This window comes from Vidua chalybeata, chromosome 2 (assembly GCF_026979565.1).
Source record: "Vidua chalybeata isolate OUT-0048 chromosome 2, bVidCha1 merged haplotype, whole genome shotgun sequence".
NCBI classification, from domain to species: Eukaryota; Metazoa; Chordata; class Aves; order Passeriformes; family Viduidae; genus Vidua; species Vidua chalybeata.
In genome coordinates this window covers 69,751,938-69,885,879 of record NC_071531.1, presented here as the reverse complement: position 1 = coordinate 69,885,879, position 133,942 = coordinate 69,751,938, and the positions used below count along the sequence as shown (strand labels likewise).

At 44.5% G+C, this 133,942-nt stretch overlaps 3 protein-coding genes across 7 annotated transcripts; 1 reads left to right on the top strand and 2 right to left on the bottom strand.

The window, feature by feature from the left end:
• Positions 1–33,296: 33,296 nt before the first annotated feature.
• On the top strand, positions 33,297–93,227 carry ARHGAP31 (Rho GTPase activating protein 31). The gene is made up of 12 exons (XM_053935607.1): positions 33,297–33,396; positions 68,856–68,958; positions 69,447–69,591; positions 74,140–74,222; positions 74,839–74,946; positions 76,609–76,754; positions 78,059–78,257; positions 80,033–80,157; positions 82,563–82,622; positions 83,455–84,075; positions 84,408–84,718; positions 85,621–93,227. The coding sequence occupies exons 1-12, from the start codon at positions 33,297–33,299 to the stop codon at positions 88,078–88,080; spliced, it is 4,461 nt and encodes a 1,486-aa protein (XP_053791582.1). The 3' UTR covers positions 88,081–93,227.
• A 5,635-nt stretch (positions 93,228–98,862) lies between these two features.
• On the bottom strand, positions 98,863–110,646 carry UPK1B (uroplakin 1B). 5 transcript variants are annotated; one of them, XM_053934892.1, is made up of 9 exons: positions 107,226–107,353; positions 106,350–106,431; positions 105,286–105,373; positions 104,558–104,758; positions 102,965–103,039; positions 102,139–102,249; positions 101,669–101,848; positions 100,798–100,881; positions 98,863–100,203 (listed from the first exon to the last, which is right to left on the bottom strand). In XM_053934892.1, exons 3-9 carry the CDS (start codon positions 105,352–105,354, stop codon positions 100,153–100,155), a joined length of 771 nt encoding a protein of 256 aa, XP_053790867.1. In that variant the 5' UTR covers positions 105,355–105,373; positions 106,350–106,431; positions 107,226–107,353; the 3' UTR covers positions 98,863–100,152. The 5 variants fall into 5 exon arrangements, with proteins under 5 accessions (XP_053790867.1, XP_053790865.1, XP_053790866.1 ...); XM_053934890.1 differs by lacking the exons at positions 106,350–106,431; positions 107,226–107,353 and adding an exon at positions 110,583–110,646; XM_053934891.1 differs by lacking the exons at positions 106,350–106,431; positions 107,226–107,353 and adding an exon at positions 110,409–110,473.
• A 12,205-nt stretch (positions 110,647–122,851) lies between these two features.
• TEX55 (testis expressed 55) lies at positions 122,852–125,522 on the bottom strand. Its single transcript, XM_053936710.1, has 4 exons — positions 125,405–125,522; positions 124,024–124,470; positions 123,685–123,747; positions 122,852–123,029 (listed from the first exon to the last, which is right to left on the bottom strand). The coding sequence occupies exons 2-4, from the start codon at positions 124,186–124,188 to the stop codon at positions 122,976–122,978; spliced, it is 282 nt and encodes a 93-aa protein (XP_053792685.1). The 5' UTR covers positions 124,189–124,470; positions 125,405–125,522; the 3' UTR covers positions 122,852–122,975.
• Positions 125,523–133,942: the final 8,420 nt, after the last annotated feature.

Below are 133,942 nucleotides of genomic sequence, written 5' to 3'. Positions count from 1 at the left end.
CTTTTTTCTTCTGCACTGAAAGCTATTACTAGCTCTCTTTGTCAAATGGTGGTATAAGATGATCATTGCTTGTCTGGCTTTGCCACCAGATCCTCTTCAGACCTGACGTGTCACAAGACACTTGTGGTAGGAATAGCTTGTGCTCTTTCTTCTTAGTTTTTCATTGAACCACGTCAAAATGCATTTTGTCTGTAAGTATCCACTTGCTATTGAATACAGTTCAGGGTCCATGATGATTTTTTTCTTATACTTACTACTCTGCCAAGCTTTACCTCTCTATAAACTTTACTGGCTGTGATTTTTTATTTACTTCCAGATCATTAGGCATCAGGCCCATTTCTGATTGTGGAGCTGTGCGAGACACCATCCCCATTTGAAGAGTTGTTCTTCCCAACAACTCTTTTTAAAGGCCTTACAGCTGTTTATTCTTAACCCCTTTATGATGTGCTTTATGGATGTTGTAAAATCATCACAGGTCTGCTTTTTTAATCAGAATATCATGCACTACTAAATGAAGAGAAATCTGTGTGGTTAATTTCTTCAGCTAAACTTGCAAGTCCAAGAAAATCACAAGTTTGACATGTTGATTTTCATTAATTATATTTGTGCTCATTACTTTGTCAGCAGCAGACATCTGGCCGTTTGACCTACCGTTGGAAAAAGCTGCTTGCTTTTTTCTTGCTACATTAACACAGCATTAGAGTTCTCTCGATCTTCTGAGATTTTGCCTTCATGCCAAGATTTGTTTATTGTAGATTACTGACTCTAATCAATAGGTGGCACAGTGAACTCCTTTGGACTCTTGGGTAAAAGTCATTTAGATCTGGAGACATTAAAATATCTAACCTTAGTGGGTGATGTTTAATAGCTTAAGACACTAATGGACTGGAAAGAACTTCTTCATCCTCTTAAAATATTGCTGTTTTTTTTTTTTTTTTTTTTAATACAGATCAGAATTATTTAAGTCAGTCTCCTTTTTTTCCAAAGTATGAAAAAATATTATCTCCACTATTCGTGAACCTTGATAGAATGTATTTCATCCCTTAGACACTTAAACTTCTCATTGTCCTTAACCTTACCACATACTTGTTTTCAACTTATGTTTAGTTTCCCTTACCAATTTTCTATATTCATGACTTCTAATTTGTATTGACTGTCATCGCTTTTCTGATACAATATAACTCATTTATCATACATGTCTTCCTAGTTTCTGATTGCTGTTCTGACTTTTTAGTCAGAAGGATGATGAGCTCTCAAGGCAAAACATCCCTTTTGTTGATTGAAAAGATGTACTTTTTTCCTAGCAAACTTTTCTGTAAGACCTGCCAATTTTCATTCAACTTTCATGCCTAATTTTTCCCCATCAATTTCACTTGTATTTTTCTTCTGCTGTTGAGAAATTAGCTCTTTGTAACTGCCCTCTGTTTGTCCACATTTAATGTAATCATCTCACAGTCATTATCATCTGTAATTTTAGAAACCTTTAAACTCTGTCAGCCCCAGCATATATCCTTATAATCAAAGCTCATTAAAACAAAAACAGTGCTTTCATATTTTTTCCCCTTCTGCATTAGGCATGAAGAAGAGACAGGTGCTTAAAGAATAACTCACCTTATTTTCTGCTTTGATTTAGCACTCTGGAACATCCCTGTACCTGCATGCCTCCTGAGTTTTATTAGGTAACATATGCATTCAACATCCTTTGGTTCTGGATTATCAATAACTCTAAATCAAGTAATGACATCTTTAATGCAGACTGCCACCTCCACTTCTTTTTTCTGCTCACTTATTCCTAAACCGATTAAACGCATGGATTTTAACATTCCAGACGTGTGAATTATCCCACCAGATTTCAGCAAAGCCAATTATATCAATGAGAATTTCTAATTCTTCTGCTTGTTACAGAGTCTCTTTGCACTGCAACATGAGCAGCTGAAACATTTCTTTCCCTGTATGCTGCCATCTCAGTGCAGTTTGTCTGTGATGAGCTGAGTTCAATGTCACTTTTTCACTCCTGCACTCGCGGCTTGCCTCACAGGGTGTGAAGTGTGTGATGTGGTGTCAGGATTGTATCAGCATTCATGTTTTATAACAGTGCAGGCTAACTTTTAAGATGGCTTGCTCTTTTGCCTATAAGAACCATAAAAATTACCGCATTGGAACTTGGCACCTGTCAAGCCTGTCTGTCTTCAGTAAGCTCACGATAACATATTTAATGCCAAGACATACTAAATGAAGGAAGGAAAAGATGTCTTTGTTTGTCATATTTACAGCAGCAGAGTTTTGTGGGAGTTCTTGTGCTTTGGTCCAAAGATGATGAGATAGAGTCCAGGTCACAGCTGGATCTGTGAAGCTGAGGAAGTCCCTTAGATAGTAGCCATAAGGTAAGACAGAATATTTCTCTATCTGCTTTTCACCTAAATCTTTTTCTTGTCTCATTGTTTTCTCTCTAGCTAATTATCACAGAATTTGTTGAGGTGGGGCCAGTGGTGCTGGCCATGTAACATGCTCAGTTGTTTGGCAATAGACTGGGAATCAGTGGCATCCCTCCATCTTCTCAAGGGTTTTCAGAGGGCAGTGTTTTAAGTGGTGCATGCAGGAGCTTCTGAGGCAGATGAGCAACTGTCCATCACAACAGGATTTCTTATCTGCAGCCTCCCTCGGGCCTGGGTTACAGGGACTGTTTGCTGAGAAGGGGACAGACAGATGGGAGAAAGTCTTTGCAGCAGAGGACATCAAACACCAGTAATAAATGTGAGACTGGAGATCTGGAAGTCACACATATGTAGGTAGAGTGATAATACAGATTAAAATTTCATTATAAGCCCTTGAAAAAATTCTTGTTTTGTATAAATGGTGAATCCCACAGGTGTTGTGATCTCACTCATCAGTTGCAAATCCTTGGGGTCACCAGGAAAGAGAAACTGACCCAACTGACAAATGGTTTTCCAATCCATAGCAGGCTTGTTGGGTTCTCTAGGAGCAGGACAAAGGGAGAGAGCCAACATTGGTTCTTCCTGAAGCAAGATAAGCATCTACTTAACCAGCATCCTCTTCTGTAAGGGAAAGACTCTTGGGTTACACTCCAGCAATGGCTAATAGGGAACCAACCCAAGCAAGGAAAAACAACTCTCCCTAGCAAAACACATACCTTTATCAGAAGTTTGCTAGTGGTCCATACTTATCATTAGACTCTCAGCCACAATGTTTTATCACTTAGTGCAACACCAGACAGAGATGCTATATGCTCTTGTTTAGCATCAACAAACAAACAGTAAACACCCATGAGGGCAATGAGAGGTTTATCTGGGAAATGAAGTATGTAAAATGGCAATTATTCTGAAGACTGCTTCCGGCGTGTGTTCACAACACAGCTTCTGTGCAAAAACACCTGGGATATTGTTGTCGAGCTTTCTGCAAACCATACCTTCCATTGCCATTGGACATGAGTCAGGATGGGTATCTTATTCCTTTTCCCCAGCTAGAAAACATTTTCTTTGCCTGCCTTCATCTCTTCCCCTGCCACATTCAATACATTGTGAGCGTCAAGTCACCAAGTGCCAGCACTTGTGTCACTCCAGGCTAAGGAAAAGCCCAGGTACCTGCTGCAATGCACATCATTCAGGAGATGCTTGGTCACCTCTCTGCTGAGTCAAGTGTTTAGAAGAGAATACACCACAGGAAGGGGAAAATCAACTGTTCCCTCAGCCTTTCATCTGTGTCTGAATGATAAAATGGGAGAGGAGCTCAACTCCATCTGAACGGTATTAATCGTGGCTGGATTGTCACCGGTGCTACAGGCAAAAAGGTTTAGCAGTAGTGTGGGTGAAGAGAAGCATATTTGTCACAACAGCTTAGGGCTCCTCTGTGCTGGCAGGGGGGTCTGGATTGAAACCCTGGGATGATGAGGGGTGTCAGGTGTTTGTTACCTTTCCTGGAACCCTAATATCCCAGTGAAGACTACAGACAAAAAAAAAAAAAAAAAACCACAACACTGCATTGCAACATGCCTTGATGGTGCCTAAAGAGCGCTCTTGGAGGGAGCCAGCTTAAGACATGGGCACCACAATTCCTAGTGCCTAAGCTCTGAGCAAAGCACGATTTACACCCCAAGCCTTCCTGTGCAAATGTGCTCCATGCCTTCAGGTCTGAAGTGTCAGGATTTATTCTACCAGATTCTGAGATAATGTGACAAATTTACATCTTCAACTAGATCTCACAAATTTCACCACTTCCCCCAGCATGTAGCTCTACTTTGTTCCATCACTAGCAGCTCTATTTCTTTTAGCAGGAATAAGAAATTCATGGTAAATAAAAGAAATGTGTGTAAACTGTCCTATGGGTTATTTATTCAGCCTGCAGTGGGAAGAACCAGGAGTATGACCAGAAGTTTAGCTTGCAATGGATGGAAAATCCTACAGGCTTTTATAATGGACACACTACTATGCTGCTGCTACAATGTGCAGTGATTTGGGAACATTGGAATGCAAGAGTTTTCTAAGGTGATACAGTCCAGTCCCCGCTAACAAAAGCAACTGTACCACAAGGCTTCTTATAAACTGATCAAGAGTAGCCCCATATGGCATGACCCCTCTCTCCCTTGGACCCCACATAAGACCAAGGGCTGTGAAAGACTTTGAAGCATATAAACAAAGAGAAGATACTTGCCATAGTGGCAGAGAAAGTTCAGCTGCTAAACATTGATACATTCAAGGAAATCATCTCACTGAACCCTAAACGTTACAGAACCCAAATTAGCTGTCCCTAACAATCAGGTTATTGAAAACTTGTGCTTCATTCCAATGTTAATCCAAATCAAACAGATGGAGGAAAAGGAAGAACAGTACAGCACTCCTATATGTGTTGGTAGAAATATTTATTGAAACTTATGTTTGTAAATGTAGAATTTTCATTCTGTGGTGGCTTATGCTGACTGAGAGTGGTTACAGCTGTTCCACAGGGTGGTGAGGCTGAATGCTGAGTGGGTGCTTTGTGTCTTTCAGTCTGTCTATAAAGCTCTCAGTTTTAAAAGATGCTGTATTAAACACCAGTTATTATAATAGTATACACATGCAAAAATGCTCCAGGCCCAGAATTTTCGCAGTGTTTGTGTTATTGGGAAGAGTCTCAAGAAATTCTAACCCTTTGCTGTTATATATTTCCCTAATCTTACTCATCTTATGTTTATCTTCTTTAAACTAAGAGATCACATCCTTCTCAATCTTTCTTTAACAGATAATCATTCATGTCACCCATCTTTGAGCTACTTCCACTTCTACTGCTACCACTTGAAGGCTGGCGACTAGGAATGAACACAATATTCCACATGAAAGCACACTATTGATTTATTGAATGGCTTTATATTTTCAGTAATCTCTTTCACACACACTTTCTTGCTACTGATGCTAGAGGAGTAAATGGATAAAAAAATGTCTCTAAAATGCACTAAAATGGAAAATCTCAAGTATAATCTCTTCCTCCCCCTGAAAAGTAACACATCTGACACCCTCTGTGTTGCAGAAAGTGCATATCCATCTTGGATTTTCAGAGAGGTGAACTTTTGACTTTCAGTGTGACTTACAAGAAAGTTGGTATTTATTGTGTTACTGCCCATTTGCAAAATACCTGAGAACTGGGATTCAGTTAGCTGAAAATGTGAATAGCTTTTGTTGGGCTGGGATATGTCAAAGAAGGGAATGATAAAGGACTTTTCTTTGCCAGTAACCATTTCTGTAAGTGGATTTTAGCAGTAGGCATCTGTAACTGTTTTAACAAAGTAGTTGTCTTTTAATATAAAATATATGGGTCAATAATAGCAGTTATAAATATGATAGCATAAAAATATATAGCTAAACTGAATTCCTGAAATCCAGAATATGTACAGATGCTCTCAGACTAGGTAATAAATACCTCTTTTTCTTTATGGCTTTTGTTCTGAAATTTCCCATATGAATATGCCATACCCTGGAATGCAACACATTAGCAAAGTTTTTCATACCTAAAAAAAATAATTTTAAGAGGAGACCCTCTTTTACACCATATCCTGTGGAAAATAAATATCAAGAACCGTTAGGAAGTCAACAGTCACTGACTCCTTCTGGCCACCTCTGGCCTGCTCTTCTCAGCCATCTCATGGATCCCTAATAGGTGCAGTTGGACTTTAAGAGTAGAAAGAGCATTTTCCTTGTGTCCCTAAAGCAGCAGTGTGGACACACTCACAGGCAGCTGTGGACTGAATGCTGGCAGCCTTCCTGCTGACTCCCAGGTTTTTCTGCTCCTGTAAGGACTTAAGGATGAAGACTGTAGGCATACAGGCACTTTGACTCCATCTATCTTGGCATATGCCAGTGTAGATAAAAGAGTGTATGACTACGTGCTGAGGCTGTCTGCTAGAGCCAATTGACAAGAAATAAATGAAAAGCATAACAGTTGCTGTTATCACCAAGTGTCTCCTAGACACCCTCACTGACCAGGAGCCCTGTCTCACAGAATGTGTAATGAAACAGCCAGTAAGATGACTTTGCACCCACCTTGCTGTCTGTTGTCCTCTCCAGAGTCCAGTACTGGAGATTCTCGATGCACAGCCACACTGCATGGTCCACTAAGTGGTTCAGGAGTTAGCCCTAATAAAAAGAGGCAGCTGTGTGAGAAATGACAAGTAATTTACTCTATTTTTGGCATTGAAAGTCAGCTGAAGTTATCATTATTGGTGTAGAACTAATCCAGTCCTGGAGAGCAACCTCAGTTTCTGTTATAGCCATGACTACAGAAATGAACATGAGAAAATTGCAGAACTTTGTTATTTAGTCATGGCACCACTTTTGTTAGCAGGTCTCCTGTACATCAAGATCTTTCCTGCATGCTTATAACAAGCCCTGAGCCATTAGTATGGACTTGCAACTACCAAGTATGAATCTTTAACTCTGAGTGTATCTTGGGGATTAAGAACAGTTGTGCCTCTGAATTTTAGCCAACACGTGTTTGACATCAGCCTACCTGTCAGCAGGCAGCACAGGTGCTTAACAGACGGGGATGTGAAAAAGAACGTCCCAGGAAGTTAGGGCTCCGTGCAAATACCTGTGGATTAAGAGTTTGCTAGACATGACACATTTCAAAGCAACGGAGAGTCTGTTATTTGATCTTGCTCATGTTTATCACCAAAGAATCTGAATATTTAACAGTGAATGCACCCAAATCTTAGAGTAAGGCAGCAGGGCTAGAGACAGCTCCTCTCCAAATAGCTCTTTTAGCATCACACTTTACTGCTATGACCAGACATACTGCTGTGGTGGGAACACGAGGAGATAAACAGATGCATAAAATAGATTAAATGGTTCAGGATGATAAAGTTCAGGTCACTAACCATTAGTTTGAAGGGTCAAATGCAGTCCCCATCCTTGTATGTTTCCAAGACCAGAATAGACAAAGCCCTGAGCAACTCAATCTGATCTCATAACTGACCCTGCTTAGAGTGGGGGATCAGACCACATGATATCCTGAAGTCCTCCCTTTCAATCTGAATTAAATTGCTCTGTGATCCTGTTGCCAGGGTCCCAAATCAGTGCTCTGATGCCAGAGCTTCTTCAATCTGTCATGCTTTCTTAGCCAACTCCAATCCTGCTATTAGTTTAACTCCTTGCAATGAACACTTTAAAAACCTTCTGCATTCAAAGCAGAAGGAAGCCAAAGGTCTTGAAGAAGAATATCAACAGGGAATCTGTGGCTGTGAAATTCACAGCCAGAGCTCTGACTAAAATTGATGAACAGCAACTGTAAACTACCATCAACTTTCCCCAAACACATTTACATTTCATTTGGAATAGCAAAATATGGTGCCTGTTTTCCACTCATGATATCTCCTTACAAATATATAGCTTTCAATCTTTTTCAAAGTTTCACCCACCCCCAACTTTTCTTCATTTAGATATGATCACTAAATCATAATTTCTGTTTCATTTCATGTGGACCATCTCTCATCAGTCATATTAAGCAATTTTATCCTATTTAATTTCTAATACAAAAATGTTTGTTTGTTTTAATACCCCTTCCTTAGCCTAAGCAAACAAAAAATTAGAGAAGAATCAAGTGCTTCTTTTATTCTGAAGAATTAAAATCTCTAAGGGAACAAGCATTTCTCATGAGCATTTGTTCATTTGAAAACTCAGTATTTGTTCAGAAAAAAAAAAAAAGAAAAGAAAAGCAAGCCTTTGATGAATGTATTAGCAGTTCATTCTAACCAGGATAATACATGAAATGCTCTCAAAGCAGAAAGAGCCCAATAGCCTCTTAAAACAGATAACTGCCTGTGATAGCTTTTTATGGACTGATGAACTTGGCACAGCATGCTCCTACCTTGCTTCCTCAAGACACTTTCCCACCTCCAGCTTAAGGCTACTGTGCTATAGAAATCCCTACTCCATGGCAGGAATCTCTCTGTGAATGTCTGCAGTGCATATAGGGGCTATATATAGTCTGAAATCAGGTTAATTGTCTATAATAGTGCCCTTCACTCTCTCTGTCAAGTTTATTGTTGCTGAAAGATGTCACCCTGACAACTGCTCAGGCTAAAATCCCCCATCTTCCACAGGAGAGTGGAATATACTCCAAATGTAAGATGGACTCCAGCAAATCTTCATCCCTTCTCACGAGTTTGGGTATAAGGGGGACAACTGTGGTGACAGCTTTAACCTTGACCATTCCTCAAGAGCAGCAGGAGAGGATTGTCCACAAGAGGCAGCCATTGGTAGTCACAGATAGCCACTTATGGTTATTTTTGAGTGGAGGAGATTTGAGGTAGTCATATTATTTCAAAGTCAGAAGCTTCACACATTTTTATGTGTATGCATGTTGATGTTTATGCATCTTTGCTGCTCTGTGAGTAATAACGCTGTGAATAAACAACAACTCCTTGGAGTATGATGTTCATGGCATAAAGCAACCAGGAGGAATTATTATCACAGAGGTGATGAGCACAGCCCAGGTGGTGATCTCATTGACCAGGCACAGTCCCACAGCACCAGGCAAGGTGCTGATTGAGGCAGAGTCCACTGACAGCCCCAGGCAAGGCAAGGTGATGAGCAAAGTCCAGGTTTCCAACAGGGAGCAAGACCAGACTTTCTACAAGGTGGACCCAGTATATCTCCAGAAAAAGAATTAATTAAACCAGGACAGCACTGAGCACAGGTACACAGGCAACACAACCCAGGAGATTTATTGAAGGTCAGGTCTGGGCTAATGGGCAGAGGTAAGACAGCCAGGGCAGTTCAGGTCTGTTAGAGCCCTCAAGGCATGGCAGATAAAAAGTTGTAAATAAAGGGGAGCACAGAAAACAGAAAACATGAACACTGAACCACAGGGAGCTGGCTCATAGCATCTTGTGAACAATTGCTTTAGGGCTGTGTGTGAACTGATTATTCCAAGGGATTGGGGTTTTTAAATTTTTTTTTTTAAATTTTTTTTTGGTTTTTTTTTTTTTTTTTTTAAAAAAAAAAGAAGTATTTTCTTTTTTGCATTGAGATACAGACAGTAATACACAGACACAAAGGATACACATCACTCAGCAAAACAGATTCAACACAGTACGGCAAGGGATATTAGGGAGAAATCCAGGGTGGGGAAAGGAATATCTTAGCCTATGCAAAACAACAGAATTTGCACAACAACCCAGTAGGTGAAAACAACCACCACTGCCAATTGTTGTGTGTGTGTGTCAAGGTCTAAATGGATCACAGTCAGGAAGTAGTTTCTTTCCAAAATATACATGAAAACATGAGGCGTGTCATCAGCTATTTTACTATATCTTAGAACACATCTGTGAGATCATTTTTTAAGAGAGTGTACTATGATGAACAGAGCTCCTCCAGCATGAAAACTTCTGCTATTCCTCTGGCTCTTTTGGATATGCCAAGCTGCATGCCCCCAGGAGATGGGCTGTGGGAGCCTGAAGCACAAGCTGTGAAGATGAGGCAGCAATGAAAATTATAATAATCAGAAGGATCTTTATTTCTGTCTGGACACATGGTTAGGACTTGTTAACTTCTTTGGGCCAGTCCCTAGAAAAATGTGGCATACCATTGTCTCTGAGCTCTCCCTGCACACGCTTCATGTGTTATTTGCACATGAGGAGGAGACTTAGACAGCAGATGCTGCAAAAGGGAATCAGTGAATATTTATTCAGATTCTGCACAGCTGCTCATCTCCACTCCTCCCCCACTGTCTTGTTTCTTATTCATGAGGATGGGTCTGAGTGGGGTTCTGTCTGACATGTACGTTTGGGACACAGCTGTGGCAGGGGGGTTTCTGCATTAGGAAGCAGAAATCTTGTAATTAAAAGCATTCTGACATCTAGTTCAAGGGCTGTAAAGCACAGCACATCAGCGAGGGAGCCACTTACATGGCCTGAATGGGAGAAGGGAGCAAACTGCAGACACCCCCCACTGAATGAAGTCTATTTGCATGAACCACTCATGAAATAATTACCAAGAGCAACAAAAAGCGAAGTCTGTTTGCTAATGATTCATGAGCTGGATAAAGGCTTGAATTAGTTGGATAATTTATTTGTAAAAATAATCTAGCCAGCTGTAATTAGAAGGCTGGATAGAGTGATCTAGAAAGAGATGGAAATAATTCCCAACAGCACATGACCTTCCAGAGGGTATTACTGTTTTTGAACAGAAGCATTCCTAGGAGCCTGGGAGCTTGCCTGGGTGCAGCGTGGATCTGGTGGAGGCCTAAGAACCAGGCTGCTCTTTTTTAAATTTTAAGTGTAAGGATCCTTTCCTTTCTTGGCTTTGGCCTATTTGAGCAGTTGGTACTATTCCCAGTGGCTTTTGGGTGTAGATCAAAGCATTGCTGAAATCACTTTCAAGTCAAGCAGAGAGCATTTGGAATTAGATCAGCAACTAGCTTCATTTTAAAAGAGTTAGAGATTTTCTGTTGAGGAAAAAAGTTGGCTTTTCTTTTTAAACATAGTAGGGCATTAACTTTACTACAAGTTTCTCCATATAGTTCAGGTCTTCTCCCCAACGCCAGCTCTTACAGAGGCTGAGATAGGGATGCCCCTTGTGTGAAGGACCATCCTCTGGGGACAGCATCTCTAACCCACTATGAATATCCACAGGCCAGTGTGTGATTGATCTCAGCACTGCTCGTTTCGCCTGCCAAAGCCTCAAATGGTTCCTTGTCCGTCAGCTGGCCTGACCGTGACACGGGTGGCAGAGGCTGACAATTGTGCCTTGTCCTCGTTCTTGCTGCAGGGCTGTTCCCTTCTCTGCTGGGAGGGGAACAGGGAGGTCAAAGAACTTGGCTGGGCAGCAGGAGGAGAGGAAAGGGGCCACAGGCAGGTAGGAAGCTCTTGGTGGGGTCATGCTACTGTGAGGAGTAACCCATCTATTGCTTTGTGCAGGGCATTGTCCCATCATCCTCACAGAGGAACGAGCCAGCTTTTGCTATGGACCTTCCTCTCAGCACTCACCTCCAGCCACATATGCATGCTAACAGCATCAAAATGGTGAGGCAGCCCCATAGGAAGTTATCTGACTCCTCTGGGCCAGTGAGGAGTTCCTCTCTGACCTCAGTCTCCCTGTTTCAACCTAGCAAGCTGTGTGACTGGACCCTCCTCTGTTCAAAAGGAAAATCCTCTGGACAGAAAACAGGCACTGGCTGAGCCAAACATCAGCAGTTGCATCAAACTCACCTCTGTAGTCTAATCATCCCTGTCTGTTATTGTTGACCTGCTCTGAGGCCTTTGGAGCAACACTTAAAGGGGCCTTTCCTTTAAATTTCCTTGCAATGAAATGTCAAAGGGACATTACATGAGGAAGCAACAAAAGAAAATATGCTAACCATGCCCTTGGTTTTCTAACAAAAGGCTCTTCAAAGTGCCCTCCCTCTAAACTACAAGAGTATTATAGTATCTGTTGTCACCTTACGCAGAAGAGGTGACAAAACTCTCTTTCCTACTCATGGGGTGCTGCAGTTCAAGCCAAGCCCTTCCCGACCTTCCCATTGCTGGAGCGAGCTCCATCCTCCTGCCAGGGAGGGCCAAGGCTCAGCTGGTGCCAACCAAAATAGGCTGAAAGTTTCATATAGGGGTTAAAAAGACCTCACATGGGGAGAAGTCTATTTTTAATTAGCTTTGTAAACTGGCGTAATAATTTTAATGATTTGGAGATTGGTTCTCTAAGGTATATCTGGGAGCTACAGTGGATTTTTTCTCTCTCCCAGGGGAAAATCAGCAACATTCAAAGAGAAGCAAGTCCCTTAGAAACTGAAAAGCAACTGTTTGTTGCTATCTATGTAACAGTCCTGTGCAGAGGGGTTTGAGAAAAGGGTGGGTGGGAAGGGTTTCCACCAGATCAAAATAAGGCTGTGAATCATCAATGTCACACTGTTGGGAAAATGTGTAAGACCATACTAAGATGTATGGCTAGACTCCTGGGAAAAGCCTGGGTAGTAATCCTTCAGCACTGGTGATTGGTATGATCTCATTCAGACAGCTGGCATCACACTTCAAAATGTTTGTGCATCAGCTGGGCAGAGTCTGGGAGGAGGGTGGCAACAAAGGTCAGTGGTTGAGAAAACAAGATGTGTGAGAAAAGACAGAGCGAACTGCCTAAGCTAGAGAAAATGACATTGCTTCAGGAGGAGGATGTGATGCAGTCTTCAACACATAAAGGCCACTGCAAAAAGTATGGGATTTTTTTTCTTCAGATTTTTGCTGGGGAAAGGAAATGTAATGAACTGCAGCAAGAGGAATTTAAGGCTACAGATGCACTGAAGTAGATTGTCTTGGATGGGTGAGTTTCCATCATGGCAACATTAGATAAATATCTGCTAGGAATGGTCCAGATACAGGTAATTCTCTTTAGGGCAGAAGACTAGTAAAATGAATATTTGAGGTCCCTTTTAATCCATATTTTTTTACTAGTCTACATCCAATATGATAAAGCCTCCCACTAGTCACACACAGGGGGATAGAATTCTGGAACTGGAATGCAGGGGTAAGGAATGGACATTTGTTCCAAAGGTTGCTGAGCCTTGAAAAGAGAATCAGAGAGTTTCCAAGTCAGAATACAGCACCAAAAAGGATTAATTTCATGCATTATAATGCCAAGCAGGATGCTGTCCACACATCATTAGGAATCAAGGCTTTTAAGATCTGCTCTACACTGGCACAGAAAGCAAAATTTGCCCCAGTGGTCTGTGTAAAAGCCATAAAGATGAAATTCTCTCTCATGCCCGGCTTGCAATGCACTGGCTACTGAAGAAGATTTGTTTGTCACCCTCCAGCCCAGGTGATGGTCACCTTCCAGAGGTGCTGCCAGAACTGCAGAAAGGTGCACAGGATACTTTGGAATGGAAGTTTCTCCCCACAGAGCCATATGGCCACAAGCAGATAACGCTGTGAGCAGCATTCATTAACAATTTCCAAATCTGCAGCAGCTGGAGCGTGGGATCATTTAAAACATGACTGATTTACTTCCTGCAACCTTGAAAAGGAGGGATCGGTGGGAACCCAAATGCACAACACATTTCTCTGAACTTATCAAACGAAGCCACATGCATCTCATTAGCATCACACACACACACTCACAGAAGTTACCTCTTGGGGAGGGTACTGGAGAGGCTCACAGGACAGCTGCTCCATGGAGCATTGGCAGGAGACCAGGTATCCCAGTTGCTGGAGTGGCTCCAGAAATTGAGCAGAATGGAGAAAGTGGGAAGAATATTTATAATAATCCTGATGAAAACAAAGTGTTGGGCTACTATTTTATTCGAGCTGCAGCAAGAACAACAATAAAAGCTCTGAGGTAAGGACCATTCTTCAGGCAAAACTGCTTTTTGGAGGCTTATAATGAGCTTCACTTCCCTAAAAATAGTGTTCAAGTTAACACAGTGTACCCTTATTTGTGGGACAGTGAGCCATCTTTGTGCCCACCAGATGTTACTTCATTAATTATTAACAACAACATGGCATTTCTACAGCACTTCTTAGTGTTAAGCGAGTTTTATAAATAGATAGATAAAAAATTAATCAATCAATTTTGTTAAACAATTAACTAGCATCCACCATTTTAGTCTGAGAGGATGCCAAGATTTTCCTTTTTTTCAAAGTGTGCAAGAGGAGAAAGACTGAGCTTGCCAGAAAAAAGAGAGAAATGCTTCCAGCCTAAAAAATGCGAAATAATTTCTGAATGTTAAGCAATGGGGTTAAATGTTTAGAGCTTCCAAAAATTTTGGGCACTGGGATGGAATTCATCTCCCTCCCCTGATTAAATGCAGATGTTTGCATCTAGGCTGATCATTGTGGACCTCCTTTATAGTCAGCAAAATGAAATGAACTGTGCCCTTCAAGTGCCTGTTAGTTGTGGCTGATTATAAAAAGAGATATTGTCGATGTCAAGGTCTGACGTAGGCATTGCACAGCTGGGGGAGATGAATCCTCCCCTGACATCTCCTTTGAAAATCTGTCAAGGAAAATATTTTGAGCTCCAGCCCTGGAGCTGCTGCAGTTTAGATCTTTCAAGAGGATGCAGGATGGTGCCTCAGGGGAAGGATGGCCAGGCACGTGGTGGGCACAGGTCCCAGCTAGCACAAGAATGGCTCTTGCTCTGCAAAGGCATTGTGTAAGGAGTGCACCTGCCAGAGGGCAGGGAAAGCAAAATCTGCTCCTCCAGTGCCTCTGCGTGGGCTCTGCCTCTGAGCTGCACTGCTGCAAAGAGTAAGTGTCTGAGAGCTGGGTTGTGAAGGAAACTGTTGCCCAGGAACACACAGGCAGCTCTATCCTGGCTGTTTGCTTTGTGTTGAAGGTGGTGATGCTGGGGCTCCTGCTGGCTGCTGTAAGCACAGTGGGTCGTGGTCACTGGCTGCTGTGTACCTTACCTCCCTGACTCTGTGCCTTGCATGGCCTCTGTGGGCTCAGAGGGACTGAGGCAGTAACAGGAAGAGTCATTCCTGATAAATAGGAACAGTACCCAGAAACATATTGCAGAAATCATTGCTCAGTTGTGTTCTGCAAAAGGGCATTAGAGCTGTGGATGCACTGAGATATGTGACTTCTTTCAGCCATTTCTCCACAGCAAATGAATTGGTGTTTGTTTAAATGTGCAGGAACGGGAGCAGAGAGAGCAAGGTGCTGAGGAACAAGAGAACAGAAAGCTGATATAGTGCAAGGAATACAGTATGCCCTTAAGGCTGAGAGATTTTTGATGTAAAATACCAGGACCAGGATCCCCTCTCTGCATAGCAGAAACCAGCACTCACCTGAGTTTTCACAATTTCACCTTCCAGCTGACAGGACTGCAGAACTGTTAGAGGAGATATAATGGGAGGAGAAAGGGGAAAGAAGAACTCCCATACACAGGAACAAAAATCCTATTTCTTCCTCCTCCTTTGAAGACCAAGACCAGAATGGTTCTTACCTTGGGGACAGCAGCATATATCCCCACCAGTATATTATAAATTTCCCTAAAGACTTTGCCTGTAATTTTTTTTTTAACATAATGTACAGTCACAGCAAAATGCACCAAATATTTAAGGGAACAATGCCATACAAAGCAAGAGCAGCACTGGTTATCATTACTATTATCAAGATGATACTAATAAGATAAGAAGATTCAGTTGATATGTGTTGGGAGACCAAAGACATGGCCATTATCTTTTCAACTTTCTCCTATATAGGCTTTTCTCTGTTCATCTGAGTTGCCACTTTCCAAAATATTCATGTGTTATTAAAAAAAAAAATATTAATGGAAACTTAAGAGTACTTGTAATGTGTTACCATAGATTTATACACTTTCTAAAGAATGCTTACAAATTTTAGAGTTTGTACTCCTGGGCAGTAGTCCTCAATGGGGATTTCACTGGCTGCTCCCAGGCTTGGAAATGGACATGCAGCTACACAGGCTGATGGCAAAGACGGGATATGTAGGAGAAGGCTACAAGCTCTTTTATGAAGTAATGACCATATTTCTTCTGTTTTTCACTCTTTCCCTTCAACAGAACTCTATATACTTTCACATTGATAGCACTATCTTGATTATGAATGATCTTTTGCTGTTCTTGTTTGATAGTCTTCCTTTAAACCTCTGTCACATTACACAATTGTAAGCTTATCGACCACAAAATTTTGTTTCACCATCGGCACCAACTAGAAAACACCAGAGATGCCACTGGCCAAGCTCCTGTTACTGCTGGATTTTCTCCTCTTTTTGTGGTTGTACCTGGTTTCTAGAATAAACACTACCCTGTTTGTCTTGTGCCACAAATGTTTGTGGCACCCTCCTAGCAGAGATAATTCCTGCCCTAAGGACCTCCTGACTGCAGTTAGGAGAAGAGAAAAGAAAATGCTTCAGAACTCTTATCTATTTAGATATATATTTAGACATATTTAAATATATACTATATATATATATATATATATACATATTCGAATTATATTTTTGTTTGTTTGTTTGTTTGTTTTTGTTTGTTTCTTGTTTTTGTTTTTGTTTCAGCAGCTATACCCAGCAGGTCAGATTAATCCCTGGTAAATTGTTACTAATCTCTGTATACATATTAACCTAATGTTTCCAGCCAGACAGAGAAACTGCCTGGCCACTGTCAGCGCAGGTTGCTTTCAGCGGGAAGAAGCAGATTTTGCAAGCTCAAAGGAGCTGCTCCTTGCAGTCCAAGCTGAGAAACTGGCCAAACTTTTGGCAGCATGCAATTTCCCCATGAAATTTTGAGTATAGGTTGGGCTAAAATCATGTTTCTGGAGTAATTATGATACGTTCCCATTCTGATTGTAGGAAATGTGGAAAAGTAAAATATAAAGCACATTTCAATTTTTTGTAACCCTCCAGGAGTGTTACTTAGGGCTGCTGCTCAAATCACCTGAATAATTTTTCTCTTCCCCGTGTTTTCTTTTAATAAAGATGCTTCTATCAGTGCATCATTATTCAGTTCCTAGCAGCAGAACAGCTAAGAAGATTCTTCTGGTTGCAATCATTAATGGCACCAATCAAACCTGAAGCTGAAATACCCCAAATTTATTTAAACTCAGCTTCCTGCCAGGCTTCAGAATTAACTATTTGCACATCTTCTGTTGTTTTACTTGTGTTATGACCTTCCTGCTATTGCATAATGGACTAAGGGAGCATAAACAAAGAGATCAAAACACAAATCTTAAAATATGTTTCTTTTCTGGATGAAATGTGGACTGGGTCTACTCTCAGCTGTTTTTCTGCCTTAGTCAAAAGTGAGTGCAGGATAAGAAGACGCAGCACACAAGCATGTACCTCACCTTTCTTGATGCAGGACTGTGACCCTTCCACTCGTTCTGTGAGCTCTGGGATTATACCACACGTTACCACTAGATGTCAAACTGTGTCCCAAATCCCACAAATGCCTCCAGCGTCAAGTGATGGAGGGCCCTACGTGCTGCTCCTGCTGCAGCAACCGTGTCAGAGCAGATTTTAATTTTATTTCAGAGGAAAATGGTAGAAAATGATGAATTAAGGGGCTTTAGTTACTGCAGACACAGGGATTTCTGAACGGGTACTTTGCCCAGAGAGGCAGGATCAGGTGTTACTAACAGCTACTAACTACAATTTTGTTCAAAAATTAAATCTACCTGCTTGCACCGTTTATGAAAGAAAAAACTAATATAGATTCATAGAGAAAAGTTAATTTACTAGCAAGTTGAGGCTAAATTATTCCTTTGCTCCCTCTTGACAAGTTTTAGTTGCTTTAAAACCCAAATCAGTGAGAGAAACTGAGGAGTCCTTAGTTTAGGACTGCAGTTCTAGTGGCATTCGTACACGAGGCACAAAAATCATGATCAGCGTTTGGATCAAGGGTTCCCCTGCATGCAACAAAACCCACAAGAGCAGCTTATTCCTTCAAGTAGCTTAATCTGGAAGTGATGGAGGTGCTGCCTTGCAGATGAGCTGCACACAGAAGCCCCTAATGAAGGGTATTAACTACACGTCCTGTGTTTCCTTCCTCAGGAGCAGCCTGTGGCACTGTTACTCTGGACAGGTTTGAACTCCTGCCTACCTTGAGTTCGATTTGTCAGATGCGTGCTTCTTTTTGTTACCTTCAGGTTTAAATGACAGCTCTTTTACCACCCAGGTAGGGTTGTTTCTCAACAGGAGGTGAAGAAATTCCCATCTAACTGAATACTTTCTCCATGAAAGGATGAGATCTTGCCTTTACCATGTGTTGGAAAATACAGTTTGTTAGGTGTAGGTTTCTGAAAGGACATGGCTTGGGCTCTTTAGCTTCACCAGCATCCTTCCTGTTTCTACCAAAAATAAACACAGTGAAGCTTTTCTTCTTTAGCACTTTTAAACTTTCTTGGCTTTGTCACAAGTTGTGTCACAGGATGTCCCACATCACCACAACATACCACATCACCACAGCCTGACATGGGCTGAGATCAGCCCATGTGTGTGGGGAAGTGTCTGGGCCTCTCCTGCCTTTGGTTCCTTGTCATCATCTCCTACTGGATCAAAAGTGATCAAGTACACCAGGTGCAGAGCCTCCCTCCACAGCCTAGTCAGGAGGATTTCATCCTCTGGCTTTGACCCTCTCATTTAGCAGTGGCCCTTCTGGAAGGCGTAAGGCACCCAAGGTGCCCCCCTGAGTACAGCCTCAGCTCTTTCCCTGTCCATTTTCCACATACACTTGCATGCAAAGTTTAGTCATGGCTCATGTCCCTAACTGGTTCCTCCTCAATTCCCTCCTCCTGTGGTCCTCTTTTGTGGCTGACAAGCAGCCCTGAGGCACAGCTGTGTAAGGACAGAGGGTCTGGTCCAACCTGGCATGGTGGCTGGCTGCCTCCCACACAGGGAACGGAGGCTCTGGCTGTGGGACAGCCAAAGAGCTGTGTGGGAAGGAAAGGCTGCCTGGGCCTGAAGTCCTCATCTGAAGACATTGTGTCAAGGCCCACAGCAGGTCCTGTTTAGCAGGTCCTCTTTGGCAGTCCTGCTTTATTACATGGAGCAGCAAGTCTGACAGGAAGGTCTCCTCTCAGACAAAACAGGCTGCAGAACAAGCATGGTTAAGAAAGCTGCTGGGTCTGGTTACTCATCCCCAAAGCTGTCTCTCCAGCCAGAAAATTTCATCTTGACACATGAGGGGGCCTCCTCAGCAAGCGTGCTCTATCCAAACCAGTAGAGAAAGGGCCTTATGCCAACAAAACCAGGCCAAAACTATGCAATCAGACCTCCAGCATGTTTAAAAATATCCCTGGGTCCCTGTACATCCCACTTCTCCTGGTTCCCTTTCTGTTTCTCAATGTGAGGAAGGAATCTCTAGCTAGCTGAGGTTTGGGATGTGGTTGAGATGTTTCAGTGGTAATAGGGTGGAGCTCTCTTGTTTTCCTCTTTTTCCACAAAGTACTCTGGCTCTCGGACAGTGACTATCCAAAGAAACCATGTTGCTTTTCCTCTCCACCCGCTGCCTCTCCTTCCTTCATTTGGAAGGTAAACGAAGGTGCTCAGGGATGACAGGAGCAAGCAGCAAGCCAGAGCTTTGCACCAAAGATCTCATCAGAGCGAGGTGTGGCCAGCACACCACAGCAGAGGCCAGCCAAGACAAGCACTTCCCTTCAAAGAGCCCTCCTTCCTGCTATACCAACACTGGGACACCCTTTCATGGGATTTCCTTACTGTGGCAACCCACACTCACATAGTATTTAAAAGAAGGATCATTTTGAGGCTATCCCTGTGTCACTACCTGCTCCACTTGCCATAAGAGTTGCTTCCAGCAACCACGCAACAGATGATCGGGGCAGGGATGGGGACATGGAGATCACAAGGGTGCCCCAGGAAAGCAATGAAATGAAGTGGCTTTTGGCAGCTTGACAACGTAATTTCTCTGTCATCATTGCTCTCTCTGAATTTTAGATCTGAGGCTACATCCTGTTCTGAATAGAATGAAAAAGTTATTCCCCTTCAATGGCACGCATTGTTACTCTTAAATTTTTCTTCCTTCAGCATCCTCCTTAAATGAAAGACACAAGTGTAAAAGTTAACAGCACCTGAAAGAAATAATGATGATCTTTTTTACAATCAAACATTAGCATAAGACTGTGCTCTTGATTTTTCTCAGGCCATGTGGTCTCACTTGTCACAGCTGGCCCAAATAAATGCCTGAAACCACAACTAGTCAAAGTTCACAGTCAATACATGGGCAAGAGGAAGAAACTGCAGAAAATTTGCCAGATAGCCTGAGATAATAAAGAACCTGAGGAAATTTCAATCTGCTCTGGGATACTTCAAAAGTAGAAAGAGAAGTGAGATTTGCTGAATAAACAATTTATGGCAAAATTATTCACTGAGATTAGAAGCCAAATAAAAGGAGGGAGAAGATTCCAGAATGTTTTATGGTAATAGAAGGTATGACGATATTGGCACAGGAGGAATGTACTTCCTAGGCGAGATGACAAAGAGGATCTGTCTCCTTATTGGCATTTTTCAGAAGCAGAACAAGAGGTAAGACTTGAGAAGAAAAATAGAAGCCATTTTTATCCACAACCTGGGGCCCCAGAGCTGAGCTGTCACATCTTATTTTTATATCTACTCCCCGTGTATGAGTGTTTTACCAAGATGTTTTCTCTCATTTCATACTTTCAGCAATTGCTATTGTTCTGCAGTCTCCAAACGGGCTCTGGGAACCCAAGGACGGCACGAAAAGCTGAAGTATGGGAAACATTGTACCCGGAAAGGGCAGAGCAGGAGGACTCATAGGGGTGACAGAGACTCCAAGGTCTTCTGGAAATGTGCTGCCTAACTATCCCTGACACAAAATCTGGGCTTAGTGCTGTGGCATTTCACAGTGAGTTCAGAAAGTGTTTATAACCTTCAGGTATCAAGTGACTGTGGTTTCACATGCCTGTAATAAGCAGGAGCTTGTGTTAGCCTAGAGTGAACAGAAAAATCGGTGTTTTGTAATGTTTTTTTTCTTTTGTTTGGAGGCTGCTAAGCACATACTGAGTGTTGGGGGTCTCCACTGCTATCTGCTTCTTCTCTGGCCATAAAGAATGAGAAAGCCAGCAAACACGTGAGAAATCATGTTACTTGTTGCAAAGGTTAACCTGAAAAGAGATGATCTAGCTCAAACTAATTTATGGGTAGCCTAGATAGTTCAAAAGGGAGACAACTGTGAGTTGGCACAAATTGGGGTATCTTAGAAAAGCATTTGTAGTTTCCACATGACTGATGTATGATTATGTCTGTTTGAGATGGTGTGCTTTAAAAATATCAGATAAAAAAAAGGATGATTGGTGTAATCTATTTTAATTATACTTCATATTTGTAGTTATTTCTAAAACTCCATAAAAATTACCAGAAAACAAAACCAAACTGAACTAAAAAGGTTGCTTCCTGTTAGCTGGTAATTAAAACATCCTGATTTGAAACTAAATATAGCTCTTCCTCTAAATTTGGTAATTTTTTGCTAGTCTGGGCTCTCTGCACATGTAAATAGAACAATCTAATCACTCACTTTTATTCAAATCCACAATTTGCATTTACTTATGTTAGAAAATAGCGAATGGCTTTGCTTATTTATGTGATAATTTTTTTTTACTTTGATTTGTGTCAAGCTATTTTTAGATAAAAAATTTGAATTCAATTAAGATGCAGAAAGACAGCATTTAAATTTTACTTTTTATTTGATAATGGAGCTACCCAATAGTTGTGTAGGACATAGAAGCTGATAAAACTGATTTAGCAAGGAAAGGAAATAGTATCTGTAGGTGTGAATTTAATTGTTTCTTTTTGGTTCATATGTCTTACAAGGTTTTATAGCTAATAGATTTCAGCCTTTCCAGCCTCACTTACAGTGAGACGAAAGAAGAAAATCTAGTCTTCCTTGCTGTTTCAATTTGCTATGAACTTTGTAGTTTTGATAAGACTAGTAGTTCTTGAATAAAAATAATAATAAATAATGAATAAACTTAAGAAATCCTCCCAGAACTTCCAGGAAAAGTCTGAAAATTGTAGGGAAAGGAGCTCTTGTACTTCAGCAGATTTTTCTAGTTTTTTCACTGGTGACTTACCTCACATTGCTGGTGTGAGTTTAGACCTTTAATACACAAAATTTACCTTTGATTTCTTAAACAGCTTCATTTTCTAAAAGGAAGGTCCATTTAATTTAAAAACTAAAAACACAATTTAAAAACCCCAAACCAGCTATGATTGCACCCCTAGCAGTCCTCCCATTGCTCCTACTCATTTCACATCTAAACAGAAGTCTCTGCAAAAGGCTCCTCTCAGAACAGGACCCATTCTGCAATCACCAAACTCAGGTTTTTGTTGCATGTTCTTCAGACAATTAGCACCACCTCAGCAGCCATTTCATTGCCATCTCTGAGCTTCTCAGGATGTCTTTAATCCACCTTCTCCTGATTCTCCCTGCTGGCAACCTTTTCCATTTCATGGTCTACTGGAACTCAGGACTTCCTCCACCTGACTCTGTTGCCACAACAGGTCAAAAAAGGACCCCAAGCACGAAATCTCCCTGGTAATTCAAACAATGGCCCAGTGGCTTTCTTATAGGTAAGGGATTGCAGCGCTATCTTGGAGAGTCGGGAAAGGATGTGGCTGCAGACCAATCCCTGTCACATCTCCTAAGCAACCACTGAAATAGATGAACAGTCTTTTCAAAATGGCATAATGATAAAGTGATTTGGCAAAATGCGAATATAATTTCCTGTTGACTGTTAGGGCTCCATAAATGATCTTTAGTCACTGAGCACAGTGGATCTGTGTTCTGCAGTAAACAGCAAGTATGAAATAACCTCCTTCTCTATTGCAACACAAGCCAAGATCACAGATTTCTTGTCCAGATTTTGTCCAGATCTTGTTCCTTGTGTGCACTAAATCAGGAGCTGATACAGAGACAAGCCTTTTTTCTCAGCTTGATATCCAAAATTTTCCATGTTTTTTGGGTTTGTGTCTTTAAAATTTCTCTATGTACTAATGATTGCTGTAGCTTTTTTGGTAGTGGTTTATCCTGAAATCTGGGAGTCTTACAAGAAACCCCCTGACACCAGGAGTTGGGACTTCATGACAGTTGCTGTGTGACAATAATAAATAATATTTATTTACAATCCAGAAAACCCAACACATACTGGGTTTCCTAATCTCCTATGACAAAAGCAATTCCCAATTGACTCAGTTTTATTGAGTCCTTTGAGCTACTCAAATTATCTTCTGTGATATGTTGAAGTGCAACACTGTAGGGTCTTGCATGCTGTATCCTATAGACCCTGTCTCCTAGGGGTCAGTCTGAAATGCAGCCTCTCCTTGGTGCATTAATTTCTCCCTTTTACTGATTTACCTGTAAAACATGAATTGTAGCACTTTGGTAGTTCCCTGTACCCTCCATTCATATACAGTTTCTCCATGAGACTGCTCTCCTACAAAGGCCATGAATCAGTGATGTGTGCCCATGGTCTCAAAATATTATCTACTTATTTTTGCCCCAGCTGCATTTTTCCTGACAGCATGCATTCTCCTAAGCTATTCTTAAAAGTTGGTTCCATTTTCAAGTTGGAAATACTTGGTATTGTTACAAAAAGATGCTATATAACTCAAACCACTGCATTTGTCCCCACACCTCTTAAATTTGCCAGAGAACTGTGTATATGGGGTGATCAGTGGAGTGAGACTATGACACTGGCACTGAGGTCACTTCTGCCCTCCTCCTCACAAGAGATTTATACCCTTCTTCTCAGGCAGAACTAGCAGATGTCTGTGTGGTTTAGGCAGATACTCTTCTAGCTAGTCTTTCTCTTTCTGTAAATTTTGCTGTCATTCTGGTACTCAACACCTTTCTTACACAGCTGGAAATGTTGGCACCTTTTTTTTTTTTTTTTTTTTCAAGAAAACCTCTCTAGTGCTTATGGGTTTAAAGGAAGACCCAAACCTGATCCAGCTGAAGCCAAACCTGATCCAGCTGAAGGATGTTCCTGGAATCTCCCTCAGGGATACACATGTCCTTTTCTGGCTAGAGATAGTTTGGCTCAGAGGGCCAAAAGAAGCAGCAAATTTGGAACTTAAGGTGGTGGAACAAATCCATTTTGGATGCAAATCTGTGATTTCCAGGCTCCCATCATTTAGGCTGCTGTGGATTAGGCAGACCTCTCAGTCTTAAAAAAGACTTTCATTCTCTCTTCTCCCTATATGGCTTTTTTATTTGTTTGTTTCTCCCCTCTTTATTTTTTACTTTGGCTCCATTTGTTTAAAACAAGCAGAAGTAACCTTATTCTTGCTCTGCACACCAGTAGGGCTGGGGCTGCTTTTTCTCTCCCCTTACAGTGCTGCTGTAGCAGAGAATGGTGGCCAAACACCACAAAAGCACGGAAAAGAACAATGGGGTGAGGGAGAAGGGCATCTGACCACACCTGTAACCCTATATGTACATGAACAGCTCCTACTACAATCAGGGCAAAGATAGCAAAAGCTTTCCAGGAACAACCTGCTGCTAAAATGTGCTCTGGCAGGAATACAGGATTAGGGGTGAGGGAGAACACAGAGCAGATCTTACATTGCTCCTTGCCATTCTGATTTGCTGTCTCTTGGCATTCCCCCCGTGTCTTCTGACACCTCCTCAAAGACAGGGGCAGGGCCACACCACAGAGCTCTTAGCAAGGGGAAAAAGCCCATGGTGGAGGTTGGAGTGAAGAGGCACAATTGCTTCCCATTTCTCAGTACAGTATGTTACAAGGGGCCCATTGCAAAGCTTGGCCGCCTGACAGTTTCGTTTGCAAGAGCGCTGGCCCCTTTCCAAGCAATTCTTTCAGGTCTCATTGTTTGGAAGGAAACAAACAAGGGGAAAAGCACTGGGTGGGCACACCAGAAGAGGGTCTAAATATAGCAGGGCAGCATTAGGGAGCCAGGCTTCCTAGCCAAAGCTTATTTCTAAAGATGACAAACCCACTCTGCTAGTCTACAGAAAAGACACCAGTTCTGCTGTAGGCACCCCAGTTACACAGGAGAGGGCTCTCTAGATATCCCAGTCCTCTTGGCCACCTACAACAATGCTACACTAGCCATAAAAGTTGAAAGCAGCCTGTTAAGCTGAGTAAGTAATTGCAAAGCACAAAGAGAATATAACCAGTTTTAGCCTGAAGTCTTCTGAGTAGTTTCTGCTATAATTTATACCCAGTCTAACTTCAGCACGAGTCAGGAAATAATCTGAACTACAGATTTAGGCAACGAGGTGTCAGAATGAAGGCAAGCCAAGAGCCCTTTCGACCTGTGATGGAAAGAAGAGAACTTTGTGCCACCTTTGCTTGGAAGTGTTGAGACTCAGTAGGATTCAAACTAAATAATTTTGCTGACAGCACTGCAGAGCTGGTGACATTTCTGAAAGCAAAGGAAAAGAGAAAACATGTGTGCTAAAGAAGTTTAAAAACATCCTCCTTAACTTGGCATATCACCACAGAAAACACATCCTTCTAGAACAGCCAGGGCACAGGTAAGGAAATGTTGAAGCAGAAATGTGGCTTTTCCTGAGGTAGTTATGGGGGGATTTAATTTTACACATCCTGAGAGAGGCGACACTCAAATCTGTGGGGAGAAGGAATCTCCCCACAGAGCTGATTTTCCTGCTTAGTACCTTCAGCATTTGAGAGCACAGTAGAGAGGCAAGTTGTTTTTCCACTTAACCTAGGGACATGCCTGACCATGAAGAGAGATGTGATGTGAGGCAGGAAGAAAAAACATGAAGGAAGAGGGAATATGATCAGCCTTGCAGAGGAGACAATAGGAGATCATTTGTGCAGACCCACCAGAGCATTTCCTACAGGGATGTAGCTCAGCAAGCAGAAATAAGAAACAACAAATGTGCCAGAGCCTGCCACATGCAGGAACACCTGGCCTTGCCTGATGCAGCTGCCAGCACTCTCTACCCCTCACAGCTGCCAGCCCTCATTAGAGGTGTCTGCAAAGAGGACATGTGGCTTTTGTAAACTTGTATTTCCTCTCTTGCCCCTTCTTGCCACCAAATCATGCTTTGCCCTGTTATAGACAGAGAGAAGGTGTGAAGCAGCAGACTGTCCTAGCTGAAGACCACCATCATAGCTGGTGATTCTTCATAGGAACTCATCCTTGTGCTGGATGTTCAGGCACAACAGAAGGAATCTTAGTTGAAAGCTAAAACAAGATATAAGTTTCTCATACAAAAGATGATTCATGCAAGTGATCAAGAGAAGACCTCAGAATAAAAGAACTCAGGTTTTAAGTGACTTTTAAAAATAGCATGTAACAGGCTAGCTTTTATCCCTAAAATAGTAAGTGTCCCCTGAGCTATTCGTTGAGATTTTTATTTCCAAAAACAACAACATTATTATGAAACAGCCCATATCTTCTACAGAAAGTGACCAAAATGGATGACTGCTGGAGCAAACCCCTAAATCTACTTTTTTTCCCCCTTGCAGCTTAGTTCTTATAATAGAGATTAATTGTCAGCCCTTAGCCTTGAATCACCATTAAAATAATGCAAGGGTGCTGTTTTTATGCAGTCAGGTTAACCCACAACTTTCTTCTCCTCTGGCAACATGATTAGCAGAATGGATGATAAGAGAGGAACATCTGAAAGTGGAAATACAGGCAGTGAAGTGGGTGCTGGTTTCAGTGTTCTCTGCATGGTGGTGAGCTGGGCTAATCAGAAATTGTGCACGTGGGATTTTTTACAGAGGGCTACCAATACTGTTGTTTGGCAGAACTGAGGACAGGAGAGACAAAATAGTTTCTTTTTTTTTTTTTTTTTTTTTCTTTCTTTCTTCTTTTTTTTTTTTTTTTCCTATTATAGGCCTCTGGCTCAACAGATTTTTCATTACTCTTAGAACGGTGTTTATAGGCTAAAGGGCTGGAGAAACTGCAACAAAATCAGTGTGTTGCAAATGTGGAGGAAGAGATTGATACTTGAAACTCTCCTTTTATCTCTTGGTAGTAAAGCTGCCACATAGCGACAAAGCAAGGGGTGTCTGAAGGGATAGAGAGATAGATCTCCTCAGGATTCTCTTCCCTAGTTGAGTTTTCTCAGCTACTAGAGACTCTGTCTGTGCTTGAAAATTCTGATTATCACTTGTATTCACAGACTGGTAAGACATGAGAAGAAATGACCTTATGGTTAAGACATTTCCCATGTTTAGAGGTGTAGCTGATTGGGCTTTTTGCTGTGCTGTGGAGTCACAATGTAGTTGTAAGCAAATTTTTAAATTTCTGTGGGCCTCTTTGGTTAGCTGATTGGGTGGAAAAAAGCAGGCAAAAATATTTCCTGGTTTGGTGGGAATCTTTATTGTTGATATTTGCAGTGAGGCAATGTGTTAAAGGAATCACCTCTGTGACACACTACCTTGCTTGTACTCAGTGTAAAGTTGCCAGCTGTGTCTTCGAAGTTATTCAAAAATTTGCTGGTAGGATGCTCTCAAAAAGGCCTGTGTGACTTTGGAATGTCTCCATCGTGGAAGTATTCTGGTCTTCCTGCCTCACCAAATGGGTCATCCTGCTGGTAAGATGCTAGGAGGAGGTTCAGACCATGCCTCTGAGATGAAGGAAGGTTTTGCTAGCTGTGTGGCTTGTCTGATAGATTTCTTTTCACTGAATGTTTGTTTTACAATACTGTCATATATTACTGAGCTATCAATAGAGTTTTACACAAGGAGACATAAAGCCTTTCTGTAATGGTGATCATGTCGTTTAAATAATGAACAGTTGAAGTCCCCAGTCAAGAATTAGACATCCTCTGTGCTAGATGCTGGACAGACACAGAAATAGACAAATGTCATAGTCCAAACAAGTTTGTGCTCTGAGTTAGAGAATAGAGATATGTTCCTCATCCTCTTTTCTGTATCCAAAACATCTCTGAAAGGACTGTGAACAGTTAGAGAAGGCAATCTGCCTGAAAACATAGTTGCGTGTTTTGTAGTTGTGCTCGGTATGGTCAGTACTGAATTATCATGTTATATTGGGGTACTTAGAATCACGTAGGTTGGAAAAGACCATTGAGTCCAACTGTTAACCCAGCACTGCCAAGTCCACCACCAAACCTTGTGCCCCTGGCTACACTGTCATGTCATGGGCAGGCAGCCAGCAGCAAGGAGACTCGGTAGCATGTGTGAGGTGCCTCTTTCATTTGTTCCTGAGGTGCTGGGATCTGCAAAGTAGCTGACAAAACAGTTGTATGGGGCAGAGAGACACACAGAACAAGGTATGTCAGGGTGTAGGCAAAAAGGGAGGTGGGAGCTGATGAGACAGGGCTTGTGTGGCTGGGAATGGGTGAAATTAGGAACCAAGAGTGGTAGGTGCCCTGTGACAAGGATCAACCCCAAAATCTGTGGTCCAAAATGTACTCTGAAAAACAAAAGACTCCACGCCAGCCTTTGGCTTCACAATACACTCGAGCTTTGGCCACAGAGATGGGAGTAGACAGGAAACTGCTCTGGAGAGGGGCAGGAGAGGAAAGAGAGTATGCTGAGGGGTGGGGAGGGAGGGTGAACTGGCGTGTCAGAGTCTAACAATGAACCGTCTGTGTCAGGAAAACAGACGTACTCGGCAGGGCTATTTTTAGGGGTTCAGATCTCCCCCTCTCTGAGTCTGCCTCCCCCCCTCTTCTGTGCTGAGTGGCGCCTGGCAGATTGGTGGAGATTTAAAGGCCACAGATAGGAAAGAGCTCAAACACAATGAAGGAAATGCAGCAGGGAGGGGAGAGATGGGTGCTCAGAAATAGCCTCTGTGACGCCTCAGCCACGGCCCCCAGCTCTTAGTGGAAGGGGAAGAAATACTTAGACCTAATGGCCAAAGCTCGTTCCCCAGGCTCTCAGAGTGGTCCTGGTGTCACTGATACCCTGTCTGTGAGAACGGAGAGAACTGTAAAGAACTGTAAAGTCATTATCTGTGCTGTGTTCATTCACACACGAGGCTGGCTCACCACATCCGTTCTCAAGCTGAAGGGTGGGTGAGGCATGGCAGTGAAGTAAGGTGGGAAGGTGCCCCACCTTCCTGCATGAACCTGTGGCCCTTGCTGACAGTGAGGCCTTTGTAACTGACTTAAAATCCTGACCTATATTTACAGGTTCAAAGGGAAGAAATTAAAGTCAATGTCAGGGGTCATGGCTTCCAGACTTGGGCTGTGGCACTGTGGGGCCACTGGCCATCACACTCTGCACATGTTGGCAGAGATAAGGAAGGAATCTCTATGGAGAGATAGCTGCTATGAGAACCCTGATTTGGCTTCGTGTTGCTCCTGTTCTGCATTCACTTTTTTCTTTTTCCTATTTTTTTTTGAGGGAGAGAATTTCCCCCTTCTTTTCCATCTGTTTAACCTTGAATTCCATTTTGCTTTCCATTCTTCTTGCCTGAGATCTTTTCCTCTCCAGGTTTGCCTGATCTTGTCTGTGAAAGCTTTCACAGGAGGGACACTGGCTCACTCCTTAGCCCTGCTCACTCAAGCTAGTTCAGAGCCCTGCCTCCTGGGTTGCGCAAATCCAGATTTCGTATTTTTTCCTCTCTGGAGAACATCGCCCCTTTCCCTCAGAAAAATCCCTTGGCTCAGCACTGATTTCAGGCTCTGATATGAAGTGCTTTATTTGTAAAGCCTCCCTTGTTTGGCTCCCGCTCACCTTGCCTGACCTTCTCCTCCTTCTTCTCCTCCTCCTCCTTTTTCCTCTTCTCCTCTTGGCCACAGGCTCCCTGGGCACTCCTGTAGTGACCTCCCCTCTGTCCTCTTGCTGAACCTTATCCTGGCACGGGAAGAGCCACCCCTGTAGCCCAGCCTGCCTGGCAAGAGCTCTCCTGGAGCTTCTCATGGTTTCTTTCTCTCGCTGCAGCACACATCTCTTTCACCCAGCTTGCCATGCCATTTCCTTTCTCTTCCCTCCACGGGAACGAGGAGCTGGGCAGCAAACCTGTAGCATCTGAAAGAGCTTCTGTGAATAACGTGGGAATATTCCGTTTTGTTTCTAACTTCTCTTCCCTCTACTTGTGCTTCAGATACTGTTTTTTCTTGTCATGGGGGTGGCAGTCTCTCTGCTTTCCCCACTATGGTACCATGGTGGTGATGGCTGCTGGTGCAGCCTGGCGCTGAACACTCAGGGTCCAGGGTCCTGGCTGGGATCAGGGCAGTAGACCACAGACCCCATATAACCAAAATGAGATGGCAGCACCTAATTTCTGCAGTGTTCATCAGCCAGCAGGACCCACCACCATGGCTTCCAAAGATGGCACCAAGAAATAGTGCTTCCAGCTGAAAATGCCTGCTGGCCTGTAATAAACACCACGGGCTGAGGGTGACGTGCTGATCCACCAGTGCTGCTGAGTGCCCATGCTCTGGGACTTGGAGCAGGGCTGTGCAAGGGAGGGGAGGGGGCCCATGCTGCACAGGGTTCTCGCCCGCCCCTGGGGCCAGAACTCCCTCGCTGGTGACATGAGGAAGCTTTACTCATGTAGGGGGTGATTTTATTTTTTGAATTTATTTATTTATTTATTTATTTAAAAATGAAGGCATCATCTTCTGAAGACATTCTGTTTGGATAGACTTTCAAGAGAGGAGTAGAGAAACCATATCTAAGATGATGGAGGGCAATGGAGATGGGGCAGGAGCGTGGTGTAGAGGGTCACCAGACGAAAGTACAGGTGGACACAGACCCTGGTAGTGATCTCCATCTGATGTAGAGCAGTGGAGGAGACTTGTTTAGCTCAGGAGGGGAGGAAGGGAGGGGTCTGCAGAGGGGAGTTCAGGGCTTCAAAGAAGATGGTGTGGTTACTCGCCATGGTGAACTTGCTCTCTCACTGTTGGTCCTGTGTGGGCACTCAGCCATGTGGGAAAGGGCTGGCCAGTGCAGCAGGACATGCCTCCTCCCTGAGGAGGCTTCATCTTCCAGCCACCCAGACAGTGGGAGGATGGGCTGGCAAGGCATCCAGGTCTGAGCGTCCGGTTGTCTGTGCAAGCTGTGTGAAGTGCAGCCCTTGGCAGGCAGGCAGGATGTGCTGTGGCACGCGATGGCTTTGGTGGCATGCCAGTGCGGGGAGGGATCCCATGCTCTGACTCAACATCAAGGTGCTGTGAGAAGCTCAGAATAAATTCAAGGATGTTCTAAGTGTTTCATGAGAACTGAGAGTTCCTGAGAACAACCACTGGTCTGGTGGTGAGACCTGAGTTTTCCTCCTTAGCCTGCAAGTGGGAGCAGAAGGCAGCGAGGTGACAGGCCAGACATCTCTATGACACATTCTGGAAATCACTCTCCCCTCAATCCATTAGGCATCAAGCTATAAAATGGGGATAATTATGATAATTGCAATGATAAACTGCACAATTGGAGCTATAATTGTGCAAGGTCCCTCGCTAGGTCCATTGGTGTTTTTTCGTATGTGTGAAGTGGTAACATCCAACACTTCTAAAGGAAAAAAAAAAGTCACCATACCATCAGAACCTGAACGGATTTTGGCAGTGGTCAGATCTCAGACGGAGGCTTGATTTCTCTGCAAAATTACTCTCAAGTGAGTGAGGTGGTGAGTTTGCAGAGGGGTTCCTCTGCCCCATGAGAATGCAGAACCGAGGCTTGTGAAGGGAGGTGGGTTAAGGGTGTCCTTTGGCCTGTGTCCTGGCCAGTTTTCCTCCAAAACAAAACTACTTTCCTTGTCTTGGCCTGATTTTTAGTGAAAAGCTGTAATATCCTGTTTTTCATTTGTTTGCTAATTTTTTAACCCAGACCCATACAGCTACATTTGGCACAGAGTAAGAGGGGTCAGTGAAGCCTTAGGAGAGTTAATTTTGCCTCCCTGGGTATGCTGGTGGTCATACCCAGTCCCATAAAGAAATCTGAATTTCTGGGATAAAAAAATGTGAAGTAAGTGCAAGGAACTGCTCTAATGAGCTGGTGTATGCGTGTACTGAAAACTGCACCAGAAAAGCATTTGTGAGGTGAAGGGACTGATGATACAGACAAGGTTCAGGACCTGAAGGCAGACCTGTCCCATTTCCCTTTTTGCTGTACTGAGTCATTTCAGCTCCTTATCTAAATCCCTTTGTTGGTCAGGGGGAGCCTTTTTTGGGAGCTGACTCGAAAGTATGTGAACTCAGATGCCCGAACAGCATCTGTTTCTGCTTGCTGGGGAGGAGGGAGCTGAAGGTTTCGCTCCTTCCCCCTCTCTTTAATGCCCCAACGCTCTGTCCCCTCCTGGCACTTCAGCAGCTCCAGTCCGCACCTCTGTAGAGGAAGGCAGACCCTGCAGTGACAGAGTCATGTTGGAGGGCAGGAAGGCACCTCGCAGCGAAGGACTCGGCGAGCAGAGGAAGAGATTCACTGGAGAGGCTCCCGGTCTCTCCGCTCGTCGCCGGACCCTGCTCGGCCCTTGCCGAGCTGCGGGCTGTTAGAGCAGGAAGCGCCTGGCCGCGCCAGGGGCTGCGTGGCCCCGCAGTGATTTCCTCCTGGGCAATCCGCTATCTGCCGACCGCCAGGGCAAATCTTCCCTCTTCCTTCCCCCATCCCCATCCCTGTTCCCCCAACTCCTCTCCCCGCCTTCCCTCAGCCTCTCGCTCGCACACACACACGCACTTTACTGCCAAAAACCGTCCTCCGCCCCCTCCTCAGCTAACTTCCTTTCAGCATTTTTTTTTTTTTTTTTTTGAGCTGGATTATCCTAGGATTTGTAAAACGGGGGAAAGGAGAGAGCGACTGAGCGGGAGTCAGGACAGGAAGCTGGTTTCTCATTCCTCCAACTGTCCAAAGTAGGAGGAGGGGAAGGGGGGGGAGCCAAAGAGGAGCCTTGTGCAGGCTCTTCCCCAGTCCCTTTTCATTAGTCCGTTTGAACTTCCAGTCTCCTCCGAAAGCCAAGAGGAGGACGACCAGACTGGGACGCCTTCTGCTGGAAGTGGCGACAGCGCGACTGACGAAACCCAGAAGGTGGCTGTGGAGGGTCCCGGGATCGCGCTGAGGGAAACACGTCCTCCCACCATCTCCTGCCCCCAGCTTGCCAGCTCTGATGCGGGCACCCACCCAACCACCCACTTGCCTCTGATGAGAACCCTTCTGGGCTCAGGCTATGATCGCTGCTGCTGCGGGCTGTGGAGCCTCCTCTCGCCCTGACCTTCTTCTGCCACAGGAGCAGCCCAACATCTGGCGGGGATTAATGTTTACTTCTCTGGCTGGACGCTGTACGGGACCCCCGATGTTGCTCCCTGGGAGCGGGACACGGGCGGTGGTCTGAGGAGAAGAGCAAGAATTTTGTCGCCCAGCGTGAGGCTGGGGGGAGGGGGGCAAGGCAGGAGGGGGGTGAACCTCTTTTGGGACTAACCTCATGAAGAACAAGGGAGCCAAACAGAAACTCAAGAGGAAGGGAGCCGCAAGCGCGTTCGGCTGCGACCTGACGGAGTATCTCGAGAGCTCTGGGCAGGATGGTAAATGCTTCTTTATTCTCGCTTTGGTTGCAGAAAAGCCAAGCGCGTGTCCCCCTATTCTTACTGGCAGGACTGCAAACCAGACCTTTCCAAAAGCTAAGGGTTAGACAACCTGGAGCTGGTTTATCCCCGGGAAGTGGAGTCACTGCCCTGTTACTCACAATGAATGAACGATCCGAAGATGCTTTGCTGATGCATCTGCATGACCTTTGCATGAGTAGTGCTGTGTGTGTGGAAAGGACTGGGCTGGGGTTCTCGGGTTGCCTAAGTGCGTACAAAGACAGCCCAACATCAGTCGTGATGCCCTCTCCCATCTGCCTGGCAGTGGAGGGGGTAAGAGGCTTTTAGGGAGTCAGGTTTGGAAATCTGATCTGTGCTCAGTGTTGCCTCCTCCAGGATTTCAAAATCCACCTTAAGTCCATGAGACTAGAATTTGGGAGGACTCTAGAGAGGAACTGGACTCCAGTACAGTTCCCATGTTGTCCTTGGACTACTGGATGGAGACAGGACAGAGACTGGGTTATGGGGTGGAGTACGGTGTGTGGTGTAGGAGGCATCTGAGCTAAAATGTTGAGCTAACCACCCTGAGCTAACCACCCTGCCTGTTGGCTTTCACTCCTTCTCCCCTTTACCTTCATGCTCCAGGTACTGAATGAGAACACAGTAGCTCAGACAAGAGGTAACTCCAATAAAATAAGGGGGTCCTGAGTTTGAAATGGTCAGTCCTTGATGAGGGAAGGAGCAGAACATTTTTTCTTAAAGTAGGTTGGATGACAAGAGAAGTGATTGTGAGTTTGGCCAGCAGAAGGACCTGCAGTTTAGCAAGAGGAAAAAATAAATACACGCCTGTTACCATCTGTGATGTTAGCATTACGATCCCGATTTAGCATTATGTTCCAATTTGAATTGACCATTTTTACCAATGTCAGGTTATTTCAAGGAAAAAAAAAAAGACTTCTAGCAGAAATGTCAGCTTTGTACAGGGAGAGCTGTACAATCAGGTCTTTCATTTGCTGATGAGCCTGGCTGATGAAGTGCAGTGTGGAACCGCACTGGCAGAGGGATGAGCTACATAACAGGAGTACTTTCCATTGCACAGTGAAGAGGGCAGTAAATTTATCACTTAGATGAAATGTTATATATGGGCATTTATTTAGGTATGGGGGAAAACCAGCCATTCAATTTCATTGTGTGTTGTCTGCGACAGGTACTGGATCTTTTAACTTGTATAGCTTTTAATGGCAACTGAATTAAGTGTCAAAAAATAACAGACTTAATGAACTGATGTACTTTTGCCAGTGTGAGGTGCAGACAGATAAAATCCATCCAGTGCTACCATGGACCTCTGTGGTGGAGGAACTGTTTACAGCTGTTTACAGGAGCACTGGAAAACAGCACAGGCAAGGCAGGCACAGGCAGTATATTCACTTGAAGCAGCAAGGGGAATTGTAAAGGCAAAACCATAGTTACTGCAGTTGAAATTAGGCCAGATGAGCAAAATCTATTACCTAAAATCACATAGTTTTTTTTTTTTTTTTTTTTTTTTTTTTTTTTTTTTAATATAGTCTTTTGAAAACAAGAAGAAAGGACATTTTCTCAAATCTTATTTATGGCATGGTTCACAGTTCCAATGTACTTATCTCTCCATGCTGAGGAGCAGTGGGGAGAATAGGAAGTTCCTTTCCTTTATGCAATACTGCTGCTTGTTCAGTAGCACATCTCACTGCCCAGTGCTGTGGGATCCAGAAATGAAAGAGTTGTTGTAGGTTTATTGGTAAGGGTGTAAGTTGGATTGGAAGTTACAATTCATCAGGACAAGGGGAAAAGAAATTAAAGTATTAGAGATAATTAATTTTGTTGGTAGGAGGACTCTCAGGATAAATAAGAATGACCAAGAATGCTGAAGTGATGTACTGGGGAAAAAAGGAAGGTTGAGATGTCACCAGGACATCCTGAATTTGCAACCAAATTAGAAGAGCATTCAGAGTATGAGAGATGGTTGATCTGGGGAGAGTTGAATTGTCCTGCTAAGAATTATTTCCAGTGACAAGTCATTGCTCCTGTAAGCAGCAGGTTTTATAGGGACATAAGGCTGTAGCTTTCTGTCTGCTTTGTTTTCTTCTCAGTGCTGTGTGTTTAACTGGTGGGATGTAGGCACAGGTTGTTCCCTACTAAGTAGCAACAAAGTTCTAAGAGTGTTCCTGGTATCTGAGAGTGGTGAGGAGCAGGAGAGCACTTTGGCTGCTGTCCAGCAAACATTTTGTTGTGGGCCTTTCTGAAAGTAGGTTTTAAAATGCACCCAGAAGGGTTAACTGGAAAAGAAGATGCTGTGGGCCCGGCAGGACGTGAGTCATATTGGTTGTACTTTCCGTGCTCAGGTTTGCTTTATGCTGTCCTGCAGTGCCGTTGTGTGTGACTGGAGCTGCACAGGCAAGGAGAGGCCAAGACTTGCTTTGCTGGTGCTGGCCAAGGGAGCAGAGGGGATGGCCAAGGCTAGTGAAGATGATTCAATTTGGAATTTTCCCCTCTGGGTTAGTACATGACCTTTACAATTAGGGGGTGCTGCACTACTTGTGCGATGCTTTGTGGAGGAGAGGCACAACTTAAGTCCCTACATGCTTGTGGTTGTTGACAAGCAGCTTGAGCTTTCTGTAAGGACCTTAGTCCCTGTGTTGTTGCCAAATTCCAGTGGAGAGAATTATATTCTGCTAAAGGTATCAGCATTTCCTCTCTTCCCATTTAACTCTTTAATAACTTGCTATGGTTCTCTTCAGAGACAGCCAAAGATCCCACTGTCTCCTTTACCAGACCCATGTACCTAAGCCTCTGTTAGAAAGAACTTTATGATAATAAAATAAAAGCTGCAGCAGAACTACAAAGTGTTTAAAAACGATCAAATAGGAAGACTTCAGCAGGTACAGAGAAGCAGCTCAGGAGCAAAAAACGTGATACAAAGCCTTTAGCCCTAAGCTGATTCTTCAGATCTGACACAGGTCAGTGGTGATGGGCAGATGTGGATGTCTGGTGGCTGGTTACATACTCAGATGTGTTGAATTTACTGTGTTTCAAGTCAGTTCCTGTCAGTACCACATTTGACCCTACTTGGCCTTTTCCTGCTGGCAGTCTCTGCACAGACACTGGTCACACTTCTTATGGGGCAGACTGCTATCAGTGCACACAAGCATTTAAAAATCATGACTCAGGCCACAGAAACCACTACATAAAATCTATGCTGGGTTCTTTGTCTGCTTTCTGTTTTCCAAAACTTCAGTGTGCATCTGGGTTATGTTTTCAAGTCTTTCTTTGGTAAGAGGGCTAGAAACTTGGGGGAAAATAAACTTCTCTTCCTCCTCACCATAATTATCAAACAATGGCTTAAATAGCAACGTGTATGAGGACAAACTAACATCAGATATAAAGGAATGGTGGCTGGCAATACCAATGAGGAAAAGTTGTCTAATTTTATGTAGTCCCTCCTGTGTCACTTCTAGCACTGAATCCTCACTTGAAGGCAAGTGATCTTTGAAATATAAAAGCTTCACTAGAAAGCAGTGTCCATGCACAGACTTTGGACATGGATAGGTGTCCATGCAGAAGGAAGTGAGTACTAATGCCCTCTACTAAAACTTTTTACTGTGCCAAACTTTATTGAAATGGATCAGTGTAATGGGACTAACAGATAATAGTCTTGAAGGATTAACATTAGAGTCATGTTTTGGCCTCTTGATAACCAGCTTGGTTTCCAGAGGAGAAAAATGCATTGTGCCTCTGCTGAAGTAGTGGGAGTTGCACATCAGGCTCTCAGTTACTGTAATAACAACATTATAATTTTCTGGTGACGAGTGGGCCAGCAGAGGAGACAAGACACAAGTTTGTGCACCATCTTTAGCTGGGGCAGGACACTCTGAACTGCTTAAGAAAACAGTCACAAAGAACAGTCTTGCTTCTAGTCTTCTTGGTTATATCACAGAAGTATTGTAAGAGGAGGCTGTTGTAAGAGTCAAAGCTGTTAAAATGAGAGGAACTAAATCAAAAGGAATTTTAATATTCCCAGTTCTTTTAACTGTGGGCGATTCAAGCTGGGATTTCAGGTATACAGCCAGGTACAACTTCCACTCTTTAAAATGGAAATGCACACAGCATCTACAAGAATTGGTTTTTGATGGTAAAAGATAATCCAGTCTTTTGCATAGGAACCACTACCAATCCAGATCTACCTTTGCTTCATATGCTTAGAACCAGGTAGGACTTGGAAAATGGCTGAATGTTTCCTGTGTTTTTTTGGTATGCTGGTGTCTAGATGTTGGGCTAGGAGGTGCTACCAGGTGTGCATAAAGCCAAATCTCAGACTTGGTGCCTTGTTCTTATGGTGCAGGTCAGCTCTGTGTGTCTGAGACTCCCCTATTTGCTGGAGAGTTAATTCTGCTGTTGCTGTACCCCTCTGTGGTTTCTTCCACATCTGTTTCCTGACTGATGTTGTCTGGTTGGGATGCAATGAGCTCAGCTTTTCCCCTCAACCCCCTCCCACACTTCCCACAGCTCCCTCACCCTGAGCCTGTAGCACCCAAACCCCTTTCTATCTATTAATCTAATGCAGCTTATTGGCTTTGCTTTAGAAAAAGGGCTACTTCGTTTGAGAAGTTTTGAAGCCACCAACTCCCTTGTTCTCCCCACTTGAGGGGAGAGAGAGCAAAGCCAGCCAGCAGCTCTCCCTGAGGCTGGGAAGGGAAGAGGAGCTGTTGTCTTCAAATGTAGACAGGGAGACGTGAGGAAACCCTTACAAGTCCCTTGATTGTAGTATAGGAAAGGAGACAACAACATGGCTAACCCATATGACATTCTTCTGTGCTTTGTGGCTGTGCAGTGGCTGCTTCTGCCTGGTCACAGCTGCATTTGAATGAAAGAATAAGGAAAGTTTTCATTTTGCATTAGTGGTCTCAACAAGGTGGTGGCTCTGGCCAGCCCTGGCTCCATAAGCAGGATCTGAGAGTTGCAGTAGGCAAAGACTTTGCTGTAGCATAGGCAAGTAGTTCAGAGGGAGAGCAGCCACAATAATTCAGCAGTGGCGTGCTGGGTGCAAAGGAAAGGTGGGCTTGGATACTGCTTGCTTGTTTTGGTACAGCCCCTTAAGCACACTGTCCTCTGCAAAGTGATTTTGTCATCATGCATTTCACTGTGAAGCTGCCTTGTCCTTGTGACTGGATAAGGAGACCTGTCTCTCAGGAAAAAAAATTCTTGCTTCAAGAACAGACTCCCTTTTGAATCAATCATTAAACCTGCTACACAGATGTGAAGCAGCTTTTCTGGGCCCTGTGGCTTTCTTTCCTCACTCTTGCATGACTTTTGGGACAGGAGCATGCTGGGATGAGCATGAGGGTGCATGCAAGCCCATAGCACAAGTAAGTGTGTGGCATACAAGGCTGTATTTGTGTTCACTTAGGACATTTTTTTAAACTGCCTTTCCTGTAGTGATGTTTCAAAGTGAAGGCATGTCCATACTTTTGGGTAGGTGCTTTTGGTTAGTGATGCATGCAAGAAGCCCTGGGAAAACTGCTGAAGAATCATTAAAGGCAAAGTGGAGGAAAAAGACAAAGCTTATTTATTTTTTTTAAAGTCCCCTCAGAAAAATGAAAATGCCACACACCCATTTAATCTGCTGCAGAAGAATGAAGAGCTGCATTCATCCTGCTCTCAAAATTAGAAACTGTGGCACTGGGGATTTCTGTCTCAAGAACTGATCAAGCTGAAAAGAAACCTTTTTATGGAGCCAAATTGCCTTCAGTTTAGATCTCTTTCTTGACCTACCTTACTCTGTGGCTATGCAAACACTTCATTCATGGAAGGAAGCAGCAGGGGTTGGGAGGAGAGCAGGACAAGAACGGGCTCTTGGGCTGGCTCAGAAATGCTTTCGTCCTCGTTTTTTGTGTATGGTGTGCTGCTGGGGTCTGATCCACGTTTTCACACTGCTGATATGCTGGGAAACCACATGGCCTGCACTCTGTGGGGTCTATTCCTGGCTCTAGTCATGCAGCCTGTGTGGATATTTAAGGCTGCATCCCCTCAACCTTGTGACAGGAGCAAAAGGGATGGTTGAACTCTGAAGTTTTGGGGGAAAAGAAGTGGGATTGTGTTATTGTACAGTGAAGGAGAGCTGTGGCAGCAGGGTCTGAGAGCTGAGTACCTGTATTGGCAGGTAGAGGAGCTAGGCTGGGCTTTGAGGACAAGACAGCTCCTTGGCCTTTCAGTGTCTGCCAAAGCATGTCCAGTGGACAAGAAACTTTGCTGCCAAAATGGATACTGTGGAGGAAATTAGTAATATTGTAAATTCTTGCATTTTCTCCACCCTCTGTCACAAGTGGAGCATCACATTTTGAGTCCCAGATACCAGCCTCTATGGCAACAAGTGAGAGCAAAAAGACACTGGGAACAACGGGAACAGAAGCCATCTGTTTGCTTCTGTTACTTTGCTGTTTCTTCTTGTTTTGGATTATATTTGTGTTACTTCCTCAATCTGTTTCTGGTTCCTGGGACCTGGATTTTTGTGTCACTGTGGCACAGTGTTACTGTTGTTTAACATTCATGTTGCAAGCTCAGCTCCTTGTTCTGTATTGACTTTCCATTGCTAGCACTGTGTGATTAGCAGAGAACTCTTGCATGTTGCCTCCTGCTTTACATTTCCCTTACTGAGCACTGCAGGAGGCAGATGTGTGGTTTGCATGCACTGAGCCCCACTTTGATCCTGCCTTCTCCCCCACCCCCTGCAAACAGCATGAATCACATCTTGCCTGCAGGTTTTAGATTAGGACACATATTTTGATTTAGCAAATGTTTTCTCTTTGTTGGTAGCAGCTGATTTCATCTGAACTTGGAAACCGAGGAGTAGGGACTCCACTGCTTGTGGTGTCACAGCTCTCAAAGGTTCAGGAAAACAGCTGTAGTAGATGAAACACTGGCAGTGCATGGGGTGGATGTACAACACAGGCTGATCTAGACGTGATGAGCAAGTCTGGGAGGTCCCCACTGGTCAGGGGTGCTTGGGTCCCAAGCTTTGGTGTAGGCCTGGTTCTAATTTGGAGAGCTCAGAAAGCACGCATCTGTAACTTGGGCTTTGCATATATGACACAGTTCTACAGCAGCAATGTTTGCTGGCAGTCAGGGTTGTGCCAAAAATATATGTTCCAGTGTTTCTCCTTTAACAGTAATAAAGGAAATGAAAACAGCCTGTCAGTAATGGTATAACCAGCCCTGCTCTGAAGGGCCAGGGGTGGGGTGGCTGTCAGATTGACTGCCCACATCATGGCTTGGACTGGATCTCTGTCTGGAGGGTGATTAAAGGATGGAGAGCTACCAGCATCTGCCTCCAGTCCAGCACCACCAACAGGGTGCCAGATACACTTAGAGCTCTGACATGGAAACCTACAGATATCTTATTGAAATGCAAAGGCTGCTAAATGGCTGCACTGCTGGTTATTTCAAGGGCAACTAGTGTTCCTAGCCATCTACTAGTGGCTCCTTTCCATACATTCCCAAAGCCTCAAGCTTCAGCTGTCCTTTGCTCGCATGCCAGAGCCTTCAGCTTCTCTGCTGATAACTTCAGTTAATGTGTTTTGCATTGTCAACAACAATAAAAAACCCAAAACCAAACCAAACCAACAAAGAAAAACCCACAACCCCCCCTGAAAAACCAAAACAAAAAAAAGAATTTGCAGTATGTTTACAATGCATGCAGAAAACAGTGTAACATAAATTGAATTTATTGTTAAATGAAATTACATTGTGCAATTGTGCTGACTGTATTATTATAACTTTCATACTTAATTCAATAATGTAGACTCTGTTTTCTACCTTTATCTGAAACCACAAGTAGACTTTCCGATCTTCTGCAGATTGCAGATATGAAAGTACTTAACCATGGACTTAAGACCTACCTTTTTGTCAGATGTTGGGGCCTTTGCATACAATGAAGTTATAGACACCAATACTAACCTTCACCCTCGCTCAAGTGCCAGATTACTGCCAGCCTGTGTGTGAGAGCGAGGAGTTCAGTCCCTAATGCTACAAGTTTTCTGGCACACAAGTGCACAGGGAAGTGCCAGTCCTCTTCTGTTTCACCCCCCTGCCTTGAACACAAGCCTGCAGCTGGATTAGATTCCCCATTTTCACCCAGGTGGGGGCCCTTTTGATTTTAACAGTGCACCAAAAGGGGAAGAGCAAAATTCATGCTTTTTGCAGTTGCCTTCAGTTCCTCCACCTCAGTTGCCATGTTCTCACTTGGAAGCAGCCACCTGGGCTAGGCTCAAACCAGCCTTCTTCTACCTGGTGTCACCAGCTGATGACCTGTGTGACAGACTCAGTTCCAGGCAGTGCCAGGTTGGCTGGATGGCTGCCTCATCTTAGGTGAGTTAATGTCCATGTAGGAAGAGTTACCTTAACACCAGTAGAAAATGTTACAGAATCACAGAATTACTGAGCAGGGACTTCTTGAGATTAACTAGACCAAACCTTCTGCTCAAGCAGGGTCAGCTTGAGCCAGTTGCCCAGGACTGTGTCCAGTTGAATTTTGAATATCTCTACAGAATTTTGAATATAACCTCTGTGAGCAAACTGATCCAGCCTCAGACTACCATCAAAGTAAAAAAGTATTGTGTTCAGATGGAGTCTCCTGGTTTTTAATTTATGTGTCTTTTATTGTCAATAGGCACAACTGAGAATAGACTTGCTCCCCTTTCTTCATTCCCTTCCAGCAGGTCTTCATTCGCACTGATAGAGCCTTCCTGCCTGAACAATCCCAGCCTCTCCTCATAGGAGAGATGCTTGGGTCCCTTATCCATCTCCATGGCCCTGAGCTGAGCTTGCTCTAGTAAGTCCTTCTTGTACTGTGGAGGACAGACCTGGACACAGGACTCCAGCTGTGGGCTCAGCAGTGCTGAGCAGAGGGGAAGGATCACCTCCCTCAAGCTGCTGGCAACTCACCTCCTAACTCTTCTGATGTTCTTAGTAATCTATACAGTTACTAGCAGAAATTTTCCTTGGTATTCCAGTTTTTGCTGGCAATTCAATCAATAATGTGCAATCAGGATGTTGTAAAGGATCCTTTTTGCCTTGCTTAATGCTCTTTCTGGCCTGGTTAATACCCAAAAGGAACTGTCTTTTCATAAAGAGCCCCAGTTCTTTAATGGTTTCTGAAGTTTTGCTGCTGGTCAGCCCAAATAAATTAATTTATATAATACACTGCTATGCTGCATCTTCTGAAAGCTGTGCAGAGCCTTGGCTTAATAGAAAGTCTACAAAAATGCTTTGAAGCAGCACACCTTTATCAGGTGGTGTTTGTAAGACCTCCCCTAAAGCCACGGTGTACAGAACCAGGGCATTGTGGTCAAGCTCCTTTCTGCCAAAGCATGTCCAGCAGACTGGAGAGTGAGAAACTTTGCTGTCAAAATGGATACTGTGGGGAAAATTATTAATAATGCAAATCTTGCTTTTTCTTCACCCACTCTCACAAGTGGAGCACCACATTTTGAGTCCCAGATACCAGCCTCTATGGCAACAAGGGAGAGCAGAAAGGCACGGGAAACAAGGGGAGCAGAAGCCATGTTACATCTCCAGCACAGGGATCAAGCAAGGGGAGGGGAAACTCACATCCCTTTGCAGGATTCTCAGCTGTGTCTTCTGCTCTTAGAAATATGCCCTAAGCAGCTGACTTGGGTTCATAGCAATTTGTCTCCAACTCCTCACTGCCCTCTTCTACACTCAGGGCTCAGCTAACTAAATGCCTTTGGAAATGCTATTATCTCTTGTGCTCTCTGGGGCCAGGAGCAGCATGGAGATTTATCATCTGGAACAGGAGGCTTTGTTTAGTTCTATAAAGCACAGAAGAGTTAAAGAAAGAACAAAAAATAAATGCCAAACCAAATGCAAAACTCACTTTAAATCTCATGCCCTTTATTTGCTCTCACCAGTCTGGGAACGTGCATGTATTTTGTCATGTCATTAGATACTGTCACATGAGGAAATGTTTAGAGGAGCTATACCTCCATCTCTAGAATAGGGATTGAACATGCAAATGGCCAGGAGACATTCCTGATGTAACTATGTTGTGTAATTTATTTCCTGAAGAGCATCAGACAGGAGACCAGGTCAGCTTCTCCAATACAAACTTCATTTAAAGGATGCCACTGCTGGTTTTCACTAAACACAGCAGCATTGATACCACCTTTTTACCTGAAAGATGCTGAACATGCTCACAAATTTTCTATACACTTGGGATGCAAGGCTGAGAATCCAGGCTGGATCTGTGCTTGAACTCACCATCTATATTCACTGGCTCATCAAAAAATGCTGATTTAGCAGAGAGAACGCTGGGAAGAAGGGGGTGTGTGTGTGTATGTATGTGTGTTTATCTGCAGCTGAATATTTCAGTTGGGATATTTTTGATGCATTACCGTCTCAGCAGTGAATGTGACTGTCAGTCCTGTTGCAGACAGGCAGCTTGGCACAACAGAGCCATCCGGCATGTGGAAAACCCTTTGCTGCACATGCAACTGGTGCTGGTTTTTCTATTCCTCTCCTGTTGTGCTGCTGCTGCTGCTGGTGGCAATCTCACCTCAGGAGGTTCAGAGGTGTGATCAGGCAGGGTGAGCTTCCTTCTTGAGCCCTTGCATCTGTGCTGCAATTTGTGTGAAATAAATAAGCTGTCAGTGGGGCTGAATGGTTTACTTTCTTTGTGCAAAATCAGAGAGAGAAACAGCTTCACCATTTTGCTCTTTCTGTTTTTATCTTCTCAGTGTGCTTCAACTGGTAGTGCATTTCCTTATCCTTGTTCTGGTCAGGTAATTTCAGATACATGAGAGACTAAATGAGAACAAACTCTCTTGTGAGATTTATTGCATCTTCTGCTTCTAATCAAGCCAGAAAAATAGAGCAACAGACTTCCTTCTGTAATCCTGTTCTCTCCATTCCAGTCCCGACTGGAAACCAGAAGTACAACAAGGAGGAATGCAGAAAACAAAACAAAACAAAACAAAACAAAAAAAACAAAAAAACCCAAAAAAACCACCAAAAAAAACCAAACAAAAAAAACCCAAAACCAAACAAACAAACAAACAAACAGAAAAAAAACCCCAAAACAGTTAAAACAAATGTCCTGGAATCTCTAAGAAGAGCATGGGGTTTGGCCTGAGGTGATGGCTCAGGGGTGCAGAGGAAGCATGGAGGATTCTCCCTTCTCTCAAGTGTTTTCAGTTCCCTCTACTTAGCTTTTTTTTTTTTTTTTTTACCTCCACCTGTGTTACTCTCCCCATCTCCCTCCATTTTGATAACTTTATTGCCAGGATGGCAGTATGCACATGTTGCCAAAGTCAATATATCAACCTCTGTGCCCAAGTCAGGCTTAGGAGCAGTAAATGAGAAGAGCTGCTCTTGATCATTGAGTCCATCATTCTTCCCTCCTGGCTCGATAGTGACTTACATACTGCTGTCTAAGGTTCGCTGTGTAAAGCCACAAACGGGGATGAAGCCAGGGAATTCAGTTCTATATCCCAGTAACTTCAGTTTGGGGTCACTCTCCAGACTTGCCAGAACCTAGATAAGGAATGGAATCCCCTGCAGCCCCGTCTGTAGATCGGGTGGGTGCAGGTGACCCAGGGCCTGCTGTCCTCCTCAGGGTGGCAGGCAGAACGTGGTGGTAGAGGCAGCTCTCCACCACAGCTCACAAACCTGCTTGAGGCGGGGAGGAGCTGATGTGACAAAAACAAAGGAGGGCTAGGAGTCCTAATTAGTCCTCATTTCTATCCTGCTAAAATACCCATCTGTCACTCTGCTGCAATAATGAGATTTGAGAAGATTAACTGGGTACTACTGAGGGCCTTCAGCATGGTAGCTCAGTAAGTGTGCCACTGCTCAGCTTTAAGTCACACTTGCAGCAATTACACCCCAAGCATGTTTTTATGTCTGGTTAGCGCTTGCATGGGACTAGCCCAAAAAAAATCTGCTACAGGAATGGGGTGGGTGATTCAGAAGACGGCAAGCGTAGTAACAACTCTGTCAAGTTGCTGTCTTGGCATCATTTGGGGAAATGTTGCCATTTGGGCACATGGTAAAACAAGGATCCCAATATTTAAAAAAATCCCTGGTTTATCTTTTTCTTTCCTAGAGCATAGGGTCTCTTTTACAAATGCACATGCTGTGCTGTGTCTTTTCCTTTGCAGAAGCAATTTCTGCTGGAGCTAGGATTTGTTTTTTTATCCAGTGTCCTAAACTGTCACGTAGTACTGCTCTGCCTGGCTCAACAGCTGCCACCTCCCAGCCTAGAGGTGGGTGGAGTGAGTCTTGTTTTTGCAGTTTGTGAAATATTTCAGGATGTAAGGCACTCATTAAATTATTGATGTTAGCTCTTGGGCATTAAACAGATGTGAACTGCAGCTCTGGATCCTAAGGGCTTTAGAGGCTTATCCCTGCCCTAATGATGGTTCCCTGTTTGGGATTTTTCATGCATCTCTTACTACAGATTTGAACTCACTGCAGTATGGTGGAAGGATTTAGCAGATGGACAAAGGGTGACTGCAAGGCTTCTCTTTGCAACATTATGTACCTGTGAAGCAAATCTAATTTAGCTCTGGTAGAAAAAGGGGAAAGACACGTGCATGTTTTCTTTAGGAGAATGGGAAAAATTAGAAAAATGTGTTCCTGCCTCTTGACAGAACATGTTTGCAGGGTATGAAAAGATTTTGAATAGTTGTGATTCAAGGAACAGTGCAGGTGCACCTGACATCAATTCTTGTGCTTAAGGAAAGATATTGCATCTTGTAGCATGCCTTATTCCTATCCCTTTCCCCAGTCCTGCCTCCTTGAAAAGTGGCTGGCAGCAGTAGTGCTGCTGACTTTACCTCGTGGTGATGGCAGGGTGGAGGTTGGGACTTTCAATGCAGCCCTGTCTCTGCAGAAACTTCAGCTCTTTGGCTGGGCTGTGGTGGTGAAAAACAGCATCTTGGCTGATGTGGGACAAAGAAGGGAAGGTAACAAACGTGGCACCATGAGCTGTTGAGATCTCTGGGCAACTTTGATGCCTGCTTGCTGGTTCCCAGGGAACCAACTGCAAACAAAACTCCATGTATGGCAGGAAAATCCGCTCCCAGGTTTGACAGGGGGTCCCGTGTTTGTATGGGAAGTGTTGAGGAGGCTTCTCCCTTCACTTCTGCTTTCCCACCCATTCTCCCCTCTCTGCTTGTGGGGGCACAAAACCCTCCTGTTTGTTGTGGGGCAGAAGAAGGGCGAGGGCCATCCCTGACCCTCTCCTCCCCTCGGCAGTTTATATGGTAATTAGCTCGTCCCTACCAGACAAGCCCACAGCCCAACAGAGCGATAATTCAGATGCTGAACAATGTCCAGTTATTCCAGCCCTGGGAGCAAGAGGCCACTCCCTGACACGTGGGCTCCATGTCCCTGGCCAGATGGCTCCTCAAACTCCCTTGGCTGGCCCAGTAACGCTGCTTGGGGAATTTGACACGTGTCAGCAGTTTTGGCTGAGTGCTTTTGTGAGCTACCAGCAGTGCAGTTCCCTGAAGTATTGGGAAGAGCTCCGTGTGCGCCCTGGGGAGTGCCACCCACTCCATGTCCTGTGCTGGAGCAGGGCTGGTGGCTACAAGGGAGCATGGGTGTTCACGTGTGGAGGGAGATTTTGCAGCCTCATCTTGGCTACCTGTGTCCCTCATCTGCTTTGGTGACCTGCTGGAGATGTGAGCAGCTTAAAAGCACACCTTTTGCTTTTCTCTGCATTCCAGCATTTGTGCACCAGTGAAGGCTGAATTGCTCAGATTGGAGTTTGAACTGCATGAAGGAGGTGGCAGGAGTCACATCCATGGCATGCCACAGGCCGTGGCAAGCTCTGCTCCTGCCACTGCCTGGCTCAATGAGAGACCTTAAGGCACTCCTTGTTTTTCCACATCCTACCTCCCTCAGTGATTAAATGATGCTGGTATCACCTTATTTTTGGTGCAAAGTTCCCATTATTGTTGTTATTAAATGGGAAGAGTCGTAGTTGTTTTCATCACCCAGTACTGAAAAGTGGGCTCCTGCAGCTCTGGGGAATGACACATTGGGTGAGAGTGAGGGCAGGAAAAGATTGGGCTCACCCAGCTTGCCTGTCTCAGCAGGTTCCATACCAAGAGCCTCTGAGGGAGGTGTGAGGAGCACCAGGGTGGCATTACATGCCCACAGTGCTTTGTCCTGACTTGGCGAGGCTTCTGCCCCGATATGTGGCAATTTAGCTTTGAAGAGAACATGACAGCCATTTACCATCTAACCCCTGGGGTTAGGAAATGGAAAAAACAATGCAGCATGGATCTGAAATAGCAGAAGAGATTACCCTAGACTGGAACTTGGCCAGGCTGCTTCTGCTAATCTTGCAAAAAAAAAAAAAAAAAAAAAAAAAAAAAGGAAACCAAGCAGAAAAATAAAAAAGTGCTATAAAGAATTTCTGCAAGACTTCATTTTATAGTCTCTGATTTAGAAGGGAGAATATGCAATAACACAGCTTTGCCTTTGCACACCATGGGACGGGTTCATTACTGACTCATGGATAGGACTGCCTCTTACAAGTTGCCTGCAGCAACTTTGATTGATTCTGGTTTTGGGACCAGGCCCAACCTTAATTTATGGATAGAAGTAATAATAATGCATCCAAAGAAACAGCTGGGAGGAAAGAAGTGTGGCAGAGAAATGGAAAAGGACACTAGAGGAAATGGATAGGAAAAGGGAATAAGGGCAAAAGTAGTATGGAGAAAAGCATGTGAGGAAATTCCAATATGCTTGAAAGGGAGGAGGCAGAGGTTGGAAAAGCTAGTCTGAGGACAAAACTGACTGTACTGGAACAAATGGAGACTGCTACTGAATGGTGGAAGAGAGAGGGCTATAAGTGGGAACAAAATTCAACATCATGGCAGCTTTGTTAGTAGGGGTGGAACAGAGGGAGAGACACTGTTCTGGGTACAGACAGCTGAAGGATAGACAGGAACATGCTCAAAGTGTCGACCACTCTTTTATCCAAAACTCCTCTTCTAGATATTTACCCAAAAGTGAGCCAGGGCAGTTGGTAAAAGAATAATTTCTGACTCGTTTCAGCCCTTGGAACAAGTTTGGTTTTATGAAGTGCAAAGGAGATGCCATTGAGTTACTACATTGCAAGTGACGCTTTTTTTTTCATCAGCCAACTACATTTTTTCATTCCCCTTTTGGCGCCTAACCGATGTTAAAATGAGCGTCAGTCTCTGACTAGTTCCAAAGTCTATGGATGTGAACAAGAGCAGCTTTTCCTTGCTTGGATAAGCTCTCAATACTTAATGTTTAAATGTGCTCATCTTCATCACCTGCTGAAGGATGTGGTGCTTCAGCTTCCTTTGCTTTGGAAGTCTGTGCTATGAATCAAAACTTCTCTGATTTTACAGTCTCCAGCAAGGTCCTGCTTTTAGATCATTCAGTTCATCCCCCTTTGAGACACACCTGTACAAGAATATGAACTTCGCCTGGAGTTTTCTTCCCTCTGAAACACATCAGCCATGTACTAAAGTCAGGATAAAGGTCATGGCCTGAAGTGTGTGGCTCAGCTGTGTTGGCTGTGGAGAACTGCAAAGGCAAAGAGATGATGGACTTGTACAGCAGTACTGTAGCTATCAAAATGTAAGGAAGTTTGATTAAGTATGATCTCAACGCCCTTTTCCTGCAACACCCCTTCTTGTGTTTGCAAAGTGTTTGTTAGTGTCTCAAAGCCCTTAGTACAGCAAGATCCAGGAGTCAGAAAGACAAAAGAAACACAGTCCAGAAACCCAGTTCCTGGACATATGCCTTTGAGAAATGTAGCGCATTAAAGGATTTTTTCTTTGGTTGCTTCCTCTTTCCTTGCTTCCTCCAGTCTTTGTTATTCCCAGCAACGACTTTATTTACTTATTTGCCTCTTCCCAAACCACTGGACAGACGGGGGCTTCATCAGGGAGCAGTTTAGCTGGAGTGGGCAAAACAATGGGGCTTTAATCAGGGTGCCTCCAGCAGCCACTGCTGGCCAGAGGGTTCTCTGAATTCCCAACGTGGAACAGTTGCCTCTTTCATTAAGTGCCTGTGGGATGAGCACAGGATTACTACACCCAAAGCATTTTCATGCAGCCACAGCTCTCTGAAAGGAAACACTGCTGAGGACGCCGCCTGCAACGCCCCAAGCTACTGGGGTGACCAGCATGAGAGAGTCTTTCTTCCAGGCCTGGGCTGTGTTTGCCTTCCACATGCAATCTGTGAATAGCTCAAGCCTGGAAAGTGTTTAGGAAAGCATCTAACTTTTTTCTTAAAGGAGAAAAAAAAAAAAATAAAGGAGGGAAAAAGAGAACGTCAGGGATAAAGAAATAGTTTCCAGTGACTTGATGCAGTGTGGCCAAACTATTTGTAATAATTTCCTTTAAATTCCTTTTATATAGAAAGAATTAAATATTAAATCATGAATCAGGAAGCAGTCATCCCACCAGCCAGTGACATGTACAGAGAGATCAGAGCAAAGTGAGAAAGACACAGAACAGCAGGAGACTTGCAAAAATCTTTTTTAGCTCTCTCTTTTTCTTCCTCTTTTTGTTTAGTGTACACATTCATGTAGAACTAACATTTCTGACCCAAAAGAAGCTGCAGGAATCTCCTGCTGTTCCTTGTCTCTCCGATGGCAGCCCTAAATCTTCCTGTCCTGATGTGTCTCATCTGTCTGTGTTTCCTGATGGATTTTGTAGTCCCCAGATGTTTGGTTACCTGATTCATCTCAAAGAAGACTGTGAAGCATTAGGTATTTTAAAATACCCAGCTTTGTAATTGCTTTGTTTAACTTTGCAACATTCTGAACTCATATAAGGCAATAATAAAAATCACTGCTGTTTTCCTTCAAAGATTTTTGCCATTGCTGCTTCTAAATTTGTGCGCACACAATGGCTTTGCCTCTGCACTAGCAAGGTTTTAACATTCCTGTTTCCTGAATTTGCATTTTTCCAATGTTTTTTTTTCAAACCCTCTGTAAATGTTCCTATCAGGAGTGCCCAGGCTTTTGTGTAAAGGAGGACGGACGTTACCCAAGGGCTAGCAAACTGAAGTTAAGAAATTTCCCCAACAAAATCTGAAGTCAGAAGAAACAGATCTTGTGCCTGTTGTCTACAAAGGTCTACAGGCCCAAAAAGCTGACTTGAGTTGCATTTGAGTTTTGCATATCTCAGGAGCCTGCTGGATTACACTCTGGAGCTCTCTGGAGCCTTTGCTGTGTCTCGGCCAAAATTAGAGATGAAGATGCCTCTCTGAAGCCCTGTTCATTTCTTGAACTTATTCTTCTCAGATTGCTCTCATCAGGGCTGAATTTGAAGTACAGACGCCTGACTTCAATTTCGCTGAAATACAGGGTGTTCATCTCAGGATTTTTATCTGAGTCTGTCTCTAGCTTGGCTCCAAGGGAAAAGAGAATAAATACTACAGGCCAGGAGACTGCAGATGCAAAAAATTATAGGCTTTAAAATGTCACTAGCTGAGCACATAATAGATATTCTTTGCATTTTATGATTAGCTGTTGTGTTCTGTTGGCCAGTGCTGCCTTCCTGATGCAATTTATAAAGGAGTCTCAGGTCAGAGTGAGGCAAGCCAGATTCAAAACTGGATTTCCTGAGAACACCACTATCTTTTGCAACTTTTCCTTAGTTTTCTTTGAGCAGGACAAGCTCGCCTGTGTACACCTGACTGTGACTCCCATCCGCTTTGCCATCTCCCCTTCCATTCCTAGTCCAACAGGACATCATCCACCCAAATATCTGCTTGCATACTGTAAAACCGACTGGTTTATGAAACAGATTATGCAGCTGAATCATGCCATCATGCCCAGCATTTCAGATCAAGGGAAGTGCATTTTGTGTAGGATTCATACAACTGTCTCATGTCGCTGCCCAGAGCCATCATAGAAACTGGGATGACCTGAATGCTGTGTGTGAAACCAGTCTCTACATGCGGCCATCTGTTCCTAGGGGACAAGGGCATTGGTCTTTAGACCTTGGCAGTTGTAGCTGCACTTCAAGGATTTGTAGCTTCCTTGCAGCTCCTTTCATCCGCTGCTCAGGTGGGCCAGAGGCGTAGCTGGCCTCACTGAATGTCCCCTGCCTGGCATCCTCTGGTGTATGAAGCTGTGGAGTAGAAGGGGATGTGCAGAGATGGAACATCCAACAGTGTGGCAAAGTTGGATGGAGCAGGGCTGTACAAGCCAAGGGATCCAGTTAGGAGCATACCCCTTGTCTGTATGTTGTGCCACAAGCCTTCCCTAGCATGGGGCTCTCGTCACTTGCCGTGTCCTTTCAAGCACTCCATACAGAGTCTCCTGCAGTGGGACACAAGCAGTTTAAGGGGTTTTCATGCTGTCAGGAAAAGAGTGTCTTCATTTTGTTACTGTGGCTCTGAAAGGTTTCTCCAGCACCTTGTTGCCTTCTGACTCCTTTGCCTCCATTTCAGCATGCTGCCTTTTACCACTGAGCTCCTCCAGAGGCACAGCCTGCATGGCATGGGGCCAGCCTCTGACCTCAGTAATACTAGTATAAATCTGGGATACTGCAGCCAACTGGTATGGAAGTACTCAGCTCTGAATATACAGAAAGTATTCCCAGTCATAAAAGGGCTTATGATTTAGGTTAGTGAAACAGCAGTTCAAAGGCAATTTCTATGTGATTGGGGATACTTGCAAATCTCTCTTGTGACAAAGCGTTTCTGCAACATCCACACTTTTCCTGTTACTACTAGAGTGAGCCATTAATTAATTCCAAGGAAGTCCAAGGAATGCATCAGAACTCAACGGATGCCAAGAATGAAAAAAAACCCAAATTTTAGGTGGACTTGTCCACAGAAGGTAGACTGTTGTACTTTGCTGCAGTTGACATTGAAGACAGTGGTGCTGTCAGCTCCAAGAGAAGTATGTTGTGTTGGCCTAGAATACTTCACAGATTTCTGAGAAACTCTTGGTGAGGATGGATATGGATCAGAGGAGTGCTCAAGTTGAATGCTTCAGTGACAGTGTCTGAATAGGAGGTTTTGGAGACCTGGAGACAAGGCATTGTCTGTTTTGAGGGCACTTGACAAAGAATGACCTTTCTTGAATGAAACCAAGCTGCAGACAAATATGATCTTTTGTGAGACTTGCAGCAAAATTCCTCTTTGGCCAGGGTCACTTTTTGCTGTAGTTGAAGAAAATTAATGGATAATAAAGAGTGGGGAAAAGCATTGTGATAGAAAAAGATCAACTGAACCTGAGAGATGCAGAGCAGAGAGCAGGAAGAGCCTCAGCTCATTCCTTAAATGGATCACATCCTTACCGTAATGCTTCCCAGGAAAGTGCAGTAGAGCAGCATTGCTCAGGCTTCTCAGGCTGAAGCCAAACATGTTATTTTAGAGAGGCCATGACCAAAATATTGCAGCATATTGGTGGGCAAAGCAGAAAGAGAGAGCAGGACAAAAGGCCTGGAAGCCCTGAAGATCTTCCTTGTACAAACACTTCAGGTGGGCTGAGGAGCAATGCTAGGGCAGCCTTTACTGGGGAGTGCAGGCTAAAAGTGTTTCCTGTGATGGGGCAGAAAGAAATAGCCTGTGGTTGGTAGTTGCCTCAGCTGATTTTCCTCATTCCTTCCAAGAACGTTGCCCAGGGATGCTGTGACAGCAGGCAGAAACAGGGCTCAGCCTAGACTGTCCTGCAATCTTACAGGGAGCAACATGGGTCAGGAAGGTCCCAGATCATCTCAGAGCTGTCCTGGGAGCATCTGAGGAGGTCTCTGGGGCAGGATATGCCTGGCCACCCTATCTCTATCCTGACACACATACCCTTGGATTTGAGAGAAGTCAGCAGAGCTAGAAGAGTCATGAAATCTGAGTTCTGACAGCCCTGTGGGCAGTTGGTTCAGGAGGCAGCAATAATGCATAAATTTGGACTCTTCCTCCAGACAAAGCAGGGAATGTGTCTGAAGGGGTGGATATCCATCCCAATATCCAAGGAGAGCCCTGAGCCCCCAGCATGGTTTTCCTGTGTGCTTGGTAGAATCAGCAGCTGCTGGTTAGGAACAGTCTGCATGTCCTTGTGCCAGCCAGGGCAACTGGAGGTGGATTTGTTTTCTGTTGATTTCATGGCGATGTTGCTGCTTCAGGCCACTGCCTTGGTGTGAGGAACAACAACATCGTAGAGGAGGCACCCAGTGAACTGCTGAGTACTCCACGGCTAGCCAATCTGCATGCCCAGCGTGGGAAGTGGTCAGACCACCCTGACGGCATCCACAAAGCCATCGTGTTTGCTGACATTTCAAGGGAACAGAGAAGGAAACAAAAGCTGGGAACAAAAGCTAGGAACAAAAGTCTTTGATGCAATTTAGAGCTGCAGTTGGAAGATATGGGCCTGAATTGTAAATGCCAGATCCAAGTGCCTTTTTGCTGGGGAGGGATTTTAAACATCCATCCAGGTCCCAAAGGTGGGGCTTGAGTCTGAATTCCAGGGAAAGAAAATTATGCTGAAAACTGAGTGCGCTGTGAAATCAGAACGAAAGGTAAAAAAAGGAAAACATTGGGTAGCTGAGGAGATGGAGGAAGTCAGTAGACAAGGAATGCAAGAAGCATGGTATAACTGATATGTAAACAGAGCATCTTTTGCAAGGAATTCAGGCCTCTCCTCACCCACCCCCTCACCCCCAACCTCCCTTCCCTGAAATGATCAGAAATATTGCAGTTTCTCCCTAGATGACCCCTTGATACAGTCTTGCTATTATTGTGGTATTGAGTTATGAGACAACCATTCAAAAGGAAAAAGAAAAGAATTATGGAAGTGACACCAAGCCACAAAGCACAGGACCAATTCCAAACATTCCCAGGAACAGGGCTACTGAAGTCTGGTCTTTTGGTATCAACTGACTTCTAGGACAAACAACCCAAAAGGTTTCTCTGACCATCTGATCAGTGATCTCTGATTCAAATCTCCTGTAAAACATACAGGTTTTAGCCTGTATGTTCAGGTTTAGGGTAGAACTTTGGTTAGAGAGATTCCTTCTGGTTTGTTGGAAACTTGGGGGAAATTGATCCTCTTCCAGAAAAACACATTTGTGTGAGATTTTCAACTCATCTTTCTGGGTCAATGATTCTGACAAACCAGTTGCAATTTCTGCATGCTTTACCAACTTCTGAATTTTTGAAGGTAAGTTTCTGTTTGCCAGGAGTTGAGATACAAGAAAACTGGTGGTTAACCTTAGGTCTTCCACTATCTCTGCGCATGACTCAGGCTGCCAAATAATTTCTGTTTCTCTTGTTTGCACCTATGGGATGAGAATGATCCTTATTCTCTGTTAATTCATGACTCCTTGCCCAGGGCTTAGATTTTTGCTGACATAAGCAAAGCACATTTTGTGAGACCATGCTGAGGTTTTATCCTCACAATGGGGGACGTGACATACAAGCAAGATTTCTGATGAGGGGTTTTTGTGTCCTGAGGGTTGAAAAGCAAACTATAGGACACTCACCTCCTTTTTCCTCATTCATTGACAAGAAACACATGCAATATTCTGGGCTTCAGCTTGCAAGGAACAGTGCTGCTGTCCTCAGAAGTGTACAGAGAAGAGCAAACACTAAGCAGGCATTGATGATATCACTCAATGTCCATTAGAACTGGTTCCTGTTTTACACTTTGCTGTACTCCATCTTCCCCTACCACAAGACTCCCTTTCATCCAGAATTGGAATAAAAAAGGAGAAACTACCCCTCAATAAAAATTTTCCAAAAGGTTTAATTACCTTAAATATACTGATAAAGGAGTAAATATATTTCACCTTCTAGAAACAGTGTATTTGAGTGTTTGGTTGAAAAATTGAACAGAATCCATGCATTCTGGTGAAACATTTTGATTTTGTGAAATGCACACTTTCCTACTGGAAAAATCTTTCAGCTGGATGATTTTCAAGTGGCCTTTGTTCCCACATGCTTTAGTACCCAATTTAAACTCCAGCTGCTGGTTGTGGTTGTCCCTTGCTGTAGTGAGTGCCGGCACTTATGCTTTCCTTTAACACAACAAATTCTTCCAGGGAATCTTTCTGTGGCTTAAAAGGCATCACCTGATAAAGACATGGGAAGACCGCCGAGATGGTTTTGTCTTTGTCTCAGTGGCTGGTGCAGAGCCATTCCGTTCAGAGTAATCTCCTGACGGATTTTGAGCATCCAGGAAAGTTGCCTCCCACCCTCTCCCTGAGAAGGCAATTCTACATGATACTATGTGTCAGTCTTACGAGGTTTGACCTATTCTTTAATATCCTCTCCTTCAAACTCTTGAGTTTCATTCACACACAGCTCCAAGCCCTTGATCACCCAGAAGCAGCCGTTTCCCTCGATGTTGTGCCTCCCCTGCGCAGACCACTACTGCGTGCCTTCATTTCTCTCCTGGTCATTCGGACCAGCTGTGCCTATTTACCACCAGTGCTTTGTTCTTCCTCGCTAGTTATTCCCTGTAGGTCATTAGAGTTCCTGCTCCTTTTCTCTTCCTCCTCCCCATATGCCGTATGGTATCCTGTTTTCCTTGTAATTGTAGCCACACTGCAGAGCCGAAAGACTCAAGGATTTTTCCATTAATAATCCCCACACCCTTTTCCTGGTCAGTACACTGCTTAAGAGGGATTGAGGTAATTCATTCACGAATAGCAGGCGGTACGTAGAGAGGGGGAGAGAGCGACAGGAAGATGTGGGCTCGGTGGAGTCTGTTTGTCCTGCACGACCCTTGAGCCAAAGGCAGTTTTGCTCGCAGAGCAGCTCGTGGTCCCCTATCCCACTGTCGTGTGTGAGCATTGACACAGCTCCAGCCATGGGGGGCACACCCTCTGTGCCTGGGAAGGCTTGCTCCAGTGTCAGCACTGCAAATTTCAGCAGTCCTGGCCAACTCCTGCTGGGAGAATGTAGGTGGGTTTTTTTTCCTTTGCATCTTACACCCCTCACCAGCCATTAAGATTTTGCAACTGCACCTTGAGTAAGAATTTCTTCTGGTGAGGAAAACTAAGCCCCAGACCACTCTCTTGCAGCTCTGCTGGCTCTGCCAGACTTGGGGCCACATCTGCTGTTGACTACAGTTGCATACAGCTGGAATAATTTTGTCCATTTGCCTCTGTGGCAATTTATGGACAGGAATTGGAAGTATAGTCCTTTGCTTAGTTACTGCAGTGTCACAGGAAGGCGACTAGGCCACAGATAGGAAAAAAAGGAGAAAATCACATTATAACAATATATTTTATTGACATATACCTGTGACTCACCCCAGAGGACCACTAGGAGCACTAGATCTAGACAGTCTGCTATGGAACATGTCCTGTTCTGGTTACTGCTGTGCACCCCTTAGTAAACACCCTCCCCACCCCACCTGTTTGGCTATAGTGGTATGGATGTGATATAGAAAATGCTGGAGGGCTCTATTTCCCCAGTCAAAGGAAATCCTTTCTTGCTGGGGTGTATGTCCTAAGGGGACCCAGCTCCTTGCTCTGTGAGGGAGGCCATGGGACCACTGTGGCTGAAATCCTGTGAAGGGCAGGCAGCACTGTTACCCTCTGGCTGTGCTCCTCACCCTCTGCTCTGGTGTGTGTCCCTGTAGCCACAGGCTTCATGACTGTTTCTTACACTGTGCAGCAAACTGCAGACTTCCTGGTAGGAGATGGGACAAGCCCATTGGCTTCTCTAGTGGGACAAATGCAAACCTTGAATACCATGCGCTGGGGGAGGCCCGAAATGATGTCTGGTTAGGTTTCCTCTTCTCTGCTGTGGCAGTGGTACACACAACGGCAGTCTGTGGAGCTGAAGTGATTCAGCTTGGTGTGAGCTGTGTTCTGCACATTCGTCACCCATTTTCTCCACTGTCGATGAAACAGTGCTGGCAGTGGGAGTGATTCCTCCATTTGAGAGAATAAAAAGGAAGGCAATAGTCTAGTGTAAAGGTCTTGGCATTTCCCACAGCTTATGACAGTGCTGCTGGAATGCAGGGGCTGTGGCTGTAGCTATTCTATTGTGAGCTTACATTCCTTAGCAGTGGGAAATCGGCAGCTGTAATTGGTCTCTGATGTTCTCTGCTAGTAAGTGATTTTCTGCTACTTGCAAATATCAGCATCCCTAAGACATAACTGTATTGTTTTGACCTCTTATCTCTTCTCCCTCCTCCTCATTGAGAGGGACCCCAGATGTTCTCCAAGACTACTTGGAAAAAAACCATCCACCCCTGCTCCTCCCTATTACATCCCTTTCTCCAGTACTATTTTTTTTTTTCTTTCCCGGCCACTGGGTAGGAAAATGGTTCCTGCTAGTCCTCATGGAAAAGGACACAGATGCCGTCAGGAAGCCCATTTGCTTTAGGAGGAAGAGGAGCCTGACATCAACAGGAAGAGCTGTGCAGCAGAGCTGCTCCTGCCTCTGAGAGAGGGGGGCCTTGAAAACAATGTCAGCTCGCAGTTTAGGACTGGCCAGCAGGAAACGCATGCACCCTGGTGTTTGCTGTGCAGAGGAAATGATAAGCACTACCTGGCTTGACTTGGAGATAGCATGGGGGGGAAAAAAAAGGAGGGGGAGGGGGAGCGGGAAAGTTGTTTTTCTTCGTACTGCTTCAGAGCCTGTCCTTTGCAAAACGGAAAACAAAATAAAGTGTAAAATATGGAATGTATCAGGAATCCGTTGGGGGGCTTGGAAACCGAGGAACACAATTGCCAAGTGATTAGATTTACTACTTTAGTAACTGCTTGATATTGTTTTTTTTCCCATTGTTAGCACTGAGAATGACCCTTAGTTTGATAACCCTGGCATGCATATTTATTGAGAGGTGAAGGGAGGGAGAGGCTTGTATCCCCTGTGGAACTGGGAGGATTTTTTGTGCAGGGAAGACATGGGGACAGTACTACCACTGGGAGCAGAAGGGCCTTGTGAGTACAAAGAAAAGTGTTGTATAGGTGGATATCTTTCCTGACTTGTCCTTACTAGGTAAGGGAATAGAAGCCTTCTATAGAAGTAAGGAGATACCATCATGCTGAATATTTTATTCAGCTGTGTTTCTTTTCCTCTTTTACTAGTGTCTTTAAAAGCAATATTGTGCCTCCTTTCATCACTGACCATCTGACAGAATTAGTTTCTATTTCTGATGCCCTTACACCTCTGGCAGGCCATTGCAGAGGTACAGTCCCTGCAGCTTAGCCTTGGAGAAACCAGTCCTTGTCCCCTGGGTGCATTTCTGTAGTTGTGTGCTGACGTCCTAACGTGGAGGTGGACAGACACAAACAGCATGGCAGGAAACATTCTAAACAATCCTAGCCCAGTGGCAGGCTCTAGAAGGCTGGGAGGCTTTGTGACACCATCTGCAAATGTTGTTCTGCCTCCTTTGCTGTCCTTGCTGATTCTCTCAGGCTCTGGAGAACAAGCAAACTGCCCTCTTGCAACATATGTGAGCACTGATGTGCCACAAGGCTGACAGATGGAGCAGTGCTGTGCTCCCTGCTGTTTCTGCAAGAAGCCCTGAAGGAGCAGCACCACATCCAGATGTTTGAGCCAGGCTGCTCGCAGCTTCTTGTTGAGCTCTTTACCCTCCCTGGTGTATGGGGAGGAAAACAAGATCCTTGTGATCACGGCTGTAAGAATTCACCTTAGAGTACTGCAGCCTCTGAAGATGAAAAGGTGTAGCCAGTATGACCCATATCCCGTGGGCTGCCCTTCTTAACTAAACTACTGAGTGATACCAATCCACTGAGACTGGTTCTGGACTTGCTGATACAGATGTCCATGCATGCTTGAGGAGCAGTCCCCCAGACCAACAGCACTTCCCAGCAAAACCTTCAGCAGCAACAAGCAGAGCAATGCTACAACAAACAAGAGGACCAACATGTTATGATGTATCCCCCAGACCTCTGACATTGGCCTAGCATGACTCTCACATCTTTTGACTTTGTTAGGCTTTATTGACACCTAAATAAAACCCAGCTATTTCTCTAAGAAGAATTTCCTGGTAATGCACATGAAACTTCACACACACACACCCCCACACATGTACATACATAAACAAATACAGTGGTATGTATAAAAACACATCCATTTGTGTATATGTAGGCATACACATTTATATGCTGATATATGCATTTATTTATGTGTAGAGTTATGTGTATGATCAGATACTACTTCTGGCAGAATTTTCCCCATGTACTTCGGACAAAGAAACTGAGCCCACAGACTGTTGTGATCATATATCCTGGGCACTACATAGGATGGGCAGAACAGTACCTTGTTTCAGCAGAAAAACATCAGCAATCTGAGTCACCCACAGCTTAATCCTCTTCAAAGAAAGACTGATCTGTTTTCAGCCTCCTCTGAGCAGGGCTGGGGGGAGCATTTCTAGTGACCTTCCACTGCCAGAAGTCTTAATTCTCCACTCTGTGCTGAAACTCACACCATCATTTTGTGCTCCTGTAAAGCTGGTAAAAATGCTTCTATCATTTGAATACCTTATTTACAAGTATTTGCATGTCACAGTAAAAGATAAGAGGGTGTAGAACAAATTGATTTTATTTTCTTTTGTGGAAGATACTGATGAGTCCAATGGAATTTTTTGTATGAGTGTGTTTCTTTGGGTCAGGCCCAGGCAACCTGGCAATGAACACACTCAGTCTAAATATATGCTCAGCAACTGAGCAAAGATGGAATGGATTTGGTGCTGCTTGGCTACAAATTATAATGCTTGAATATTGCTAGTGCCTTTGCATGTTTGTTTTAAATCAGATTGACATCATAAAGCCTTATTTACTTTCTTGCAAAAGTCTGTTTTCATTTGCCTTTCACTTCTCATTTGTAGCCGTTATGGGTTTGCATTTAGGCTCCTCATCTGTCTGCCTGTGATATGTAATGATCCTCAGCGATTTTTCCTGCTCTTTGCCCTAAGTTCTTGACTGTGTGTGAAACAGCCCATTTGGAATAACCTCTGGAAATTGCTGTACCACTCTTGACTAGGAGAGCCCTAGAGGCAAGATCAGGGAGAGGCCTGAGAGAAAGAACATTGCTGCATAACCTAGTGTCAGTCTACATCAGTCTATCAGTGTGACAGAGGGCAAAAGAAAAAAGAAGGGAGAAGATATTAAATGCTGTGAGATTCAACCATGCCATTTTTCTTCCACATGAGAGCTTGGTCCAGGACCAGCTTCTCTGTACTTTGTACCTTGCTACTGAATTATAACCTGGGCTCTCAGTGGGCTGATGGGCCCCTCTTCTCCTTTTAACACACCTGAGCTCATTGGCACTGCCATCCTGAGTTAGCTGGCACAGCTGGATGTGTGCTTTAAAGCTTGGGAGTGGCTGTCAAATATGCTTGTCAATGTGTGGCAGGCATGGAAGGAGAACCATGAGTGCTGGTGGACGTCCATCCTGTCCTTGCACATTTGAAGGAAAATTGCACATTCCAGAAATGTCCTAGAAAAGAACAGCAGAGAGAACTGCAGAGCAGCCCACTTTGCTGTAACAAGGGTGTTCATGAGATAACAACCCAGTTCCTTGCTTCATCCTGTCTCTTCCACAGCCTTCCAATAGCATTTATTTGGGAATTATTTGCTTTGTCACCACCATGCCATCACTACAAAAGTGAAGTAAGGATCTGTCGAGCAGTGAGAGATCATTACAGAGCAGGACAGAAATTGCAGGCAGATTCCATGTCCTCTAGAGATTGCTACAGATTTCAGTGCATGGAGATGGTGTTTGTGAAGGGCAAAGTACAAAGGACTTCAAAACTGTTTAGCTAGTTGCTGGTATTTTTTCAGGTGCACATCAAGACCTAAGCACTCAGAATTTCCTTCTAACAGCCCCAAAAGTCTGTCTTATAAAGAAAACCTGGAATCCCTATTGCCTGGCACACTAGAGTCCAAGTTGAAAAGGAGTAAGGGACAAGCTAACCCTGTAGGGAGCAGGTAGGGAGCATTGATCCCCTTGAATTGTTGCCCTCCTGATTCTGGGATCCTAAGAATCCCATGTAGGAATGCCAAAGTGTCAAGGAAGATTTTGGTTTCTACACCCTTACAACAGTCAAGAAGCATGTGTTAAAACTTACAAGTTGCCTCCAGAGAAATTTTGGGACTGTAAGAAAATGAGCAGGTCTGCATCAGGTGGCAGGCCCAGGTAAAAGATGGAGACTGTGCTTGTTTTTTAACTTTCTTCTGAATCTCTTGTAAATGAAAACGTGTAGAGCAAAATCTGGTGAGAGAAGGAAGAAACTTATGGAGTCCATATAATTTTGTTGCTTTGTTGCCAGCAGTTAAGTGAGTTAGCATGGCTTACTTGGATTTCTATGCTTAAGAGGAGAGCAGAAGAAGAAAGGAAAACATGATACAGAAAACATTCCATGAGCTTGTTTATTGATCTGGATGAAAGACAGCAGGCTCTCAAGAGACTTCAGATGAAGCCTACATTACTGGCTTTCCATTCCATCACCCAACACTTACCTGGGCTCTTCCCTGGCAAGTTGCTTCTCCCAGCTCCCTTGAGATGCAGTATTGGCATTGCCCTTCCCCTGCACTCCATCAGCTGGTGCAACCTTTGGATTTGTTAGTGTTTTTCATACATGTCACCAGAATCAAGGCCAATGGCAGAATTCCTGTCTTACAGCTTGCTTATCATCACAGTATCTAGGCATTTACCAAGACAGAGGTCAATTCACTACATGCAGCTTCAAAACTATTCTGATGTTTTCTATACTTATACCTGAGTCCATTTGCATAAATTTGCAAAATAAATTCAGCATAAATTGTCCAGTTACTTCTATCTCCAGAATTATTTATCCCAATTGCTTGTGATGTGATAAACAAAATGCTGTACAATATCCACCCTAATCTGCTGTGGATCAGGGTTGTTAGGATTTGAATGGTTAGCTGAGGACATGCACAGCTCATTGACCTGCCATGCAGAACCTGAGCCACTGTTTTCCGAGGTGGTTGTACCACAGGGTCATAAAAGTTAGGAGTGGAGATATCCTGTTCTGTTATCTGGTCTTTTTTTTTTTTTTTTCAGGAAATTCTCAGCAGGATGTTTTCCTAACAAAACTATTCTAGTATTTAGTACAACCTCTTTCAAAAGTGCCTGCGTGACAGAACTTGCCAGCTATGTCAAGGTAAAGTCACATTTCAGAGGGGCACAGTGACCGCCAGGGCTGAGAGTCAGCATTCAGTGTCTGCTTTGGCAGTTCTTTCTCTTAGGCTTTCTTTGATGTGTTCTGTCTATGAGCTGGCTGGGTCTGCCAAGGGCTTTTTCATTCCTGCTTCAAACATCACAGTTGTCAGATCTGCTCTGGAAAATCAGGTGTTCCTACATGTCTTATTTAGATATATTAGATGTAAGCTGGGTATAATATCAATGGGGATAAAAAAAAATTCTTGATGGTGGTGCCATTGGCTTCACTCAAACTCACAGCTGAGCCTGCAGGTTGTGTTGAAATGCACGTGCCTGAAATCAGAAGGCCACATCCCAAACAGCACTCAGTGTTTCCACTTCCCACGCAGGCCATGGAGGGTGATGGCTCGCAGCATCTGACAGATTTGAGATCTATTTTTCCTACACTTTTGCCCACCAAATCACAACCGTGCACAGGACAGTGCTTTCATCACAGGGAATGGCACTGTTGTGATAACCTTTGTGACATTGTAGGGGCATTTCCCACAGAAGCAGAGGGGAAAAAACACATGAAGTGTGTGACTTACACAGTGAATAAATTGTGCTGCCCATGTGGACAGGATCACCTTGGTGCCAACCATTCATCCTTTTAAACTGTGTTTATGGCAGCTAAGGGAGAAAAGCCAAGGTGAATTGTAACAAGTTGGTTTGTTTTTAAGCCTGTTTGGTGCTGTTTACCTGTCTCATGCTGTTCAAATACAGGGGGGTGTGTGTGTATTGGAGGGGTTGTGGCAGCTTAGCCACAGCTAACAGCCAAATTCAACACTGGAATTTGAGAGTGAAACAGGTTTTGGCTTTTTTTTTTTTTTTTTTTTTTAATTATTATTCTTTAAAATTAATTTAATGCTAGTGAAAAGTATGCACAAACATCCTGGAAACTGAAGCTCTTTATCCTTGTAGCATTTATATCCTGCCAGGGCAAACCATCCCCTTTCCCAGCTCTGGCAACTTCATCTCTGAGCAGGAGAGACCCTCTGCGGGGATTTTGGATGCTGTGGTCCCTTCCATCCCTGGCTGCTGCTGGCAAGGAGACAGTGGAAGGCAAAGGAAATGCCACGTGGTGGGAAGGCAGGATTTGTCCTTAGCTGCCACTGGTTAGGGCTGTGCACTGGGAGAAAATCTGTTGTGCTGCACCAGGGCTCGGGTGAGCTGCAGGGAGAACAGTTTGATCTGCTCTTGAGTCTGTTTCTCACCCAACCTTATGCCTAGTGAAAATCAGGCTATGTCAGCAAAAAAGAAAAAAAAAATATAGTGAATCAGCTTTAAAACTCGTGATTTACAGTAGAAAGTCAGGAAATGTAGAAAAATATCGTATCAGAGATACTGATGATCAAGTATGTTGCCATTTGTACAATGTTGTTCCTTTCCTGTGATTAGGAGGCCAAGTGAATATATTAGTTTGTTCTGTTTCATTATTTTTTGTACAAAATAACTTGCACTTAGACTAAAACACTTTTTAAAAGGAAGTGTTTCCTATTTTAGTAATTTAAATTGAAACAGGAGACTTTTGACCTTTATTGTCGTGGTATTGACATAGCATGATAGGAAGCGTGCTCTACTATTGAGGGTAATTGAAGACAATTAAAAAAAAATTATGTATGACAAAACCAAAATGATGAAATAAAAATGTCTACAACTTTTTTTTTTTATGGTGCAGAATTCATAGTGGGGAGAAATGAAAAAAAAAAAAAAATCCAAACTACTTCCTGCAAGTCAAAAATCAAAAAGTTGTTGTTCCAGGTGAAATGAAAGGTCTGCATTTATCCTCCCAATAGCTGAACTAAAATTTAAATAAAATTAGAGAGGACACAAAATCTCCACCATGTGGCAGAAACCAACTACCAAGGAGGTCCTGAGCATGTCTGTCACCAGTGCTTATCTTTACAAGGAGTAGTCTGAGAAAATGACAGAAGGATAAAGTAGAAAATTAAGTGTGCTGCTATTCAGTCTAGTTCAGTGCAGTGTACCCTGAGCACATGGCCCAGTCTAGGTTAGCTAACTTACTGTCTAACTGGGCACTATTCACACTGACTGGGTAGGGTGTCTGACTCAGCAACCTCCTCCCTGGGGTCCCTCTGTACCCCATGGAGACTCAGAGTTTCTTCTGAAAGGTGACACTGAAAGTCACAGGATATTGCTTGCATCTCCTGCTGGACCAGCATCTTCCTTGCTCTTTGCTGGCTTTGGTGGGAGGCCAGGAGGCCATCCTTCCACTGGTCACTGGAGGAGATCACTCCCTCTTTTCTTAGTGACCTCTACTGCTTGGGCTGCTTGGGGATCCAAAATGCCCAGTCCAGTGCCAGATGAAGACTTTGTCAGGCTGGCAAAGGATGGACACCTTGCTTGCTGGTGGGGAGGTTTGGTGGGTGGCAGCACCATGGCTGGGAAGGGACAGGAGGAGGGAGAGCCAGCAGTGCTGGGAGGTGGGAATTTCAGTGCCCACTGCTGCCACTGCAAGCTGGGGGCATCAGAAGGAGGATGACGCAGTGCCTGACCCAGCGAGAGCAGCAGACACCTGTAGAGGAGGTGGCATGGTCTGTTGTCTTGGAAAAGGCCCTGGTGAAGGTGCATGTCTGTGTGCACTGAACTTGGAGGTGATACCCTCCAAGTAGAGTGGATGAGTTACTGCGACTGCCCTTCTGGTTTATTTTTGTCTAGGGGAAGAGAAGTATTGTCTTTTGTGTGCAGTATGTTTATAACTCAATTTCCCTTCTGACTGATGCCTTGCTCCATGCGCTCTCGTCCTCCTCCATCTGGTTTCTATTGTAGTTTTAAATGAGGACAGTTTGGCTGTCTGGCAGAACAAGCAGGGTCTGTGTGACACCAGCCACCCCTTCCAGCTTCTAAGCCTTCTCAGCTTCCAGCACAGTGTTAATTTTAGGAGTGTCAAGACTGGAGTCCCTGTCCCCCATCTCCTTTCTATGCCTGCAAGTACAGCCCCTGCTGCAAATCCCCATCCACATCTGAGCTTCCTTTGGGAGACACCCAGCCCTGTGTTTTACATGCCCTGTGACTCCGATAGAGACCTGTTGTAAAGCACATGCTAGAGTCTGTACCTTCCTGCATTCAGGGTTGATCTCAGCCTCAGTTCATCAGGAGCCACATCTGAAATATTCCTACCAGCTCAGAAACTCCTGGAAGTAGAAGAGAGCTGCTCACTGCTGCTCTAACCTCTCCACCCCCAAAAGCCCAAAAGGCTAAGCTTTGTAGGAGATCAGAGCAGCTCAGGAATGCCAGAGCTACAGGTCCTGCTCAAAGAAAACATTTATTGTGCTCCAGTTCCATATAAGTGCTGCATTTAGAGGTTTGATTTGCAGGAAGTCAATGTAGTCCCTTCACCTCCAGGGATCTGAGGTCAAAGTCTGTAATTTTCAGTTGCGAGTGAAAAGTGTCCTATATGGGATTTTTTTTTTGACATCACAAAACTGCCACAAATTTTAGCATAACTGACTGTTTCTCTTCCTAGACCAAAGACCTGGTATAGCAGGAAATCTTGTACATGATGAGTGAAGGACACTGGCAGAGATATGTGAGAAGCCCAGGGCTGGAAAAGCAAGGAAAAATGCAGGGCTGCAGTAAGAGATACTGGCAGAGCTCAGTGTATATTGCCTATTTGCAATCTATAGGTTGTCTCTGCTGTAGAGTTTTCACTCACTTTAAATTTTATACATTTGCTGCAGATTGTTCCCCTCAGGCCCCTGTTTTTTGCTTACCAGTCCTCAACAGATGGATCTAGCCTTCTCTTCTTCTTCTGTATAGGGGGTTTGCTTACCTGCCTGAGGCCTCTTGTCCTAATTTACTCCAAGGAAACTTAGAACTCAGCCAAAAAAATTGTGTGATTTAATAGGTCTTACTTTCAAGAGGTCAAATTAGTCACAACAAACATCAGTATCTCTGTTTTTAGGTGGTTTTCTTATTCCTAATACTGAGGTTTTAAAAAGTATTTAATAAAGGATGCCTTGTGCACAGACCCCATTTTTGGCAGCCAGGCACCATCATATGAAGTTTGTCTCCATGAAAGACTGTTAACCTTTAGATAAACCTTGTCATGTAGCTATCATTATCAAATATGTTTTCTGTTCAATTAATTCTTCTTTTTTTAGGTTGCATGGAGTTCAGTGGTTTCTATTCTCTCTCCCAGATAGATCTGAAGTGGACATGGATCTACCTAATTTTCATTTTTGCTGGTTACATGCCATTTATTCCAAGACCCCTACCAAGAAGGAAATTTTAATATGCCATGTATGCATAGCTTCTAACATAAAGATGTTAAAGCCTGATTTTCCAGAAATGGAAATGAGGCCTGAAGTAATTTGTCTTTCCCTTCTTTTAGCATTCTCATCATCATATGATCTGAGTTCCCTACGGCAGTTTCAGATAATCAGGACTTACTCAGAGACAGGAAGGTCCTCTTTTTTTCATGTGTCATTTGGATTTTTCTTGGAAGGATATTAAGGAAATTTAGTACTCTTTTTTTTTTTTTTTTTTTTTTTTTTTCTCTCTATCTCCTTCCACACCATTCAGCCCACATGACTGTCGTGGACAAAGCTTTCATTCTGTAAACTTCATCTATTCTCTTCGCAGTTCCGTGGTTTCATGAACACTGTTGTAGGCTTAGGGCCTCTGCCATGAGCTCCGCCCAACAACTTGAGGGTCTTGAAAATCAGCACAAGGGCTTTGAGTGTGACACAGCATGACCAATGTACCAATGTTATGACTGCATGCTCAAAAAAGCAATAAAGTCAATCTTTCCCTGCTGTTTTGGAGAAGCTCCTTTGGCTGAGAAGAATTAATCTGTTTGGACCATTCAGGCTTCCAAGTAATCACTGAGACTTTGTGCATGCCTACATTTGGGTTGGCCAAAAGACAAGAGAAGGGACACACAAAAGGACTTCTTCTTTACTTCCCTCAGCAAGTCAGGAGGCAGAAGGGCAGCACTTCCCTGACTGTCTAGCTCAGTAGTAGTGTGTCACTGAGGTGGGTGCAAGCTTGGAGCCCTTCTCACCAGAGCCTGTGCCCTGCAGTGCTTGGCAGGGACAGGTCCACCCATGAGCTGGCTCTGGCCTCAGTGGCTCCCATGAGAAATAATAAAATAATGAAAATTAATAATGTACTAATTGTTCTTGTTTGGGCTGTCGGAGGGCTGTCTTTGGATGCCATCTGATGAAGCACATGTTAATATGTCATTGTAGTCCTGAACTTTGAGCAGAACTCAGGGAAGGTCCAGCCAGAGGCATTGTCTCCAGGGTGTCACAAAGATGCAGTAATTGCTATGCCTGGCTTTCCAGTCAAATCTATGGCTTAGCTGGTTTTCCTCCATACAGCTTTTGAAATGTGCAGTGCAGCAGAGTCAGCATTACAGCAGGGAACTTTTGACTTGTGCATTTACTGACTTTTGTGCCTATGGCTGTGTGAAGCATTGCATTAAATACACAGTAGTTTCTAGCACCTAATAAGGAAGGGTTTTCTTACTGTTATTGTTATAGCTTGGGTTGTTATAGTACTAGGGACAGGGAGGCTTGATCTGACCGAGAGAATGGGGAGTTCTTATACCTATATAATGGGGGAAAAAATAAACATATACTTTGGAACCAGGTCTGGATGTAAATGTTGTGCCTCAGGCTCCTCTCAGCTTTAAGACTGGTTAAGTCTTTGTCTAGTTATGCTGATGGAGTTCTTTTGAAGTCGATGTCAGGTTTTGTCAGAGTGCAGATCTAGTCAATATTTGAACTTTATACCCCCTCAGTGGGATTTATGAGTACTAAACTGTGGGTATGTAGGCTTATATGGAAGTGTGAATTCTTCTCTGATTTTTATCCAAGCCAATGAGACCTTTTGGCACAATCCATCGAGGCTGGAGCTCTATACTATGGAGGATAGAGGTTCCCAGGACCTCATGCTTTACCACATGCTTTCAATTAGAAGAGCTTATTTTATTTTATTTTGGAAGAAAAAGAAAGAGAGGGAAACCCTACCTTCCTTTCTGCTATGTTACTGTGACTTCAGGGTCAGTCATTGTCACATGTCAATGAGCATTGCATGGCACAACCACAGCATATCCTCACAGCCACTTTGCAGGGGTTATTTTTGATTTGCCCTGTATTTCTCTCATTGCTGTACCCTTCCTATATCCACAGAGAGCCTCTGCTGTTTTTTCATTGAACTGTCTCCTCTGTGGTGACTTGTGGGAGCTGTTAGTGTGTATTCACTGGACATCTTGCTTTGCTTTCCTCTCGTAGTCCCTTACGTGCTGAAGAGCTGTGCAGAGTTCATTGAGACTCATGGCATTGTGGATGGGATCTACCGGCTCTCAGGAGTGACATCCAACATACAGAAGTTGAGGTAAGGACAATGTTTGGGAGTGTCAGAGGGATTCAGGGACATTGCTCAGTACCTTTTTGGTGTTAATCCCTCAGGTACAGACTGTGGCCAACAGAGCTCCACACTGATGCAGAAGATAAACTATCTTTGAAGTTGGTAACAGGGAAAGACAGCGTTTTAGGGATTAGTCAAAAAAAACCCCTATATCTCCCTCTGCATCTCTTAGTCCGAAAGGCATGGAGGGTCTTAGTGAAAATACCAAGTTGCTCTCTCACTTTGTGACAAAGCAATCTCTTTATATCAGTTTCAGGTCCACTCCCTGTGTTAGGGATAATGGAGACTAATTGAAACCTCAGGGCCTGAATTTGGGGCACAGTCTGGGCCAGCCTGCAGAGACATCTCTGCTTTCTCAGTTGTGTTTTTCTAGCTATAAACGAGTACTTAGGGTGGAGTACTGGCCTGCTACAGCTCTTATTCACCCATATTGTTATGCTTCCATGTTGTTTCAGACAAGAGTTTGTTTCTGACCAATGCCCAGATTTGACAAGGGAAGTTTACCTCCAGGACATCCACTGTGTGGGATCACTCTGCAAGCTGTACTTCAGGGAACTGCCCAACCCTCTCCTCACTTATGAGCTCTACAAGAAATTCACGGTGAGACCCTTGGCTGTTCTTGTTCCTCTCCAGCAGTGTGGATGTGCTGCAGATTCCTCCATGACAACTGTTTGGAATTCACTCCAGTGTCTTGGCTTCTGGTGCATCTATCCATATAAACACTTCTCAGTGCTCTTCCCTTCTCATCTCATGTTGGCTCTCTTTCCCTATCCTTGTTTCTTTTCACCATTTCATGTTTATTTCTCTCAGTTTGTCTGCTGTTTCCTCCCCTTCATCTTGCTATTTTTTTCACTGCATTGCTTCCCCGCTACCTCTTTTTCTCTCCACTATGCACCTCTTCCCAGTACTACTAATTCTTTTCCTCATTACTGTCCAACACTGAGTCCTCTGGGTCACCTGGGCTTGTGATCATAATCACAGGGGTGCGGTTTCCTCATCCCTGTCCCTCCAACTGTCCCTGACACCTGCACAAACTGATTGCCCAGCCCATGTGTAAAGCATCAACTTTTCTGCATCTGTCACATTTTTCATACCGTTTGTAGGGCTGCAAGTGAGGATACTGGTTATGCCAGATACGGCATATCAGGTCCATCATGATCACATTATAAAAACAAATGGCAGAGGAAAGTGGCAACTGGCCAAGCAGAAATCTCTAACTTTGTTTAAAGAGATTACAATTCTAAGAGTAGTTATTTGATTCTGGAAAACAGTCATAGATTATACGTGGATACAGTTGGAGCTTAGGAGCAGACTGTGGGGGAGCAGAAATATAAGACCACAAAGCCTGAATTTTTAAGAGACTTGGCTAATTTTGATGACAGATAATATTTTATTAAAAGGTGGCACAGCAAGCTATGCTTGTTATTAAAGCTGCCAGATTCTTAGCACTCTAAATCTACTTTCAGTTTTTTATGACACTAGCAAATTTACATCCCATCATTGAGGCTGAAATCTTGCATGCTGAAGGTATGCACTTTCAGCTAAAAGAATTTACCAACTTCTTAAGATTACTGGTGTGGGGGATGGGAAAGATTGTTTTCTCAGTGTTAAAAACATCCGTCCTTTGTTAAGAATTTCTGTCATCCTACTCTTTTCCATTTGCTGGGAGGAGGAGGCGACAGCCATTGCCAAAAACTTTAGATGTTGCAGAGAAGAAGTTCTGCAAAATCAAGTATTTCTGTCCGAGTTGCCTCTATCCCGAGTCAAGCACTTCCAAGTAACACTACTGTGGCACAGGAGGCACTGGGAGAGATCCACGTGGTCCTCACAAGCTCTCCAAAGTCTCCCTGTTGCCTGTTTTGGGAAGAGCTGTCAGTGCAAGGGGTGTTTGCTGTGGGGCAAAGCCAGATGAGACCAGCCAAGCAGGAACTTGCTGTAAGAAGTCAGGTAGCTGTTAGGGACACGACTTTGCTGGGGATTTAGGGGTGGGAGTGGCTCACTGTGCTGCCTGACAGATGTGCAGTAATGTTAGGTGTTTTGCTGTTCCAAATTTTAAGTAAGATTGGTCTTTGTTTCAAGGTGATGTATAGTCAAATCTTCAAGGAAAATCCTGAGCAGATTTGAAAAATTGACCTGTGTCCTCAGGATATAAGGATTCTGAGGATATAGGGTAGGATTGCTGGAGACAGTCAGGATGAATAGGATCTTGAAAATACAGGGTATCATTCAACCATTCATTGTAACTGATGAGTCTCATTCTTGTTGGAGCTATTTGGCCAGTGTCTTCCTGGCTATCACTACTGATTTATGGAAGAAAAAATGCTCTAAAGGAAACATTAAGATTTAGATGGAAACTTCTTTTAGGAAAGAATGTTTGCTGAAAAGTGAAGTTTTGGGATGATGACTTGCAGATTTGCAGTAGATACATTTGGTAAATAGCTTTATTTAAAAACAAAGGGAAAACATTTCTGTAACTGAGTGTTTCTTTTACAAGTATTTTCTAAAGGAAATGTTTCAACGTTACATCAACACATCTAACTTACATAAAATGTCTTTCAGAAAAGGGTTAAATAGTTCCAAATTTTAATTATCATTTCTGTAACTAATGTTTGAGTGCAATGCTTTTGGTCAACCTTGAACAGTTGTTTTCTAAAATCTTATGCCAGCTTCCCAAAATGTTATCACTTTGGGTTGACCTAAAAGGGTTTTTTTTTAAAATCTCCAGCTTTTCAGTTTTTCCACTTAGCCACAAAATCCATTATTCATGTAAGCCTGCTCAGTAGGGATTTATAATTGGTAACCCAGCTGACAGGAAGCACAGTCAGATACTAGGAGGAAAGAAAGAAAAAAGTCCAATTCCCCAAGGAACAGAAAACCCACTAGGAGCATGTGTGTGTGTGGTGTGTCTGAACAGGGAACAGTAGCAGCTGTACCTCAGCAGACAAGTGCTGGTAGGAATAAAGAACACATGGTAATCCCAGCCTGACTGAGCCAGAGCTGGCTCTGAGCTGGGATAAGCTGCACTTTGAGTCACCACAGTGATTCAGAGACTTCTGTCTAAGGAAAGTCAAATTCTTAATGACTAGGGAAGGGTTGGCCTTTCGGTCATCACTATGTGAAGTTCACAGGTGTAACATCCTGGTCATGACCTCACTGGCTATAAAATTTTGCCAAATGATTGCCATCTTGTATCCTAGTGATGGATGGTTGTTTCTCAGGACAGATAAATTGACTCTGCTTGGCTTGTTCTAGCCTGGGCATAGAGGGACCAGCTCCAGGAGGCCAACTTAGCTTCTCTCTCTGGACTTTATTTCACTTATTAACCAGGGCTCATGAATTGTGCCCTCCCAGAATCACTAGTGCAGTTAAAAAAAAAATCCTACATGGCATAAATTCATACCATGATGAACAGATATGCAAGAAATTGAATTATTGTTTCTTCCTTGAATTCTGTATTCTGCTGCTGTAATCCGCAGTTTTGGAGGGCTCCCCAGGTCTCAAAAGCACAGCTTGTGTGGGTCAGACATGTGGCTTGGAGGATTGAACGGGTCATGACCTCAGGGAAGCTAATATTCACTTGATGTCTAATCAGTAGGTCTTTGAGACATGGAAGGTTGAATATGGGAATGAAAATGTGCACCAGGGGAGAAAATATTGTGTACAATCTAGCTGAAATACTAATGCTTTAGGTGCACCAGTTAAAGTTTTTATTTCTCTCAGTCTCCATCTTTGGACAAGGCTATTCAACTGGAAAACATTGTATTAAGGTTACAAGAGTTCTTAGGCTTCAGATTTCTTTTTTTTTTGTTTGTTTGGTTTTTTTTTGTTGTTTTTTTTGTTTGTTTTTAAAAAGGCATCATAGCCACATGTAAAATCACTAGAAGGAGTTAACCTGCCTTTAATTTGGGCAAACCAAATACATGTGCATCTCATATATACCTGACTAGTGAGCTCACTTGTTTTGATCTGCCATCACTTCTCTGGCCTGGAAACTGGCAGAGTTTGGTTAGCTGATGGTTGCAGATGAGAAGTGATCTGCAGGGAAAGGGGCAGTGACAAAACCAGTGGTGGTAGCATCATCACAGGGGGTGCTGTAGTGGCTGCTGCGGGAAAATGCTTCTCTTGCAGTGGCTGATAATTTCAGGTTCATGATGTTTAAGTAATGGGTGGCTTGGGAAGGGTTGTTTCCTTCCTTTCCTTCCCTGGCAGTGCTGACATCTGTCTGGAGGCAAAGCTTGTGCTGGGGGTGTGGGTCGCAGCATCTTCCTTTGAACTCGCTCCAAACTCCAGTGGCAGTCGGGTGGGTAGGAGGATGTTCCCAGACAGTCATGCACTGTTTGAACTGGCTGGTGGCCTGTCCTCCCCCAGCACAAATATTGAAAGGGAATAGCTGAACAGATGAATGCCAATGCAGTGAACTCCTAGGAATGCTGACAAAAGCTTCTCATGGCTCTCTGAGCTCTTGGTCTGTAGAGATTTGCTCAAGACTGAGATGTATAACCTTGATTCTGTCTAACCCTGAGTATAAGAATTTATTAATCTGCTGGGCAGGGATTCTGCTAACGCTTCTTCCATCATGAAGGATGCAAACCCACAAAAATAATCCCCTCATCTATGTTGTTAAGACAGTCAAAATATTGTTTATTTTGAAAAATACGGAACATGTGTTCTCATAACACAGCTTGAAAAACATGTTTTAACAGGTTATTTTTGGGGGTGTAATTGCTTTTTCCATTATTTTCACTTCTCTCTTTCTCCTCTCTTTTTATTTCATCAATCATTACCCAAGTTTAAAAAAGTGAAAAGAACCAAAAAAATACCCCACAAAAAGCAAAGCAAAACAAACCAACACACAAACCCCCCGCCCTGCAATTTGTAATTGAAGGTCTAAGTCCTTGATTTCTCCTCTCCCATAAATACTGACCACCATGTCTGAATGTCTGGGCATGGTGTGCTGAGACATGGAATAACAGTGCAGGAAATCTCTGTTGTGCTGGGGACACAAAGAAACTTCTTCTTCCAATAGCTCTGTAGGGTAACAAGAGAGCATTCCCTCTGAGACAGGGTGTCTCGTGTGACCCTTCTTATCCCTCTTCCTTTTCCCCTGAGTCCATTGCCAGGGTGTACTGTTTCCTTGTGTCCCTGCAGGAAGCAGTGTCACGCTTCCCTGAGGACGAGCAGCTGGCACGAATTCAAAATGTCATCCAGGAGCTCCCACCATCACATTACAGGTAAGACTGTGTCCACAGAGGTGCTGAGGATCAGCGTGGTGACCTCACCTTCATCAGGGAATATTGCCTGAAATAGCTCTAGGGTTCATTTCCAGAAATCAATCTCCAAAAGCTGACTCACCATTTCCAAATCTGGCAACAATTTATCTGGCATTTACATATCACTGAACAAACCTTTGTCAGAAACAGAACAAGGTCTCCCTGCTGCAGTGTTACCATCCTCCTTCCCCAAGTATGACCACTGTGGCACCCTTGGGCAGTGTCCTGGGTGTGGTAAGGAGATGATAATTTGCTGGAGGTGCTTGAGCAAAAGCAAAGAGCTCAGCCTTTACAGCATCCCATTCCCTCTTCCACCCATCTCCCAACTTCTTTGCTCCCATTATGCTAAGGATAGTTTGGTTCATGCCGCACCCTTGGCCACCCCAGAGCTCAGCTGTTCAGGTATTCACTTCCATCCCATGCAAATGCTGGTGCTGTGACTCCTCTGCCCCATGGGCTCTGTTGTGACATTGCAGACACCTGGGGAGGGGACAGGGCTGGCTCTGAGCCTCGTTGTCCCAGAAGGCAGGCACTGGTAATGTGACACATTTTCTTTCTTTGTCTGAAACCACTGCAGAACGTTGGAATACCTGATCAAGCACCTGACTCACCTGGCCTCCTTCAGCAACATGACCAACATGCACACCAGAAACCTGGCCTTGGTGTGGGCTCCAAATCTCCTCAGGTACAGTCGAGATTCCTCTAATCCAGAGCACCATGCTGAGCTCCAAGGGGAGTGGCAGCATCTGAGCCTAATGACCTGAGGGAAATGAAAAGACAGGGAAAAGCTGAGCAACTAAAGGGAAGAGCACAGCAGAGCAAACAGCTTCTCTTCCAGGTTGAATAATCTAAGGTTTTACTGCCAGCATCCAAGGAAGCTTGTGGGTTTGTGTGTTTCTTATTAAAAAAAAAAAATTGTTATTTGCAAGTTGAACACAGATTTAGAAATGAGGACTTAACTCATCACTTGGGAATGTTAATAACATTTTTGATGGTGCCAATGCTTCTGCAGCAGGGCAGTGAGAGACAGCAAGGATCAGAAGGGAGAAAAACAGGGCAGTAATACTAGAGACCTCTTCCCAGATCTGCTTGTGCAAAATTGAGATGAGCTTGCTGGGCTTGAAATGGCAGCTAGTGTCAGATCTCAAGACCACCAGCTAGTTTTTCATGTTTGTTATGCCTGGCACTCTGCTGTGAAGAAGCCTGGATTAGATGCAGGCAGGGGTTTGGCTGCTATGTTGTAGAGCTAAGCAGAACAAGGAAAAATAGCATCTGGGAAAAAAAAAATTAAATATTTTGTATCTTGTCAAAACTCCCTTTTTGTCCATCCAATACCCCTGCATTTAGAGGAATGAGCTGTGCAGGGAGAGTCCAGGACTGCAGCTGGGCAGGAGGGGGGTGATGGCAGAGCCATCCGGGTAGCCCTGGGCTGGCAGAGAACGTTGGCTAGAGAGGTACAGGCCTGAAAAGCATGCTCTAAAGAGTTATCTCACCCTTCTGAATCCCAAAAATAGCAGAGCAGGTTCTGAAAATGAATCAAATGTTGACTCTATTGAATATCATAAATTGGGCCTTTACTACTGAGACATTTTCATTCTAGCATCTGTCCTTGTCAAAAAAAAAATGAAGTCTGTTTTTCCTTTGCAATCTTTCATAAGTACAAGTCCCAGGGAGTAAAAGAAAGGAGCAAGCAATGCAACTGCAGTCTCCTCACAGGGTTATCCTCTTGGCAATGCCCCAAGCTGTTATCTAACACACCAGTCATTAACTTTACAAAGGATCCATTGCCCAAAGATAATTTCTTCAGCAACACTTTGGCATGTCAAGATAAGGAATATTCCTTTGCTGAGAGCAAGATTGAGAATGTGGGAGCTCAGGGTGGGCAGAGAAGAGACTATTGGAGCACACGGCAAAGTATTGAAGAAATCGGCATGGGGAAGACCTGAGCAGGGTCTAAGGGATTTCACTGAGTAGGGATCTAGAAGCAGCCTTTGAAAGTTCCTGTGTTGTCTTTCAGGCCCAGCCTTGAAATAGCTAAAATAGGAAAAAGGGAGAAGAATGGAACTTGAGAGTCATAGTTTTACCTGCTGAAGAATGTAAAAGCCATGGGGGGAAAACAACACATACAGGAAAGGAAGTAGCAGAGATGGCAAAGAAATCAGAAAATAATTTTTGAAAGAGTGGAAAGACAAAGAGAAGATGAGGGCCTGTGAGGGAAGGAGAGGAAGAGTTACAGCAAGAGTGGCGAAATCATCCCTGTTGCCTTGCTTGCAGGAAGAAATCTGGTCTGTCCTTGCCAGGGGCTGTGTGTGGCAATGCTCACTGCTGGCCCTCTTTCCTCATGCAGGTCCAAGGAGATTGAGGCAGTTGGCTGCAATGGGGATGCAGCTTTCCTGGAGGTGCGAGTGCAGCAATTGGTGATCGAGTTCATCCTGAACCACGTGGATCAGATCTTCAACAACAACAGGAAAACCAGCTCTGCAGAGAACATTGGTAGCAACCTCCCTGAGCCACTTCCCATGTCACTTGCTATGTAGTTCAGCTCTCCCTTCAACTAATATTACAAGCACAGTAACCCTTGCTATCACCACAGACTTTCCCAAAGACACCTTGAGCCCAATATCTCATTACTCTTGTCTTCTTCATTTCTATCTTCAACATTTTCTTTTTCAATACTAGCCTCCTTTAATGTTTTCTCAGGTTGCCTTATGTTTCATTTTTGCATGATCTCATATGGCTTAACCCTTTCCACAAAAGGAAGACCACCTGATTGATTCTCAGTCTTGGTCTAAGCTTTCTCTGTAAGTCCATCAGTCACAGTCTCAGCTCTTCTGTCAGATTCCCCCAGTTACAATTCCTCATACCAACAATACCTGCCCTGCAGCCACTATTTCCACCCAAGTCAGAGATTACACTCCCAGGCACTCCTGGGAAAAAAATTAATCTTGTGCTCCAAAAACATATCTTGTTCCTGAAGACATTTTATAAAAGAGATGTATATTTTTCTTGGAACATCTATAGTTTTCAGAGATGCTGATTTTGCTGTTTAGTGATAGTTTTGTTGGCAAAGACTGGGAAGTGAGAAGGCATGGATCCATAGTGACCTCATATAATTGCAGAAATATGCACCTTTCCATTTTGCACACTCAAAAGACTTCTGATACCTTCAGTACTCAGACAATATCCACCTTTCTGCTTTGCAGCCCTGTGTCAGCTCATTCTGCCCATCTTTAGCTTAACATGGCTTTGCCCCTCCCCCCATAAACACTTTCAGTTCTCTGGGCTGTCCGTGAGACTGCTTTCTATTGCCCTGAAATGGATTAGAGAGTTCAAGTAATGCTGGTTTTTAGAACAATCCCCTGTCCTGCAACAAGACAAGGAGAAAGATGTGGTAGTGAGAGAAAGAACTAGGCACCAATTTGGGATCAGGGACTGAAATGCTCCAAAATCAGGGGAGGGTGGGGGGAGATGGAGGAAGGGAATGAGGGAGGAGTAAAGGGAATGTGTGAATCCTGGTGGTTTTCAGAGACACCTCCTTTACACAGAAGTGTCTGCAGCAGAGGAAGCAAATCTACACAACACAGCCTTTGGCTGGCCAGCATGGCCCCTGCTGGGAATGTACTCAAATGGATAAGGTTGCTGGGGAGCTGAAAGGCTTATCTGACAAAAAGCCTTTCTCCCTGCACGTGCCACTTCTTTCCCCCCTCCACAGGAGATGTTCCAGTCAAATAAAGTAATGAAGCTCTTGCTCTCATCTCTCCTCACCCCAGGCTGGAATGTGTTTTCTTGTTTTTTAGAGAGCGCATCAGTTGTGAAAAGTTTGACCCTCCCCTCGGCCTCCCTGCCAATGAAACTGGTGAGCCTGGAAGAAGCCCAGGCACGGAGTTTGTCTGCATCCCATCCTGCTCGGAAGGAGAGGAGAGAGAACAGCTTGCCTGAAATCGTGCCTGTAATTGGGTCCCTCTTCCACACAGTTGTTGACCTTCCTGACAACAAGTAAGTGCCAAGAGTAGTGTAAAGCGCACACACACACAAAAAAAAAAAAAAAAAAAAAAAAAAAAGTGCAGGTGCCCCAGTGTGATTGGGAATGATCCTTCTGTTAATGTGATACCCCCACACCTGCACTCATCTGAATCTACTGCCACTACACAAAGAAAATTCAGTGTACTCCAAAGAGGCAGAGCTACTCCTGAGAAGTATTGCAGGTGCTGGGTTCATAGCTTCACTAGTTCTCATCTCTCCATCAGGGCAGAAAATCACAGATCTCCTGCAGGAGGAATGAATTGTCTTTGCATCCTTGTGCCAGCCAGAAGTTGGCTAAACATGGGATGAGCGTGGAGCAGGTTGGGGCACAGCTTGTCTACGAGTTCCACCTGCCGGTGGCCGGTCCAGGGCACTCCTGGTGCCACTGACCTGCTTCAGATTCTTCATTCTCCTGGTTGCTCTGCAATTACAGCCAAGCAGGAAGGCTCATTTTCACTCCCAGTGTGGAGAGATATGCCAGCTATGTTTATGCCAGGAGAAGAGTCCAATTTCAGCTGAAGTTGCTGCAGTTGTTGGCACAGATGCCCAGAATAACTATTTATCTATTGGTCTATCTAACTGTTAATATATAGCCACTCTACTGCCTGGTTCTGATAGATTATAGCCTCTGCAGCAGTATTGACCCAGAAAGCACCAGAACAGATATTTATTGGCACTTGATATATTAAAGCAAAAAGGAGTCATCTAACAGAATACTGGTGCAAGAGGATAACCAGCTTAAGACAAAAGGAAGTTTGTCCCTCTAGAGTGTCTTTTCCTTTCTTATTTGAAAAGTTATATCCCCAAGATATTAATCCTCTTTGTAGGACTGATTTGTACTTCTCTGTGTACTGATCAGAAAGAAAAGCAGAAATATGGGGATAGAAAGGCCAAAGTGGAAAGCAAGACAGGGAGCTAAGAAAATTCTTGCTCTGAAAGATGGGGAGATTGAAGGAGTCAGAATGAGAATGAAGGAAGTGAAACAGAGCTTCATGAAAAAATATGTATACAAGGAAAAAATTATATTAGGATAAGAAGCTTCTTTCTGCAAAAGCTGGGATTTCCAAAGAGACACAGGGAACTCGTGTCACACTTCCTCTTAATCTTATGGTTATGAGAAATTGATTTAATTCTCTTAAACCTCCTCCTATTTGGTAAGTACATTATACTTGCATATCAATATATAACACCTGTGATTAAATTAATGTTGGCCTGAGAAGCATTAATAGCGACTTTTCATTAAGGAATCCCTTTATTTTTGCCATAAGACATGGTCTTTAAAGCATAACTTTGTGCACTGAGAAATAGTATCCGTTCCATAAGTTCCCTGGAATTTATCATACATTATGTCATTAAAAACTGTTAAAAAGGCAATTTTTCTTTGCTTTATTGCAGGATAGTCTGAGCCTTGAAAAACACTCCTTTCTGGAGGCAAGCATGGTTGATTGCTCAATCACTGTTTGCTGTAGCATGATGCCAGAACCAACTATCTGAAGGCTTAGGTGTCTTTCCATCCATGAAATAGTTAAATCAGCAGTACAGATAAATCACTTCCAGCGTGACTGCTACCTATGTAGCCAAAAAGGGTTGGTTGTATAGCTATGCTTTGCATGCTTTAGAGTTAAAATAAGTGTGAGAAGAAAAAAATGGAAAGGGTTGAGGGTAGACAGCTCAGAGGCTTTTGGAGGGTATTAAAAAGGCAAAAGTCTCTAAGGTTTGGTGACCACCTGAGCCTTTTTTCCTTCCAGGAGGAAATTATCCACCAAGTCCAAGAAATGGAAGTCAATATTTAATTTGGGCCGCTCTGGCTCAGAATCGAAGTCTAAACTGAGTCGCAATGGGAGTGTCTTTGTAAGGGCACAGAAGCTCTCTGGTAAGAATACACTTTACAGCTGAATGTTTCTCTCTGAGGCTTTCTCTTGTGTTGTTGGTAACATGGAACAACCTGTATTCACTTGCCACTAATGCCATGGACTTGAGATAGTCTAATGGGGTCGTGCTTGTGGCCTGGTTTCACGCACATCTCATTTTCCTGTGATGGCAAGAAACAACCTTCCAGGAGGATTGGACAGATACAGTAAATATTGCATTTTGGTACCTGATAAACAGGCTCCTCTTGTCCAGCTGTCAAGTCTGGGGACTAGGAAATGTTTTGTAGGTTTGGATTAGTCCACTGCTCCAGCCCAGCCAGTCTCTGTCTCCTGAGGCTCATTACTTGGCACTGGGTGAATGGCTGTCTTTCTAGGCTGTCCTTCCAGGCTGTCCTTCCACTAAAGGACTTTAAAGAACCAACTGCATTCCGTGTCTTTGTGAAAAACCAGGCACCAGGAGTGCCTTCAGCTCTGGCTCTCAGCACTTTGAGGGAAGCCATTGCTTTTGCAGAATTTACAAGAGAGAAGTTGTGTTTTCTTCTGGCTGTAATCCCAAATTCTAACTTCTCCTGGGCTGCAATCTCTTAAACACTCTGCTTCCTAGAAAATCACATGGCAGTGCCAGTTCCCAGTGTTAAGAAATGATGACTCAAGCTCTAAAAATCATGAACTTGACTTAAAAGTAATCACGTTCTTAAAAAGAAAGCATGCCCTTTTAATTTGAATTAATAAAGAAATGTTTTGGAGTTATATATTCCAGATTTTTTTTAGTATATAGTATCTATATTATTTTCTATAGGGAGATGAAGGTGGATTTTTTCTTTATATAATCTCATGACCTCAGGAGCTGGTGTTTGGAGGACTACTGCCTAACAATGCAAGACTTCAAATAAAACAGTTAATATTGGCAACATTAGCTACCACCACATATAAGAGAGGCTGTATTTGGATCAGAAATGAGTGTGAAGCCAAATGCTGGATCCAGTTCTTTTTGGACCCCTGCCTTCCCCATGTTTTGCATGTACAGATGCCTCACACAATGTGGCCATGACAGACTTCAAAATAGCTCTCTATCCTATTTTGATCATGGGATCACCTTCTCACTTTGATAAGGAGCACCGTCTCAAAATAGCACTAACCCAAGGAGGCCCAGGAATGATGGCAGCCCCAGTGATCGTGGAGGCTGAGCCTTGTTCCAAGGACAGTACTGAGTGACAGGGGCTGGACATTTTCACCAGCAGGACACACAAATGCACAGCCTTGTGCAGAGCTTCCAGCACTGAAGCAGTGCCTTTCTGTGCTGCTGTGTTACATTTTTCAGTGCTCCCTGCTTACAGCCTAATGTGGGGGAGCAGACGAAGTTGCTGCTGAAACTCAGCACATGCTTTAGCACAGCTTGTGTCTGTGCACACAAATCTGTAAGTCACATAAAATGTGACTTACACAGCTCCCCAGCTTGAATTCTGTTCCTCCTGGAAAACGGAAACAGTGCTCAAGACATCACATCTTATGAATGTAAAAAGTAGCCAGGACTCCATATAAATGTAAAAAGTAACTGGAGTTTCTCCTATGCTCCTGTGAGAGTCAGAGCCAGAAGCTTCAATTATATAAACAAATGAAGTCTAACAAGCCTGCTGACTTTCTGCTTTACCTACTTTGTGCAACTCTGTAAACAGCAAACTTTACTCCCAGACATTTTCCAGATCTCCATGGACCCTTTTTGGGCTGCCAGAGACTAACTTGTCTTCCTTGCCAGCTACATTTCCCCACCTCCCTTCCTTTTTCAGAGCAGTAATAGCTACAAGCTTCCAAAACCTCTCAGGAACAGACCTGTGGAGTGTATAGTAACAAATGATAGCTTGTTTCTGGACAAGCAAGTCCAGTGAAGATGGCCAGCAAAATAGGTTGCTCACTGCCCTCAGAAATTTCCCAGAGTTCTTGCTAGAGGCAGGGTACACTCGCATCAGCAAAAGAGCCGGGAGTTCAACATAAAAATAACCCAACATTTGCTATCAGGAATGAGAGGTGATAAGGCATTTATGTCAGTTTAGTTAAAAAGTCCCCCACAACCAATAGCCTGACTAAGTCGGGGAGGGGAGTGGCACATGACAGCTTTGGGGATGCTTAACTGCTTCAGAGCGGAGGTGGTGTTATCTGGCTGGGTTAAGTATAGCTCTCCACATGTCCAGCAGGTGCAAAGCTGTTGTTAGCACTAGCAGATCCCTAGCTGTGTGGACAAGTGTTGTGGGTAATAAGCCATGTGGTGTAGATACATGGGGGAATGCTTGGAAATGGAAAATGTCTGCCTGGCATGCCTGCCTATATGGATGCAGCCTTTGATCTTTATGGGCTGAAGCCTGCAAAGCCACAGGATCTGATACCTACTTCTAAACCTCTTTTTCCACAGAAAAAGCAACTATTCGGCCTGCAAAGAGCATGGACTCATTGTGTTCCCTGCCAGTGGAAGGTGAGACATCCATAGCCTGCCTATACTGTGAGGGGGAAGGAGTGCAGCTCTGCACTTTCAGCAGCATGGATCACAGAATCACAGAACAGTTTGGGTTGAAAGGGACTTTAGAAATCTCCTAGTTCCAACAGCCCTGCCACGGGCAGGGACACCTTCCACTATACCAGGTGGTACCAACAATTGAGCAAGCCTTGAACACTTCCAGGGATGGGGCATCCTCAGCTTCTCTGGACAGCCTGTTCCAGTGTCTCACCACCCTCAATGGATGAGCAGTCTGTGTCTATCTCACCATGTTGTGTATCTTTGTGTACTTATGTCATGGCTGCTGGCGTGTGTCCCCACCTCTTTGTGTGTGCATTTTTTACTCTTTTCTGTGTTGTTTATCTCAGTGCATCCACCTGAGAGTTACCACTGTGTTTAGCTGCACCTTTATTGGCAGTTGGACTGCTTTGATTTCTTTCTTGGTTATTCTGGGCACAAAAATCCCATTTGTAGGTGAAAAAGGCTTACAAAAAGCTGACAAAGCCTGGTGTGTGCATTGTGGGCAGTATGTGATAGTCTGCATCTGATGGAGAAGGGTATCTAATAAAAGTCTGAGCTGATTTCCCGTGGAGAGCATTCAGTCCCGTGTTGCCTGCCTATTTTGAAGGAAGCCCTAGGGCTAGAGCATAGAAAGCCTTCAGTGCCACTTGTCTCCATCTGTCTGGGGAAATCTGAGTGTTCACCAGGGCAGAACTCATCTCTGGAGGGACTGAGGAGGGCTCCTCACAGAGGAGATTTGTTTGCTAGTTCTTTGCTTCCCACTGACTTGCTCCTATGTTCCTGTCTCTAGGGGAGGATGACAAAAGCAGGTTCAAACGGTCAGTGACTACTGGAGGATTCTTTGTTCCCACCAAGATACGGACAGGAGGCATAGGCAGCTCATATGACCTCAGAAAGGAGAATGAGTGGGAGCGAGAAGGATCTGCCATGGGGGCCAAAGGAAGTTCAGAGCTAGGTGGGGAGAGAGGTCTTCCCCGGACACCGCAGGTGAAGTCACCCCCTGAGCAGCTGAAGGTTTTCCAGGTAGCAGAGGATGCTGAAAACGAGCAGACTTCAGCCAAAGGAGTACTCATGTTCTACACCTCTGAAACAGCCACCAAGTCAGGCTTCCCAAGCAGCCTCTTTCCCTTGGAGGCCTCTCCTCATCACCAGAGGAAAGCCCTGAACATCTCGGAGCCATTTGCTGTCTCTGTCCCGCTGAGGGTATCAGCAGTCATCAGCACCAACAGCACACCCTGCCGCCTGCCCACCAAGGAGAAGCATTCCCTTTCCAGTTTAGAGGAGCTGTCTTCTCTGGTGGAGAGCACGAGCCCCTCTGCTCTGGAGGCAGGGACCCATACAAGGGCAGAGCAGGCAGCAGAACGCAAGGAGAAACAGCTGGGGCCAACTCTGCCAGTGGCAGCATCCAGAGGTAAATTGTGTTAAGGAGGGGGGTATGGATCCTCAGCTGGGCTGCTGGAAGTGCCCTGCAGCTTGGTGGTATGGAGGTTTCTCCAGCTTGAGCTTCTGGCCAGAAAGAAACTAACCTATGGCAGGGTGGGTGTTGATTTGATAGCAGGTCAGGGTGATGCTAGTTTCAGTAAGGAGCCTGGGGATGTCGGTGACCTTCCAGAAACATCTGGTTGTGCCTGGAGGAAGCTCTCTAGCTTTGTTAGTCAGTGTTGGCTCTTGGCAGCACTGCTTTGTCCCAGGGCACAAGTTTTCAGTCTCAAGTAGTTACATTCGTATGTGTTTCTGATCCAGGCTCTCGTCCTGAGGAGCTGGTGGCATCTGAGAAACGTGAGTCCCTAGAAACGCCACAGCCAGCAGCAGAAAATCAGGAGACATGTGGGCAAAGCAGCTGCACAAGCAGCAGCAGCAGCCCCCAGCAGTCCTCAGAGCAGAGTCCCACCTTGGAACAAACACCAGCTTCTGAGTTTCATAAGGGACTACTCCCAGCAGACAAAGCAGAGCAAGGACAGCTCAGGATGAAGGATGTCTCCTCAGAAGGCAGCTGTGACCAGCAGGAGATTGAGATGGCTAAGACAGAAGAAGGATCACGCCTAAGAGATGTGGTAAGGAAGAAGGCATGAGAAGGGTGGGGGACCATGTCATGGTAGTGACCGGGAGGCAGTTTAAAGTTTCATTGTGTGTCTCTAGTTGTGAAAACTCAGTCTGTAACTTAGGCCAAGTAGCACCAATAATTGACCATGAACCGATTTATTTAACTTCTGTGAAATCACCATGTGGTGATTTACCTTTACGTAACTACCTACTATGCCCTTTTGGTCATCTTTTCCTGTAACTGTACAATTTCAGTCCGTACCATCTGTCTGCTCTGAGACTCTCCAGATGTGAAACTGTCTGAATGTCTGAACATTTTGACCCATGGTCTCTGAATTCCCCTTCTGTTTTTGCTGTCCCATTTGTCCTGGACAGCCTGAACGGTCCTTTTTACTCCCATTCTCTACACACAATTTTTTTTTTTTAATTCTTACTATTTTTTTTTTCTTCCTCTGTATCTCTAGCAAAGCCTTTTCACCAAGTTTCTTACAGTGATACTCATCTCTGGACAGCTATTTAAAGATCTGTTGGCATATTTCCTTGAATAGATTATTCATTCTAGTTTGTGTGCAGTTTGGGAATGCATATTCTCTGGCAAGGCCAAGTGAGCCTGAATGGGAATTGCTGAGAAATGGGCTGGAACATTCCAGCTACTCATTCAGCTCACTATTTCAGTATGTCTGTCCAGTTCTCCTTTTGGCTGCACCTCAGACCTTCTCCTCCATAAACCCACTTGTTTATAGATGTATTTTCTTTGTTGTACTGGTAGCAGTCTGTGTGTCTGTGTTTCTGTACTCATGAGCGTGCTCATCCAGGAGCCTGGCTATTCTAGGAGGGCTGTTTGGGGAAAATGGAGAGGTACTTATTGGTAAGTTGTGAGCTCCCAGGTGATGGCATTTCCTCTGCTTTTCAGACTGAGGAGGACCCGGCAAATGCCCTTCTAGAACCGCTGTGGCCAGAGATACAACAGGAACTGAAAATTATTGAACCTGAAGAGGAGCTCTTGCTCTTGCCAGCAGCTATTCCCAATACAAGCCCAATTTCTGAATCTTCCTCTTCACTACAAACAGATAGTCTTTGCTGTGGCCCAGGGCAGAGTCCAACACTCAGTGAGCAGAAATCTGAAAGCAGATCATCACAGATAACTCAGGTGCCTTTATTTGGTGCCAGTGGCATGGAGCAACAAGACAGCCTCCCCAGCTGCCAGTCTGAGGCAATTGCACAGCAGAGTGGTCCTTCAGCCCTACCCAAACTGGGCACTATTCCAACAGGCTCAGCCACTCCAAAGAACCACCAGTCAATGGTGGAGAGCAGGAGCGAATGTCTCACTCCTACCCCAGACTGGAAGCTTCATGGTCAATCAGAATTTAGTGAGATTGCCACTAGTGATGGATTACCTTGTTCCAAAGGAGCGTGTCCAGAATCAGGGAAAGAAAGAGATGGCACTTCCCAGCTCCAGAGGGAAAAGGATGGTTTTACCAGAGTCCAGACGCAGAGGGAGAAGCATGAGATAATGACTACTGATGAAAGGGACACATTCTCCTCCAAGGCACTGAGTGGAGCTGGAATCCAGGAGGTGAAGGAAGGCAATGCTGTTAGCAGAACCCAGGATGCTGCTGACCAGGATGACGAGGATGCCTGGACAGATAATGTGCAGAGCTTAGAACTTGTGGAGCCTTGGGAGGATCACCAGTGGGTTACAAGCCCTCTCCATTCCCCCACCTTTAAGGACATTCAGGAGAAGATGACCCAGGAGTTTCACCCACAGAGCCAGAGAGCAGAGACGGGCCTTTCTCTTAGGCCGCGGTTCAGTCGCAGCCTCTCCCTGGACAGTAAAGACACAGTGCTGAGTCTGTGGACTACCCCATTCTCTTTCATAGATGCCACTGACCAGCAGCAGCCATGTGGTGACATTCTGCATTCAGTGACTTGTGAGCTAGCCAAAACACAACCCATGTCCCCCTCTACTTTGGGCAAAGCAATGCAAGATGAGAATGGCCCAACTCCTCCAGGAGAGCCTTCAAAACCTGAGTACCCCCTTATCAGGGAGAAAGCACCAGGTGAGAAAGCAGGACCCTCCAGAGTCCCTCTTTTGGAGACAGAGGGAAAGAAAGTGCATGTGAGCAAAGAAAACCCTTGGAGCCCAAAGCTTGAGTTGTCTTTGCCATACCAAAATAGTCCAGGCAGTTCTTCACAGACTAAGAACACAAAGGAGGAGTTATCCATATCTCAGGACACTGCCCTGGGAGGAGAGACTGTCACGAAAGCATTGTGTTCTGCCACTGAGTCACAGCTGAGTAATAAAGGTGAAGAAACACCTCGCAAAGTAAAGACCAGGCCTTCATCCCTCAACTTGGATTCACTCCTACCAGCCCCAGATTTCTTCACATTTGAGAGCCTGTCCATGCCATCTGCCCATGGGAACCTCCTGTATGGGCAGAAGGAAGTAAAAAGCAGTGATTCTGTCCCATCCCTGCCGACACACTGCCCTGCTGCCAGTAGGGGTGTTCCCTGGGGGTCTCATTTCAATGCCCCCGTGGATCTAGACTTGGATTACCTGGCAGTGGCCCACGCCACCACCGGCCGTCGTAACTCTGCCCCTGTCAGCGTATCAGCAGTCAGGACCTCCTTCATGATTAAGATGTGCCAGGCTAGAGCGGTGCCTGTGATACCACCCAAGATTCAGTACACCCAGATCCCCCAGCCCCTGCAGGCTCAGAACGCTGCTCCAGCCACTGAGAAGAAGGAAGCAGAAGCCATGCAGGCCATTAGGCAAGCTCCACGGGTGGCATGGAGCCACCTGGAGGCCCCCAAGAGCCCGCTGACAGAAAAGAAAGCCAAAGCAGAGAAAGAAAACAGTGACCCTGCTCAAAAAGACTCAGCATGTCCTTGGCATGGCAGCCTGGGCTCTCCACTGGAGCCATCTCAGTCCAGTCATCACCCTGCTCTGGATGCCCCTGTTCTGCGCCGAAAGCGCACATCTGGCGGGGAGACAGCTGGAGATAACCCACAGTCTTCAAAGATAGAGAGGCCATCAGGGTTCTCCAAACCCTCCTACAGATCTAGGCCTGGGAGGCCCCAGAGTCTGATTCTCTTCAGTCCCCCTTTCCCCATCATGGACCACCCCACGTCCTCAGCAGACTCCAGGGTATTGTTGTCACCCATCAGAAGCCCCACCCAGACCACCTCTCTGAGCCCCATTTGTGGCGATCTGTCCGACCCCGCGCGGACAACGCCTGAGGGGGTGACGCTGCGGAACAAAATGACCATCCCCAAGAATGGCCAGAGACTGGAGACCTCTACCAGCTGCTTCTACCAGCCCCAGAGGCGCTCTGTGATTCTGGATGGACGAAGTGGGAGGCAGATTGAGTAGCAGCTGCTCCTCCTATTCCTTTTCTGTGATGGTTGGAATGGGAGTGTCCAAGACCAACTCTGTTGCCATTTTGCTGTTGTTAAAACTATTCTGTGCAAGATAGACCTGAATTCTTTATGGTTTCCTGCAAAGCTTTTGCTATGGAAGGTCATGGTATCTTTGTCTTGCTTTTCATTCCCCTTGTTGCTCCTGCCTAGTCCCTCACTGTCTGTTGTTTTTTATGATAAGCCAGTCCCAGGGAACTTGCATTTCTCACACCTGTTCTCTAACAAGCCCTGTGAAAGTCTCATCCTCCCTATGGAAAAAAGGAAAGGTAAATCTCTGAATAATTAGAAAACAGGACTGAGAGGAAACATTTTTACAAAACACTGCAGCTCAGGGTGCAGGGGCACAACATCTGCTGAGGAGGTAAGTGCAGATGTTTGGGAACTCCTACCATTGTTTCCCAGACACCAATGAAGGACTTTCTGATTTATACAGTGTAAATAAACAGTGCAGGAGGCTGGCCATAGCTAAAGAGGAAGGTGAAGCTGGCATGAGCAAATCACACAGGGTGTGAGACACCCAGGGGTGTTCCAGATAAACATATAACCTGAGGATGCTGCCTCCAGCTCTCTCCTTGCATCAGAGACGTGCTCTTTCCAGCCGGTGCAAAGGCTGGAATGAAAGCAGATGGACAGGAAATGCCTAGTTGTTCTTTCAGTCTTCCAGGTCTTGCTCAGGAGTTCTGTGTACTCAGTCTCTTCTTCCTTGGGCACACAAGATGGGTGTGGCTGAGGAATGAGTGTGCAGCTGGCTGCCCAGTGGTAGACACCCCTCAGGCTGAAAGCAGTGAAAGCCAAGGCAAGGTCATACTGAAGGCCAGTATCAACTATTTTCATCGTTGCTTAAAGCCAGATGACACCTCTGCAGCTGTCTCCAGCTGAGCTCCACACTGCCAACAGCAGACAATGGCAAGAGGATCTTCTTATCTCCATGTCCTTGGGCTATTGCCCTTTTGCACCCTGACTGACATATCTTTGACCCTTGGTCTTTCATTGCCACTGTGTGGCATGTCCCCAGGTGCTTCTTCTCTATTTAAATTTTGTCTCCTATTATTTTACACTGTTTCTTTGAGAGTGTGGCTGGTTGCTACCTCCCTGGACCTCAGTGCTTTTAGATTGATTAAGAGTATGGTAAAGAGGATGATTTGTGGGACTGCAGAACAGATCATGAACAAGTCCTGAGAGGGGGATTTGAAGTGAATTAAACTCTCTCCTGAGGGAAACATTAATGTTACAGGCAAATACATGTTCAGATATGCAACAGCTGCCATGGGAATAGAATTAAAGCTTCTTTTATAAAGCCTCTAACTCTGTATTCACCACAGGTTCATCTGTTGCCTGATCTATGACTGTAGGTGATGGCAAAGTCAGGTACAGCCTGTGCTGTCTCTGCAATTTAAGTGTCACTGGTGACTACAGAGGAGACAGGGACACAGATGTTGCTGCCAGCACTGAGATTGTCCCTGTAATGTGCTTGCAGAGCCCATCATTCCTGGAGATGTCTGAGTCTGCAGGCCCTCAGGTGGGTGTGATGGGCTATAGTTTAAGCAGTAAACTGTTAGGAAGTGCTATAACCACCACAATGAGTGTCAGCCAGAATTTCCCAAAAGATGTGTGTTTAGGGCTTTGTTTTGTGAAGTACTGGCAAATTCCAATGGTTGATAAACTCAACCCATGAGCTCCTAGTCTGCACAGACCGTGTCACTTTATTAGTGCCATTGTGGCTGGAGGGTCCTGAGCCCCCCCATGCAGTGCTTTCTCTGAACTCTTTGATTGCTAAAGGAGAGATATGCTGGAGTATTTTTGAGAAGTTTTGGGCCCACAAACGCAAGGAATATATCTTCAGCAGAATTTTCTCCTTCCATTTCCAAAGGGAATGTGAAAAACAAGAGGGCTTTTCCTTACGAGCCGCAGTCTTTGATCCTCCCCACTGTACCCTTTATTTGTGTATAGTGCCACGTGGGAACAGAGCAGAGAACTAAGTCTGTGTTGTCAGTTTTGTTGAAGGAGATTATTAAACCAGATGAAAGCCTGGAGTTCTTATTTGGGTACATGTTCTTTCACAGGCAGCAGCCTATGGTTTACCTGGGCAAGCTGTGAACAGCAGGCCCAAAATATGCAGCTTCATGACAACTGTATTATTCTACTCCCAGACCATAATATACCTGTTATTAAAACTAGGGAATTTCCAGTCCTTCATGCTCCTCATAGTTAGCACAGCTCCACACTGCATATACATGTCACTGCCACATGAGAAAGCTTTTAATTGCCATGGCTGGGTTACTGACAAAGGGAAGGTGTGATATGAGGTATTGTGGTAAGGTTTTAGAGGAAGTAAAAGTTGTGGAAATGATGCCCAGGTTTTTTGGCATCAACAAAAGAATTTACTTTGGACAAGGACTTATAGTCTCTCAGGTCCTAGAAGTTTTGACTGCCAAGGCAGCTGGAAGGGAGCTAGAGAAGCTCACAAAGTAATGCATCAGAAGGAAAAGAAAATGTGATGAAACCTTGGCATGTTACAACCATTTTTTTTTCGCCTCCTTATTCTCATATAAGCTGATCTATGAACAAGAAATGAGGTCTGGCAATTTGTATATAATACACTGTCTCAACTCTTAACAGCATTCCACTAAGTAATAGCGCTTTTGGCATAAGTGGTAAGACTCCTGCAAGAGAAAATTATTAGAAATCTTTACTTGATATTAAAGATCAGCCTCAACTAAGATCTGTATCCAGACTATACTTTTAAGGGATGTTTCAGAATTTGAGCTCAGATCTGGGTCCTGGATTTTAATTAAGCAGAGATGCTGCAATGGTATCTCTGTTTTGTAACTTGATCCCATTGCTTATCTACAGTTTAATCTCCAGCCTTCAGCTGATGTATCCAGAACTCTTAAAATAAAGCCCCAGGTCCTGCAGAGATGAAAGCACGTTCTTAGTTGCAAGGTGCCATGTTGTTCTCAGCTCCAGACTCAGCCTTCTGCAGAGTCTGTAAAGTTTGATGATGGATCCATGCTGATACTGGTACCTGCAGTCAGCTTGAAGGACCAGAGCTTGGGAGTTGGGCAGGGCCAGAAGACAGATGCCACCTCCCATTGAATGGTGCTGGCTGGGTGGCAAGAGCTTCCTGAGATCCAGCTTTACTAAGCTATCCCCAATGTCAGTTTCAGGGTCAGACCTGATCTCTTTAAGAAATGATTTTCTTATTTCTTGTGTTTTTTCTCATTGGCTTTGGGTTTGGTTTTTATTGTTTTTGTTTGTTTGTAGGGTTTGTTTCTGTTTTTCTTTTGTTTATCTGTGAAGCATTATGAAGAAGGATAGATTGGATTTATGGGAGATGAGTCCAGCCCAGGTGAGTAAAGCTGGGTTTTTTTGGTATTATTGAAAGGACCTTCCTAAATAGACTGGCTCATCATCTGCAGCTTTACAAGGATCACTTCAGAGACCCTGCAGTACATTTCAATTTTCCCGAGACTGTGAAAAGTAAAGGCTGTTGTTCAGTTTGCAGATGGCCCCAGTTTCAGACATGAAAAAATATCACCAGCATGTGTTGCCTGTGGGCTTTTACAAGTGGAAGAAGAGTGAGTAAATTTCACTTATTCTTCCCATGTAGTCCGAGGTTTGGTGCAGCTTCTCTTAAACGTAGCTCAGAGTGAAATGGCTGAGCTGGCAAAGGTGAGAATCCCTGATGGAAAGGAGGGACATGGATAATGTTAGCTCGTGTGGGAGCTACCTCACTGGCAGGAGAGTAAACAGAAATGAAGGTTATAGTTTACCTTATAAACCCCAGTCCTCTGGGCTGTCCATCTCGTGCTATCACTGTAGAAAGACTGAAGTACTTATTTTTTCATCTTTAGAGCTTCAGAGGAACTTAAGTCTGTATTAGAAAGCATCCATGAAGTCTGCAACATTTTCCCTCATCCAGTGTCCAAATGGTGCAATCAAAATTTTTTTTTGTTTTTTACTGATTCTGAAACACCTGTAATGGTGAATATTTTAAAATGTTTTATATATATATATATATATATATATATATATATAAAAGAGATCATTCTATGTAAATGTAAATGTATTAAAAGAAGGAAACGTAATTAACATGAAGGAATTGCCTAAATAGTATTTTACACATCTGTGAAACTTGGGCTGATGCGTGGAACTGTTTTCTGCTGCTATGTTTGCAGCACTGAGAGTTCAAGCGGCTTTTTGCTCACAGAGTAGCTAATTAGTTCTGGTTAATCTGTGGTGGGCAGAAGGCCTAAATGTGCCTTTCTGGGAAGGCTCTCGTCCTGGAAAAGGAGGGACAAGACCAGGGGAGACCAGAGTTCAAGGGCTGATTTAGCTTTCCGCCACAAGCTTCTCTCCAGGCCTTGAAAATGCAAGCACTCTATGGAAGCATATACAACCTTTCAAGCATGCCCAGGTTTTGCAGTTGTCCTTTTTGCTTCTCTCCATCTCTAGAAAAAAACCCAATAAAAATCTCTAGGGATGGGGGAGAAGCTGCAGCTGATCCCTATTTTGTTTAACCTTTGCTTGCTCCTAACTAATGTAAAGGGTTGGTGAAAACTAATTCTGTTTCAAGCAAGGAATGGAAAACTTTCCACTGAGTTCGACAGGAGATGGAGTAGGACTTTAACAGCCCCAGAAAGGAAGGATGGCAGAAGGCAAGAACTTTCTGAGGGCTCCATACAGCAGTCCAGACCTTGGATCTTGTGCTTGCAGGCACTAGTCCCCTTTTGAATATTATTTGCTGCCAGGTCAAGAGAAGGGTTGGAAGCTGGACACTATGAAGAGGACTGTCTCCACCATCCCACTGGCCCTGGTTTTGTGATTATTTTTCCTGCTAGCTCTGATGAATTGCAGTTTTGTTAAGCTTTTTTTTCTCTGTGTGGACTTGCCTGCCTCCGTGCGTGATTGTTTAAAAAAAAAAAAAAAGAAAGAAAACAACAGCCACAAAAGAAAGATGTTTTGCCAGGTCTCAGCCATGAGATTAAACTGGAGTTTTTATAAAAACAGATCTGTGTCCTAGTGATATTGTGGAACATTTCATTTTTTTTTCTGGATTTGGTTTATGAATACAGTGCAAATGCTTTTGTCATCCTCTGACATGGAGTTTGAACCCCTCTTTTGTTTTGTGAGTGGCCGGGGTATTGATCTGTGTTTGTGTGCGCTTTGATGGTGGGGACTGAAGGTTAGGGCCTGACCACACACTTTTCTGATTGTAGGTTATGGGAGCTGCAGTTGCTCTGCAGCTCTGAAAATGAAGTGAGGCTTGGAGATTTCTGTAGAATTACTGTTATCTGAAATGCTTTAAAATGTTCAAGGGTAAAATAATCTTTTCTCTTATCATTGCTAGTTCTACTAGGCTGAAGTTTCAGTGATGTGCAACCATGTCCTCATATTTAGCACATCTTCTGCAGAATTCTGCCTTGCCTGTGATAATGCAGAGCAACTCAGAGTAGAGCATGAAAAAAACTTTGTGATCCCAGTTCTTGTACAGCAGAAGCCAGGCTGGAACAGGAGAAGTTACTATGAAGGCTGCTGGTGCATCATTTATGCACTTCTGTTGATTTGTAAAGGACAACCAAGAACTTAAACAAATTATTAATTTAGTTCCTTGGCTGTCATTGAGCCAATCTCTGAGCTGTATCATGGACGTGAATATTGTTATTATATGTCCCTTATTCCATCCTGGGATCAAAGAGAGGAAAAAAAAAAAGAGGAGTGTTTTGTGCTTGTAGCCTCAGCAGATGTATCTGCAGTGCAACTTGATCACTGTTCTCCCTAAAAGGCAGATGAATCATCAGGTTAAATGAAATTTTTTTTTTCCTACTCAGCAGCTGAACTCAGGGCTTGACTCCTTTTCCTATCTTCTTCATGACTTCAGTTTCCCTTTAGGAAAATGCCTGGGTTGTGCTTCCTGCTTACCATGTCAACTGGCATACAAATTGAGAGAGAAAACCATGTTTGTTGAACTCTGGAATTGTTGTTAGCCAGAGCCAATTATTAGTACTGTATGAGAACCAGTATTTTCCCATTCTTTGTGCCACAGAGTCTCGCAATGACTTGGCCATAAGGCAAGGGGAGAACCTCAGACTGCCCCACAGCATTCCCATGGTTATGAAAATCAGGCCAAAGGGACACTGCAGACCTGCTCCTGCTGCAGTCGGCACTGTGCCCTAAATCAGGGGGCTTAAACACATGGAAGTGCTTGAACACTCTTTCAAGCAGTTTCTTTTGCCTGCCTGACTCAGGGCAATGCCCTGTGTTGGTTGTATTGAAAGCCGCAGCTACAACATTTTGGATAGTTTCAGCTAAGCCAAAACCAGGATCAAGCAAGTTCCCAAGCTGGCTGTTAAGCAGGAATCAACCTCAGCCAGCACCAAGCAGCATTTGACACTGGTGTCTCGTGCATCCTCACTGCAACACAGGAGTCCAGCAGCTCTGGGCAGCTGGACATCCCACTGGTATCCCACTGGTATCCCACTGGATGGGGCTAAAGGTCAGTTGGCAGCAAAGGGGAGGCAGGCAGTGGAGGGAAGGGAGACTGGCACAAGGCACCACCACCACCAAAAAGAACAGAATCATAACAGCCAAGATAGAGAAAGGCAGTGAGATTTCAGAGTTCATTTTCAATCTGGACAGGATAAACTATTCAAAGAATGTGCCTCACCACAAGAGTAAAGGATGAACAGTTTCAGTGTTAAGGATTAGAAATGAATGGGATCTGCAAAGCTCAGATCTGTCAGAGTCCTGATGCTCTCAGAAGTTAGACACAGTGTGTTAAAACTTGAATATTTGCCTCACTCTGTAATTAAACGTATTTTCACATGTCTTATTAGCAAACTGCAGTGTGAGATGAGCTACATTTTGCAAACCTAGACAACTCCTAGGAATTAGGTTTGCAATTTGGGTCCAGATCCATCTTAAAATGGGACCTGTTTTCTTCTGTAGCACATCTGCTGCAGAGGGTACATTTCTCTGTCATTTAAATCCGTTATCTGAAAAGACCAGGAATTATTTGAATTCAACGAGAGGAAATGACTTTAAAAAAACTTTGTAGCTGCTTAAGAAAGAACCACAAGGCACACAAACATGGGAAAAAACAGAACTGGAGAAAGGAGAATAACACACATGATGATTACTCAACAGAGGAAGTTTCTAGATAAGTAAAACCCAAAAAGGAAAAAAAAAAAAAAAAAACAACCCAATACCCAACAGCCATAAGATTGAGTTGAACCAGTCTGAAGAATACCAGGTAACGTTTTCTTTTCCTCTTCCTTCACAGGGATCAGGAAGAAGAAATCAGAAAAAATAGTGCTCACAAACTGCTTTACTCTTTTTATTTTTTTTTTCACTGTGAGATAATTTACTTTAAACATCAAGGGTCACACAGTATAAAAAGACTAGGCTAGTTATTTACAGGGTGACTTGGATTTACAGTCTCCAGTCTCTGTGCCAACCACAGTACCCTGCTAAAGGTGAGCATTGCTTTGGGAAAAACAGAGAAGGCCTGCACTGGCTCATAGTTAGCAACAGCCCTGGGTAGCCACAGCAGCTCACTGCTCATCACTTGTCTCTCTTGCAGGTTTTATCTCAACAGGTGATCGTGCAAGAACTGCACATGACCTTACCTGTGATGTAATTTCACTTCGCAAGCAAGTCAAAAACACCCTCACCTTTTTTCCTGTCGAGGATAAACCCTCAGCAGTCATAATCTGCTCCTCCCAAAGCAGGATCTCCTAAAGATGCCTGAGATTACAGGCAGAGCTCTTGCAGGAGGTTCCCAGCATACCACACATTGCAGGGGATTTCCCCAGTTGCCAAGGAGGGCAGGGCTGTCAAGGGTTGGGAGTAGATGGATTCATTTAGGAGCTAGTTTTAGGTCATTGGTCCCAATAAACATTTGCTTGGCATGAGTCCCTGTTGTAAGGAATGTGAAAAACTAAGATGCCAGGGCAGTGAGCAGGAATGGGAATAAATCACCCGCGTCAGAAGATACAGGACACCACTGTCAGCCTGGTTCCTAGCTTTCCCAATGAGGTGGGTAGCCAGATGTAAGTATGGCACATAATGGCCATTGTGTGTTGTACATGAACCAGCAAAGTAAAGAAAAACAGGGCCTGAAAGGGTCTGTGCAAAGAGGTCTCATGCAGAAGAAGTGAAGGTAAAGGAGGAAGGGGTAGGAAAACTTGTTGGAAAAATGGGGTTGAGGCACAAAATACACAACGTCAGCCCCACTTTGCCCCACTGCCTGAAGGAACAGACACCTTCAGTACTGCCAGCAACAAGCATGCAGCAGTGTGAAAAACAGCAGGTTACATTTCTGTGTGCGTGGAAGAGCAGCAGCTGAGGATGTGGGATTCTTTTTGGATTGGAGGACACAGCACCCCATCAGCTATGAGCAGAGGGTGCGTCTCAGTGAGACTCTTCATTTCTCAGAGCTGGGATTATTGCGGTAAATTAATAATCTAAAAATACATTTGGTAACTCCATAGGAGAACTGAAGTGTGCTTTTATTGCCACGAGAGAACTGTGAATATTCACACCTGTAAAGAATAAATACACAGAGCAAATCTGCAAACAAACCAAATGACTTCCACCTGCAGCATTTTTTTCTTCATCCTGTCTTAGCAAGATGTCTTAGTCCAGCAGTTCTCATGCACACATGCATACTGCGTGCTCTGAAGACCACATACATCCATGCCTTCAGGAAGCAATCCAAACAGCTGAGAATGACCAGGATTTTTTTACAAGTCTCAGATGACACATAAGCCTGGTCACCACCATTCCTGTCACAGACTCCATCCCTTCCTCACCCTTTCCCTGGCACCCCAGGTAATTTCAGAGGCTGGAATCAACCTTCAGAAGCACAGCTTTTTCTGATTTTTCAGCAGGATTTTTCATTACCTTGATCAATATCATTCTGCCATCAGTCCAATCCTCTCCTTTCCCCTTAGTTCAGGCAGATAAAGCTGGTTTTTTTCTGGATGCACTGTGGCATGTTTGGCACTTCTGCACAGATCCACCATTGCCTGGTTTACTGGGTCACAGCTTTTATTTTTTTAGTACACAAATCATAAAGTGCAATGGGAGGGAAAGGCTTAAGAAGCAGAAAGCAATTTTGAAGAACCCAAAATGAATTGACTTGAGCTGCCATTTATGTAATAGGTCAATTATATAGTCATTTGCAACTGGTTGGAGCAGTAAATACTGCAATAGTCTATTTAAAGTATTCTCAGTTTCTCTTCTCCTTCAAAATCCTGCAGCATTTTCCTCTATATTAAATGAAGTGCTGTAATCATACCACACTTAGATGGAGCAGAAAGATCTGAAGCAAAAGACCAGAGGAGGAAAGTAATACTTGATCTTACCTGCTTCTCTGGTCCTACCATTTTCTTCAGGCAGAATGTCCAGTGACACCCATGTTCAGAAGGCCTTACTAGCCTCTAGAAAGTCCCACAGCCAGTTGTTTCACCCATTTGCAGAGCTGCTTGAGTTTCAGAAAAAACTCAAGCAAGAGGTCCTTATGCAGGAGGGCAGCTATCCATGACCAAGAGCTATTGGAGGCATTTGGCTGAGCAAGGACAGAGTCTCTGTGCCTGCCGTGTTCTTCCTGCCCCATTTCTCTCCTCTCTGCTGTTGCAGTTGGCAGGAATTGGCAGTTTCTGGCAAGTAGCAGAGAATCTAGTCTTTACCATTGCTCCTTAACTTTGGCAGATGCTGATCCTCTTTAGATTTCTTTACATTTAGGTATTACTGTAGCTTTCAGCAGCATAAACATAAAAAACACCCAACCCTACTGATGCCTTGTCAAGGCTGACCTAGAGCAAAGGCTAGACGGAGTTAAAGAATAAAGTAGCTATTTATTAAAAGGCCGCAGTGGATGCACCTTGGGCAGTAAAAGAGCCCAGCCAGGGCTACACCCAAGATGAACCAAAATGGTCACAAAAATGGGTGACCAGTCACAAGGTCTTTCACTTTTATAAGTTCTGGTCCATTAGCATATTGGACTTAATTGTCCAATTATAGATGTAGGTTATGAAGCCCCAGCCTTCTTTTTTTTTTCTCTCTTCAGTCCACATTTTTTATGCTCTTGAGCCTTAAATTTGGGTCTGTTTTCCTTGGTTGCAAGTTAGAAAGGAATTGTTTTGTCTAGCTATACTGTGAAGAGAGCTTATTATCCCTTAATGTGAAGCTCAGAACTACACACTAAAGCACTACAGAATCTGAAAAATATAAAAGCTAAACCTAAGGCATCACTATCACCAAACCTCCCCCTCACCCCCTCGAAAACCAAACCTTAACCACTGACACACACAGTCTGCATGGTCAATCCATGACTCAAGTCTCACAACAAAAGTGCTGAAGACTAATTTTCTTATGGAATTTTTCAGAGTCCCGAGTTTCCAAGACAGTCACCACACCACTGAACCAGGGGAGTGGCTGATCCGTGAGGATTGTCAGTTCTGAAGGCACAGTCATACAGGAAACTTCTGTGTTGCAGGGACCCATTTCTTCCTCAAGCTCTTCACCCTTATATTTGCCTCCTCCTCTCCCCCACCACTCTGGCAAAGAACTATTTGGCTGCTGAGTTTCTGTAGCACACTGCATCTTGGTGCTTTAGCATCTCTGTTACAGGATTGTAAAGCCTCTCATTGAACTGCCCCCCCACATGTCCCAGACACAGACCTTTATTACTTACCTTTCCCAAAGAAACAATCTTGAACAAGAGAAAAAATTCACTTCCACTTCTTTTTAATTAGTATTTTGGTGAATATACAAAAACAAAGAAGCAAGGCAGATGGCAAGCATCAGGACCTGAACCAGTACATCTTTGAAAGAGACTTCACCTTAAAACACCCTACAGAGGAGCACATTTCTGACAATACATTTAACTACTGAAGCATTCACTAGGAAAGACACCAGCTCAGTCTGGGCCAAAGTAAACAGCCGTTATTGAACTGAGTGACAACTGCATGCTCTGATGCAAGGACTGGGTTTGGTTCAGTTAGCTCCTTGCTTGCATTTTTTCACAAGAATTACTCACTGCCATTATTTGCCTTTTGTCCTACCTGATCCAGGGATGTGGAAGGGGAATGACACAGGGGGTGTGACCATTTACACACAGGTAGCTAAAGCAAGAAGCACAATAAACCAGGAGCATGAGACGTTTTGCAAAGGCGATTACAGCACAGAACCCCTTGTATTCTGCACAAATCCTAGCCCATAGATGTACGAAATCTTGTGCGAAATACATAACAGCATTTTTGAAGGAGTTGCTTGTTAGCAAGTGGAGCTTTTCCTGGACTGGCACTTCTGAAGGTAGGAGCACATGCAGTAGTTTCATCAGTGACAGGAGGTAGGCTTGCATATAGGCAGCATATTGCTGAGGAGTGAGCTAGCCTTTTATTGGGCTTGACTAGCAACAGACTTTTTACCTGTGACATGTTTTTATTGCTGCCACACTTAAATGCTCAGAGAATTTGCCTTATTCTAAGGCAACGGTGACAGAGACCAGCAAGAGAAGTTGATCAGTGGAATACATTAGATATATATATATATTCTGAGTCTTTTCCCTTGCAGCATCTGTCCTTGCTGGTCACAGGAGGTTACACTTCTGCTCACATAACCCTTGCTGAAGCATTATAATTTAAATTCAAACTAATTTTAGAGAGACATTTTTCTAGACCAAGTATATATGGACATTTTCTTTTCTGATGTCATCAGAGAACAAAGCAGACCACATTTTTTTCTCATCTTATGCTCCAGGATTTCTTGCACAGTGAAAGAAGGATTGTGCTTCAGCCAGGAGGCATTAAGGCTGCAGAACAAGGGGCAAAGCAGGGACAAGAAGATTCTTTCCTGCAGTCATCAGTTCATTGCATCAAGTTTTTGGAGGGGCAAAAGTATATATGGCGGAGGTAGTGGGAAAACTTCACATCCTCCATGGCCTGAGGAGAATGGAGTGGGAGACAAACAAATGCAGTTTCACATGGCTCTTCAGGACAGCACTGAGGACACCAGGCCTTCAGTATTCAATTCCACTCCAGTAGAACATGGTGCCAAGGAGGACGCAGAACTGAAATGACAACACTATTAAGTTTCTCTGCCCCCCATTTCCTGCTCTCCACCCGTCCCCCAGCTTCATTTAGTCCTACTGGTAGGAGATAGTAAAAGAAATTCTTGAAAAGTAAAGCCTGCTCAGGCAGAGATCTTAAAGTTCTTTTTCTGCACAGAAACTACACAGTAAAGAAAGATGACACGTGCAGCTATAACTATTTGACTGTATCACTCTGCTCACTGTGTGAAGCTGCTGAACTCTGAGTACTGAATACACTCATACAAAATCTTCGAACTACAAGCTCAATTATCTATCATGATGATCCAATACCCTCCACAAAGAAGCATCTGCAAGCTGTGTTTGCTGTGTTGTATTGCTGAGATGGCAGCAGGTCACAGCAGGCTGGAAAGCCACCTAGTTCCCCCCTCTGGAAGAATGGAGGGGAACTTGTAAATGTAGCCCTTAGTGGAGCAGGCTACAGGCAGATTTGTGATGAATGAATGACGATAACCTATGGAAATTTTAAATGCGTCAGTCCTGTCATCTACCTCCACCCAACTGGGTGTGGAATAGCAAGAGAAGAGGAAATAAAGGCAAATATTAAGTACTTACAGTCCAGCAGAGGATGGCAAAGCCAAACCAGGCAACACCCCAGGCATGTGCGTTCACTGGCCCAGAAATAGCATCGTAACAACCCTGAAAGACAGCCGGCAATGACTCAACACCAGCAATGAGCCTGCACTGCAAGGTGACAAATGTATCCACCCCCGAGAGAGAATGAGGTGGCATGGTGGCATGCTCCTCTCCTACTGAAATTTGGGTAGCTCAGAGGGTCTCAAAAAACCAAGCCAGAGCTACACTGCTTATTGACAACTTGCTTATTGATAACCTACCTTTTTCTGGCTCCAAATACAAAGTAGACCCATCTCAAACACTTCAAGGACAACTTTCTGTGCCATCCACTTGCCATGTACACTTAGATAACCAAACACAGTTGACACAGAATTGACCTCCAGAATCAAGAAGCATTAAGAAAATTTGGAAGCTTGAATGCCTTCTAGAAATGCAAGCTAGTGCAGAAGCTAATGCTCATGACCCAGCAACCTAGTGAGTAGGACATGATGGTCTACTGAAAAGTTCTTCCTTGAGGAGTAGAACTGCTGATTTGCCTACTCATATTGTATACTCTGATCTTTGGGCTAAGTTTGATTTAGCTAATGTCCATCTACATGTTAGAGATGTCATTTCATACCAGTGGCTTGGGAGATTTCTCTCTCCATCACGAAAGATTTTATACTAAAAAAAATTCCTGTTCTGTGTTCAGCAACATGGCCAGAACTCTACAAGCATTTCTGGTCCTCCAGAAAGCTTTGGAACACCTGTAGCTTACAGTGAAGGAGAAAGGCTATTCATGGTTTCTTTCCCTTCAAGCAAGGCATTTTGACTGATGTATGCTAACTGGAAAAAGCAGAGATGATCTTACATTGCTGTTATAGTAGCCAGACACTCCAAGTTTGCAGCCATCAAGGTTGACAGGAAGCCCTTTTGCATCCAGTACGCAGCACGTCCGTGGCCAGGGGTAGTCAGCGTCGCTGTGCGTGGAGCGGAAGGCAGACGTGTAGTCCTGCCAGTCGGAGGGGCCCTTCACCCCACAGCAGTGGTTCTGCAGGGACAGAGAAGGGAAGGGTCTTTGTGGGCCCAAGTCACAACCCTGCACATGTCAGGACGCCGGTTAGGCATTCACCACAGATTTATGGGAGAGATTTTTGAAGTGCCTGCCTTTGACAGTTTGCTGTATGATAAACGAGCTAAAGGGGGAATGTGTCAGAACTTTCTTTAAGGTTCAAGGCAGATGCCATCCTCTTTATCCTTTTTATCCAGCAGCCCCAAGGAGGACTTGAAATTCCAGGCTTGGAGAGCATTTAGTAATTAGTGACTTTTCAGTGTTATTACCTGACGCATGAGTTCATCCCATGTCTTTGTGACCTCATTTTCACTGTTATTGGCTGGATCTGACTTCTGATATCTGTCCAGCATTTGCTTCAGGAAGAATTCTGGAGTGAGCTACAGAAAAAAAAAAAAAAAAAAACCCAACAGAGAAAAATGCAGAAACTATGTAAATAAGTGGTCATGTAAAGCAAATAGGGTTATTTGGGGAGGATTTGTTTTCTTGTTTCAGAGTCCTGCTGGAGAACAGGAATGTCCTCTGATTTTACACATGAGAATAAAGAGCAGGATTTGAGGAGCAGGGGCAACAAAGATGAAGATCTCAAGCAGGCACTACTGGATGTATACCACAAGAGCTGTGCAGAAGCTATGGATTGCAATTGGTATGTTGGAACTAAAGCACCACAAATAATTTCCCTCCCCACAGCATCTCCAATAATCCATGTAATCTTCCCCTCACCAATAACACTGCCTGGGGCAATGCTGAAGATTTGTCTTCTCTGTGTATGATAGATTAATCACTTGGTAGCTGAAAGGCAAAACACTGTATTGATGATTCAACTAACCCATGCTATTATTTCCTTAACTACAAGGTGTTAAACATTTTAAAATGTTAAAAATAACAAAACTATGTTTGAAAGAACACAGTTATTTCTTTGATTAGAATAATGATGTTGGAGTTTTTCCTTGTGGGGTTGTCTTCTGCTCAGCAGTAGTCCTGTGAGTTTACACTGTATTATCATATTTACTATGCTGAACAGGGCGACTGTGTGCCCTAGAACTTGTGCTTCCCAGCAAAGTTAGAAATATACATGAGAAAAGAAACACTCACTGAGTCTTGCTGAGTTGCTGCTGTGATGCAAGAAGCCATTTCAAATGCAAAAGTGATGAGCATCAGAATGATGTACTGTGGGAGAAAGAGAGCAGAATTAGTTTTTGGTGAAACAGTTCAGCATTTTTTTCAAGATTAAGCTGGAAACCCTGCTTGATGCAAAGGTGGCCAGGCTATTGTATTCCCTCTCACCCAGCCTGAATGTTCTCATACCCCTTCGCAGTGCTTGTTCCAATTTGCAATCTGCTTTCTTGAAGGTGAATGACTGGAATTGTTCTCCATCTCGCAGACAAGATTTCATCAGAACCTCATGGCATTAAGACTACCCTGCCTCCACAGAAAATACTTTGTCCTTTTCTTTGTTGTGTGTCATTGGCAGCCTATGTTTGTGTCATGTGTCCTCCTTTCACTTCTACTTACCAGCTATTAGCTGTTCAGCAGGAATCTGCTCACTCCTAGCAGGAGAGATTATACTTTGGGGAAAGGGAAGGTGCAGTTTAGGGCATCATTCAGATCCCCTTGATTTTTCATCATCAGATTTCCTGAACACTCCTACATTGTGAGGAAAGATCCTTCATGGAAACATTACAAGGGTCACCTATCATAGTGTCTTTCACTCTTTCTTTTCCCTTTCCAGTATAATCCCTTTGACATTTTCCATATTTTCTTTGGAGTTCTCATGTATCTATTCCTCCTCCCGCATTTTATAATGTTCTTCTCTGATTTAAAGCATTTTTTTTTACTACTTACCCCAGCTTCTGTCCCTTGTACCCTCTCATAAAACCAGAGCCTTGGGTTTCAGCCAAGACACCAAAACTCTGAGTTAAGGTAATTCTGTTTCCTCAGCTGTTTGCTGGCATATTCCCTGGCCCAAGAGTTCAGCTCTCTGAATGCCTCTTGTCTATAAGAGACACCCTGCAACCCCACAAGAGAGCTCATTTCAGAGTTTTCATCTCTACCCTCCGTTAACTCAATCACCAGTTAAGTTTTGCCACTGCCACACTAAATGGCTAAGTAAGACATTGTACAGAGATTTGTCCACATCTTAACATTGTCTTTGACTTATCCAAACCTCTGTCCCCATCCCTGTAATTTCTGCCTTCCTGCTGATGTCTTATGTTCTTCATTGCACCCGTATTTGATATCCTGACACTTACTAATGCCTTGTACAGAAGTTATTTATTAAGTTATTTAATTAAGAAGTTATTTATCAGCTCCTAAACTGAATAGTGTATGACAGCTGAAAAGCAGTAAGGGGTGGGGAGAAACAAGGATCTAAACCACATCCCAGCTATATATGATTGCACAAGTGCTCCTGCATTGCTTCAGGGTAAGGTCAGGGTCAAGCCAGTCAAACCTTCACTGTGGCTACCTCCATTTATTCCCTCAGCCTGGTTTGGGAGTTTCTTGTGCATAAGTCTTCACAGGAGTTACTTTCTGGGACACCACAGCCATGACCAAGAGAAAGCTTTGGCTCCTTATCAGTATAAAAGCTGTCTTTGCTCATTGGTTGATTTCCAAGGTGACCAGGGACACTAAGGCAGCTTTTGTTCAGTTTGGCACCAGTAGGAAGGCAAATTTTGCTACACTTACCACCAGCAGCAAGGTCCTGCTGGCCTTAATGACTCCAATGATACCAAGGATAGACAGGGCAAAGAGCGCAAGGCCAACAAAAATGCCAATCCAGGCAGCAGCGTAGATGTCACCATTTTCTGTGGCTTTCAGCAGAGGGTAAAGACCATGGGAGCTAGCGACAACGTAGATACACTCTGCTGTCAGGGCAATGCCGCACATCTGGGAAGCACAAGAAACCCATTAGTTCAATGTTCCCCAAAGAAACAGCAAAGACAGAAACAGGTGTAGACTGCTTTCCTTTAATTCAACTTCCTGCCAAATGGGAGCTACCCAACTCCCTCTGCCCAGTTCTACAATCTTTTGTATTGGGACTTCACAGAAGAATTGCAGACAAATCTCACCCAGCCTTGATCTGAGAGGTCAGGCCTAGGACTTGAGGATGTTAAGAAAGAATGAACAGAACCATTCCATGACTACATGGAGGGAGGTGCCTGGAAAAATGTTGGTCTGCTCCTTCTGACAGTTCTAAGGCTTTTCCCCTAGCACCCACCTTGGTATTGTGGATCTGCCCCTGCTGTCCCTTTCCTACCCAATTAATCACCTAGGACAGCTCTCCTTATCCTCTTCTCTCATGCTTTACTGGGCCATGTAAGTGTGGACTTCACAAGTGAAGAGGGAAAACTGCTGTTTTAAGATGTGCCATACTGGAAGGAAGCCTCCACCCATACTTGTTCCACTTCACTTACCCCAATGACCACATTCCCAAAGACTAACAGACCCTGCAAGATGTGTACGCAATCATCACTTTTTGCCATCTTTAATTCTTCATGCAACCTAGGAAACAACAAATATAGTCTTCAATTAAATCACCAGTACAATATGCTTCACTCAGAAACACAAATTATCCATGAGGAGAAGGATAGACAGAACCTGCCAGCCTGTCTGTACACCTCCCATCCCTTGCTTTATAGTAGTTTCAGAGGAGACCTCCCCAGTGTTAATCTGCTGACTCAAATTCTCCCTGATACTTAAGCTACAGAAGACTGGGACCACTTTGGGAACAGCTGGTGTCTTCAGCTCCCTTTTGATGAGGATTTTCATCCTCACAACAGCAATCACAACAACCTCAGCTCATGGTGTGTCATTTCTACCCGGTCAGAAATACCAGCTACATCTGGATGGAGAGGGGACAAGTTCAGCACCCTCACCTCACCCCTATTCCAAAAGAGCCAGTGTTACTCCAGGGCATGCTATCCTTGGCCATTTTGACCAGCACCACCATGGGACTGAACTGGCAACCATGGTGCTCTGGCTGTATCCCACACACACCTACAGCACAGGGCTTTGCTACGAGTAGCCCCATCTCCCACCCCTGCTGGAAATGGGAGCTGAGTCCCCCAAGTTAGGTGTGAGGGAGGAAGAGAAGGAGGGAAGGGGCAGCTCAGGTTGCAGCTGGCTCATGGGAGCCAGGCCAAGTAGCATTCCTACCAAATTCCTGAGAGTGCTATATCCTGCAGTCTAGAGTAAGATGCCCTGCATCAAATTAATCCCCTTCTAGAGAGAGCAGCATAAAGGCATCAGTCAGAGTTGTGGGACCTCTTGGAGAAGGAAGCTCGGACACCTAGTTTTTGTTTCTAAGGGATGGAGCACGTGTGCATGGAGAGGATAAGGGTTAAAAAATCCAACCCTGAGACAACTGTATTTACCAGGTGGTTAAGAAAACATAAACCAGGAAGAAAAGGTTGCAGCAAGCCCAGCTTGAGCAGACAACAGGAAAAACTGCTTGAATGTCCTTCTTCTGCCTGAATACCTGCGCTTGTGCGTCTCTTTTGCTGGGGCCACTGACTTCACGATTCTTCAAAGAAGATGTTGGGAAATATGAGCAGACGAAGCTGTCAATGAAGGGGAGCTTTCTGAGGAATAGAGCATTGTGAGACCTCTCTAACAATGCCACCTCCTGCCTCCTCAGCAGCTGCCCTTTTTGGGGTATGCAGGACTTCCAACAGTGTCAGATGAGAACCAAGCACTTCCTACCACTCTTTCTGCACTGGTTTGAGGGTTAGGCATGCAGACAGCTCCAGTGCTCTCACCATTATATCGGCAGTGCCTAAGTATTTCTGTGTGATAGCATGTGTAGGAATTTTTAAATAATATGTGGCCATTACTTTTAAGTTGAGAAGACTTTTTAGTCCCAGACAGGTGTTTGGAGGCCAGACCCGGTATACATGAAACTGTATGGCTCTGTATTTGAAAATGGCAGGCTCATGAGGTCAACCTGGATCTCTGTCCCTGCCAAACTTCCTGACAAGCCAGAGTTTCCAGGGTCTGTCTTGCAGGTCAAATCTGAGTCTGAGCAATGTTCAGCCATGTGTTCGATAACACAACACTGCAGAGTCTGCCAACCCTAAGAATCCTGGTCTCCCATTTTTCTGAGAGCTGGACAGACCACTGCCTAGCCTATGGACCTGTGTGCTGCAAAATCCAGACAGGTTAAAAAACCCTTTAGTTATTGCCATCTAAGGGACATCACAAGCCAGGCAGCAGTCCAAAAAGCAAAGAACTCTTTCCTGCTTGAACACAGGCTCTTTAACTCTGACTGCTACATGGAAAAGTGGGTCTGCTCCAGTTGCAGTGTATAAAGCAAGGTTGAGTGTGTTACCCTGTTCTGTGTAACAACAGCACTCACAACTTGTACATGGGCTGTCCATCCAGCACAAGCTCTTGCCTCTCCACAAGCTGGTTTTCTTCTCCTCCTTGGCAGGCAGAAGCTGGCTCACTCCTGTCACCCCTTGGGCAGATATTATTGCAGTCACATTAGCTGGAGAAAGCAAGTACCTTCTCTTGGGGTATGCCCACCTCCAGTGGGCTACTATGATTGTGAGGAAAGCTGGACACAGTCACCACCACAGGTATCATGTGGAAAACGACAAGTTTCCAGACAACCTAAGGTTCTCCAGTACCTTAACTAAATTCAATGGGATTGCAGTGCAGAGGGAAGCAGAGAGACCAGGAAGAGGAAAAGGGAGGGGAAAAAGGAATTTACTCTAGACCTAAAAAACCCCATTGTTGCCATATTTCTATGAATTATCCCTCTGCCTCCAAGCGATTGGTGCCAACAGAGTTCATTTCCTGGTGTCCACTTTATTAACCTGTGCCACATGGGTCAACCCCTTGTCTGACCTCTTCTCGCTTGCAGGTGGTCCAGTATCACCATCAGCAATGAGAGACCAGGCAGGTGTTCCAAGGCCATGACAACAGCTCGGCAGCTGGAGAGCCAATCCTCCAACATGTCCCACAGGAGAAGCTGTGGGAGACTGGGAGCTTTTCCTCATGCCTCAGAGGTGTGCTGTGTTTATCAAGAGTGGGTTGCACAGCACTAGGCACAGGCGCACGACTACAGAGGCATGAGGCAAACTTGGCTGGCATGCCCGAGGTAGGCTGTGCACAGAGGCAACTCACAGGCACCCCCAGGTGTGACAGTGGTGGGCAGCCCTCCTCCCAACCCCCAGAGACACAGCTGCCAGCAGCCTCTGGCTGTGGACACAAATGCATTTGAAGGTAGGGGTAGGGAAGCTTTCTTCTTGGGCTTGTTAAAATTACTTTTATGACCCAAATGCAATTTCCTGGGGCTTCAGGGAAACCCCTGAGGAAACTGGACTTCAGCTGCAACCATTATCCAAAATTTCCACATAAGAAAGCAGACAGGTCCTGGAATTTAAACCTTGACCTGGTGTTCCTCAGCACATCCTAGAAACCTTGCAATTTAGTTGTGATCTATCTACGTTTGAGGTATTCAATTATCACTGCCACAGACTTTGCTCCATGCTCTAAACAGCTTTGGAAAGGTGTCTGTTGCTCTCATTGTACCAAAAACCCCCGTGTCCCTCCTGAGGCACATACTTCTTACTCTCCCTGACACTCTGGTCACAACCAGTGCCACTGGTTGTAACTTCTCCCCTCTCCTCTCCCCTCACACCCCCAAAACACTCTTTACACTCATGGGGGCCCAGCTGAGCCTGCCAGAGCCCAGAAGAGGTGGTAGCCTTGCCTCCCCCTGGTACCCCACAAGCTGCAGACAATCTATTATTTCCATGCCCTTGAAGCTTTCTTGACCTCCCCTTGCTTCCTTTACTCTCAGTACTTCTGAGATCCTTAGCACAACTGTGGGAGTTGAAAAGGAAGCTCCTTTTGCAGAGGTTGGTTTCTGCCCCTGTATTTTAGGTGATAACCTCATGCAGGCTTTGAAAGGACACTCTTCTGGCAACATTCCTGGATTCAAATAGGATTTGGGGTGTGTTGTGCACCCCTCACACACATTGCATCGGTCAATCTTTTGAAGCCTCCACACTCCGTTTCTATAGGCTGAGACAGGATTTCAGTGGCTTACAAATGAATTCCCCCTTCTTAGCCTAGCTCTACTCCATCTCTAGCCAAAAAAGCCAGTGGGTAAGAATTCATTTGGCATTGCCCAACACAGAATTAGGTGGCATTTTGATTGCCTTGCGTTTTGTGCTAGTTGTCAAGCACTGTGACAAAGGGACGTCCCAAAACATCCTTGTGAGCATCACTGGCTTTACACCCTGCTCCTGGAGGTTTCTCAGCATGGTGGTGGAAGCTTGCAGGGGCTTCACATCACCCCTTGCTACCTCCCTTTCCCTCAGTGTCCCTGCTCAGGGCGTTGCATTCTCATGCCCCTGTGCAAGGAGGCAGAGACAAAGGATGTGTTTGTTTTATGACTCACGGGCTCTGCCCGTCTTGGCTGAAGGGCTCTGCACAACTCGAGCGCAGCTGAGCAAACCCGGCTGCTCAGCAGCAGAATCCTGGTCCCTGCCCGCACAGCACTGCGGGGCAGAAGCCTGGGTACCACCCCTCCTGTCCAAACCCAGCTGGAAAGCATGTCTCTACAGGCAGGAGCAAGATGCCCGGGCTAGCCCTGGGGTGCTGATGGAGGGAAGTCATCCAGGTGGAACCGCTGCCGGAGGTGCTGTGCCAAGGCCAGTGCCAGTGTCATGGGAAGCTCTGTGAGCCACAGACCTGCCCACACCCAGACCTCCTGTGGACCCTGATGCATCAGCAATAAACTTACTTTTGGGGTTTTTTTAAAATTGGTTATGATAGAAAATTTACCCCCTAAGGGGCTTAAAAATGAGGTATTTTCCAAGTGCTTGGGACACCTTGAGAATTACATAGTTTTTAAGAGGAAGTAATTTAATATGTTAATGATGAATCGCTTGAACTCCACTGTAAGAAGCCGAATGTTTTACAAATGTCAGTTCATCATTTGTTTACTTATTTTAAAGCAAACATCTCCAGTGGACACAAACTCACGCACTCCTCCTGCCCTGCTGGACTTTCTCCAGTGTTCCACTTCTGACAGAAAACTGCTTGTGTGTTAGGAGTCAACCACACTCAGAAATGGAAGAGGCAGACAGTTATTTTGTGCTACCAAAGGAGAAAAATAAAGCAAAAACATCAGCATCAAGTAGGGGTCACAGACTAATTAAGTTTCCTTTCAAAGAGTTTGCTATGAAATGAAGCCTGTGTGAACAGTGGTGTGGCTGGCAAATCATCATCAAGCATAATTACCTTGTAAGTAGAGCTGGGAGGTAGGTTTTTTCCTCCCTCCTTTATTAATTCAGCACAGCCAAAACAAGCAGGTTTTTTAAAATTTCCTGTTTCCACAAGTGAGGGGGAACTACAAGATTGATCTTCCTCTACAGCAATTTTTCTTTCTTTTTTTTTTTAACACTCAGATTTACAACAGATTTTTTTTTCCATTCCCTTCTCCCCAGTCTTTAGGAGAAAAAATACGAAACCAATTAAAATAGCCATAGAGAAGACACAGCCTGAGGTAAGAAAAATGAAATACTTAATAATTTCATGCAGTTAACCTTATCCAGGTACCAGACTCCCACATGCCAAACACAGTCCAGGGACTAAAATAAAAAAACATTAAACTTAAGAGCTGTCTTTTCTCCTAATAGACACTTCTGGCTCACATGCTTCTTTAAAAGGAAGACCATGACCAAAGCAAGGCACTCACCGCTCTTTTCTTTTGATGCTTCCCAGCAGAAATCCCAACCCACCTGCAGAGCTGAAAAGGCCCCTTTCTCCCACCTCTGGTGCTCTTTAAAGAACCCAGTTTGCTGAGGAGCGTGCTGTGTGATTGGTGGGGTGCCCATCACATGAGAAAACTTTTTTTTTCTAGCCAAACCTGTTCCCCAGTCCTCCTGGGACCAAAGGGTGTCTCTGTGATTCTTAGATCATATCGGAATGCCGTTGTGCTGAAAACACAAAGCTTTAAAGAATTTCTATTCTTATACTCTCAAAAGGGTGGATGAGTGAGTCACTCATATGAGGTACTTGAACTTTAAAGAGGATGGGCAAGTTGGAAGGACGTAAATATACAAGGATTGCTGGATCACTGTTTGAACATAGGTATAAGAAGAATGCACTGAATAGAAAAAGAAAGTAAATTAATTTTAAGGTTTTCATTTAATTATGTAGCACAGGAAAGATCCAGTGGTTTGGGTTGGATCCATTTTAGTTTTATTCAGCTTGGGATTTTTTTTTGGAAAATAAAAGTGTAAGTGTTGGCTACTCTGCAGGACACTGTCAACATGAGAAGTGGGAAGAATATTCCATTTCCTCGGGCAGTCTGGATTTTTCATGTAGTCAGTCCTATTAAGACGGAGCAAAATCAAGAACAGGTATATATATTAATTGGCCTGTGATGAACTGAGAAAAGCTAAGGCTGAGGAACACAACAGAAAAGGAATGTCTCTCACCTTCCTCTCCCATCCTCATTCCAGCACAAGGTTGCTAAAAGTCAAGATTCACATTACTGGTGCCTTGAACATGTCTCTGGCAAAAACCCAGGTGGTTGTACTTGTTGTTCTTCATCTGCTGATGCAAAAACCAGCCAAATAAATAACAGGCTTGGGAAGAGTAATGGGAGTTTCATGATGTTAGAGCCCCTCACAAGTCAAAAAACAAGCACAAACAATAGCATGTATATGTCCTGTTGATGATCATCCCAGCAAATATTTTGTGTGAAATTAGTGAGCAATGGTTCTAAAGTCTTATGGATCCCTTGGTACTTGTAGACAACTGAAGAGAGATCCCACTCTCCCATGAGGTCTGTGTGAGATTTAACCCTGAAGAAAGCACAGTACTTTTGGCATTTCCAGTTCCATGAGGTACCACAGCCATAAGCAAAAGGAGACACAGCCATTGCAGCTAGCCTGATCTAGTAGAAAGGGACAGGAAAATAGTCCCTTGGGTCCTCAAGAATACAGATGCAGATTTGTCTAGACTCTGACCTCCTTGCCCATTAATTTTGCTCCCTACAACCCATGCAGTCTATTCTGGTGCAGTTGCCACCCCATATTTTGGCAATGCTGGTGGGACCAGGTGTTTCACACCAGCTGGTGTCCTGGTCTCTAGGAAGGCAGACTCCCATCATCATGTTGGACATTGAGAGCAGCTGGCAGGGGAAAAAGCAGTGCATCCATCTCCTGAGCATCACAGCCAGGCTGATCTTGCGGCAGTGATAGACAAAAGCCTGCCATGGTAAAATACCCCATCACATCTAAGCTGGGAGGAGAAAAGAGACTGCAACTGTGGAAATACTGTCTTGCGAAAACAAGATGAGGAGAGGGAAGGGGAAGCTGGCAGTGAAGTTCATAGTCTTGCCAATCACCAGCACTGAAAGTAGCTGCTGGGAGAGAACCCAGGTGCAACTGAGCTCTTGCAGCTCTGTACCTGTCCAGGACACTGCAAAAAGCTGTTAGAGTGAATCCTTGTTTGGGCTGGAAGAGTGGGTTAGGCTGGGCTGAGTGGTGGTCACCCTTCAGCTGCCGTTACCATTTGGCTCTCACAGTTTGTTAATCTGGTTTAAAATCTGTGTGAGAATATTTTTTATGATCTCTGGAGGGAAATTTGATATAGGAAAGGAGAGGCTTGGGATGGAGGTTTTGTTTGTTTCTTTGCACTTCTTTTGGTGTGTGCCAACAAAGTCAGACTATGAGTTTACATGAATGCCTGTGCAGAGCAGAGGGTCAGACAGAGACCTTGTCTGGGGAGGGAGCACAGTGGGGCTGACAAGCCAGTGCTGGGAAGCCCCTGTTCCCATAGGGGTACCTCCAGTGGGGTGCCTGCAGCTGTTTTAGCCTCCCCTGTAGGACTGTGTTTGTGCTGGCCTATTTCAGACAGACCAACACTTCCATACAGCCAGACCCATACATTTGTGCAAGCTCTTGCACTTGGGAAAGCTCCAGATTGCTGAGTGTGCACACCCTGCAAAGAACCATATGTGTGTACGTGCATAGGTACAAACCCATACACGTGTGTGCTTTGTGTATCCAGCCACAGGTTCACATATGTGCACACCTCTGCTGCGAGTAAGTTAAAAGCAAAGTGGGACTTGGGAGTGAAGACATGCTGCCATTTGGGGTTTCATCTGCAGGGACAGTCAGACACTGAGGCCACAGCCTGGCATATTTTCAGATGGAGGTGGAAAATGGATTTCTCAGGAGATCTATCACTTGGTTATTGTTACGTGCTCAGTGGGTGACAGGGCAAAGTTAGAACATGCCTGTCACAAAGTATGCTGTGTTTATTCAAAATTGGTATGAAAAGCATGCTAGAGGATGCCCAAAGCTGCTAAGAAGGGATGATTAGATGTTGTGGTTAGTTCCAGTGTGTTGGTTCCATTCCTCACCTCTAAGAATACTTTCCTGCCTTCCCAAATCCTTTGAATTTCTTCTCTTCATAGCATGGAAACAATGATTTAAGGCTGAGATAATATGAGAGGAAGGAATTAGGGAGGGAGCGAGTATACAGAAAGGAAAAGGAGCTTGTGGTCAAAGTAGCAGATTCTCAGGAGTCATGTCTGTGACCCCCTCCTGTCAGTGTCATGACAGAACCACTGCCATCTGTGAGCAGGAGGCTCCTGACTGCACTTGCAGCGTTGCATGGTAAGATCAAGGCTCGTGGTTGAGGAATTGGGCTTGGGAAATCCCTTGTCCCTACCAATGTGGCTTCAGTGTTGGCCAAGCCTGTACTCCCATGCACAGATTCAGCTTGACACACACTGTCTGTACCAGGGAGGGGACTTTTTAATGATTGTCCCTCCAGTATACGGTGGCAAGTTCACAGCAGCATTGCTGGGAGTAAAACCAAGTATCCCTGTTGCAGGATGCTGTAGAGCGGCTGCCCATGAGTGGAGTGGTTGCCACCTTTCCTGGTAGAGTCCCGACCTCATCAGATGGGTCAGCAACCTCCTCCTTGAGGGCACTGCTCCCAGTAGCCCCAACCCCAATTCCTGCCACCCAGCTTTGGTCCTGCATTCCCAGGAGGGCTGTGAACAGCTGCTTCCCAGTTGCAGTTTGACCTTCCTTCCCTGGGCCAGATTTGGGTTTGAGGCTTGTGTCTGCCACCCAAGCCCTCCACGTGCCATGGCTGGGAGCCAGCTCCTCCTTGGAGCAGAAGGGAATTCCTAATGGCTGCCTCCTCCCCCACTTCAGTGCATCCGCACAGGGGGTGAGGATGCAGGCGGTGGGGGACAGATGTCCACTGTGACTCTTGGGTTTGCAGCTGGCTTGGCCTCCTGCCAGCCTTGCCTCCCACCTCCCCAGTTGAGTAGTGTCTTTTGCTACAGCTGCCTTCCCCTTTCGGCATATTTTTTGCCCTTTTTTGCCACTTATATACCTCACAACCTCAAGAGAGAGGAGTAACTGTGGGGTGCAGAGAATAAATAAGTGAACACCACCTAGTGAGATCAGGGGAGAGCAACTCGGTCTCTGAAATTGTTTATCAAACAGTGCTGAGTGTGGGGAGACAAATGGCATATCATGAGCAACAACCATGGGCTAATTATAGTGGGTTAGGATAAACCGCCGGGCCACTGGGCTGGCCACCCCAGCTAAACCTGCAAACATATAGGCTGAAAAGCAGAACTGTATATATATATATATTTAGTATGATGTGGAATGCAGTCAGTAACTTCTGTCTGAAACCTCAGCTACCTTGGTAAAGTGTGTTACAGAGAACACAGATACAAGCAATGCTGGTAATGCAGGGGTTTTGCATTTAGCAATGAATATGTCATTGCACTCTTCATTCCTAAGAAGAGTGCTTATAGGGCACACTCTCAAGGACTGGGTTTTAATATTTTAGATTAGGAGAGGGAGGCATCTTATCTTTCCAATTTTGTACGGTAGCTTTATTCATGAGCTTATAACCACGTCTATATTTTGGTACCATGAAAACTTGCAATTTTGGGTAGTTGTGTAAAGCCTGAAATCATGAGATTTCACGAAAATCTGTTCTTTCAGCCCTTCAGAAGAGAATGCTTTTCTTGAATGTGAGCAAGCAGAAAGGACAAACAACTTGGAGAAAGCTGCTGTGTCTGGTAAAGAACAGGCAGGGAACTGCTTCTCCAGGGAGGTTTGGGCTAGTATTCATAGTGATATTTATACGTGTGGGTAAAGGCAGTAACAAATTAAATCTCGGTACTCTGCTGCTAAACATTAGACCATCTGCTCTTGCTCCCTTCCTCAGTGGTCTCAACCCAAAAGCATAGAAAAGTAGTGGATTCTTGTAAAGATTAATCTCTATTGGCTGCTACTACTTAATAAAGGAGACTACTGTTAATAAAGGAGACCCTCAGGGTGCCTTCTTATATTCACTGAGAGAGATTTGGGCTCTAAATCTCACCCTAAGGATGTTTCTTACTCTGCTGACTACGAAGGGAATTTGTAGGAGAGCCTCAACATATGCCCTAGGCCAATTTCTGCAAAGGAAAATCCAGACCAAAGTATCTACATCTTAGAGCTGCTGATCTCACCCAGGTCTTTCAGCAACCCACAGGTCACATTTTTGTACACACAAGAACCATTAGATAAAATAAGCATGGAGGAGCATGGGAGAGTGCAGAGGCCAAACTCTGCCCTGACTGCCCTACCACCAGCAGGAGTTTCTCCTGGCAGGGAAGGGGAGCCAAGCCCAAGAGTGACGCTCCACACCCAACACCCTTGAGGGCATAAAAGGGCCAGTAAATGAGGCATGGTGTTCTCTTGCATCTCATCTTCAGATGAGGGCAGGCCAGCTCACTCTGAAGAGGAGCCTGGCCACAGACAGCCATAAAATCACAGAATCATAGAATGGTTTGGGTTGGAAGGGACCTTAAAGATCATCTAGTTCTGATCCTCCTGCCCTGGGCAGGGATGCCACTCACTAGACTAAGTTGCTCAGAGCCCCATCCAACAAGGCCTTGAACACTTCCAGGGATGGGGCATCCACAACTTCTCTGGGCAACTTGTTCCAGTGCCTCACCACCCTCTGAGTAAAGAATTTTTTCCTAACATGTAATCTAAACCTGCCCTCTTTCAGTTTCAAGCTATTGCTTCTTGTCCTATCACTACCTGCTCATATAAAAAGTCCATCTCCCTCCTTTTTTTAAGCCCCAGTTAGGTACTGGAAGGCTACAATGAGGTTTCCCCAAAGCCTTCTCTCCTCCAAGCTGAACAACCTCACCCCTCAAAGCCTGTCTTCATAGGAGTGGAGCTCACAGGGAAGGCTCACAGGAGGATAGAAATTTCATTGTGCCTTGGCAAATGATTGCCTGGGATTTGCAGAGATCTTTGTCAGGAGAAAAGACTTTTGAAAAGGCAGAATTTTTCTGCTTTTAGACAGCTTCTTTAAAAGGCTGTCCAGGGAAGATCTGCTAGACAGTGTCTCTGTATTGCTCTTGGTTATGAAACCTGGCCTCTGAAAGGCTGCATATGTCAGTGTCAATACAGCCATTAGGATGTGGTCACACTCCCAAATGGCCTTGGCACTATGATGGTCCTTTACTACTGTTGGTTCAGTTGAGTTTCCCCTAACAGACTGGGAACAAGCTGTTCTGTCTGGATCTAGTGACTGCATTGTTCTTGCTGACGGTTGAAAAACTCTCCTCCAAAATCCCCTCTGTCAGTCATGAGCCACAACATGCTTCAAAGAAGAGATCTTGTTTGGGAACCTTTACTGCTTGTTTGCAAGGGGCCAAAGAAACTTGTTCACATTGATTCCAGCTTATTATTGAAGAGTGTTTGGGGATACCTCATTCCTCCTAAACCCACTGCTTGCCTCCTCTACATTAACTGCATCTGATGCAGGAGGCCACAAAGGGCTGGCAGTGGAGCACTGCCATCTACATATGGTTGCCTGTCAGTACCCAGTTTCCAACACACTTGCTGCAAGCATATGTCTCATTTATCTCAGCATTTCCACCATCCAACTTGCCAGAGGGCGGGAGCACCCAGCAGAAAGAAGGACGACAGTCAATTAAAGCTGCATCACAACAGTCTTGGCAGGGGGAAGAACGGGAACAGCAGAGGGGTGTTGGCTGGTGCAACACCGTGATGGAAATAAATAGCACCCGCCTAGGGCGAGTTTATAGTGCTGCCGGGGAGACGGCCTCTGCCTCGGCAAGGGTGTGGCTGATGTCTCATACCGACTCATTACTTTAACAGAACCCTAGGCACTGTCCAAAATTCTTCCACTGAAACTCTTTCAAGGTTCCAGTACCTAATGGGAAACTTCCCTGAGAAATCTATGAGACTTAGACCCTGCCGTGCACCTGGGGTCTGACACAGTCAAGCCTGTACCGAGCTGCACCTGGGTTTCAGTTTCAGGTGGACGAAGGATGAGCTTGTGCTCATCATTTAGGCCATCTAGCCCTTCTACACAGATCTTTTCACCTCTGCTTGTAACCACTCCATGGCTGGATGTAAACTCATACCTCTGAATAGCCTTTAGCAAAGGCTCAGCCGGTCTGTGCTGCCCTCTCATGGGCTCACATAGGAAAGGTTGTATTTTATTCTTTTTTTTTTAGTTCAAGATGCTTTTTAACCTGCTATTCCAACGCTGTTTTCCCACACGTGATTTCTAAAAAGCCAGGAAGGCTTAAAACAACTACTAAGAGGTCTATGGAAGTTAACTAGGAAAAGGTGGGCTGGGGCCTGCTCAGCTTCTACCTTTTTAAAGGGCTTGGCTCTTAATTTACAAGAATTTAATAATCTAATGGGGCAAAACGTAGGGAGCTGTAGCTAAGCTTCTCCCATATGCACTCCTAACTGCCAAGACAAACATATATTGCTGTCATGGCATCCCACCAGGGTCAAGGAGTCTCTCAAGATAGCTCTGTTAGGCTATTAAGGATTCAGACAACAGGGCCAAAAGCTGGGTTCTCCAATGGCCAGTATTTGCTTTCAATACTGTGGGGTTTCAGCAAACTGGCAATGCTGTCCTTCACTGAATCTCCTTGCAAGGAGGCAGGATACTACACTAGATATGTGTAGTATCCTACACATATCTAAGGATATGCTTAAACAATAGTGGGATAGAGCTGGCATCGATCTGCTCTTCAGAGGGATTGTGGTGTTCATGATGTTTTATGTAAATTTAAGACACTGTTAAAAACCTTTGAGTCTCTGACCATTTGCTTGCATGCAATACAGCCTTACCCCTAATGTCTACTCACCTGTCCAAACTACAAAAGCTCCTCAAGGTGGGAACTGTTTTTCTTCAAAGGCTGGTATGACATGTGTTTTTTCCATTAACAAACAATTGCAGTATTACACATCCTTTATTCACCCGTTTCCTGTTTTATGCTAGAAGTTAAGCTGAGGAACAGGAAGGAGGAAGGACAGAGGTCACCTCTTTTCCTTACAAATTGCCTAACCCTAACATGGATCCTGCCTCCCAGTTAATAATAATTTTTAAGGTTGGACCACATGATTCTAAATAAGGCATTTGCCTTAAAGACTTGCAAGTTTATAGTGAAGTTTCCATGGCAAGTGTAAACTGAGACTTGCACTCCCTTAGCTACAATACTTCCTTTTTTATTTTGAGAAATAGCTGTGCACCTTCATAACTCTGGCTCTCTGCAGCTGTATGTTCCTCCACCTTCTGCCTTTATGGCATGACACAAGCAGTTTCTCCTCTTTTCTGCCCTGGAAGATAGTTTACCCCAGACTCCTGGATGAATAAGCCATTGAGATGTCCTTCCCAGTGCTTGAGAACAGTAAGGTCTGTGACAAAGGAGGGTGAGCTATTCCCATCTGTGAGAGGAGTTCCATGGGGAATTGAGATGATAGCCTTGAGGGAGAAGAGCTACTCCATTCATTCATACCAGGAATTTCTAAAACAGACCAGCTGCTGGGGTGTCCACAGTTTCCAGTGTTGAATTATATATACAGAAATCTCTTGCATCTGCTTTGCCTAAATTCATCTGTTCTGCAGTGACATTCCACCCCACCACCTTTCTCCAGGAGATGATGAATGATTATTCATCCAATCCATGTCTCTTCAACAACTCAAAGTTCTTCTTTTAATGATTGTATGTTAAACTGTGGCCGTGAGATTTTGGTGATGCTGCTACATCAGTGCTGTCTATAAGGACAGTCCCCAGAAAAGGAATGCAGCCATGGACAATAATGCCTGACCTTAAGGAAATGTTTCTTCATTTTCTCCTGCATTTCATCTGGATGAAAGAATGGTCAAAAGAAGTTTTCCCTGGAATACAACCTGGAGGCATATCAGACACGGTTTGATCAATTTGCCTCAGTATATTCCCTTTCCAAGCACTTCCACATTCTCCAGTCTTCAGCCAGAGCTCTCTTTAGCTAAGCTCTTTGTTGGACTTTACCTAGAGGTTATTCCATTTCAGACATGAAAGCAGTTGCTGCTGCCTACTATGAGTTCTACACGATTGTGAAACTTTGAAATCAATGGCATTTAACTACCTTAAAGTTGGTGTTATATAGCAGTGATTCATATCCAGTGAGTCACAATGAAATGTCTCATGCTGTAAGCAGCTGCCCATTGAAGGGAGATCTTGCCCTCCACCTAAGAACCAGAGCAGAGGCTGTGTTAACTTTTCAAAGGATTTTTAGTCAGCTGTTACAATTTTTTCCCCCATTGGTTAGAAGCAGTACACAGACAACTTCAGTATTGTTTGGGGCAGCTGAGTCTTTTCAAGTTCCATACAGAGATGGCAGAAAAAGAAACTGATGTTTTGGTCCAAGAGACCTATTTTACAGGGACTGCACTTTCCTCCTGATTGGCTCCTCTGCATCCTGCCTCTGGAGGAGCACAAGGTTCACAACAGAAACAGTCTGGGCACCATAAGACCATGCCATTTGGCAAATTAACTGGATGTTGCACCTCTGTGCCTGTCCACGGAACAAAAAATCTCTTCCTTGAAAATAATGTGTTTTCTCAGTACCCAGCTCATACTGCAGAGGAATCATCCTTGGGAACTACAAACTACCTCCAACTTCCACACCTTCCACTTCATGACTTATCCATTAGAAATACACAGAGATACACAGGTGTGGTAAAAAAATCCCAAACCACCCTTTCTAAAAGAATGCACTTCAGTGCACAGCCATTTCCCTTGTGGAGAGGAGAAAGAGCAAACAGCAGATGTTAGTCACGTTGCTTAGCACTCTGGAGGGCATTCAAATGTACTGTGACTAGTGTGCTGTAAGGACTTATATGGAAGAGTTTCGGTTACACACGAGGAACAGCTAATTCCTTCTGAGCACTCAAGGCAAGAAATTTAATGACAGTTTAATGTCATGTTGATAAATGTCCACTTACAAAAAAGAAATAAGGATCCAATGGTTTTGGAAAGAAATTGTGGAAAAGGGACAGTCACTCTGTAATTAAGGCTACAGTAAAAGTTTCCATTTTAAATATAACTTTTCTTCTTTTCTTCAGCACAGAAAAGCCTTATACACAAACAGCAGTACCTTAATGTGAAGTAGATTTTCTTCAAGAGCTAGAGTGTATTTTTCAGAATAATTCTGAAGTAGATAAAAAAATACAGCTGCGTGGCACTACCTTAAACATTGTTATCTGCAAACATTCTGGGGGATCTTTTTTTGTGTTTATAAAATTAAGTTTGATCATCTGAGAGGCTTGAGGGGAAGGAAGTGACATTTCTCCTTAGCTCATGGTAAGCTCCCCAAGATTTCTGATCTAAGTCCTTGCTCAGAGATTATATACACCCTCCCCCACCAAACTCCGAATGCCGAAGGATTTTCCTTGGCCCACTGTCTTCCCCAGTATCATACCATCTACACATGCCAACTCCAGGCCCACAGAGCTTGTCCTGGGTACAGCCTCATTCATCTCTAGAAAACTGCTCCTCAAAGGAGAAAGACCTCTCCTTCATAGAAAGAAAATAACAGAAAACACTGTTTCTCTTTTCTGAGAAACAGACAAGACAGATGCTCTCTCTTATGTGTACTTGGGAGGAATTCTTGCAGTCACACAGCAACTTTGTTAGCATGAGGTGAGGTGACCAGGCCACCAAAGGAAAATTGTGACCCTGAGATTACTGAGGAACACCAGGTATGGCCTCTCTTGCAAAACTTATGTCATCTGTAAGAAGACTGCCTTCCAGTTCATTTCAACCTTCCTGAGATAGGAATTAAGGATCTTCCCTTGCATAACTCCCTTAATGCTGACATGAAGTTGAAGGCATATACTTATAGTCTGAGAACATATTACAGGTCAAAAGCTTTTCGTAAGCAAAAGACAAAAACAAACTGCAATACCCAAATGACAGAGGCAGGAAATACACAGTGAAGGCTGTACCTCAAGGCACCCTAATCCTGTTCTGCAACAAAATTAAAAGACATGTCAGCTTCTCCATCTCTTGGGACAATGTGCTGAAAAATGACCATAGAGATGAGAAGGCTTCAAACACTATCTTCGTCTTCCATACATTTCCTGTTCCACAGAGATACATTAGGACAGGGCATGTATGCATAATTTTTCAGCCTGATACATTTTTGGTCAAGAATTTGTACGCAGATCAATCTCAGACTCTCAGTGTCAGATTTTTCCAGTTGCTGGAGATAAGCAGGGATTTCAAAAGCATTTCACTGCTGCAGTGGAACCTAGATGCCTAAGTCTACATTAAAACTATTATAAAACCAATCAAGATTTAATCTGAATCTTGAGCCATCTTTAGGCTCACAATAACCTTGAAAAACTCCCTTCCCTATGAATGACAGGGGTTACCTGCCTTCCATCTTGAAACATATGAGTTAACTGATCCTTTTTGAGAAACTCAGATAGAAAGGAAACTCATCTCACACATGGAATTTGTATGCCAAATACTTGCCCTCTGTTATTCCCAGACTTTTGGTGCCCAAGCTGTGCTGTGTAGAATCACACAACCCAATCATCATACATTATTTTTAAAAAAATAGATAGATAGAAGTTTTTATGGTGCTTTCTTCATAGTCATAAAAACAGACATTTGGGAATACACCACCATTCATCAGGAAATTAGAGCACTTGCCTAAAAAAGAGAAAAGCCTGTAGTGACATAAAAACCCTTTCTGGCATCTATTTCATATAGACAATCTATTAAGCCAAAATAACAGTATGCTCTGTTGCACATTTTCAATAATTGTCAGGCAAGAGACAAAAAAAAGAAAGAAAAAAGTTTTTTTTTACAGGGTAAAAGTAGACACTTGGATAGTATGAAAATAAGGATTGTAAGTGTTTCAAAAATCAAACACAGTTCAAATGATGTGCTTGTGAAATGTACCTTGACTCTTAATTCTCTGGGCTACCAGTGCTTGGTTTTGGTTTGTTTGCTTTTATTCACCTCCCACATTCCTGAGTGACAATGTCTTCTGAAAGCATAAAGGGTGTGTGCAACTGTTGCTTTACTGTTCTGGTTATACACTGTACTTACAATGATACAGGCAGGGCCACCCCAAAAAGCAGAGTGATCAGTGTCCACCAGGGATGATTTAGGGTGAGACAGCTGTATCCAGTGTGTGGAAGAGCCAGAGAGTCAGCTTCTTGCATTTGAGGAGCTCTGGGGGCAGTGGGAAAGCCCAGACACAAACTATCAAAGTATGAGATAGGCATTGGTGCTGCTGCATAACTGGATACAGTAAGCCACATATGCAGCTTGAAAAAAGAAGGCTGTGGGTTGTCCAGGGCTGCTTTTTAACTCTACTTGCTTTTGTCCTTGCACTGTCTGAGCTGTGAGGTTTCTCTGCACAGAGAGGCAGAGTGTGGAGTGGCCTAAATATGAAATTTATGCATTTATATGCCTAGAAGTTCAGCAGACCTGCCTCTTCAAGATGTGCCATATGTGCATGCAGATCCATGCACACTTAGATCTCAGTCTGTGATTTCAAACCAAAACTTGGTTGCAGGATTTAAACTCAAGGGGAGGGGGAAGCACAAACATACAAAACAGAGAAACCAGGCAAGAGACAGACAAGCAGATCTTTTCCAAGTTATTGCTAATGACTACATGAAGGCATAGTGTGGCAATACCACAGCAGCAAGGTCACTGGGGGCCAAAAGGACGGCACAAGCCCTCTTCTAGAAACACCTACACATCTTTGTTCTAGTCCGATAGTTTCTCCGGTTCTGCTTGCCTGGCATTTATCATAGACTGCACCTGGCCAAAAGGAAAAGGAAAAGAGTCATTTGGGAGCTTATTTGCTTTCACACTGATGCCCAGAACTGACCCTGCCATTCCTCTGGAGGTTTTGTGCTTAGTGCACCATGAACCCAGCAGCAAACCTCAATGATGGTGCCTCTCCTGACTGGAGGGCAATGAAGACACTCACTCTTTTCCTCTGTCTGCTTTTTTCTTCAAACCTCCTCCTCCCAAGAAGCAACCCACACTTCTAACTTGCTCCTAAACTACTGTTTCACTTCACTGACTTTGAATTACCTGTGTTTTAATACCCTACAGGATCAGCAGAGACAGCTCTCTTGAATAGGGGGTGTGGGCAGAAAAAGTGCTCCCTCCCAGTTTGGGATAGGGGCAGCTAGAGAAGGGTCACAGAGATCTCTGTCATTAAGCTGCCCTCACTTCTCAGGTAATTCCAGGGCACATTCACCCCATTCTTCCCACACCCTCCCATACCTTTCCTTCTTCTCAGAGCACACATGGTCCCTTGCACCCTGGCACTCTGCTGCTGCCTGTGCTTTTATTCCTCCCAAGACAGCAGACACACAGTCAGGGAAATAGTTCTGGGCTGACCATGATTCTGGTGTGCTCAGCAAAGCTGAGTCCGTCCCCACAGAGCCGCAGCAAGGCACCCTACCTCCAGCAATATGAACTGCAAGGGGTCATCAGGCTTATGGATCAGCAGTTTTTCTGTGATATCCTGAGACAGAGACAGACAGAAGGAAAGAATTATTGATCCTTGGATAGATGGGTGCCTGCACTTCCTGTTCCAATACCATCTGCATTTTAAAAAGCAAGAATCTTTTTAGACACCACAGATGATCTAAGGACCTTTCCTACAGCTTTTTCTTAAGTCTATACTTAAGAAAGCACAGGACAAGGAGGGGTCTGGGGAAGGGATAATTTGGTTCAAGATAACTTTAGGCCACGCTTCTCACATAAGCCTCTGGAAGGAGACAAGAAATATGTATTTCACCTGAAATATCTGTAGAATTTTATGTTCCTCCACATAATTCATGGCGATTTGATAGGGGTCTCCAAAAGGCTCTGGATTATCCAGTGATTCAAATGTAATCTCTGCTGCTGACAACACAGTCTCAACGGTGTTACTGCCATCCTGTGTGGATTCAGAGGTGTGCATCTTGACTTTGAAACCTGGAAGTTCACCCACAGGTGATCTGATCTCAGGTGAGCTTTCCCTGGATGCAGACTATATGATGAGCAGGAAGTGGTGATCAGAATGTGGTGGCTTCTTGACAGCCAGCTGGTCTGCAGATACTGGCAATTCCACTACAGATGGCTGGGCTGCAGAGGCTGGTGCTTCCACGTCAGGTAAGTCATCCAGTGATGGTGGGGATTCAGCTATAGGTGTGTGGTCCTCAGATTCCTCCACTTCAGATTCTGAATGATTGTCAAACCCTTGCTACAATATTTAGCAGATAAAGAACACAAGTATTTTAAATGTCTATCTCCACAGACTAGACACAGCACATTACTCCATCCTCTGCAAATATGCTGCAGCCATACTTAAAGCATGCACTAATAGGGTTTATTTCTGTGACTGGCCCCACCTGCACCTTCTGCATGATCACAGGAACTCTACTTAAGCTCTGGCCCAAGCCTTCAGAACTGGTCTGAACTATGCAGCAGTTGTATCTGTGCCTGATCCTCACTGACTAGTTTTCCTAGGGTGACTCTGAGTGTACATTCTAGGTAGCTTTGTGTCTATCCAAGTCCCTTGGATGGATCCCAGACCCGACTCATGACCCTTCCTTGCCTGTGACTCTTGGTGAGCTCTCTTATATGCACGCTGCCTGCACTGTGGTGGCCCTCAGCTCCTGCCTCGTTCCCTGCTTGGTGCAGCTCCAGGTTTGCTCCCTGACAGCAGCAGGTGAAATTTGTGCAGGCTTTATCCACCTACCCCTTGAGCAGCTGGCCGTGGACTGTGCTGTGTCCATGCCCCACACTCCCATCCCTACACCTGTGACTGTGTGTGGGCAGTCTTGCCCTGTTTCTTCCTCCCATCCCGAGTCCCGGTTGCTGCAATGTTTGCCTGAAGCGGGGTGCTGGGGGAGGACCGAGGGGGAGCAGGAGCTGCGCTCACTCTCTTGGAACTGGCAAGGAGGGAGTAGTTCCTGGGGACAACGGGCTGTTGACAACGGGGTTCGCTTCGTGCAGAAGGGAGGCAGTGGGCGGTGCGAGGCCGGGCCGGTCCGGCCAGGGAAGCGGGGATAGCGGTTCCCGGCCGGGGCTCTCCCTCACCGGCCCCCGGCTCCGCAGGGAAGGGCAGGGGGCGAGGCGGGGAGGTGCACCCAGAGAAGGGGGGGAAGCAGTTCCCGGCCGGGGCTCTCCCTCACCTGCCTCCGGCTCTGCAGGGAAGGGCCCCTTCGCCCCCCGCCTGCGCCGGCTCTTTCTGCCGCTCGCCGCTCGCCGTAGTCGGGGGAGAGGTGAGGGGCGCGGGGAGCCGCGGCGGTTGCCGGGGTAACTGCCGTCACGTGCCTCGGCGCGCGGTGCCGCTGAGTGCCGCGCGGCCATCTTGGGTGAGGGTGGAATTGCAGGGCGGAGTCCAGGGCGGGGGCGGGGGGAATCCTGCAGTTCGTCGATAGCAGAAGAGCTCCAAACGAGTCTAGCCGATGACCGTGCGCCACCATGGCAGCCGGACCATGGCAGTAAGTGCCATGTCCGGTCTTTGCTTAATCATGGCCTGGGACGGTGACTCCACCACCTCCCTGGGCAGCCCATTCCAATGTCTAATCGCGTTTTCTGTGAAGAGATTCTTCCTGATGTCCAACCTAGGCCTCCCCTGGCACAGCTTAAGACTGTGTCCTCTTGTCCTACTGCTGGTTGCCTGGCAGAAGAGACCAACCCTCACCTGGCTACAATCTGTTTACAGGTGGTTGTAGAGAATGATAAGGTTCCCCCTGAGCTTCCTTTCCTCCAGGGTAAGCATTCCCCAGCACTCTCAGCTGCTCCTTCTAGGACTTGTGCTCCAAGCCCTTCACCAGCTTTGTTGACTTTTCTGGACTCCGTCCAGCACCTCAATGTCTTGTAGTGAAGGGCCCCAGAAGTGGGTTCCATTCAGAGGAGACAGGATTTGAGGAGTGGCCTCCCCAGTGCCAAGTACAGGGGGACAATCACTGCCCTGGTCCTGCTGCTCACACAGTTCCTGATACAGGCCAGGATGTCATTGGTGATGGTGCCTGGCCCTGGCCCTGGTCCCTAGCTCTGGCTCTGGTTCTGGTTTTGGTTCTAGTTTTGGTCTCGGTCCTGGAAAAGGACATGTCAAATAGCTTGTACAGGAAGGCAGGGAAGCAAGAGGTAGGGTAGTAGAGTGCTGAGAGAAATATTTCCATGAACGCTGATGTGAGAGGTACTTTCTCCTGTCCTCAGTTTTACACAGATCCAGACAGTTTGTGTTCTGTGTGATGAACTTTGTCAGAAAAAGCAAATAAACAGACTGCCAGTTTTCCCCAAAGAGGAGATGAAAGGATAAAGATAAAAGCTCTGCTGGGTTACCACAGTAACCAGCTTCTGACATATTCTGGTTCACGCTCCAGTCTGACAAGAGCTGGGTTTGAAACAACTGGCTGAAAATGCCATGGGGGCTTATGGGGATGAGAGGAGGGGCGATACAGGACTTCAAAAGCTGTTCTAAACTTACAGATGTCACTTCCATTCAGAGCAGTTCACTTTGTGTGTGTTTTTCAGGTTATGCCATTGGCATTTTAAGAAAAACAGTGCTCCAGTACCAGGTTCATGACAGTGCTGTCCATATCCTCAGCATAGCTGTGCTGATCACTCAGATGATCACTGGAGCACTGCTGTTTGCACTCATGGGATGCCAGGTCATTCCCTCTCTGATCCCTTCTTGCATCTCCCATTTCTCCATGTGACAGTGATGATTCCAGACAGCATGGGACTGCTGGCTTTTTGTAACTGCTGATACAGTTTTATCTGAAGGAGGCATCTTGATATCAGTTGTGTGTTAGGTGGTTGTGTGCTGAGCCATCCCAGAGCTGTGTTCTCCACAGCATGACTCCCTGCAGGACTTCTCCCATGGGTTTCTCCTCTCTATCCTCTACTGGACAGGACTAAGCAGTTCTCAGCTGCCTGCTGGCTTCAAATAGTGTCGTGCTGTGGGTAAATCTCGAGCCCCATGTGTTCCTTTCATCTGTGCCTCACTGGTAAACAGCAGATCGCTCCATTTTCAACCACACTGCCTACTGCAGGGATCTGGCTGCTGGGTCTGGAAAGCTAGGATTTTGCACAGGGAAGTAAGATAAATGACTCTATTAAATAAACATCACTGCTCTGTTTATTCTTTCAAAAGAACAGATTAAAAAAAACAGAAGATGCATTTTAAATGCATTAAAAATTCTGAGCAAAATAATGCCTTAAATACAATGCTCATGCAAGATAAATCACATGGCTTTTTTCTACACAGGCACACGGAAAGCAAAAGCATATTATTATATCATTATTTATATGGCACCATATGCTAAGTCTGGAACTTAAAGACTTTGAAATAAATAAGAAAACACCAGCTGCAGATTAGCAATACACTCCTTTATTGGGAGTCACTGTGTAACTGTGGCTATCATTCCTGCTGTTAAGTTAAAACTTAAATAAATTGTCAGAGAAATAAGATAGCCATTAGAGATTCAGTGTCTGTCTCCTGGGGACGCTTTTTCTAACAGCTGTAACAAAGACCTGCTGCTGGTTTTGTCCTATCTCTGTAGTAACTCACTGCATTTGTCCCTGCAGTATTGCACGGTTGTTCAGTAGAGATGGTTGAACTGCTCACTATAAATAATGTTGGTTAACAATGCGGCCCCTTTTGGGTTAATAAATTATGCTCAAACCACTCTTGAGCCTCTTTGATTGGTTTCTTGCAAGTCTGCACTGGAGAGTTGGAAGAAATCACTTTCCACAGAGTGTTTACTTTGAATATTTCTTCTTATTTTATTGAGCTGTAAATATACCTATATAATAGCCAAATCCTGAAAATGCCTATCTCAAATTCCGGTTGCCTGAACCCGCTACTTGAAAATCGTAATGAGATGCATGGGATGAAACATACCAGCAAATTTAAATGTCATTGCTTAAAGGGGCAGAGGGCCTCGGTCAGCACCATGCTGGAAGATTTGTTCCTCTCCTTTGTGTGGGATTTTTTGTCTGAAGCTGGGGTTTCCCCCAGGCTGGGGTTGGTAGCCAGAGCAGGGAACTCACCTGCCACATGATCCGTGAGCTTTGGCATCCCAGTCGATACCCACAGCCAGGGCCTCACAGTTCTCTGTATGCTGCAGCCCTAGAACTCTCTGACCTGTGCTTTCGCACAGTTGTGGCTAGACATAGTTAAAGCCTTCCTGAGCTCTGGTGAACAAAGAGCAGCTTTAGGTCACAGAGCAATGATCAGGAAAAAACCCCAGGCTGTGAGGCAGAGGCTTGGGGTCCTTGGAGAGACACCTCTACTCATCTATGTCCTGACCAGTGACTCTGTGGGGTCATGAGGCTGTTCTTGCACATTGGTTCCACCTCAGTGGTGGGTTAATTGTTCTGCCCTCGATCCAGAGGGTTTTGAGAAAAAAATAGGCTGGGAGGAGAGCAGGTGTTAGTGCAAGAGAGTGGAGAAAGCCAGCTCCTGCATGAGGTAGAGGGCTGGGGTGCAAGGGGAAGAGAGGTGGCTGGGGTTGCTGATTTGCCCCCAGACTGCTCCTATACCAGCAAACTTTGATGTGAGTGTGCTTCTGGCAGTGATGTTGGAGAGGAGACCGTACCCAGGTGTCTGTGCTTGTACAGGTGGCTCTGAGTGTGTGCTGGCAAATGCAGCTCTTCCTGCAGCCCGGGCTCTGCACACATTTCCCAGCAGAGAGCAGCAGAGCCTCGTAGCTGCTCGCACCTCGGAGTGCGGCAGCCTCCGAGACCTTCTGGCAGCACTTGGCTCCGCAGAGCACAGCAGTAAACCTTCGCTGAGCTCGCAGGCATGTCAGGCCTGTCAAGAGCATTGATGTGGGCAAACAGAAGACACATGCTCTCAATAACGAAGATTCGGGGCTTTTCTGAAAACCAAGATGATTGCAGAAATCAGTGAGACCTTTCTTGAAGGGGTGTTCTCTGAATTGTCTTTCTGCTCAAAGTTTGCTGAAAGGGAGTGCCTTAAGTATGGCTTCAGAAAGTGGGGGCAGCAGGATAAAACTTCTTTCACAGGTGACTGAAATGGACTGGGTAACCTCTCAAGGTCTCCTTCAGTCCAGTCTTTGGCAATGCAGGAAATATATATGTTATTAGCTTCTGTGTTTGGAAATATTTGCTTTGGGATCCTGTTCAACCTAACTTAGATTTAACCCTTTCTGTTAAAAATAAAGTTTCAGCTGACTCTTTTCCCCTCATTTATAATGTTACCAGGAATATAACTGGAGATAAAGATGAATGAAAAAAGTGGGATAATTTCTTTGCCAAGATGTCAAAATTGGTGCCTAGTTTAGATAACATTCTCTAGGAAAACAAGACTTTGTTCCCTGATTGGAAATTTACCTGCTGTTCCTATGGCATTTAAATAAGTCAAATTTGGGATTGTATTACAAGCTCCCCCAGCAGTATTAACTGGGACAGGTTTTGTCATTCCTTAATTGTCCCATTCTAGTTCCTGAAACTATTATGGTTTTATACGTTCTCTTGGAAAATAATCACAGACCTTCTGGGAGGCCCAGTCCTTGTAAGGTAGAGGGCTTAAGTTTGGTCTCACCATCACATGGCATGAGAGAGAGGGGATGCTGTGTTCTGGCTGAAGTCCGCAGTGAACCTTCATCCAATCCTGCCTTCATCAGCTGTGAAACCCCTGAAGGAAGGAAGAGTCCAGATGTGAAGTTCAGCTGAGAGAGTGGTGCCTGTGGAAGATGCTGGGCATAAAGACAGCAGCTGGGTACTGGGAAGACTGTGGTTTGCCTTTTTGCTCCATCCTGTGAACACTGCCTCATTGCTGTGCTCCCCTCTGCTTGTGAACCCATTCCTGGCATTGGAACAGGGAGGCAGGCATGATACGGAACAAGGTTTTGGAAGGCAAATGTATCACGCAGTGACACCAAGACCCTGGATAACTCTGTCAGTAGGTCCCTCTTGAAGAGGCTGTAATCCACAGATGGTTCTGAGGGGCTTTCTGCATTCCTCAAAGCCTTGTGGCCACAGTACCCTTTTCACCCTCTCTTCTCCACACCCCCTTATTTGGCCTGTATGCCAAGCTAATTTAAAGTATGACGCAGACCACCTCAGCCCTGGGGTCCCTCAGCTGGCCTCTGCAGCCTCCCGCCACTCACCCTAGGTAGGATCTGTCAGTCTTTATTGATGCAAATGATACTTTGTCTCTGAATCGTAGCTGTACATGGGAAAGGTGCAATTAGCAGCTGCACAGAGCCAGGCCTGTCTGCCTTTCCTTGTTTAACAGAGGCTTTAATTAAAGACCCCCTGATGCTAGAAAGGCACATTAATTATTCATCTGAAAACATTTACATAGAGTCCCCTGTTTCCCTTCTTCAATAAATTATCAGGTTCACATCTCCATAATTCATCGAAATGACTAAAAATACATTGTCTCAGCCTCCATCACCTCCCTTTTCACTTTTCTATTCCAACTGTGATGGGTTCAGTATCTTAATGTGAAGGTCTCCTACTGCTCTTAAGTAAAAAGAGAGGATGGAATACAGGGGGGAGAGGGAGAGGGAAAGATTTATCCCCTGATGGTAGTCATGCAGATGGCAGTAATTTTTGGTTTTTCCTTTCTCACAAAACTGGCATGATCCTGAAGTTTGAAGAAGCTCATTGACTATTTCTAACAAGGAAAAAATCACTGAGAGGAGAAGAAAATATGTTTCCAGGGGCAGAAGAGGTCTGGGTTTAGATGTTTTCTGTGTTCAGATGTAGATAGCCTGTGTGATCCAGCCCAGCAGTTAATCTCCCCAGATCATCTCTGTACCTCACCTGTAGACCAAGCCAGCAGTTCCCTCTCTGCCTGGTAGAGGAATGGTGCTTTACTAATTATAAGCTGTTCTGATATAGGTGTGTGAAAGAGGAAATAAAACAGATAAGTTTAGGCAAAGGGAGAAGGTTTGCAGAAATTCACAACAAAGATGTTACTGCAGGCACAACTGAGGGAAAATTCACTGCAAATGGTTTTCTTTAATGCATTTCACTTTGTGACAAAGTGAACCGTCACATGAGAGAGGAAAAATCCAGTCCTCTTAGGGCTTGTTTACATGGGGAGTTAAGACAAATTAATGTGAGGTGTGAGGTAATGTGCAGAAGTTGAAGTGCACTTAAATTCTGTGTGGGGGCTCTGATACAGAAGGAACATGGCCATAGCTCACTATGGTGACAATTAAACAAAAGCAAAGCAAAGGTCACTTTATCTCCATATATCTGTGCAGGGCTTAACATGCTTTCACGTGCACTCATTTCACATCTTTGGTAATTTACCTTAACTTTAATGAATGTTCTAATCTGCAGGGATTGGATAAGAGCATGCTCCACCTGTCTCTGAATAACTACTGTTCCTGGGAAACCTGGAGCCGTCTCAATGCGTACAGAAATCAGACGAGATATGCTCTCCTGGGAGCAGGGAGAGACAGATGTTGCAAACAGGTGATCTTCTAGGATGATGGGTGGAAGGAGGCAGGATGGATACAGGCAGCTTTCTTGGGATGTGGTCAAAGATGGCACTAGAAAATGAACCAGGAAAGGAGTGTTGACTTCAGAGGAGTTGGCCCACTTACCTTTAAAAGTTCAGTGTTTTCAGAGGGAAATATAAGGTTTATTTTTGGCCCTGAGCACAGGGAGCTAAATCTGAGACTAAAAATGCAGTGGAACTGATTACAAAGAGAGTGATACACTTCTCTGAAGCATTACTTTATTGACTTCTGTGGGTTTTTTTCTTTCTCTTGCCCTTGTTGCTGTTTTAGATGGGCTGTCTTGGCTCAGCAGTGAATAAAATGGTGACAAAAACCTTGTCTGATCATGAGGCTGTCTAAACCTTGGGCACTACAGTCTTAGAGACTAGAAGCCCTTCCCTCATCTCAATACATTGATTAAATTTACTAAGATATAAATGTCATCTATTGCTTACCTATTAAATTATAGTTCACATTATTTTATTAAGGGATCTGAATTAACATTCTTCTGGATGTAAAAGAACCATGTTTTTACGGGCAGTAGTTAAAAGCTCCCATCCTTTTCTTCCATCTAAACAAATTGGATTAAAATTTTCTGTAGTGAAGTTTTTTAGCACTTATCTATGGAGACCCCTTAAAATTGTCCAGGCAATGACTTCCATCCAAATGTATGTAAGTATCAGTCTTGAGATACCTCACTCACAATCCAGCCTTTGCTGTTAAATTTGTATTGGCCTTAACATGCTTTGAAGTAATAATCAGTGCTGTGTCTCCAGGGGGATAGGACAATATGTAATTGGCTTAAACAGAAGGAAGATCTCATTAGACATTAAGAAGCCTTTACTAATGGTACAGTAATTAAGCACAGGAATAAATGGCTCGAGGCCTTCTGCCTGTAGAGAAGTTTGGATGAACACACTGAATCTTGTCTTCTCCCACAAGGAAAACAGAGATCATTCTTTGCAGTTTCTTTCAACTGTGTTTTCTATGATTCTGCAAATGTCCACAAAATTTTCTTGCCAAAAGTGGCAATAGCAGCATTTTCATTGCCACCGCATTGTCATTGAAAATGCTACCCCATCAGTGCCCCAGCGGAAGAACAAGCTGAAATAACAGAATGCCAATGAGAGCATCCTTTCTTTCCAAGCTGGCAGGAGCAAGCCATTCTGGAAGGTGATGCACATCTCCCATAACCCATGCTCCAGCTTTCTTGGTTGAGCCAAATTGTCTTCCCTGCTTGTCAAATGGGAGAAGTGTTAACACTGTAATTAGAAACATTAAAGCAATCAAAATGAGCATACAGGCATAATTAAGGCACTATTGGTTTATGTCCCCTGCAGGCATTCTTTTAGAATAAATGACTTTTTGGTTTAATTTAAGCCTCTTCCAAAATATCACTAAAACGAAGGGGCAAAGGAGTTTCTATCCATATATTCACCAGTAAAACTACTTAGTTTTCAATCTCATAACCTAGTTTATACTGGTAAAATTTCCCTGCACTGACAAAATAGAGGGTATTGTTGAATAAAGAGCTTAGCTTGAAAAGAATAAGTTGGGTCTGGACAACAAGAATCAAAGAGGAGCAAGAGAGACTTCACTGGCTCTAGTTCAAACCCTTCATAAAAGAGAAATTAGCTATGCTGTGCCAGTGTTGGACGTGATGTTATGAAAGTGCCATTTTTCCCTGAGAAAGAAAGGTACACAGAATAATTAACAAGGCTGGAAGATTTTTTTCCAGGCTAGGTGGGTGAATAAAGGAGAGATGAAGATCAGGAATATTGGGTGAGTATGGAGGAGCTGCAACTCTTCTGCTCCTCTGTAAGTCTAGAGTGGTCTTGCACTATGAAAGAGATTGAGCCCCATTCACAGTGCTCACTGGGTTAAGCCTTGAAGAAATAGATGTTCAGCTCTGACTTGCTGAGGCTGAGCTGTCTGCAGAAAGACTACTTGTCTAATTGAGAAAGATGGGCCCAGCACCATGTGTGCATGTATATATGGAGTGATTTGGGTGCTGACAAAGAAGCACAATTGGCACCCATTAGAAAAGTTCTGCCTCTTAGTTCCTCATTCTGCCATAGGAAACCTTTTTTTTGGTGAGCCTGGTAATTGTAGTGGCCAATTCAGCCTGAGAAAAGGGGCTCAGGATTACCCTGGGGTCAAGGCAGAATTGCTTGCACACAGTGGCTTAGTATAGAATGGGAATATGCACATCCAAATATGTGAATATTTTCTGTC

Excerpts from the sequence above, each read along its gene's own strand:
- ARHGAP31 (XM_053935607.1), top strand. The coding sequence starts at position 33,297 with ATGAAGAACAAGGGAGCCAAACAGAAACTCAAGAGGAAGGGAGCCGCA. Across the intron at positions 33,397-68,855 it reads CGAGAGCTCTGGGCAGGATG|TCCCTTACGTGCTGAAGAGC; the intron begins GTAAATGCTTCT and ends TTCCTCTCGTAG. Across the intron at positions 76,755-78,058 it reads CAGCTCTGCAGAGAACATTG|AGAGCGCATCAGTTGTGAAA; the intron begins GTAGCAACCTCC and ends CTTGTTTTTTAG.
- UPK1B (XM_053934889.1), bottom strand. Across the intron at positions 100,882-101,668 it reads CTGGCTACTATAACAGCAAT|GGTTGTTACGATGCTATTTC; the intron begins GTAAGATCATCT and ends GCTGTCTTTCAG. Across the intron at positions 100,204-100,797 it reads TTGCCATCCTCTGCTGGACT|TTCTGCGTCCTCCTTGGCAC; the intron begins GTAAGTACTTAA and ends TTGTCATTTCAG.
- TEX55 (XM_053936710.1), bottom strand. The coding sequence starts at position 124,188 with ATGCACACCTCTGAATCCACACAGGATGGCAGTAACACCGTTGAGACT. Across the intron at positions 123,748-124,023 it reads AAATTCTACAGATATTTCAG|GATATCACAGAAAAACTGCT; the intron begins GTGAAATACATA and ends TCTCTGTCTCAG. Across the intron at positions 123,030-123,684 it reads TGCAGTTCATATTGCTGGAG|GTGCAGTCTATGATAAATGC; the intron begins GTAGGGTGCCTT and ends CCTTTTGGCCAG.